Source organism: Rhinoraja longicauda, chromosome 27 (genome assembly GCF_053455715.1).
Source record: "Rhinoraja longicauda isolate Sanriku21f chromosome 27, sRhiLon1.1, whole genome shotgun sequence".
NCBI classification, from domain to species: Eukaryota; Metazoa; Chordata; class Chondrichthyes; order Rajiformes; family Arhynchobatidae; genus Rhinoraja; species Rhinoraja longicauda.
In genome coordinates this window covers 10960471-11104649 of record NC_135979.1, presented here as the reverse complement: position 1 = coordinate 11104649, position 144179 = coordinate 10960471, and the positions used below count along the sequence as shown (strand labels likewise).

Genomic DNA, 144179 nt, shown 5'->3' with positions numbered 1-144179 from the left:
TTGTTTAAACCAATGTTGAGTCTTGAGGGCTGCATAATGTCCAGACAGAAGAGGAGGTAGACCACAAAATGCTGGAGTAACTCAGCGGGACGGGCAGCATCTCTGGAGAGAAGGAATGGTTGACGTTTCGGGTCGAGACCCTTCTTCAGACCTGACCCGAAACGTCATCCATTCCTTCTCTCCAGATATGCTGTCTGTCCCGCTGAGTTACTAAAGCATTTTGTGATCTACCTTCGATTTAAATCAGCATCTGCAATTCTTTCCTGCACAGAAGAGAAGGTGTTGTTCCTTGAACTTGCATCATCTTTGCAGGAACAATGTCGGTGTTCGAAACCAGACGGTCAGAGTGGGAGTGTGGCAGTGAATTAAAATGAAGATTACTGGAAACTCAGGGCTACCCCTATGGAGTGAACAGAGGTATTCTGCACAACAATCACACAATTTGCACTGGTTTTTCCAATGTAGAAGGCTCTTTATTTTGAATATTGGAAGCAATAAACTGAATTTAAAGATGTGCATCTGAATTGCAGCTTCACCTGCAAGGACATTGGGAAGGGATGAGGTTCATCTCCTGCAAGTGCTGGGGAAAGTTCCATGAGACCGTTTTTTGTTGGAAATCTGAAGTAAAAAGGAATGCTGAACATACTCTGCAAATCAGAACATCTCTGGAGAGTGATAATATTACAGGCGGATGATGTTTTAGTGCAGATTAAAACTTAAACCAGGCAATCGTGGATCGCTTCAGAACGCTGAGAGTGGAGGGGAATATATTTCCGGTAATGGCAGAAAGTGTGAGGGGCCATCTGCTGAATGCAGAGGTCTGTAGGGTACCAAGTGAGTGTTGGGGAATCTCAATCCTTGCTCTGGCAAGGAGAGGGGCTGAGAGTGAAGGTAAGGGTATTTTGTGTCAGAAGGCCATCAAGGGAGACCCTGGACCCTCTACAACATGGTTGCTGCTCAGACCACACTGCTTTGTGAATAGGCTGCAGTGGTGCAATTGACGGAATATTGGGAACCCGTGCATGCAGCTACAAAGGTAAGTGTGCAATGCACATCTGCTAAAAGGCAAAGGTCAGGGCCCTTCACGATTCAGCCCTTTGTCTCCTATTTACATCTCCTCCAGGCAGAGTTGGGAATAACAGTCCTTCAGAAAGATATTTGTTGCATTCATTCTCTCTTGGTCTCCACCTCTCTTCGGCAACTGAAACATCTTTGAGATCTCCCTTCTCAAACTATTGATGAATGGTCATCAACCTGACACATTAACTCTTTTTATTTCTCCCTCCATCAGTGCATCCTGGCCTACTGAGTGTTTCAAGCATTTTCTATATTTATTTTAGATTTCCAGTATCAGCAGTCTTTTGTGTAGAAAGTAACTTCAGATGCTGGTTTATTCCGAAGACAGACACAAAATGCTGGAGTAACTCAGTGGGTCTGCCAGCATCTTTGGAGGAAAAGGTCGGGACCCTTCTTTCAGATTCTCATTGAAATAGTAGAAGGATCTCACCCCAAAACAACACCCATTCCTCCTCTCCAGAGATGGTGCCTGCCCCACAGAGTTATTCTAGCACTTTGTGTCTATCTCATTGAAATAGAGTGGGCTTGCTAGTATTGGTCCATTAACCAACTACCTTTCATCTTGTGCTACTTACCAACTCTATCCATTCACTTTTTCCCTCCCTACCATCCAAAGTTCGGTCCTGATGCATGGTTTCAACCTGAAATGGCATCAATTCCTCCCTCCCCCCCCCCCCCCACCCCCATCAATGCTAATCGACCCAACGAGTTCCTCAAGCAGATTGTTAGTTGTTCCGGATTCCACCATCTGAGGTCTCGTGTCCATAGAATTGTGACTCTGTTCTCCCACAAAGCAAGTTCCTTATTTCAATCATCCAAATTAAGAAAGTTGACTCCATTGTCAAAACAACTATTTCTGCTGCATGAAGACACAGCATTTAGAAATTGTTTAGTTTAGTTTCGTTGAGAAACAGTGCAGAAGCAGGCCCTTCTGCCCACCGAGTCCACGCCGACCAACAATCCCCGCACACTAACACTATCCTACACACACTAGGGATAATTTACATTTATACCAAGCCAACTAGCCTAGAAACTTGTACGTCTTTGGAGTGTGGGAGGAAACCGGAACTTCCTGGAGAAACTCCCCACAGGTCACGGGGAGAACGTACAAACTCGTACAGACAGCATCCGTAGTCAGGATGGAACCCGGGTCTCTGGTGCTGTGAGGCAGCAGTCCACCTCTGCAGCACTGTCCTCATAACGTTTTCTTTTGATGCACACGTTGAATGAATTCCAGCTTTGGCAACAGAGGTCAGTTAAAACAAGGGAAACTGAAAATATTTAAGAACATTTTTATTCTGGTTATGCATGCCATCTTTGTAACAAAATTAGCATGTTACACGTTATTTACTCAAAAGTATTCATTTCCTAAATATTCCTGATTTAATTTTCGTATCCAACTGATTTACCGCAGCGTACGATCACACATTCACAGTTCAGTAATTGTTAAGAGCTTTAAGTTGTCTATCACCTGGTGCTGCATGGATTGTGTGCAATTCTTTACAGCTCACCACCTACCGCAAGAGATTCTGAGCAATTGACAGCAGGGGCACGATTAGTTGCAGTGGTGCTTTTGACATGATTACGTATGGTAGTGAAGGGTTATCGAACACATCATTAATTGAGTTTTCTGAATGCCATATCAGTGGCACCTGACATTTTCCTGAACGTTCCCTTTCTACTGATCACAGTGCTTCCTGGAACGGGTCCATTTCAATCTGATGTCAGAAGCCATCTTTCTTTGTGGCAATGGCATGATGAATCTGATGGAATGATGAGTAATAATCAGATATCAGAAAAGCAAATTGGCTCTACCACTCTTGCTGTGCCTTTCCAATCCATTCTGCAGTCCACAGCCACTAACAGGTAACTCAAGTTAGGGTCTCCTTAGGTTCCACCCTAATAAGGAATTACACTGGGATCCCTAATGAGCGATCACATTGACTGTTGTCCTGGAAGCAACATCTTCAAAATGACATTGAGCTGCTCCTCGGCACTGAAGGAACAAATCTTCCAGAGGCTTCACTGTATCTGCGTAGCAGATGGTGCTTTGAGATTGATCCTAAGTAATTAGTTATCAGGCACATGTCTCGTCACCCTCGTGGTAGATATATCCTGCATTCTTTGATATACGCTGGATTCCTTAGCGCTCTGGTTTATTTTGAATGGCTGATTCCAAGGAAAGAAATAAAGATGACGTTAATCAGAGATACATTTACAATTGAGAATATACTAACCCAATCCCACTGTTCCCACATATATTAGGTGTAGTCTTGGCACAATGTTATATTTTGGTTACTTGGTTAGATTATCCTGAGTTCAAATTACTGCAGTCTTAAACTTAAATTGAGTTAATCTCATGTTACATATTCAGGATAGAAGACATAATGAAAGATTTTAAGAAGAATGGAAAATATTTGTTCAGATAAGAGACCTTGATATTAGGCTCAAGTTCCAGGATTCGCAAGGTACCAATGAAGTTCATCAAAGTAAAAGAAGGTAGAGTTTACTGTCCAAAGAGTTGTATAACTGGTTTTCAGTAAAGATCACTGAAGAGGGTCTCGACCCGAACACCATCCATTCCTTCTATCCAGAGATGCTGCCAGCATCGTGTCTACCGTCACAAAAAAACAGAAACTTGCTCCATCCATTTACTGCTGAAAACTTCAACTGTTTTCTGCAGATTCAGCTACTCTATTGCTCTCCTTTTGCAAAGTTGAGCTCATCCCAAACTTTGCTGCCCACAACCCATTTCGCATCATGTTTTGTACATCTGCCACTAATGTTCACCTATCTATATTTGTACCCGATCTGGATTCCCGTCATTCTGTTGACCTTCCTCCAAGGCATAGCCCCTCCATCGTTTAACCCTTATAGCTCTATGTCGTAGAGTTATACAACAAGGAAACAGACCACTTGGCCACACTAGTCCATGCTGACCAAGATGACCCACCTGCCAGTGTTTGGCCTCTATCCCTCTAAAACTTTCCTATCTATGTACCTGTCCAAATGTCTTAAATTATGTTATAGTGTCTGCCTCAACTAACTCCTCTGGCAGCTCATTCCATATACCCAACACCCTTTGTGTGGAAAAGGGTACCATTCAATAATTTCCCTCTCATCTTAAACCTATGTCCTCTGGTTCTTGATTCCCCTACTCTGTGTAAAATGCTCTGTGCATTCACCCTATCATGATAATGTATTCCTTTATTCGTCCCACACCGGGGAAATTTACAATTTCACGTCATTTCATTTCATTTCATTTCATGTCATGCACTTTATACGCCTCTATAAGATCACCCCTTAACCTCCTGCAGTCCACAGAATAAAGTCCTAGCCTGCTCAACTATGTAGAATAGAATGCCTTTATTGTCATTGTACGAGTAGTACAACGAAATTAACGAAAATGTAATTCAGGCCCTCAAGTCCTGGCAATATCCTTGTGAATCTTCTCTGCACTCTTACCAACATCCTTCCAAACTGAACTCAATACTCCAAATGCAGCCTGACTAACGTTGTTTACGACTGAACATAAGATACCAACTTCTATATTCGGTACTGACTGATGAAGACCAATGCGGCACTGCCTGGAACGGGGCAACTTCAACAGCCTGACCGCGGGAGAAGACGGCAGGGGAAGTGAAAAGGCATTCTGGCCTTCCATCACAGTGAGGAGGTGACTGGAGGAGACTCACTGTGATGGATGTTTCTTTTTTTTTTTGTTTTGTGTTGGTTGTGATTGTGTATGAAATTGTTTATTTTTATTGCTCTATTGCTGGACTGTGGGTGACCTTTCATTTTACTGCACATCTTGTATGTGTATGTGACAAATAAACTTGACTTTACGAATTGAAAGCCTTCTTGACCACCCTAGTTACCTGTGACACCACTTTCAGGGAACTATGTACCTGCACTCCTTGATCTCTCTGTTCTAAAACACTCTCCAAGGCCTTGCCATTCACTGTGAAGGTCCTGAACTGGGTTGACTTCCCAAAATGCAACACCACTTATCTGTATTAGATCTGTAAGATCCTGTTGTGATTTTTAATAACCATCTTCACTTTCTACAAAACCACCCATGTTTGTGCCATCTGCAAAATTATTAAGCATGCCTTGTAATCCTCATCCACATCATTGATATAAACCACAAACAGCAATGGGCGCACCACTGATCCACAAGGCACACCACTAGTCACAGGCTTCCAGGCCAAGAAACAACCTTCCACCATCACCCTCTGCTTCCTTCCACAAAACCAATACTTTATCCAGTCGGTTAGCTCTCCCTGGATCCCATGTGATCTAACCTTCCAGAACAGCCTATCATGGGGAATCTTATCAAATGCTTTGCTGAAGTCTGATAGAGATGTCTACAACTCTGCCCTCATCAAAACTTTTTGGTTCCTTCTCCAGATCTCCTATGGAGAAAACCATGCTGACTAACCCTAATCAGCCCCGTCTATCAATAATGCATATACATCTTACCCCTCAGAATCCTCTCCAGTAATTTGCCCACCACAGATGTTACGTTCACAGATCTATAGTTCTTAGACTTTTCCTTGAAGTCCTTCTTAAATAGAGCCATAACATTAGTCACCCCCAATGCCTCTTCCTTTGCAACACCACTGGCAGCCAACCCTACAAATGGCTAAGATTAAAGTCTGGATTTACTTAGTTAAAACCTCTGACTAACTCTCTCTCTAAAATCTGTTTCAGCGACAAATTCTGTCTGACCATGATTCTATGAAACAGAACGATAGAACTTCATTGTGTTAATGGAGCCTTTTAATACAACAAAAGCATTACGTTGGAGATGCTGGAACAGTAACTGAATTGAAATAATTGGTGTCTCTTTCCATTGACTGACTGAATATTTCTAAAATTTTCTCTTTAAATGCAACTAAATATTTTTTCCGAAGCTATTAACCAGATAAAAGAGGACATAGATAAAATTGCAATTGGCCAAAAAAACAACCTTTTTTTAAGGACATTTAGGTTCAAAACTAAAAGCAAAGTGAGTGGACCAGTATCTGTGCCTATTTTGCAGGTAAGTCATATTTACATCATGTAATTTATCAATGCAAGCGAGTTGGTGGACACCAGGTTTAAATCTCATAAGTATTTCTCTTGGTATAACAAGAATGTTTCACTCAAACTAATTTTTTGAGAATGTTTCACTCAAACATTTTTGCATGTCATTGATTGAGTGAAAAATAAAGGCCAGTATACTAGGAAACTCATGGCACTTTCATGATCCTATCAGCTATTTAATGATGTCAGGCCAACATTTAATCTAGATTTCACCAGTCTATCTGGTAGAAATATAAAGCGTGCTCTTTAAAGTAAAATTACTTTTTTATCTCAGAAGAAAGATACTAAGATACACCAGTTAGACTTTTTGTGGAATATTGGCCCGTTATATGGCTAAGTTGAAGCCACAGAATTGCAGGTACTATTTTCCTGCAATTCTGTGGCTTCGACTTAGCCATATAACGGGTCAATATTCCACAAAAAGTCTAACTGATGTATCTTAGTATCTTTCTTCTGAGATAAGAAAGTAATTTTACTTTTCAATTTAATTCCAACACTAGCAAAACTGGCAATTATTTCCTATTCCTAGTACCATCAGAAGGTGGTAACCTGACCTTCTGAGCTGAGCTATCTGCATGGAAAATGAGCCACTTGAGTCAAGTCAAGTCAAGTCAATTTTATTTGTATAGCACATTTAAAAACAACCCACGTTGACCAAAGTGCTGCACATCTGATTAGGAAAAAAATAAAATGAAACATACAGTGGCAGGCAGCCAAACACAACGGCGCGGCCATCTTGAACAAAATGTTTAACTAAAGCAGAATGTGTTGTAAGGTGGAGAATTGTAGGATTTGGTCCCACTATAATGAAACAATGGTGATACGTATCCAGATCAGAAGTGATAAGCTTGGCGGTGAAGTTGAAGGGAGGGAGGGAGGTGCTGCCATATAAGTATTTTTGAATCGCTGCACTGAATTGTTTTAGATACTACACATTATAAATTTTGAATTCCAGTGAGGTTTAGGCTAATCAAGCAGATTGCTCTGTTTTACAAAGTATTGAGGCTTGTTGCATCTATACCTTCTAGGCAAGTGGGGAAGTATTTTGTTATATTCCTGACTTGAGCTTGAAGGTGACATCTACGTTTCGCAATGTCTTGGGTGAGTTATTAAACATAGTCACCAACATTTAAGGGCCTGCTCCAGCTTAGTTTCATTACTTAATTTGTTGTCTGGAGTTATTGAAACTGATTAAATATGCTAAGTAGTGCAGGGATGGCTCTCTGTAAGGTGAACCCAGTGTACATTTGAAAGCTCTTGGCCAAACCATAAACTTCCAATGGGAGTTGTATAATGACTAAGATTTTTACCTTTTCTGTTGTCAAAATGGTGCTGGGCATTTCTTTCTTTCTGTATGTTGGGATTTCATTGCCGAGCATCACCTGGCTCATCTCCATTATCTTCTTCTCATTGTGTATGATATGCTTCTGCTGCTCACGATTAAAATATAACTCTCGCATATCTTTGATGATGCTGAGTAGGTAAATCGAAATGATCCATTAAATGCAGCAAAAGTAACACAGCCTTTGAGTGATTTAGTACGTCAATCACCATCACGAGGGCGAGAGGCAACTCACAGTGAAGGTGGGGGAAAACAATAGTTGCTCTCATTACATACAGGAGAGCAAAATAGTTCACGCGAACATTGTAATCATCATTAAACTATCATTTCCCTTTAATGTGAAAACAGCTTCATTTAAATCATTCCTTCATTTAAATTCTATGGAAAATAAACCTACTTGATGTTTAGGAAAGAACTGCAGATGCTGGTTTAAATTGAAGGTAGACACAAAATGCTGGGGTAACTCAGCGGGACAGGCAGAATCTTTGGAGAGAAGGAATAGGTGGCGTTTCGGGTCGGGTCTGAAGAAGGGTCTCGACCCGAAAAGTCACCCATTCCTTCTCTCCAGAGATGCCTGTCAATAGACAATAGACAATAGGTGCAGGAGTAGGCCATTCAGCCCTTCGAGCCAGCACCGCCATTCAATGCGATCATGGCTGATCACTCTCAATCAGTACCCCGTTCCTGCCTTCTCCCCATACCCCCTCACTCCGCTATCCTTAAGAGCTCTATCCAGCTCTCTCTTGAAAGCATCCAACGAACTGGCCTCCACTGCCTTCTGAGGCAGAGAATTCCACACCTTCACCACCCTCTGACTGAAAAAGTTCTTCCTCATCTCCGTTCTAAATGGCCTACCCCTTATTCTTAAACTGTGGCCCCTTGTTCTGGACTCCCCCAACATTGGGAACATGTTATCTGCCTCTAATGTGTCCAATCCCCTAATTATCTTATATGTTTCAATAAGATCCCCCCTCATCCTTCTAAATTCCAGTGTATACAAGCCCAATCGCTCCAGCCTTTCAACATACGACAGTCCCGCCATTCCGGGAATTAACCTAGTGAACCTACGCTGCACGCCCTCCATAGCAAGAATATCCTTCCTCAAATTTGGAGACCAAAACTGCACACAGTACTCCAGGTGCGGTCTCACCAGGGCCCGGTACAACTGTAGAAGGACCTCTTTGCTCCTATACTCAACTCCTCTTGTTACGAAGGCCAACATTCCATTGGCTTTCTTCACTGCCTGCTGTACCTGCATGCTTCCTTTCATTGACTGATGCACTAGGACACCCAGATCTCGTTGAACTCCCCCTCCTCCTAACTTGACACCATTCAGATAATAATCTGCCTTTCCATTCTTACTTCCAAAGTGAATAACCTCACACTTATCTACATTAAACTGCATCTGCTATGTATCCGCCCACTCACACAACCTGTCCAAGTCACCCTGCAGCCTTATTGCATCTTCCTCACAATTCACACTACCCCCCAACTTAGTATCATCTGCAAATTTGCTAATGGTACTTTTAATCCCTTCGTCTAAGTCATTAATGTATATCGTAAATAGCTGGGGTCCCAGCACCGAACCTTGCGGTACCCCACTGGTCACTGCCTGCCATTCCGAAAGGGACCCATTTATCCCCACTCTTTGCTTTCTGTCTGTCAACCAATTTTCTATCCATGTCAGTACCCTACCCCCAATACCATGTGCCCTAATTTTGCCCACTAATCTCCTATGTGGGACCTTGTCGAAGGCTTTCTGAAAGTCGAGGTACACCACATCCACTGACTCTCCCTTGTCAATTTTCCTAGTTACATCCTCAAAAAATTCCAGTAGATTTGTCAAGCATGATTTCCCCTTCGTAAATCCATGCTGACTCGGAATGATCCCGTTACTACTATCCAAATGCTCAGCAATTTCGTCTTTTATAATTGACTCCAGCATCTTCCCCACCACTGATGTCAGACTAACTGGTCTATAATTACCCTTTTTCTCTCTCCCTCCTTTCTTAAAAAGTGGGATAACATTTGCTATCCTCCAATCCACAGGAACTGATCCTGAATCTATAGAACATTGAAAAATGATCTCAAATGCTTCCACTATTTCTAGAGCCACCTCCTTAAGTACTCTGGGATGCAGACCATCAGGCCCTGGGGATTTATCAGCCTTCAGTCCCATCAGTCTACCCAAAACCATTTCCTGCCTAATGTGGATTTCCTTCAGTTCCTCCATCACCCTAGGTTCTCCGGCCCCTAGAACATTTGGGAGATTGTGTGTATCTTCCTCAGTGAAGACAGATCCAAAGTAACGGTTTAACTCGTCTGCCATTTCTTTGTTCCCCATAATAAATTCCCCTGCTTCTGTCTTCAAGGGACCCACATTTGCCTTGACAATTTTTTTCCTCTTCACGTACCTAAAAAAACCTTTGCTATCCTCCTTTATATTATTGGCTAGTTTACCCTCGTACCTCATCTTTTCTCCCCGTATTGCCTTTTTAGTTAACTTTTGTTGCTCTTTAAAAGAGTCCCAATCCTCTGTCTTCCCACTCTTCTTTGCTATGTTATACTTCCTCTCCTTAATTTTTATGCTGTCCCTGACTTCCCTTGTCAGCCACAGGTGTCTCTTACTCCCCTTAGAGTCTTTCCACCTCTTTGGAATAAATTGATCCTGCAACCTCTGCATTATTCCCAGGAATACCTGCCATTGCTGTTCTACCGTCTTCCCTGCTAGGGCCTCCTTCCAATCAATTTTGGCCAGCTCCTGCCTCATGCCTCTGTAATCCCCTTTGCTATACTGTCCCGCTGAATTACTCCGGCATTTTGTGTCTACCTACTTTATGTTTAATTGTCCTATGGTTTAACTCTTACAAATCTAGGCAAATGCACATGGCACCCTCTGTAAGACTATCCTGCAAGAATGAGATGTATTCTAACCCGTCTTTCATTTAAAGACCAATATTCCAGAACTTTGATTTCTCATAATTTTTTTTAAAAATTGCCTTTCTATTTTTTCTTCCAAAGTGGATGTTCATATTCTTCCACATTATATTCACTGTGCTAACTTCTCACTCGCTTAGCCTGTGCACGCCCTTTGAAGCTTTTCTACATCCTCATAACACCAACACCCAATGTTTCAATCAGTAATGAAGTAATAGTTTACTCATCCACATCATGTATAAAGATTGTGAATGTCTGGAGTGCCAGCCCTGATTCTTACGGCAACTTACGGAGTCTCTGATCCCTGGATTCGGATTCGTCTCATCTTTGTTCTTACATGACCCTGTCATTTAAAACAGTCCAACACCTGACACGGACTCTAGTTGTGTAGGAAGGAACTGCAGATGTTGGTTTAAACCAAAGATAGACACAACAAGCTGAAGTAACTCAGCGGTTCGGTCAGACAACATCTCTGAAGAAAAGGAATAGGACACATGTCGGGTCGAGACCCATCTTCAGACTCTAGTTGTGGTATCAACAACTCACAGCATGTCTGAAATATAATTTATTTACTTATTTATTAAAAATAAATTATATTTTAGACAGTTGTTGATACCACAACTCTGAAGACTGGTCTCGACCCGTCTTAGTGTGGGTGGGTGTAACAATAACAAGCTATGGAAGATCAAAATGACAATATCCAAATCAGCAATAGTCCCCACCTATTGATCTCCGCACGAATTATCTTATAGTGCATTATGTTTGTCTGGATGGCTTCCAGCACCAGGCAGAACTCCTCATACGTGGAGATGTTGAGATTCTCCAGGGAGCTATACTTCAACGGCTGCTGTTTGTGAGCCATGATTATTTGCTTTATACAATCTTTCACATGCACCAGGTCCATCTCTGAGTTACTGTCGTGTTCATCTTTTAACTGACAAAAAGGAAGAGGAAGGTTAACATAAGGAATAGATCAAGGGAACATTAAACACTAAACTCAATCTAAGAAGCAAAAATATTTACATTAAACATTGATTACTGAATTGCTCACCAATGTGCCTGTACATAGTTGATTACAAAGGTCAACGTCAATATACAATTATAGAATTTTATACCATCAATGCACATGCAACGAAAGGGGCGGTATTGGTGAGGATACAAAACTGAATCGGCACAAAAAGCAGCAGATTGGGGTGTACGTTCTTCCTCAAGGGAGGTTTGCAGTGGTATTGGCAGGACGTATAGCAGAACGAAAATTCAGTAATCAGACGAGATTTAAGGTAATTATTATTGGCACAAATACAATGCAGAGTTATTTTCTAATTGCATCAAAACTGGCCAGTCCCGTGGCGCGACATGAAGAGATCAGATCATGTTACAGTGGGCTTGAGTGAAGATCAGCCTGGATTTATAAAAGGACCGAATGGGGAAAATCTACTCTAATATTTGGGTTGGGAAAGGTAAAAGGTGAGATTAGGGAATCTACCATATTCTAGGAGAATGGCCAGGAGCAGCACCAGAGTACAAATGCAGAAACGGAGTGGATGAAACATACTGGAGTGGCAGATGTGGGTGGGGGGTGGTTTTCGGGAGACAGTTTGGTGGTTTAGAATGTCCTGGCAAACATATGTGTTTGGTCGCAAGCCATTTCAGTGCTCGTGATGGCAACTTTCTTGTGGTCTGCATCAATGACTTTTTCCCCTAAATTACCCTTTGTTTCCTTCTAAACTGCAGTGGGCTCTTATAGTTGCTAGCTCGTATCATGAAGAACTGCCCAGGGGCGGAACTGAAAATTGCTCACTGGAAATTTCACCAATCAAATCTTTAATTCTTGAGGAGCAAAGATTTCAGACCACATGAATAAAGATTATTAAAGCGAAAAATTAAGCTGTAGAAAAACTGGTTCATTACATTTACAGCATAAAACTCAAGACCTTGTTACAAAACAATAAAAGTAATGGAGACACAAAATGCTGGAGTTACTCAGCGGGACAAGCAGCATCACTGGAGAGAAGGAATGGGTGCCGTTTCGGGTCGAGATCCTTCTTCAGACTGATGTCAGGGGAGTTGGTGATACAGAGATAAAATGTAGTCGGGGACAGTAAGACTGGTGGGCGAACTGGGAATGGGGAAGGGATGGAGAGAGAGGGAAAGCAAGGGCTATTTGAAGTTAGAGAAGTCAATGTTCATACCACTAGAGTGAAAGTTAGCCCTGTTTGATGTACCCTACAAAGAGACAGGCATAGCTAGGGCCCCTGTGAGTGCCCATAGCTATGCCTTGGATTTGGATGAAGTGGGAGGAGTTGAAGGAGAAGTTGTTAAGGGTAAGGACCAGCTCTGCTAGGCGGAGGAGTAATGGAGACACAAGGAACTGCCGATTCCTTAACTTACTATACATGTTTACGAACATGTATAGTTAGCTTATGCTAGCAGTTAGCACCCAAGAACACTAGTAAACTGAAATCAGGTGGGAATTCTTTACCAGCTAAAGGATGTACCAATTTTTTCCCCTCAGTCTATGTATATAATTGGCAATCAAGCAAATGATATAAAGATATTTGATAGCTGCAATATCTGCTGACAGAAAACTTAAACCCATTGGTTGCAAACCCATCTTTGTTGCTTCTATAAACAGTTTACCAAACAAAAGCAGCATGTTCCAGAGTGTGTCGTCTCCAATTTTGTTTGCTAATATCTTGGTTAACATCTGTATTTTCAGAGCAAGTAATTATATCATTGAAACTAGTTAATCAGCTCTGAGCATAAGCTAATGATCACAGCTTCTCTTTCAACACAGAAAAAACACACCTGTTGTAATTGCTTTATAGTGATTTTTGAAAGCTGTAACAAAAAAAACCTCCTGTCATCTTCATAAGGACATGTCTGAGAAGACCACATAAATGTACTGCTAGAAAGACTCTGTAGCATGAGGGACGCGTGAGCGCTGAAGCATGTTAAACTAACCAGCTAATTTTATGGAGCTATGATCATTTAAAAAATATGCCTACTTCAAATTTAGTTGAAATGTATTTGTTTAGGAAGTCTTCAAATGGCAAGACATTAGCTGTAGGCTTTAGGTTGGATATTAGGCTTTGACATTGCAATTAATTCAATTCTCAAACTGTAAATATGCTGATTCCTCAAAAACCTCTTCCCTCCTAATATCCAGGTCAAGGGAGGATTCATAAGTAACAGTTTTCTGTAGATGTGCAGAATCAGGCGTTCTCTATCAATACAATGCATCAACAAACCGGCCCATTGCACGGAGGAATGTAAAATGCTCAAATGTCTGCAATAAACTCTGAAAAAAACAGCAAACCAAATCACATTTATTGCATCCCCACCTTGCAAAGACATTTCCACACTTCCTACACTTGCTAACCTGATGCTTATTTGAGCAAATTTACCAATCTACTGCCAAGCTTTTCTGCCCATTTCAAAATGGGTTAGACTGTTCATACTAATTTTTCACAGAAATTTTGCACAAGATTTCTATTCTTGTCGCATACCCCAAGTACATACTCTAAAAGGATGTTGTTTCAAAGTTATTTAAGTTTTTATTTGACATCTTGGCTCACATACCTCAGATATCAAACCTGACCCACCAGTCAGCGTGTGCTTCTTCTCCTCCTGTTTCTGCATGATTGCTTGCTCCAGATTTGAAGTTACTGCAGCAACCATTATGTTTGCAAAGATAAAAGATGCTCCTATGATGAAGACAAAGAGGTACAATCCACCCCAATACATCATCACTCCACCATCTTCCCTGAAAAATAAACGACGTTGAAAATGTCAGCAATTTAGTATTTAACTAAATCCCCAGTCAAACCTCAAAGATTCATCGACACATCAAGGCGCCGCTGCAAAATTGTGCCCTTCCACACCGGCATTTCGACCACATCCACGTCACCATCATTGGACCGCTGCCTCCATCCAGAGGCGTCGCCCACCTTTTCATCGGAAGTCGTCCTACTCTTGGATACCTCCACTGCGACGTGTGCACTTGCCCTCACTGCCCACTTGATCGCCCGCTTTGGTGTGCCAGTGGACATCTCAGACAGAGATGCGCAGTTCACCTCCGAGTTGCGGTCAGCAATGGCCCGGCTGCTTGGCACTAAAGCTGAACCGCATTACGGACACCACCTGCAAGCAAACGGCTTTGTGGGGCGTTTTTACCAGCACCCAAAGGCATCCCTAAAGGCACGGCTCGCGGGCCCAGACTGGATGGACGAGTTGCCCTGCGTCCTACTGGGCATCTGCACTGCCCCAACAGAGGACCTGGCAAGTTTTTCGGCCGAGATGTAAGGCGTACGGTGTACGGCGCTCCACTTACGGTCCCGGGGGACTTCATCCAGAAGTGCATCTTCTGGAATTCTTTGAGGATGTAACTAGGAAAATTGACAGGGGAGAGGTGGTGGATGTGGTGTACCTTGACTTTCAGAAAGCCTTTGACAAGGTTCCACATAGGAGATTAGTGGGCAAAATTAGAGCACATGGTATTGGAGGTAGGGTACTGACATGGATAGAAAAATGGTTGACAGACAGAAAGCAAAGAGTGGGGATAAATGGGTCCCTTTCAGAATGGCAGGCAGTGACTAGTGGGGTACCGCAAGGCTCGGTGCTGGGACCGTAGCTATTTACAATATACATTAATGACTTGAATGAAGGGATTAAAAGTACCATTAGCAAATTTGCAGATGATACAAAGCTCGGTGGTAGTGTGAACTGTGAGGAAGATGCTATGAGGTTGCAGGGTGACTTGGACAGGTTGTGGGAGTGGGCAGATGCATGGCAGATGCAGTTTAATGTGGATAAGTGTGAGGTTATCCACTTTGGTGGTAAGAATAGGAAGGCAGTGTATTATCTGAATGATGTCAAGTTAGGAAAAGGGGACGTACAACGAGATCTGGGTGTCCTAGTGCATCAGTCACTGAAAGGAAGCATGCAGGTACAGCAGGCAGTGAAGAAAGCCAATGGAATGTTGGCCTTCATAACAAGAGGAGTTGAGTATAGGAGCAAAGAGGTCCTTTTGCAGTTGTACAGGGCCCTAGTGAGACCGTACCTGGAGTACTGTGTGCAGTTTTGGTTTCCACATTTGAGGAAGGATATTCTTGCTTTTGAGGGCGTGCAGCATAGGTTTACTAGGTTAATTCCCGGAATGGCGGGACTGTCATATGTTGAAAGACTGGAGTGACTAGGCTTGTATACACTGGAATTTAGAAGGATGAGAGGATATCTTATCGAAACGTATAAGATTATTAAAGGGTAGGACACGTTAGAGACAGGAAACATGTTCCCAATGTTGGGGGCGTCCAGAACAAGGGGCCACAGTTTAAGAATAAGGGGTAGGCCATTTAGAACTGAGATGAGGAAAAACTTTTTCAGTCAGAGTTGTGAATCTGTGGAATTCTCTGCCTCAGAAGGCAGTGGAGGCCAATTCTCCGAATGCATTCAAGGGAGAGCTAGATAGAGCTCTTAAGGATAGCGGAGTCAGGGGGTATGGGGAGAAGGCAGGAACGGGGTACTGATTGAGAATGATCAGCCATGATCACATTGAATGGCGGTGCTGGCTTGAGGGCCGAATGGCCTCCTCCTGCACCTATTGTCTATTATTGATTATCCCAGCGGCGCGTGGACATCAGGAACCGCCCACGACCATGCTGACGCATCTCCGTGAGAAGGTGGGCATGCTCTCTCGAGTCCCAATGTCCCGCCACGGACTCACCACCACGTACGTCCCACCCGCTCTCCAGGACTACCAGTACGTTTTCCTTCGCCGCGATTCCCACCGTACACCACTCGCCTTACAGGGACCATCATCACGACTGCACCCGCCCTGAACTCTGCCAGCTGCGACCCCAGACACAGGAAACAGGAAACACATACACGAGATCAGGCCGCCTCACTCATCAGCCTAACCGCCTCCATTACTCCGGTTCTAGGGGGGGGTTCATGTGGCGGGCTGAGCCATTTTGGTTTCAAACCATCGTTTGTCGGGCTAGGACTCTCGTGTGGACTGGGCATGATCTGGGCTGCCCAATCACGGTGTCCAGGGGGGGCGGGCCGGGCCGTTGTGTGTGGGCGGAGAACAAAGCAATTGCAGTTAGATTTTGAACTCGGGCTTGCGCGCGTGAGCGACGGAGCTGTATCGGTTATTTATTAAACGGAGTGTTTACACAACGTGTGGACCTCTACAAATCTGCCTAAAAAATATCCATTGACGGCCTTGTCCTCTTTCTTACAGTTTGGCTTTCTGCCCAACCAATTGTTCAAGCGCTTTTGATTGCAACATGCGCCTTCATTTAGTTCAACAAAGAAACTGACAAGTTACTAAAGAAAGAGGACAGCCTTCTCTAGCAATGAATTCCACATAATTTGCTCCTTCTTTCTGTCTGGATCTGGACAGGCATCCATTCACCGAGTCAGAAAGTGAGAATATAAGGTAAACTAGTTAGCAAAGGTAGGTGGTACAAAGGAGTAGGAAAAAAACTGCAGATGCTGGTTTAAATCGAATGTAGACACAAAATGCTGGAGTAACTCAGCGGGTCAGTCAGCATCTCGGGAGAGAAGGAATGGGTGACGTTTCGGGTCGAGACCCTTCTTCAGTCTGAAGAAGGGTCCCCACCTGAAACATCACCCATTCTTTCTCTTCCGAGATGCTGCCTGACCCGCTGAGTTACTCCAGCTTTTTGGGTCTACATTTGGTACAAAGGAGCTCGAATAATCTAGCCATTTGTTTCTGGCATTGCTTTGTTTTTTTCTTTCCTTTGTATATTCTGGCCTACAGGCTATGTCACAGGAAGCCAGACAATACAATATAACCCTGATTTGATAACATTAGGAACACATTACACAGATAGATAAACGTTACTGCCCTTTATGGGATTCCTTGTTATGGTTATTTCCTTTCTTCCTGCTGCAAGGTCCGTGATCCATCCTGAGTGGCCAGACTTGGCCAAAAAGATGCCTTTAATAAAAGTGCTGCTGGTAGTGAGGCACCCATAGAACGTGTTCAGTCAGGTGTTTGGAGTGTGCTGCAATAATGAGGAAATTAGTGGCGGCATGGTGATGCAGCGGTAGAGTTGCTGCCTTACAGGGCTGGCAGCGCCGGAGACTCGGGTTCAATCCCGACTACGGGTGCTGTCTGTACGGATTTTGTACGTTCTCCCCGTGACCTGCATGGGTTTTCTCCGAGATCTTCGGTTTCCTCCCACACTCCAAAGACGTACAGGTTTGTCGGTTAACTAACCTGGTTACTGTAAAAATTGTTCCTAGTGTGTTAATATAGATAGTGTTAATGTGTGAGGATCACTGATCGGTGCGGACCCGATGGGCTGAAGGGCCTGTTTCCCGTGCTGTCTCTCTAAACTAAAACTAAATCAACAAACAAGTACAATTTCCTCCTATTTTTTTTGCAGTTTGGAGCTTTGAGTTGCATCTGTATTAGCAAAGGTGGAAACAAGCAGTTTGGAAATAATAAAATCAGTAGGAGCAAACTAACATGGATCTCAAAGAGATTTGACCAGTCCAATTTTAGTTTTAGAGATACAGCATGGAAACAGGCCCTTTGACTCACCGAGTCCACACTGATCATTGATTACCTGGCCAAACCAGCTGTACTTTCTCATCGCTCCCAACATATTAGGGGTAATTTGCAGCAGCCAAATAACCTACATCTTTGGGGTGTGGGAGGAAACCAGAACATCAGGAGGAAACCCACATGGTCACAGGGAAAATGTGTAAACTCTACAGAGACAGCATCGAGATTGGGATAGAACTTGGGTCTCTGGCACTATGAGGCAGCAGCTCTACCAGCTGTACCACTGCCATCGCCCTTTGTCACAAGAGACTGCATGCCTGATCTGCAGTATGTATGTCGCTGTGGAGATTGGGTTAGTGGCATACATAGAAAAGGTGAGATACTCTGAAGACCCAAATTCACCCAAAGCTGATACCAAGACCTTGTTCCTTAGTCTGTTAGTCTGTTTTCTTTTGCATTAAAATGTAGATCAATGCTTTAAACTGTAACATAGAGTCATGAAATGAGCAATGAAAACCTGAGCCTTGAAGAAGTATTCAAACAAATGAGTCTAGCTCCAATCAGATTTAGAGCAAGGAAGGATGGTACCAAGACAAAACAGAGTATTTTTTATCTGAAAGCATGCACTGTTTGTAATTAGGTAAGTGAACTGATAGCACAAAACGAAATAAATTTGATCTAAATGCCATTTGATTCAATTTAATTCAATCTGAAACCTTGGTCTTACAGGTAAACAAACTTGGTTTTTTGATGGCTTTGGTAGATTGGGAAAGTGCATTAAAAAGGTTTGATAGTAGACAAGCGGTAAATAACACTTATATGGTAACTAAACAAATTACAAAAAAGTAAGGCATATAAACTCAACACGTAAAGTGTGTAAAAAACAAAACTGTGTAATCAGTGAGAAATGAAAATTACTGTAAAAGCTTCCATGTCTATGCAAAAAAGAAAAACAGCAAAAATTAAATGAGGAATCCTAGATGGGGAGGAGAACTTATACTGCGAAATAAGAAATTGAAGAGAAATTAAACAAATATTTTGTGTTTGTCTTCAAAGGGGAAGATATAATAGAAAAAAAGCACCTTTAAATTGTGGAGAAGAGGTCTGATGAGGACTAGGAACTGTAAGATATTAGGTACAACAAAGTGCTGGAGAACCTCTGGAGTCCATGGATAGGTGACGTTTCTGGTCTGGACTCTTCTTCAGCTGAAGATGCTGCCTGACACACTGTTATTCCAGCACTTTGTATTTAATTCAAGATTTCAGCATCTGCAGTCCCTTGTGTCTGAAAGATTTTAAGATTAGTTAAAAAAAAATGTATTGAAGAAATTAATGGGACTGTAAGTCAGTCTAATTACTTGCGCCCTAAGTTTTTGAAAAAAGTGGCAATGAAGATGGTGAATGTATTGGTTGTCATCTTTCATAAAAATTCCATAGCAGTTAGAAGATAGCAAATGTAATTCCACAATTTAAAAGGCAGTGAGAAAAAAACAAAATCACAGATCAATTAGTCTGAGATTGGTAGTAGGAAAAATGTTAGAATCTACTATCAAGAAAATCTATTGGAAAATCATGTTAAAAAACCGGTTTGAATTTTTTGAGATTGTAACTTTTAGGAGAGATTAGGGGACACCAATGGATTTGTACTTTAGTGCCACAAAAAGGTTATTAATCAAAATTAGAAAATGTGGAATTGAAGGTAATTCGCAGGAATTAATTTAAGTTTAACTAACAGTCGGTAAACAAGATAACTTAAATAACGAATTTTCCGGTTAACAGGCTAAGTTAAATGACGAAGACATTGGAATATATCCCCTTTTACTGTTGGAATATATCCTCATTTACTCCCCTTTCAGAATTTTGAAGGGATTGTTCCCTTGACAACTCCCTGGTCCATTTTCCCATCCTGATCTACCACTCCACTTCTAATGGCATGTTTCCTTGAAACTGATGAAGTTGCAAAACCTGTTCCTTCATTTCCTCCCTGCCAAATCTAGGGACCCGAAATGTCTCCCTGGTTTTGTGCATGAAGTTTGTGTCTCATGAATTTGATTGTGTTTTTTAAAGAAGTATCAAAAGGTTGATGAGAACATGGACCTGTAGACTACATGGACCAGCAAGGCTTTTGATAAGGTTCTGCATGCTGCTCTGCAAGTTAGATCGCATGGGATCCAAGGAGAGTCAGCTAACAGGATACAGAATTGGCTTCATGGTTGGAAGTAGAGGGTGATGGTGGAAGGTTGCTCTTCAGACTGGAGGCCTGTATCTAGTGGTGTGCCTCAAGAATTGGTGCTTGGCCCACTGCTGTTCTCAACAATTTGGATGAGAATGTACAAGGCATGATTAGTGAGTTTGCAGATGACACTAAAATAGGTGGTATTGTAACAGCGAAAATGGTGAGCAAAAATTACAATGTTATCTTTCGCATCTGGGCAAGTGGGCTGTGAAATGGCTAATTGAGTTTAATTCAGTATGATGTGTTACATTTTTGGAAATCAAACGAGGGCAGGATCTTCACATAGAATGGCAGGGCCCTGGGCAGTGTATAGAGCAGAGGGATCAAGGGGTCCAAGTACATAGTCCCCCAAAAGTGACGTTACAGATAGAAAGGGGAGTGGCCTACATCAGTCAGGGAATTTAGTATAGAAGTTGGAACGTTATGTTACATTTCTACAATATTGAAAAGGATAGGACTTTATTCCTTGGAGTACAGGAAGCTGAGGGCTAATCTTGTAGAGATGTATAAAATCATCAGCAGAAAAGATAGAAAGACAGCACATTCTTTTTTCCAGGGTAGGGAATAAAAAACTAGAGGACAGAGGTTTAAGCTCAGAGCGGATAGATTTAATAGGAACTGGACCAAGTGGACCCGTTGGGCCCATTCCTCGTTGGGTTCCCATTGTGACGTATGAAAATCTCATTTTTTCTTTAAAATAAATGGCTTTTTAAAAAATAAATAAAAATCTCAATGGAAATCGCGATTTTTCTTTAAAATGGCATTATTTTTCTGCATTGGTCTAGCACACTCCTCTCCCCCACTCCACCCCCCCCTCAACATCTATTTTTATATCAGAAAAATGTAAATGAAATTTTTTGTTTTAATGAAATAAACCTTATCTGTAAAATAAAACGTTCTTGCTTTAAATTAAACCTTGTTTTTTAAAAAACGAAATGAAATAAATTCTTATCTTTAACGGCTCAGCAGCAGTGGCAGCTCGAAGGAGACAGCCGTTGATTTGACCGGGAAGAGGGGGGGCGGCGCTCCCCCAAGTGGGACCCCGACCAATCGGGCGTCGAGCGGGATGGAAGGATGTTTTTTTTTTAAATAATGAAATTAATCTTTCTTTAAAATAAAGTGTTGTCTGTTTAAATTAAACGGCTTTTTAAAAAATGAAATAAATCTAAATGAAAGTGATGATTTAAAAAAAAAGAAATAAATCTTTAAAATAAAGCCTTTATTCTTTAACTTTCTTCTTCTTTAAATTAAACTCCCCCCACGTGGAACTCAGACCAATTGAGTAAGCATTAAATGAACGGGACCAAACTGCGCAGGCGGGGAGCCGTTGGTTCCCATTGTGATGTCAAACGCGCGCCAGTCCTCGCGCATGTATTAAAGTCAGCGGCAGCTCGTCGGCCCAGAAGCCCCCCCCCCATCATTGGCCGCCACTCTGGCAGGTCCCGCCACCGGCGGCCCATCGTGCCCCCCCCCCTCATTGGCCGCCACTCCCGACACTCGGGCGGGTGGCATTGTGACATCAACACTGAACACGGGCAAGGTAAGTGGGAAAGTGAATTTTTAAATTTTATTTTAAACTTTAAAATGTCAATAACTTCAAAAATATAAGACCAATTTGAATGAAACTTGGGTTAAACACACCCCAGGACAATGGTGAGTAAGGTGGGCCTAAAATTGTCACACTATCGTGTACCATTTTCTTCCCGGATGAAAACCGCAAATATGGGACAAACATTTTTCACACAGACAGTGGTGGGTAAATGGAATGAGGCAGGTACAATAACAATATTTAAAAGACATTGGACAGGTACATGGATAGGAAAGGTTTAGGACAGGCAAATAGGACTGGCTTAGATGGGGCATCTTCATTGGTGTGAACAAATTGGGTTAAAGGGCCACTTTCATGCTGTATGACTATCTATTCCTTGCAAGTGTAGCAGTGATTCTCTTGCATTTCTTCCAATTTAATGCTCTGTATTCAGTGTTCACAATGTGGTATTCTCCACAATAGAGAAACCATGCACAGACTGACTGATTGGTTCACATAGCACCTTCATTCAAATCACAAGGATAACCCTGACCTTCCTGTTGTCTACACTTTAATTATCCATCCCACCCCCACTCTGACCTGAATATTTCTCTTGTAGTGTTACTGCAATGCCCAGTGCACGAGGAACAACATCTCATTAATTGTCTGAGTACATTCTAACTTTTCCAAGATCAATATTGAATTCTACAACTTCGGAATTTCAACTATAAATCATCCTTTGGTGTTACTGACAGTTTGTCTCTTTCCTTTGGCACATGTCTAATAATCCTGCATTTCACATCACTCCCTCCCCTTTGTCTGAATTATCCCTTTCAACTGTTGCAAGTAACCCATTGATCACTATTTATTACCATGCAATCCTGACCATTCGTGGCCACACCTTATCACCAGATATTTCTTTGTCCTTCTAAACTGTTTTTTCTCTCTTTCCCAGTGTTTGATCCAAGAGGTTAACTCTGTTTCTCTTTTCACAGATACTAGTGACCTGCTGAATGCTTCCAGCATTTTTTGTTTTTATTTCATTCTATTTCAGATTTCTAGCATCTACAATTTTTGTGATTTCCACTTGGATATCCCTTGATTGCATTATTCCATTAATTAGTTGAATGCCAATAAATTCTTAACATATGCCATTTGCACACACTTAAAAAATAAGTGTATGGATATATGCCAGATATATAATGGGACTTACTGGAATTGTTCATAGATTTGAACCCATCCATCTTGTGTGATGCAGACAAACAGCGAATACATAGCTTTCTCCAAACTTCCGAAAGAGTCTGGAGCGTGACTGCTAAAGAGGATCACCCCAAACACCGCAAAAACCTGCAAAAAGAAAAATCTCATTTTCTGCAGCTTGAATGAGATGACTTTGAAGGATCAATGTCCACTGTGCAGGTCAATATCTAGATTGAAAAAAGCCAAGTGAAAAGAAGTGATTGAAAAGGTTACACTGCAATACAAACACTTTAGATGCAATTTGATGCTGTGTAAAGCAGTTCTGGTTGGATTAGCTGCTCGCTGAAGCTTTCTTTCTTAAAATATTATTTTACCTTTACAGTGCCAAGTTTCTTGAATGTTGATGTAAATGTGCTCATCCGAGCAAGTAATCATCTTCCTGACTTTTGTCTTGTGGAAAGATTAGGTTATTAGGAAGTGGCATACCAGGCCTATGATATACCCATTCAACCAGAATAGGGAGCTAGTCCAGCTGAGTTTTTGGTCACTTTATAGTCGTGGGATCTCAGCAATAGTACAGACAGCTTGCTAAGGCTCTGGATTTTCAATAGCTGCCACTTGTATGGCACAAAATATAACTTAACAGTTACTAGCTAGCTCAATAACAAAAATAGAAGATGCTGGAAATACTCTGCTGGTCAGGCAGTGTCTGTGGAGACAATAAAACAAATATAATCATAAATAAATGGAACAGAAATAGGCCATTCAGACCCTTAAACTTGCTTTGCCATTCAGTAGGATCATGGCTGATCCCACATTTCCCAAGTACTCTTTCATGCCCTTGATGATTTAGTGATCCGAAGTCCATCTGTCCAGTTCTCCTAATCAGATGTGCAGCACTTTGGTCAACGTGGGTTGTTTTTAAATGTGCTATACAAATAAAATTGACTTGACTTGACTTGACTTATATATACATATACAAGAACTATTTTCACAGTGCTCTGTGGCAAGGAGTCCAAAGGCTAACAACCTTCAGAAGAGAAGTTTCCCTCATCTCCGTGCCACACGGGCACTTCCTTATTCTCTAGTTCTGAACTCTTCCGTGAGTGGAAACATCTTCTCGTCTTTTATAAGTCCCGTAGAAGCTTATACATTTCAAGTTGATAACCTCTCATCAGATTCGGAAGAATTCAGTAATGAAACGCGTTTTAAGTAGGAGAGAGAATAAAAGGAGTGTGAAAGTGTGAAGACCAGAAAAGATTGAATGTGTAGGAAAAAAACTGCAGATGCTGGATTAAATCGAAGGTAGACATAAAATGCTGGAGTAACTCAGCGGGTCAGGCAGCATCTTGGGAGAGAAGGAATAGGTGTCGTTTTGGGTCGAGACCCTTCTTCGACACAAAATGCTGGAGTAACTCAGCGGGTCAGGCAGCATCTCGGGAGAGAAGGAATGGGTGACGTTTCGGGTCAAGAAGGGTCTCGACCCGAAACGTCACCCATTCCTTCTCTCCCAAGATGCTGCCTGACCCGCTGAGTTACTCCAGCATTTTGTGTCTACCTTAGAAAAGATTGAATAATACATGGTTCATCTGAGTTGGTGCAATGAGGAGACAGCAAATGTCATCCAAAATGCCAGAAGCCAAAGAGAGAGAAAAAATACCGGAAATACATGATACAAGACTAAACGACTAACTAGTTGACATTACTAAATTCAATTCTGAGTCCAAAAGGCTGCAAAGTAGCAAGTTGGAATATTTATTGTTCCTTGAGCTTACATCAACCTTGGTCCTCTCCACCTCACCATCCATTTTCTCCATAACTTAAAATTTGCTTCATTTCTAACTTTTTTCCAATTGTGATGAAATGTCATTAACATGAACTTCTGAATCTGAACTGAAATGGAACTTTTCAATGGTGTTGGCTCATCTGAGGCCTACGACAAACCAATAACTGAATAAAGCTGATGCATTTTAAGAAACTCACCACAGAAATTAGCACATACATGGCCTCCTATGTCAAAATGATCGTTTAACTGTTAAGTACCTGCATGCCTGTGGGTTAAATTCCAAAAAAGAGAAATGCACACAATATACCACTTCTTGCTCTAAAGGTCACCCGAAGGAAGCTTCTTGAACACACAGATTTAGTTCAGCAGTATGTCATCCAGGCCCAATGAAACTGCTCCATCATTTGGTAAAATCATTGCTGATCAAACTACAACCTCCACCTCTCATTCCAGTCTACTTCAGGTTACCTTTAGAGAAAATTAAGTAATTGTCATATTGTTCATTCAGTCAGAAAAGGTACATAAAATGCTTGTGTGAAGTGGGTCTCTAGCCTTGCACAAAAGGTCATGGTGAGCCAACAGATCAATTCATCCAGTCTGGAGGCAATATGCTTATCTGTGTTCGCCACTGTTGACGCTTTTACATTGCTGTGGTTGATGGATCAGGTTCATCTTTTTTAGGGCAAACGAAAAGATCAAAGTCTTTAACTCTCTGTGGAAACAATCCAAATTCTGCTTACAGTTAATCACAAACACTACTATCAAGAGAGATGCTGCCCAAAGACCAGATGTCCATGCAATGGTGTGTCACTATCAGGGGATCTTTTCCCCTTTCATATCTGACTTACAGGCTATATCCTCGCTTGAATCCCAAAGTCAAATAGACTGCAACCACTCAGGATGGCATGGAGCAGTCAGAAGTCAGTCCTTCCAGGCCAAGAGCTAACTGTAGGCATCTGGTATCCCCACCAGAAAAAGGAGTAGCTTTCCATCAGCCTGGCAACAGCTACAAACAGGATGGAAAAGAAAGTAGAGTGGGGTATCTTTGGATCGTAAAGCTAGTGTAGGAGTCATGCACGATGGAGAATCACCAGGGTGTACACAAAACCAACTGCTTTTTGTAATAGATTTCTGTGGACCAAAATTTTCATCTGTGTGTGCTGAAATACATGATGTGTATGTGGTAGGAATCTAATAATAGTTCCTAACTTAATAATTTTGTAGGATCATAAGAGATGAACCAATATACTGCACACTGCTTTTCCTCATTTAACCTCATAAACTCATGCAATAATAATTGAGAAATAGGTAAGAGAAACTTTATTCATGATAATGGTATATTCCAACTTTTTAAGGGAGCATTATGCGCTTTCTATATTGAGTCTTCTAGACCCCCTTGCAATTTCGATGGGAGGACGTCATCTCTCTTTCAGCCCTGGATTATATTGAGAATAAAAAAACCTATGTCAGAATGATATTCATTGACTACTGCTCAGCTTTGAACACCATAATACCAAATAACCTCATCACTAAACTTCGGGACATTGGCCTTGGGGCTTCTATGTGTAACTGGCTTCTGGGCTTTATGACAGGCAGAGCTCAGCTGGTTGGAATTATTCATAACATTTCCTTCATCCTCCTCCCTCTGTTTGAGTGCTCAGACCCTGGCTCTACTCCCTGTATTCTCACGGCTGCTTAGCCAAGTACAATGCCAACTTGATCTGTTCATTTGCGAATAATACTACTGTTGTCGGCCGGATCTACAACAATGATGAGATGAAGAACAAGAAAGAGATCGAGAACTTAGTGTCATAATGTCAGGACAATAAGCTAGCCGTTAACATCAGTAGGATAAAAGGTAGACACAAAAAGCTGGAGTAACTCAGCGGGACAGGCAGCATCTCTGGAGAGAAGGAATGGGTCATGTTTTGGGTGCCTGTCCCGCTGAGTTACTCCAGCATTTTGTGTCTACCTTTGGTTTAAACCAGCATCTGCAGTTCCTTCCTACACAGTTGGATGAAAGAATTGATTAAGGAAACGAGGGGGTGAACACAACCTTGTCCTCAACAATGGCGCTGTTGTAGAGAACGTTAACAGCTTTAAGTTCCTAGTATCCACATTGCCAGCAACCTAACCCAATCCCCCAATACTAAGGTAGCAATTAAGAAAGTACATCAGCATACTTCCTTTCTTAGGCATCTGAGAAGATTCGACATGTCAACAAGGATTCTCACAATATTCTCGGTGCTTTGAAAGTATTCTGACTGGATGCATCTCAGCCATGTATGCCAAATGCACTCCTCTTGACCACTTGAAGCTTCCGAGACCGGCGAACACAGCCCAGTCCATTATAACAAATCCCTAGAACCTCACGATATAATAACCTTTAATTCCTTAAGTCAGATGTTTTGAAGGATATTGACATTTAATTCAGTTGACACTTGACTGATAAGTGAAATTACTGAAGTTAGAGCAGTCTTTGACTTCAAGGCTGCAGTGTGTGGCACAGTATTATTTTCACATCTCTATCTGCAGAAATCATTGCACTGCAGAAGATATTTAGTGGAGAGGGAATGATGCCAACATTGAATAGTTGACTGATGATCTTTCCTTGTATCTTTATCCAGTTTTTTAATCCTTGGATGGCTGAAATCTGCCATTTTAAATCATCCATGTATTTCAGGTCTGCCTGCTACTGATACAGTTTGTATGTAATTGCTGCCACTGCAAGAATAAGGTAATGGGTTTTTTCCTCCCGCATTATTCAGTTTCATAGCTCTGTGTCAGCACCTTATTTGCAGCCATCCAGAAAGTAGCACTCAAATGGAAGGGATATTTTTGATTACCTTGGTTTTGTGTGAATTAACCCAAATTGAATTAATCAATATAGACGTTGTTCAATTAAAAGGCTGATCGTTTACCTGATAATGGTTAGTACTGGCAACAAATCTGAGAAAATGTTCTCAAAAAATTCATGGTGCATCCTATTTTTCATTAGTTGCCTGAGGATACAGATTGATGAAGCAGATTTTTTTTTTTGAGACTGCTGCCTCCAATACTTCCATAATTTATTCGAGTATAAGTTAAAAGTGAGGAGCCAAAGGCATTCATACCACAATATTCATCTATTGGTATAGCGGTAACCTGAAATATGAAGACAAGATGAACTGACGAGGAACAAAGGAGTCACTTAAGTTCTCAAAAGAGCTGGCATGGGCCGCGAGGACGTTCTTCCTCATGTTTAACTGCCATTTGAACACTGGTGCTGTTGTGATTCTTTCCTATCCACGCCTGCCACCCATTTCTGGTTGCATCTTAAAATGTCTTCCTATCTTTAATCGTTCCAGTTTTGATGGAAGGCCACTGACCTGCAATATTATCTCTGTAGATGCTGACTGTCCTGATGAGCATTTCCAACATTTTCTATGCACTAAGAAGGACCCTAGGGCATTTTACGATACGAGTAGCATCAGTACAGAAACAATCATTACTTACTTGTACTCACCAATATGATCAGGATGAGCAGGAAGATAACGTTGGCCATATCATACACTGATTGGACAATCACTTGCACCATAATGGCCAGGCCCTGGATGGCAGCCAAACTCCTCACCATTCTCAGAGCCCTGAGCACTCTAGGAAAGGCAATATAAAACTGTGTTCAATCGCAATAAAAAAATAACTTGCTAGTAAACTACCTTCCCAGACACTTAACTACTAGGTTTTCTAAGTAAATGTAAACAAATGTTCCAGTGATTCATTTTCTTTTCAGTACAATTTATCCATAGATGTGCTTAAAATAATTGATGTTGTTCTCACCAATCTACATACAGAAAATGCACAATAGAAAGAGCTGCATTTAGTAAGCAGTGCAAGATTTTTTTCAAAGCTTATTCCATCAAAGAAAATAGCAATTTAATTCTGTGTGGTGCATACTAATTTTGTTAATGGAAGACTTTCATTAAAATAGTTAACCATGATTCATTTGATAATCTTTCCTTCATACATTTTAACTAGCAATTAAACCAGTACACAAGATAAATTTGTTAAATTAGCTAAACATTCAAGTGAGCAAAACTTTCAAGTAAAATGGCACAAATAAATTTAAATGTATGCACCAGACAGATCCTTGTTTGTTTTATAACAAAGAAATGGGCTAATCTATTCCAGCTCCTAAATTACAGTAAGGAACATAAAAATGTTTCACAGAGCTTCCAACGCAAAGTCTGCACCATTGAAGTTTGGAAAAAACTGTTTTGCTCATAAAAATTCAATAGGAGATCAGCCTATTAGCATGGACATTGCATTTGTGTAATATAAATTAAGTCATCTGTTTAGATCATTATGAAAAACGTACTCATTCAGAGGAAAAGTTAAATTAGCAAATCACGAGTTAAGAGCACAAAAATGCAATCTATGTCCCCAAGAGGTTGCCTACTGCATGCATGATGTAGAAAATATTTCATGAATATTTATTATGTGTCTGAATATATGTTGCATCAAGATGCCCAAATTTACTGATGATGCATGTCTGTATAGAGAATGTGATGTGAATGACCAAATGAACAAGACTATTTATTTTAAATGGGGCACGACTGGAAGAATGAAGGTGGAAAGGAAGAATACTACAAATTTAAAAAATGAAAACAAAACATTACTGGAAATACATATCCAGACAGTCAGTACGAGGAACCCTTCCATGGAGTTCAAACTTATCTTCATCCTACTTTTAAGATAGTGGGAACTCACTTGTGAATCCAATAATTTAGTTTTATTTTAACTGTAAATGATCCTCTGCTATTAATTTCTGGAGAGAATTATCAACTATATGAAAAGCAGTACCATCCTACCTACCTTAATATATAGAAAATCTGACTAGTGCTTGCCAATGAAGAGCCCACAAATAAGGAGGATGTGACAATGAAATCAGCAATATTCCAGCCATCCTAGAACAAAGAAATATAACAAGCATCTTTCACAACCTCAAAATATCCTAAAATACTTCAGTCACTTATGTTTCTTCAAAGTGCAGTCAGCATGTATGTTAGGTAATGCATTAGCCAATGGGAGTACACCAAAATCCCACAAAATGTAATAAGGTAATTGACAATTTAAACTGTTATAATTGGAGTGATATATATTAGCCAAGACACTGGGTAGAACTCCTTCTTTAAGAAGTGCCCTGGGATATTTTGTAACCCTCATTTGTGCAGACAGTCCTATTAGAATCACAGAAAGAATTCAGGCTGTGAAACACTGGTCACAAGCAGATGGTGGAGCACCCAGAGAAACCCCATGCGATCACAGGGTGAATGTGAGAACTCCACATATAAAGCATTGAGAGTATAAACTGAACCCAAGTCAATGGAGCTGTGTGCCTGCAGCTCTGGACAATAGCCTAGTGGCACAGAAGGAATGTATCAATTAGCCATAAAAACCCTTTCCTTCAATAAATATATCTCATCAGGAGATCTCAGCCACCTACTTTGTTGAAATATTTCTGCAAAATAGCACCAGACATTGAAAGAAAATTAAGGGGAGTTCTAAATGCGGTCTGCCAGTGTCTTATGACGTCTCAGCATTACATCCTGTTTTTATATTCTAGTCCTCTTGAAATAAATGCTAATGTTGCATTTGCCTTCCTAGAAAATAGTCCATGACTTTATTTCTACTACCAAAATGCACGACTCCACACACTGCTATGCTGTATTCCATCTGCCACTTCTTTGCCTACTCTCCCAACCTGTCCAAGTCCTCTGCAGAGTCCCTGCTTTCTCTACACTATCTATCCAACCACGTACCTTTTTGTCACCGGCAAACCTAACCACAAAGCTTTCAATTCCCTCATCCAAACCATTGATAAAGTAGAGTAGCGGGCCAGCGCTGACCCCTGCAGAACACCGCTACTCACTGGCAGCCAACCAGAAAAAACCCTCTTTATTCCCAGTCTTTGCCTTATGCCATTCAGCTAACCTTCTATCAATGGTATCACAAAATGCTGGAATAACTCAGCAGGTCAGGCAGCATCTAGGAGAGAGGGAATGGGTGACGTTTCGGGTCAAGACCCTTCTTCAGATCCAGACTGGCTACCACAGCTTCCATCAATGATATCTTCCCTCTAATATCATGGACTCTCATCTTCTTTAGCAGCCTCACATGTGGCACCTTATCGAAATCCAGGTAAATAATATCCACTGACTCTCCTTTGTCTATCCTGATATTTAATACCTCAAAGAATTCTAACAGATTCATCAGGCACGATCTCCCCTTCACAAAACCATACTGACTATGGCCTATTTCATCATGTTCTTCTAAGTACTCAGAAACTTCATCTTTTATAATGGACTCCAAAATCTTACCAACCACTGAAGTCAGACTAACCGACCTATAGTTTCTCCTCTTTTGCTTTGCTCCTGCGTGAACAGCAGAGTAACATTCGTCATTTTCCAATCCCCTGGAACCACTCTTGACTCTAGTGATTCTTGAAAGATCACCACTCATGCCTCCACAATCTCTAAAATCACCTCTTTCAGAATCCTGGGGTGTAGTCCATCTGGTCCAGATGACTTTACCACCTTCAGACTTTTCAGTTTCCCAAGCACCTTCTCCTTACTCCACTAACTTCTGCCCTCTCTCTTGAATTTCAGGCATGTCGCTGGTGTCTTCCGCTGTGAAGACTGGCGCAAAAAGGTTATTCAATTCATCTGCCATTTCTTTATTCCCCCATTATCACTTCTCCAGCATCATTTTCCAGCAGTCCAATGTCCATTCTATCTCTCTCTTACTCTTTATTTATCTGAAGAAACTTTTGCTATCCTTTTTTAATATTACTGGCTAGCTTGCCTTCATCTTTAATATTTTCTGTCCCTATGGGGAATGGGAGATTCAGGAGGGAGATTCTGAAAATCTCCATTCTCCAAATCTAGTATCTACTTTTTTCAAACTGAGGGTCACCCTTTATTTACAAGTATTTATTTAAATCGCATACAATATTTGCACTCTTGGCATTTTCAATATCCCATACGTGAAGAGCAATTTATCGGATACAGTGAAATGAATGGATTTGATGTGATTTCCAATGAGAGCTACATGCAGACTAACCAATGATTACTTGCAGGTCCAATTTGTTTGCTATTTTTTGCAATACCAGTGCCTGGCTTTATGTCAGTAAGGCAATATTTACCTTCCAAAATATCCAGAAGCCGTAGTACCATTTCAGCAGCATCTCCCAAAAAAAAATCGTCACCACCACCTGCTCAAAGGTCACAAAGATTATGGCGTACCGCTGTGTGGGGGGAGCAAAAACACAGAATAAGGCCTATAGAAGCACTCGCATATAAAGCAGACCAAACAACAATGATCCTTGATGATTTATAAATGTGATTCGACTCAAGTACACTTTAACTATTAGCACCGAAAATGTAATCACAAATAAGTTGAGAAAACATGGATTGTTAGAATTAAACACCTTACAGTGTCCAAACCAGCAAAAGTGGTATAAATGTGCAATCAGTTGTACAAAACCTGCCAAACTGTAAATGAACCATCTTTACATGGATAACAGGATTGTGCACTGGTGCGCTGAGATGCAACTCTGCAAGTAAGTGTAATGACAAACACAAGATCTTAAATGCTATTACCCGAAGAGGATAGCAGATTCACAGCCCATACGATGACTCCCACTCAGCTGAGGTAGTATGTAGGAAGAAACTGCAGATGCTGGTTTAAACCGAAGATAGAAACAAAAAGCTGAAGTAATACAGCTTGTCTGACAGCATCAGTAAAGAAAAGGAATAGGTGACATAGAAACATAGAAAGTAGGTGCAGGAGTAGGCCATTTGGCCCTTCTATTCACTGCCATTCAATATCATCACGGCTGATCATCCAGAATCAGTACCCTGTTCCTGCTTTTTACCCATATCTCTTGATTCTGTTAGCCCTAAGAGCAAAATCTAACTCTCTCTTGAATACATGACGTTTCGGGTCGAGACCCTTCTTCTGATTGAGAGTCTGGGGAAAGGGAAACGAGAGATATAGAGATGACTTTGAAGCTGACCTTCCCACACTGTCCTAAAATTGAGATTTTCTGTCCTAGGCCTCCTCCATTGTCAGAGTGAGGCCAAATGCAAATTGGAGGTACATCTCATATTTCACTTGGGCACCTTACAACCCAGTGGTATGAATATTGATTTCTCCAACTTCAAGTAACGCCTGCAATCCCTCGCTCACCATCCCTCCCCCACCCAAGTCACACCAGCTTCAAAGTTGACTTGTTGAGTCATAGAAACATAGAAAATAGGTGCAGGAGTAGGTCATTCGGCCCTTCGACCCATTCAATATGATCATGGCAGATCATCCAAAATCAGTACCCCGTTCCTGCTTTTTCCCCATATTCCTTGATTCCGTTAGCCCTAAGAGCTAAATCTAACTCTCTCTTGAAAACATTCAGTGAATTGGCCTCCACTGCCTTTTGTGGCAGAGAATTCCAAAGATTCACAACTCTCTTGGTGAAAAATCTTTTCCTCATCTCAGTCCTAAATGGCCTACCCCTTATTCTTAAATTGTGACCCCTGGTTCTGGACTCCCCCAACATGGGAACATTTTTCCTGCATATAGCCTGTCCAATTAAGAATTTTATATGTTTCTATAAGATCCCTTCTTATCCTACTAAATTCCAGTGAATATAGGCCCAGTCAACCCATTCTTTCATCATGTCAGTCCCGCCATCCCAGGAATTAACCTGGTGAACCTATGTTGCACTCCCTCAATAGCAAGAATGTCCTTCCTCAAATTAGGAGTCCAAAACTGCGCACAATACTCCAGGTATTGTACTACTGCAGTAGGACCTCCCTGCTCCTATACTCAAATCCTCTCGCAATGAAGGCCAACATGCCATTAGTTTTCTTCACTGCCTGTTGTACCTGCAAGTTTACTTTCAGAGATCGATATACAAGGACACTCAGGGCTCGTTGCACCTCCCCTTTTCCTAATCTGACACCATTCAGATAATAATCTGCCTTCTTGTTCTTGCCACCAAAATGGATAACCTCACATTTATCCACATTATACTGCATCTGCCGTGCATCTGCCCACTCACCCAACCTATCCAAGGCACCCTGCTGCCTCATAGCATCTTCCTCGCAGCTCACACTGCCACCCAGCTTTGTGTCATCCACAAACTTGGAGATGTAACATTTAATTCCCTTGTCTAAATCGTTATTATATTGTCTACTCGTTCTCACCTAATAAACTGCTAACAATGGCCTGTTTCATTTATCATTGTTACTTTTTAGCATATCTTTCATTCATTTGTCCTATATCTCTCTACATCACCATCTATATCTCACGTTTTCCTTTCCCTTAACTCTCAGTCTGAAGAAGGGTCTAGACCTGAAACGTCACCTATTCCTTTTTTCTCCGGAGATGCAGTCTGACCTGCTGAGTTACTCCAGCTTTTTGTGTCTATCTGCAGCTGAGGTAGTACTTCAGCATTCCAAACATCTAAGGTTACAACTTCAATAGAACAATTTTAAATTCTCTGAAAGGCCATGAAAGGTGCCACAAAATACAAGACTTTCCTTGTTTTCAATCTGTTGGATGATGATTGCTGGGTCTGCAGAGTGTGCAACTAGTAGAGCTACGGTCTCAAGTCTATCAGTCAAGATTCAACCCTGACCTCTGGTTCTGGCTGTGTGGTCTTTGCACTTTGTCCCTGTAATCGTGTGGGTTTCTTCCAGGTCCCCTGGTTTTCTCTCCCATCCCCAAGATGTGTGGATTGGCAAGTTAATTGGTTGCTCTAAAAGTGCCTCTAATATGAAGGCAAATGGTAGTATCTAGTGGAAGTTACTAAGAATATGAGGAGAGTAAAAAGAAAAAAACAAGATTAATATAAATGGGTACATGAGGATCAGCATGGATTTGGTGATCCATGAAAGGCCTATTTCCATTTTTCAAAGCTCCATTACTCTCCAATTCCCTTGAAATATTGATATCTAAAGACGCAATGCGAGCTGTTTGCGACTGCATGATGTTTGAGCTTTTATTAGAGTACACAGAGATTTGGGGGAAGTTGCCATTGTCGCAATGAAGCCAATTACCCTTACAAGATGTATCACAGTTGAGCCTCCAATTGTTTTGATGAAATTGGCCACTTGTTCCTGCTGGAAGGATTGGACACTAATCACTGCACAAAGACCTGTAGTAAATTGATGCCAGATTACTTTATTCTTTAAGATTAAAAGGAGGTCTCATAATGGACCAAGCATTTTGGTATGCAACTCCTCACCCCACTTTTGTAGGTCCTGGCCACACTGCACCTGTCTCATCATCTTTAGATCTTGCTCTTTTCGCATCCAATCCAGCTGATCACATTCCACTCCACTCCTTTATTAATGTTTTGTTTATCAAGCTTCAGATGTTGCAAAACATACAACTCTTCCTTTCCTGTTCCCCATCAGAACCACCTTGTTCTTTTCACTTTTTAGTTCAGCGTTCCAAGCAAGGCAGTGCAGGTAAATCACGAACTGAGCTGATGACTGTGAGGGTGAAAGCAATTGAAAATGTGATCTCAAGGTTTTCCCTCACAGGTCTTGTTTGGAACTTTGAATTAAAATGTGAAATGGGCACGGTTGCTCTGAAGGGCAAATGGAAAGGAAGATTTATGTGCCTGCACCATCTGCAGCTTATAAAACAGAAATTGTGAAGAGGGAAGTAACAGCATGGAATACAAGAATACCATCACTGTCTATTTTTTCAGTTTGCTTCAGCCTATCCAATCACCATTGGTCAATAATAATGCATGGCCTCCCTTGCCTGGGTATGTAATGTGATCTTGCCTGAACTCTGTTCAGTAGATGTTGATCTCTCTGCTTGTGGCACTTTGTCCTGATAGTGAGATGGCCAACAACTGGTATTATGCAATCTGTTTGGATGATGTGGCCTGCATTGCAGAAAATCTGGAAACGGTTGCAAACTGGGTAAAAATCATGACTTATGGGTCTGAGGCTTGGAAGTGTTAAATCTTGAAGATTTAATGCAGCTTAAATATAAGACATGAGTCTTGACTGAAAGTTTTTTTGGCAGACTGAAATGATGGCGCTATGAATTGAGCAATTATTGGTGGAAGAGCTGGTAGAATATGACATTGAGGATACATTCCCAGACTTCGAACAATCACGAGAATTCATTAAATATCTTACAGTTCTACATTTAGATTATCTGAATTAATTTTCTAAAATTGAATTCTATGTCTATTTGATCTCACTGCCTTCTCACTGTGTGTTTAGAGGGCTGGCAGCAGGTCAAGCAGTATTGGTGGAGACGAAAGAAAGCTGCCCATGTTTGGGGTTGAGGTCCCACATCAGGACTGGGGTAGGGAACAGATTAAAAGAGGATGAAATACAATGTTCTTTCCTTACCTCTAAAATGACAGGATTGGTCTGACAACTAATTGAAACACAGCTCCCAATAAGCAATGCTATAATAAATGACCTCAGCAAGATATGGTCCAACAAATTGCGTAAAATATGTTGAGAAACTTTGTCTTCCACACTCCACTGATCCTAAAAAAAAGATAAAATTAATTATAGTATTGCCCACCCAAAAATTGTAATGTTCTGGTAGCAGAACAAATTTTGTTCAAGGGGTATTTCTACCAGGGACGTTTGGACTGAAGCACCATAGAGCCCTCTGATCCAGAACCACAACACAAAAATAGATGGCACAGAGGACTGTCACAGAATAAATGAAGCATAATTGTGCCAATGTTGGTAAAGCCATTCACAAACTACATGCAGTCCTTCTATAAGTCTGCTTTGTCCTGTGGTCCTTTTAATCAATGGTTCCTTTGACAGACTGGAATCTTTGAGAATTTAGGGCTGTGACAGCTAAGTTATATTTAGAAAGCTAGATTAATAGATTTTTGGGTACGAAGGGGGCCAGAGGATGTGAGCATTCAAGCCAGACAGAGGGTGAGGCTCAGGGTAGGCATGATGTCATTTTGTATTCAAGGGACAATATAGTAAATCATCTTTCAATTTCTTATGAAAATCCAAACCTTTGTGCGATCCTTAGTTCTCTTCCCAAGATGACGGGCACAAAGTTGTCTTGATTTGAGTAAAGAATCACAATAATCTCCCTTATATACTAGGAAGGAACTGCAGATGCTGGTTTATACTGAAGATAGACAAAAAATGCTGGGGTAACTCAGCGGGTCAGGCAGCATCTCTGGAGAAAAGGAATAGATGACGTTTTGGGTCGAAACAGGTCTGAAGGTTTCTGACCTGAAACATCAGATTCCTTTTCTCCAGAGCTGCTGCCTGACACGCTGAGTTACTCCAGCATTTTGTGTCAATCTCTCCTATTTGATACTGCAAAGTTTGAATTGCCATTGATGTCCCCATTACTAGATTGGAAAGACCTAAAGGTGAAGAAATTGAATGCCATTGTCACCTTGACTGTCACTACCAAAAGTGGCCTACCTTTTCTCTACAGCTGCAGCCCATGGTGGACTGGCTTAGACATCTGCTTGGTGGAGTGCCATTCCTTAATACATTTGCTCAGGAGAAATGCTCCTTACAACATACCACTCTGAACAGGCTTTTTGACACCTGTTCAATTATCTCCTACTTTGGTGCGCTACTAGTTTTTGTCTGATTATGCTTTTGCAAACAATTTGGGGTGTTCAAGTGAAAACAGTCATTATTTTAATGTATAATTCCCTGAAAAGAAGGTGCAGATACATTAAATTGTTGACAAGTTTAATAGAATTTGTGCTTCTCATTTATGATCATAGAACAAAAATAAATGTTTTCAAATCACTGGCTGCGATAAAAGTTAAAGTTAACCATATCACACATTTGACAATTAATGTAATTTTGTGTAATCTGATTATAGAAGTGACACCAAGCCAATAGTTATTCATCGGGTGATGCTTAGTTTGTTGGACTCTTAAGTTCCCAAGACCATTTTCAGTTGAGGATTAGTGGGCTGAGGTAATTTAACTGAATATGCTTTATATTACAATGTCTTGAGCAGCTGAACATGAAAAGACTACTACTTCTTACTGAACAGTCTACGATGGTTAAAATCATTACTAATAATCTGAGGAAGAGGTTAGGAGAGATTTGTTTATGTAGACTGTTATTGGATAAAAGGAAGTCATGAGGACGGCATATTTGAAAGAAACTGGATAAACAAAAGGGACACACACAGCTACAAATTTCTAGCAGGAAATAAAATTAGCTTTAAATCACTTCTAGAAGTGAAGTAGAACAGATCAACTAGACTCAGTGGCTTCCTTCTGTATTTATGGTTTTCTAAAAATAATGTTTCTTGGAATTACACAGTGCAAGATCAACATTTAAAATCTGGAAGAGAGTAATGTCTCAACTTAACTGCAAATTATTTACAGATAGTTCTGCTATAACACAATTGTTCCTAAGAAACCTCATATAATAAAAACAATTGTGGAGATGGGGAGAGGGAAAAATAAAGGTCTTTTTAATAGCTATAAGTTTACTGAAAATTGGAAATGCTCGACTAAATGTTACATTGTTTAATATACTATCATTGTACAAGTGTCAAAAGCAGTGATTGTCAGTTTCAATGGGCATGCACAGTGAAGCTAGCAGCAATATTCTCAAGATATAACAGTGTCTATGGAAACAATATATTTTCACCTTGACTGTTTTTAAAACAAAAACAAGTCTGGCAAGTGATAGGTGGGTATAGGTGTGGGGGTGGTTTGGATTGGCAGATGGTTGGACAAAGGCCAGAGATGAAAAGACAAAAAGTGTGAGAACAGATTGGAAGAGAAGAGGCATGAAATGTAAAGTCAGAGGAAGGAATGTAGTTGGAAGGGGATGGGGAAATGGATGCACATCCAGTGTGGGGCTAAAGGAAAAGAGAGGGTTAAAAGATTGGGGACGGGACGGGACGGGGACGGACGGACGGACGGGGGGGGGGGGGGGGGGGGAAGAGGGGGGGTTTGTAGGTTAGTTACCTAAATATGGAGAATTCAATGTTCATACTGTTGTGTTGTAAGTTACCCAACTGGAATATGAGGTGCTATTCTTCCAGTTTGCATGTGATCTCACTCTGGCAATGGAATAGGTCCCGGATAGAAAGATCATAATAACAATGGGAAGATTTAAAATGGTGAGCAACTAGGAGATCCAACTGGCCTTAGTTAATCAAGCGCAGTGTTAGGCGAAATGGGTGTCTCGTCCATACTTGGTCTCACTTATGTAAAGAGGCCACATCGGGAACACCGAATGTCGTAGATGAGGTTAAAGGAGGTGCATTGAAATCTGCCTCAACTGGAAGGTCTGCTGAGGTCCCTGGGTGGATGCGAGGGGGGAGGTGTTGGGACAAGTGTGACATCTCCCACCTGGGGAGGAGGTGGTTTGAGTGTGAAGGGATAAATTGACCAAGGAGGTGCGGAGGAACGGAATGGATGGGAAGTTCCGACTGGTGGTGGGATGAGAAGATGGTGGAAGTGTCAGAGGATGATGTGTTGGATACAGAGGCTGGTGGGGTGAAAGGACCTGGGAAACCGTATCCTTGTTCCATCTGGGGGGAAGGGGAGTGAGAGCTGACCATGTTATAACAACTTCAGCCCAGGCAATACAATTAATGTTCTCTAATTCATCAGTCGCGTCATATCCAATGAGCATAATAGAAATTCACAGTGTCGCAGAACAGCCAGTACTTTCAAGAATCTATTATTGATTATCACAAAACTGAATTGTCTCTGTACTTTATACTGCAACACAGTACATTTCAAACAATACTTAAATAATTTTAGCAGACATTAGATTGCTAACATACCTTTCCCTCTATGATATCATTGAAGTCTAACTTCAACTCTTTCACAGCAACTTTCGGTCCCTGGAACAGAAAAACAAAGAAATTTGGCGAACTATTTTGTGCTAAAAGAAACATTTAAGTCTTTTACATTTGTTACATCAGCTAATAATGTATTAAAAAATCTCAGCATTAATAAAATTCCACCCACCTGATTTTTAGTCTTTTGACTAGAATGACATTAGCCCCATTACTGTATTTTTAATATGTAGTGAAATATTCTACAAAGTGTGATCCCCTGCATACCTAGTGTAAAAGATATTTTAAAGAAATCCTTAGTCCATGGTTGAGGCAGTAAAATGGCAGCATGCAGGGGGACCCAGGGCAGTTTACTCCAGTGCACAGTTTGCACACTTGCGACTCACTTGTGTGCTTTGAGAGATGGTAACTATTATGTTTCCTTCCTTTGGCAACTGTAACTAATTTCAGGAGATCCACTGACCTGCTGAAATTGATTTCCAACAACTCACATCAGGCTTAATCCAATGACTATTGAAAGTCATTGTGTAACTAAGGGAGAACTGATCAACCTTGAAATCTTAGTGAACAGCAGGGCAACCTGGGGTAGAGGAGGGAATATTGCATGCTAAGCTGTTCTAGAAGCCACCAAAGGCAAAAGTGAAGTGCTAATGGGAGGAGTGATTTTGGCAGAACTGTCCCACCTTCACAGGATGTTCAATTGAGTTGAACATGGTACAAGAGGAACAATTTTCATCTGCCAACACATATAGTACTCTACTTACAACTGACTAATAAGTTCTAGGAGCAGAATTAGGCTATTTGGCCCATCTAGTCAACTCCGCCATTCAATCAAGGCTGATCTATCTTTCCCTCCTGCCTTCTCCCCATAACCCCTGACACCCTTACTAATCTGCTAATTTAGCACTGGGGGAACTGAGCCAGTATGGTCTTCTCATTGCTCCAATGTAACACCTTAAGTATGAGACAAATCATAAACACAAATGATAAAACACTCATTATATGTCTCTCTTCCATGCATATGGATTTGCACAAAGTATGAAACTCATTTTCCATCGTGGAAGTAGTGACTAACTCAATATAACTCCTGTAAATCCAATGAGCCACTGCAAGACAGGTGGAAAATAGCCAACGTTTGAGTATTGCCCGAGGAACACTTTATTAAAAATCATGCGTGAAAGCTCAGACTGTATCGAGGCAGGTATATCATTGAAATTGCCCGACCTCCTTCGGATTGTTGGAGTTGCTAATGCCTTGTCCCTGAATATTTTCACTTTGTGCGTAATGTACCAATCTGGTGTCTTCGTGATGATACCATTTGTGGTTTTAGTGCTGCAAATACTAGAATTTTGAGACACAAAAGACTGTGGATACTGGAATCTGAAGCAATAAACACAATGCTGAAGAAACTGTGGAGGCAGAAGGATGGTTGATGTTTCATGTCGAGAGATGATTGCTGATTCAGGCGGAGGCCCACCTTGCATCAGAGGTCTGTCCCTGCGCCCCCACAGATGCTCCTAAGCCGCTAAATTCCTCCAGCAGTTTATTTACATTGTCATGCTGTCATTGTTCTCATTGCTACCTGTCAGCACACTAGTTCTGACTGATATTGCAGTCCAAAAGTTGATTCATCTAGGTGACCTTGCCTAACCTACTGCAGGATTTGAGAAGACATTTTTGTACTATTGAAAGCAGCTCCAAAGAAAAAAATACAGTTCTACATAATGAATTAAGCAACCTAGCGTCAACTTTGATACCAAAGCCATTGCCTTTCTAGTTACAACAGATCAATTCCTCCTCTTGTGATGTGAAGTTCTTGCAAACTACCGCCGTACAATTGGGAATGGCACCCGCCGCAGGCAATAAGCCAGGATAGTTCAAAGGATTGTCAATGTAGCATGCTCATTTATGTTCAGTATCTTTAGTGATCAAGCAAAGGCCAATGTTCAGTGTCCTCAGGACAATTGAAAACATTGCTCAGTATCCTCAGGACAATTAGAAGCAGTGAGCTTCTAACTGGCAATTGTGACAATATATTAGCTATGGCTGTCTGACATGATTTAGAGGATAACAAGTTGAAGGTAACAGTGATCTTTTTCTCTACAAACAGAGCAGTCAGGGCACAGGTTCACAACTAGGTCCTGTTGCAGAAGATGACAGACCTCTGAAAGCAACGACTTAGAAAACACTAGCGTCAAGATTCAATGCTCCTCAGACAGTCGTATACACGAACTAGGTCCCTGGGTGCATAGGTTCAGCTACGTTGTGCAATACCCATATCAGGTAGACCTGATCACATTTCACGATCAAGTTTATCCTTCAATTCAAGTGCAACGCACAAAATAAAAATGCTTCACACAATGGAATCTCTGGACCACTGAGATATGATCTTGACAGGGTGTGAATAAGTTCAATTGTCACCAATTCCAAGAAAGCGCTTAATTCTATAGCCAATGGAGGAAGAGATGGATGCGTTTAGTCAAATGCATTCTGGTCAATAGACAATAGGTGCAGGAGTAGGCCATTCAGCCCTTCGAGCCAGCACCGCCATTCAATGCGATCATGGCTGATCACTCTCAATCAGTACCCCGTTCCTGCCTTCTCCCCATACCCCCTCACTCCGTTATCCTTAAGAGCTCTATCCAGCTCTCTCTTGAAAGCATCCAACGAACTGGCCTCCACTGCCTTCTGAGGCAGAGAATTCCACACCTTCACCACTCTCTGACTGAAAAAGTTCTTCCTCATCTCCGTTCTAAATGGCCTACCCCTTATTCTTAAACTGTGGCCCCTTGTTCTGGACTCCCCCAACATTGGGAACATGTTTCCTGCCTCTAATGTGTCCAATCCCCTAATTATCTTATATGTTTCAATAAGATCCCCCCTCATCCTTCTAAATTCCAGTGTATACAAGCCCAATCGCTCCAGCCTTTCAACATACGACAGTCCCGCCATTCCGGGAATTAACCTAGTGAACCTACGCTGCACGCCCTCCATAGCAAGAATATCCTTCCTCAAATTTGGAGACCAAAACTGCACACAGTACTCCAGGTACTGGACTCCAGTCATGTAAGAATATTGGCTAACCTACAGAATTGTAGTAAATCAACTGAAAAGGCAGTTAATGTAGACAAGCTATCACACCTGCCAAATGAGATTTGCCTTATTGCTTAAAAATGAATGCAAGGCGAACATCTATTCATTATTTAGCAAAACTGAACCTCATTTTTAAATGGTTTCAGCATGTTTAGTTTTTGGCAGCTTGCAGGAAATATTAGGCAGTACAATCAATACCCAAATCATTCTTTTAAATTTGTTCTTGGTTATCTTTAGCTGGCATGAGAAGGCGGAGACAGGATTTATTCCTGATGTGATTAGAAACATAGAAACATAAAAAATTGATGCAAGAGTAGGCCATTCGGCCCTTCGAGCCAGCACCGCCATTCAATATGATCATGGCCGATCATCCAAAATCAGTACTCCGTTCCTGCTTTTTCCCCATATCTCTTGATTCCGTTAGCCCTAAGAGATAAATCTAACTCCCTCCACTGCCTTCTGCGGCAGAGAATTCCACAGATTCACAACTCTCTGATCGAAAAAGTTTTTCCTCATCTCAGTCCTAAATGGCCTACCCTTATTCTTAAACTGTGACCAGTGGTTATGGACTCCCCCAAAATGGGAACATTTTTCCTGGAACTAGCCTGTCTAATCCCTTAAGAATTTTATGTTCCTATAAGATCCCCTCTCATCCTTCTAAATTCCAGTGAATACAAGCCCAGTCATCCCATTCTTTCCGCATATGTCAGTCCCGCCATTCCGAGAATTAACCTGGTAACCCTACGCTGCACTCCCTCAATAGCAAGAATGTCCTTCCTCAAATTAGGAGACCAAAACTGCACACAATACTCCGGTGTGGTCTCACTAAGGCCCTGTACAACTGCAGTAGGACCTCCTTGCTCCTTGCCACATTTGACACTCTGGTGTCCTGCCGTAATCCAGAGGTCAAAACAAAAGATCTAATCGTAAATTAATGAACATGAACTTTTTGGAAGGGACATTTGGCTGCAGTGCAAAGCATTCAAAGAGGGAGTTGCACCCTTACGGATTGCTTATTGGCAACTACTTTCCACAAAGTGCCCACTTCCCATATCAACTGTTTTTCACAATTTTGCAAATGTTGCTTTGCCCCTTAAAGGACTACATCCCCTCTCAACACTGTTTCGTGCATTCATTCTTTTGTCAGCATTATTCAGAGCTGAAAGGGTATTGATTGTCTCATGGCATGATCCATCAAGGACTACTTCCAGATGTCAGAGCTGAAAGGAAAGGAGGAAAGGGTTGGATATTCAATTCCTGAAGTGCATCCTTCCCCAAGCTCTACCATTACAGAAGGGAGCTCATTAACAGAGTTTTGGAACTGGATGCTGACATATTTTGCTTTTAGTCTTAAAGAGCCTTTTGAACCACAGTTGGATAGATTGTGAACATTGTTTTAATGCAAGAAAGGCTCCCTTTGATGTAAAGGGTACAAGACAGCAAACGTTGGAGGAAGCAGTGATAATCTTCACAGGGTAGATCAAAGGAACATCATAGAACTGTGAACTAGCATAACAGGCTCCAGAGGCTAAATTGTATTTTTATATTCATATCACAAAATAAAACACAGAAAATATGGCACAGTGAAGCTGGAGACATATCAAACCCAGTAACATTTCACCCTTTGTTTATCAAGGTTTGTCTTAAAAATTCAGATATTTATTCTGGATTGGAAGCTTCACCTTGAATTTACAGGCACACAAAAGCAGAGACCCAGCAAAGCCCCACCCATAGGATCTAAGCTATAAATACTGGTTGGAGCGTGCACTGCATGCTCATCAGATTACTGATAGTGATGATGAATGGGTTTGTTCATGCGATAAAAGCCATCTATGGCCCAAACTTCCAGGGCCAAGGGATAGAGAGGCAGTCAACATTCACTGAAAGGAAGACTTTGAAGACCTCAAGCACAACTATATCTTTGGCATGAACTAATTAACTTCACCCCACAGCTACTTATCCCTGCTGCCACTCCTGAACTAACACAAAATCAATGAAGCTACATTCTAAGGGGAAAGGAAACAAGGCCTCAGGAGCAGATATATCATCATCCTCAACGAAATAAAAAAATTCAGCCACAAGAGCGTCGGTCACAAGTCCACAGCCTCATCGCTCACATCTGGGATGAAGATGATATTCCAGAGGTCCACCACCACTGTAATTCTGACCATGTTCCAACAGTAGCAATTGCAGAGAGGTTTTCACTTTCCACAAATGGGAGAGTCATTACTTGATCCCCTTCAAATGCCTCCTCTCAATGCCTATAGACCTTCCTGAATCACAGTGTAGATTCTGTGCAGAGACATGTAGACATGATCTTTACTGTACTACAACTCCAAGACAAACAGGAATAAAGGCATAGATTATTTCCTAAATGGGGAAAGAATCCCGAAATCGGAGGTGCAAAGGGACTTGGGAGTGCTGGTGCAGGATTCCCAAAAAGTTAATCTGCAAGTCGAATCGGTAGTAAATAAAGCAAACGCAATGCTCGCATTTATTTCGAGAGGGTTTGTACACAAAAACAGGGATATAATGTTGAGGCTCTTTAAGGCGCTGGTCTGGCCGTATTTGGAATATTGTGAGCAATTTTGGGCACCATATCTGAGGAAGGATGTGCTGGCCCTGGAGGGGGTCCAGAGGACGTTTATAAGAATGATCCCAGAATGAGTAGGTTAATACATGATGAGCTTTTGACGGCACTGGGCCTGTTCTTGCTGGAGTTTAGAAGAATGAGGGGGGACCTCATTGAAACGTACACAATAGTGAAAAGCTTAGATAGAGTGGATGTGGAGAGGATGTTTCCACTAGTGGGAGAATCTAGGACTAGAGGTCATAGCTTCAGAATTAAAGGATGTTCTTTTAGAAAGGAGATGAGGAGGAATTTCTTTAGTCAGAGGGTGGTGAATCTGTGGAATTATTTGCCAGAGAAGGCTGTGGAGGGCAATTCAGTGGATATATTTAAGACAGAGATAGATAGATTCTTGATTAGTACGAGTGTCAGAGGTTATGGGGAGAAGGCAGGAGAATGGGATTAGGAGGGAGATAGATCAGCCTTGATTGAATGGCGGAGTAGATTTGATGGGCCGAATGGTCTAATTCTGCTCCTATCACTTATGATCTTTTGATCTTATGACCTTTGGCTGAATCTGCCTCTATGCACTTTCCACCTCACTAAACCATTTCACTCCATTGACTGTGATGGGCTGTGGAACACTCTCCTCAAATTGAGTTGCCACAATCGTCTCTATTTTACTTTTGATCCACGACAGCACTCTAGATGTAATATGAGCCAATCAGTCTACAACAAAACCACTCGCGATGAATACTGGTACCAGACATGGCCGCACCATCGCCTCAATGCTTTACTCAATTTATTTTGCTGCAATGTTGCTTCTCATGTCCACATTGGCCATAGGAGTGGAGCCAGTCTTCAGAAATAAAGGGAAACTGTTCAATTTATGGAAATTATGCTCCAGATTAGTAAACTTCAATAGTCCAGCTGCATTATGCAGATGACACTTATTTCACCAAAACACACCCACATCCAAATATTTCAAATGGAAATTATCTACACTGAAAATTTCACTGCACTGCAGCACATCCAATTTCAAAAGATAAATGCAAAAACTTCATATGGATTGAAATATTTGTTCTTTAATGTGCTTCAGCACAGCAAAATAATTTACATTTATAAAGCATTTTAACATAGTTATACATCTCATGGGCCTTCCGAAGAGTTTTATCAAACAGCTGACAAGAAACCAACACAAATTCATAAGTTGAATCAGCGCACAAGACTATTCATGTCTGTGTTAGTATTTTATTATAGTTATTCAATTATAATTTGATCCATGGTCCTCTACTTCTGTTTTCCCATTTCTCCGAATTATTCGCTGTACTGTTAACATCATCGAGTCAATTTCCACCATCCTTTTACAGTGAATTTCAACTGTGTATAAAATGGTTTATTCATGCCATTTGGGTTTTAATTGCCAATTGCCTTAAATTTGATTCCTTTGGCTATCCAAATCTCTTGGCCTGGAAATAATCCATCAAAATAGATGATTTTGAGATCTAGTAAATCCCTCCTTAACCCATCCCAAAGCCTTGGTATTCTTCCTTAGACTACAGTTTAAATGAAATACCAGATTATTTGAAATAAAGATAGAAATACCTAGTGGGTCCAGAAGTATCTGTGTTCATGCTTCAGGTTGATGATCATTCATCAGAATAAAGATATGTTAGAACTCAGGTTAAATTATAGAGAATTCGGAGGCGATGAGAGAAAGGCTGGAAGAAAAAATTATACTCTCCCCTCCCGGCCAACCTCAAGCCAAATATTGCACATTCTAATTAAACTGTATTTTCAAGTTGAGTACTTAAGTCACCCTCAAAGATTTCTGTACATACATCCTCAGGTTTCTGCTTGTGAAACCCATGGTAAACCTGTCACATTTATTTAATGGAAACTCAAGAGACTGCACATACTGGAATCTGGTGCATAAAACAAACTGCTGGAGGAATTCAACAAGTCAAATAGCCATCTTATGGGGGAAGTAATTGTCAATGTTTCAGGTTGAGACCCTGCATTAGGACTGTGAGTGGCGAGACAAGATAGCCAGTATAAAGAGAGAGGGAGAGGTGAGACACACATAATAAAAATATTATTGCCTCTTGCCATTCTTTCTTCCTAAATATATCCTTTCATACACCAGTGTTAAATTTAATCAACCATGTTCATTTCACTAATTTATGTCCATGTTACTCTTTAACTATAACTTCATCCCCTTTTACGCAGAAATTATCCCCTGTATATGCAGGGTTTAGAAAAACATTTAGACATTGTTTCTAATATTAAGCGCTAAGGATCACCACAACATATCATTCTCCAGTCTGAAAGAAAACATTACTAATATTCTCACATTCTGTCCCTCAATCCAGTTTACATCCATACTCCTAATGTTCCTTTGATTCCATGGAGATTTACTTTTACTAATATCTATTCCGCCATCAGGATCAAACCCAGGTCTCTGGCGCCGTGAGTCAGCAGCTCTACTGCTGTGTAAGTGTGCCACCCCTAATCTACGCTCCATTCTTTCAATACCAAGCTACATTAAAGAAAAGGCAATTGTAAAATTAAAAGCTAAAACATTTGCCAAAGAGATTTAGAGGTAAAATGTTAGCTTTTGAACATTATAAATAATTCCAGACCTTATGGCTCCATAGGAGGGGTGAAGGAATTGAAAAATGTATGAGCAAGAGCTGAACTCGTTAAGGAGTAGGAATAGTAGACCATATGATGAATAAGATTATGGATACATATCTAAATCAACCACTTTCCTTCCCTGTACTTGTATCCATTGAATTCCTTGGTGCCCAAACATCCATTTTGTCTGCCTTTAATAAACACATGCACTGAGCATGTAGAATAGATTTTTAACCCACTGAGTGAAAATGCTTCCTCTCATCTAAGGATGACTAACTACCTATTCTGAAGCTTTTACTTCTAATATCTCCGAGTTCTTTTGTGGACCAAACCTTGCAGCCAGCAGCAAACGGTGTGTGCTTGCTGCCAAAGTCTCCCTGATCCAAAGTAATGACTGAGCCTTCCTTCCTTCCTCCTTCCTTCCTTCCTTGCATGCCACAATGCAGCTCATGGCGAGATCAGACCTTGCTGGCAAAACAGCTGAAAAACAATTGTCACCTAACTGAACCCAACACAGCATGGGCTGTTTTAAAACCATTATGGAAATTAAGTTTGTGAATTCTCTCAATATTCAGAAACATTTCTTAAAAAATCAATGAAAAAGTCAACTCTTAAAATTATATGAAATTATAGAAACACATAACTTTGTAAATTACACACATCTTCCTCTTGCACTTGACGCCCCAAAAAGCAAAGCCTCACGCTTGTCCAGATTAAAGTCTGACTGATTTATGTCCGGCTGTATCCTTTGACAACTTTCCTTGCTGCCCTCAACTCTACCAATTTCAACATCAGGGTCGCGGTAGCACAATGGATAAGGCAATGGATCAATAGCCAAAGTTTTGGGCCATTGATCCACTGTCATGAATTCAAATCTCATCATGGCAGCTGGGGAATGAAATTTGACTATGTTTTGTGGAATAGACGCAATGGTCTGAATGGCCTTATTCTGCTCCTATGTCGTATCTCCAAACCTACTAATAGGACCTTGACACATCTCTGGAGAGAAGGAATGGGTGACATTTCAGGTCAAGACCCTTCTTCAGACTGATATCAGGGGAGTGGGCGGGACAGAAATAGAAAGACTCTATCCCCTACTACCAATTCCTCCGTCTACACAGCATCTGCGCCCAGGATGAGGTTTCCAATCCAAGGGCATCGGAGATGTCCTCATTATTTAGGAAATGAGGGTTCCCCTCTTCCATTAGAGATGGGGCTCTCAATATGGTCGATCTGATATCCTGCAGCTCCGCTCTTGCTCCCCCTCCCCCCCATTCGTAACAAGGACAGAGTCCCCCCGTCTTCACCTTCCACCCCATCAGCCGTCACATACAGCATATAATCCTCCAACATTTTCACCACCTCCAACGGGATCCCACTATTGGCCACATCTTCCCATCTCCATCCTTTTCTGCTTTCTGCAGAGACCATTCCCTCCTCAACTCCCCGGTTAACTCATCCCACCCAAACCACACCCTCCCCAGGTACTTCCTCTTGCAACCACAGGAGATGCAACCCCTGTCCCTTTACCTTCCCCCCTCGACTCCATTCAAGGACCCCGACAGTCTTTTCAGGTGAGGCAGAGATTCACTTGCACCTCCTCCAACCTCATCTACTGTATCCGCTGTTCCAGGTGTCAACTCGCGAGACCAAACGCAGGCTTAGCGATCGTTTCGCTGAACACCTCCCTCATCGCCTTAACCTACCTGATCTCCCGGTTGCTCAGCACTTTAACTCCCCCTCCCACTCCCAATCTGATCTTTCTGTCCTGGGCCTCCTCCATTATCAGAGTGAGGCCCAGCGCAAATTGGAGGAACAGCACCTCATATTTCGCTTGGGCAGCTTACACCCCAGCGGTATGAACATTGACTTCTCTAACTTCAAATAGCCCTTGCTTTCCCTCTCTCTCCATGCCCTCCCCCTTCCCAGTTCTCCCACCAGTCTTACTGTCTCCAGCTACATTCTATCTGTCCCACCCACTCCCCTGACATCAGTCTGAACAAGGGTCTCGACCCGAAAACGTCACCCATTCCTTCTCTCCAGAGATGTTGCCTGTCCCGCTGAGTTACTCCAGCATTTTGTGTCTACCTTCGATTTAAACCAGCATCTGCAGTTCTTTCCTACAGACCTTGATACATATTACAAACTGAGTCCCTAGCACTGATCCTTGCGGAACACCACTGATCACAGACCCCCAACCAGAAAATCATCCCCCTACCATCACCCTCTGCTTCTGTGACAAAGTCAAATTTGTATCCCATGTGACTTAATCCTCTGGACCGGCCTATCACGAGTCCATGCAGACAATTTGTGTACAGGGTGCCCTAAATCCTGCTGGATAGTGACATTTACTAATTTTATGCCTTTTATTCAGTTGGTCCAGTCTTCCTATCATTTCCCATCTCTCCAGATTATATTCTGCCTGCTGTATCCATGCAGAATGTTATCCATATTATCTTCCTTCATAGTTGTTTCTATCCTTCGCAGTGTTATATTTTCCCACCAAATGTCTTACTGTTCATAATCCTGAATACATAACATTCTGAACTCCAAGACACAACATAGACTGATGTTGTGGTACTGTTGCTTTGCAGCCAGCCAATTTAAAAATGTCCCATTCGTTTCAGTAATATCTTAGTTTCAGTCATTTAACCAATCTCCAATTTAAATGCAAAATGCTGAAGGAAATCAGCTGGTCAGGCAGCATCTGTGTGAAAGAATGGAAAGACGACTTCTGGGTCATCTTTCTATTCCCTCCACAGATGCTGCCTAATCTGCTGAGTTCTTTCAGCACTTTTGTGTTTGACTCTTGATTCCACATCTGCAGTTTCTTGTGCCCCCAATTTAAGTATTATGAAAACGCTGAATCCCATGAGTCTTAATTTTGCACAGGAATTTTGCGTGGAACCTTATCAAAAGCTTACAGAAATGTAAATTCACTACTCATTAATTCCATATTATATTGCTAGTTGCACCTCAAAAGACTTTCCAATTTATCAAACACAATTTCCTTTGCACTGTCATGTTAACTCTCCATAACCATACTGAAAACTTCAAAGTGCTGTTTTACAACATCTCATTAGTGAATTTTAACTATTTTAATTATTACTGATGTCAAGCCAACAGTCCTGCAGTTAATTGTTTATCCTTCCTCCTTTCTGGAATACTGTGGGTCAAGTGTTCCCTACATATTTTCGAAAATCAAACCCAAGGTAGCCATTAAATTTGAAATGTCAGGTTCTGAAATTAGTAATTATTTAGCCCATTGTTTACTCCAGAATATTTTTTATTAATAATTTTCAGTTCATTAATCACACATTGGATTTTAAAATACCCTTTGTGCCTTCCTCTTTTCGACAGGTACAATTTCAATTTCACCATATAATTTGCAATTTCACCATATAATTATTTTTGTCTCTATCTCTAAAGCCACATGCTTGTATTCATTAATCTCTTCCTTCTTACACCTTATAAATGCTTTCAGAATGTTTCTCTAAAAACAACCATTTTATGCTCCCATCCTATATCTGTCATTCTTTGCCAACTAAAAAAAAACTCATAATCCTCAGTCTAGCTAATTTTCTGACGATATCTTTCACTTCATTCATTAGTTGGCGATGCACAACTTTTCCATTGTAGTTTTTCACTTATCACGGAATGTATATATGTTGAGAATTTTGAATTGCCTTAGGTACAGTTTACCTACAGTTATTGTTTTTGATATCAATTTAGAGTATATCTGAGTTAATTAATTCAGTCGTATCTCTGTTTTCACCTGAAATGCTAGTCATCTTAGGCTCCCTCGGTCATGGCTGACCATGGGTGATGCATCCTAGTTGGCTGCTTGCTCCACACCTCAGCTAGAGGTGTGCTAACTCTGCTTATTTTTGTATAAATGCTGCCTGACCTGTTCAGTGTCTCCAACATATTCTGCTGGAGTAATTATTCTGCATATTTTAATCTAATTTCACAGTCTATTTCAGCTATCTCATTCATTCATTCTCTATGCCTGGCTTTGTTTAAATCCAAGACTGATTTTCACTCAACTAAATAATTCTCATATTTAACATAACATTCTGCAGACCCCTTTTCTTCTGAAAATTCTCTAATATGATTGGTAATTAATCCTATTTCGATAGTGTAATTCTAAAACAATTGATTGATTTATCAGTCTAGTGTTATAGAAAAATGTTTTGAATGCATTCAAGTAGACATTTTGCTCCACGTTACATTTTCCAAATCAGTTAGTTCTGTCAACATGAAGTCTTCCTTGATGATTACATTAACTTTTTTAACTTGCCCTTCTATCGTAATTATTTAAACTGACAAAAAGTATAAGGAACTGTAAATTATTCTTATCAATATTTTCTTATTTCATAGCTCCATCCATGCATGTTGATTTTGTATCTTAAATTTCCGAGCTGAGATCTTTTCCGCTAGTTAACCTGTATTTATCTTTTAATATCAAAGGTATATTTTTCCATGTAACCACAGGTACTCAGAGTATTAACTAACACATTCTCTCATTTTCCCAGGTTTGGTGACAGGCGTTTTAACTGAAAGGTTAACCCTGTTTATCTCTCTATAGATACTACTTGACCTGCTGAGTACCTCCAGCATATTCTACATTTATTTACTATATCAATTGGGAACTTCTAAAAACATGTCAGAATACATGACAACTGTAATATTCAGGCATGTCATGCAATTAAGTCACATAAACCTGTGGGTATATTTGACCAGATATATTTAATCTACTATAAAATATAATTCAATTGAATCAGTTATACATATTTAAAAATAAAGCCATGTTGTTGAATTTTTACATTTCATTTGAAGTGTTTGATTACTAAGTTGATCGATTCATCTATTGTAGACATTTTTTTCAGGGAAGAGACACCTACAATTTCAAGTATTTCAGCCTTTAAGCCAATGAACACATTCTAAAGGCACTTATAAAACAGCCAAAACAACAAATGAGTCAATATAATGTTAGGATCTTTAATCAGGAAATAATCCAAATAACGTGGCTAATATATGCACAGTTCATAAAGGGACTGGATGGTGATTTAGGCCCAGCCCCTCCAGAGTGGGGCTGGTCTCTTGCTGTGGGACTGGGCCTGGGCCTGGGCCTGCACACCCACCCTGTAACATGGGAGGGGCCCAGGACACCCCTTCAAACCCCAAAACAACCCCGCCTCGGCTTGGGAGCGCAGTGTGTAATTTGAGACTAAAAGCACAGAAACAGACGGCTGCCACACTCACAACAACGGAGTATTTCTTCAGGTCCTGCAGCCCGGCTAGGTACATCGTCACGACGGCTGGTTTCCCGCGGCACAGGCCCGGTCCTGGCTGGCGCGCCGCTCACTCCACGGCTGAGCGAGCATTCTACCGGCCCTTGTGGCGCCACAATGCCCACCTGTGACGCCCAAAGTCGCATGTACCGACGCTGCGCACACCTCGATGGCGGCCACTTAGAAACAACATGTGATGGAGCGAGGGCGTTGGGCCACCAGTGGTATTTTACCAATGTTGTCAGGCACCAAACGGTGGTGCTTTAACAATGTACCGGCACCAATACTGGTCAGGTACCAACGAGCCTGGCACCAATGCTGGTCAGGTACCAATGAGCCTGGCACCAATACTGGTCTGGTACCAATGAGCCTGTCACTGATGGTGGTCTGGGACCAACAAGCCTGGCACCAATACTGGTCAGGTACCAATGAGCCTGGCACCAATACTGGTCTGGTACCAATGAGCTTGACACCGATGGTGGTCTGGGACCAACGAGCCTGGCACCAATACTGGTCAGGTACCAACGAGCCTGGCACCAATACTGGTCAGGTACCAACGAGCCTGGCACCAATGCTGGTCAGGTACCAACGAGCCTGGCACCAATACTGGTCTGGTACCAATGAGCTTGTCACCGATGGTGGTCTGGGACCAACGAGCCTGGAACCAATGCTGCTCAGGTACCAACGAGCCTGGCACCAATGCTGGTCAGGTACCAACGAGCCAGGCACCAATGCTGGTCAGGTACCAACGAGCCTGGCACCAATACTGGTCTGGTACCAATGAGCTTGTCACCGATGGTGGTCTGGGACCAACGAGCCTGGAACCAATGCTGCTCAGGTACCAACGAGCCTGGCACCAATGCTGGTCAGGTACCAACGAGCCAGGCACCAATGCTGGTCAGGTACCAACGAGCCTGGCACCAATACTGGTCTGGTACCAATGAGCTTGACACCGATGGTGGTCTGGGACCAACGAGCCTGGCACCAATACTGGTCAGGTACCAACGAGCCAGGCACCAATACTGGTCAGGTACCAACGAGCCTGGCACCAATACTGGTCTGGTACCAATGAGCTTGACACCGATGGTGGTCTGGGACCAACGAGCCTGGCACCAATACTGGTCAGGTACCAACGAGCCAGGCACCAATACTGGTCAGGTACCAACGAGCCTGGCACCAATACTGGTCAGGTACCAACGAGCCAGGCACCAATGCTGGTCAGGTACCAACGAGCCTGGCACCAATACTGGTCTGGTACCAATGAGCTTGTCACCGATGGCGGGTCTGAGACCAATGAGCCTGGCATCAATGGTGGTCAGGTCTGGTTATCAATGAACCTGGCACTAATGGTAGTTTGGTACAATAGATAGCAGTAATGGTAGTTTGACATCAATGGTTGTTTTGTACCACTTCGCCTGACACTGATGGTGGTTTGGTCCTAATTCACCTGGCACTAGGGTAGTTTGGTACTAATGGGCATAGCACCAATGGTAGTTTTGTTCCCCTTGGTAGTTTGATATTAATGCGCAACCTGAACAGTAAATTTGGAGCTATTGATCACTGTTGTGGTTCTTTCTCTTTTTTGGGTCCTCTTCCCATCTAAAGTTTTGCGAAGGGTTTCAGTTCCTCTCTTCTGAAGCTTTGTTATTGGTATTGGTTTATTATTGTTACATGTACTGAGACATGGTGACAAACTGCATTTTGCATGCTACCCTTAGGTAGCGTAAATGAGAAAAAGGACATAATTTAGAGTAAAGTGTAACTTTTTTTCAGCTACTGAAAAAGAAGTCCAGTTAACAAAATATGCAAGGGTGCAATGAGGTAGATTGGAAGATTGGAAATACAGCTTTGGTATATGTGAGTCAAGAGTCTGATTACAATCAGGAAGAAGCTATTCCTGAATCTGGTGGTATGTACCCTCATGCTTTTCTACCTTCTGCCCAAGGAGAGAATGATCAGGGAGTGAGTGATCTTTGATTATATTGGTGTGAAGTATGTGGAGTTTGCACATTCTTATACCACATGCGTTTCCCTTGGGTGTCCCAGTTTCCTTCTATATCCTATTCAATTACATGGTGTAAATTACCGCTAGTGTAAGTGTCTGACAGAAAACTTAGTGGGGGCTTAATGGGTACGTGAGAGAATAGGTGAACAGATTACAGAGAAATAAAAGGAGAGAAGGGACTATTGGGATTATTCCAAGAGCCATTTTACACTCAATGTGCCAAATAGCTGCTTATGACACAATAAATATTTGAAATAAATTTGCTTTATCTCTGCTACAAGTCATGAATTAGATTCTGACAACACTACTTCTCTCTCCACAGGCATTTCTATTTTTGTTTGCACTCTACCCATCAGTACACCTCAGTGCTGAAACACTTTTCTGATTTCAATTCTAATCCCCTAGCCCCTCCGGATACCAAGATTATTACTATGTGATTCATTTCCTGTGTCTCTGCACTTTGGATCGGTATCTTTAATTATAAAATAACTTTGATCAGGATTCACAGTTGTGTTAGCTGTGACGGCAAACATGAACCGATTTAACTTCAAGCCAAGTGTTTCAGCACTGAGGACTACTGATGGGTAGAGTGCAAAGAATAGAAATGTTGGAAATGTTATGGAGGGAGAAATAGTATTATTGGAATTTGGTTTATGATTTCATGAGTCTATTTCCAGGATTGAATTTTACACTTGGGGTTCAGTACATTTCTCTGCAACTCCAGGCAGTTAATTTTTGGCATTATTTCTTTTTAGTACCCCCAATCAAATCAGCAGCATACCTGGGTCATGAATTCCAATGAAATTATTTTTCTATTTAGGCCAAATACCATAATTCTTTTGCTTGTTCATCTTCACTGCATTTCCCCAGCCTCTGCATTGAACAATGTTCCATTCTTTCATGATTTAACTATTTAAATTCAACGTGATTGCTGTTCTTTTGAGTTCACTGACCTGCACTTTCTCCATCTGCTTACCACAGAGAATTTTTCCAACTAGCAAGAACCATGCTGCCAAAGACAGAAAGAGGGAGTCAGCAAAGTTGATCATGTCAAATGGATCTTGTGGGAGAGACCAGAGGAGTCACAAAGTCATTACATGGGCCAGCCATTGCCAGTACCAGTACTCGTACTTCGATGATGAATAGCCACCCCTCTCGTCCCTGTTCATCCAGCACCAGTTTTCACTGTTAGACACAAAAAGCTGGAGTAACTCAGCGGGACAGGCAGCATCTCTGGAGAGAAGGAATGGGTGATATTTTGGGTCGAGACCCTTCTTCAGACTGGGGGGTCTCAATCTGAAACGTCACTCATTCTTTCTCTCCAGAGATGCTGCCTGTCCCACTGAGTTACTCCAGATTTTTGTGTCTATCTTCGGTTTAAACCAGCACCTGCAGTTCCTTCTTACACACCAGTCTTCATTGGTTCATTTTGCACATTGCTGTATTGAAGTCACCATTGTATGGCTGCAGGGGCAATAGGTTCCCAGCTTGGCAGCTCACAGCCCAAACGCACACACATATTTGCAAGTATTTAGACATCTGGACCAAGACTACACTGGTGAATTAGCACTCTGCGGAATGATGTTAAGCAAGGCATCAATTCTGTAAACAAAACAATGGTGGTAAATGTCAATTTTGACATCCAGTAAACTTTCAGTACCACTTAAATCAGGGATGGTATCTATATACTAAAACTCTCATTTGTTTGTTCCTGAATTACAGCCAAAACGGTACACGATAGCGCAACAATTTTAGGCCCACCTTACTCACCGTTGTCTCTTTGGTGCTAATAGAGGAAGTTTCATTGAAATCTGTGTTATATTTTTAAAGTTATTTGCATTTTAAAGTTTAAATCTATCTCCTAGGGAGGGAGGGGGGAGGATAAGGGGGGTTGAGGGGGATGGAGTGGTGGGGAGGGAAAGAGGAAATGGGGGTGGAGGGAGGGGGAGAAGGGGAGGAGAGGAGGGAGGGAGGGGACGGAGGGGGAGGGAAGGGGGGGTGGTAGTGGGGAGGGGGAGGAGAGGGTGCTGCACCAATGCAGGAGAGGTTTGGGCCCAACGGGTCCACTTGGTCTAGTTTTTATATAAATGCCTGTTACAATAAGCTGAAGGAAATGTTTAACGACAGCAGAGACCATTATGCCCCGCTCTCAACTGCTCAGCAGACCAAGTGCTTGGATAATCTCCAATTTTTTTTCTCCAAATACAGAAAATCAATGATAAATTTTACATTCTTCAATTCCATCAGTTTCCTGGTTACCTCCTTTGGTGACCTAGAATGTAATTGGCTTGATGGATGCAAAGCTGAGCTTTTACACTACTTCCAATACATTGCCAAGTCATGTTCGTACTCCTATGTTCTCTTCATTTTACCCCCACATCACTTAAAGCCACATTACAACTTCAAGAATTAACTCGTGCTTTCTCCACCAAGGCTCAATTAATATTTCCAAATACATATACCATGCTCCATCCAGTTCCAGATCTTTAGCCATTAGAAGTAAAGGATGCTAGACACTAAAATAAACATTTTATTTTAAAATTCATTGAGAATCCACTATCCACGTGTTTAAAATCTGGAATTCAAGTACAGATGTTACAGAAAAGCAAGAATAGTTAAGAGGTGATCTACCTCACAGTCGTAAGATCAAGAACAATCTAGGTTGAATCTTTGAATTGTACTGATAGTCAGTCTGGACTACCATAGTGTCCTGATTTGTCTTGGCTCTGCTGGATTATGGGTAGAAAATAGTTTTGCAATTCAGAGGATGTACTGGAAGTTCCTGTAAATGATGGAGGAGGCTAGGTTATAATTTTATCTTATCAGATAGTCTATGGACACTCAAAAGACGTGCACATTGGTCACTTTAGTGTCATATTAGAAAGAAATAGTTTTGTGCACTTTGAAAGACATGCACCTTGGTCTTAGTAGTGCCATTAGATGTTGATAGTAATGATTTGGGGCCAAGCAGAAGAAACCAGAGTTTGAATGGATGACTATTGTGGGAAAAGGATAAATAAAAAACAGTTCCTCCTAAACCATTTCAAACAGAGATACAAATCACATCAGACACCAATTCCAAAATACAAAGTAATTTTTCCCGAATTCATATCAATTGAGGGTTTTGCAACAGAATTTTAATATCTAATTTAATCGGAATTGCTTCTGTATGATCTGAAGCTGATAGCAACATTAAATTAATAAAGGGGAGGGGGGGGGGGGGGGAAGGGAGGGCGGAAAGCATTTATTTTGGGAAGAGTGGCAAACAAATAGTCCACAGTTTCAGGCCACTGCCTGTGTTGTTTGGTAGACTCTTCAGCAGCAAAGATGTACATATAAGGTGAATGACATTTGACTGAATATTTTAGTATGTGTTCAAATCTATAAACACAGTCGCTTGACTTGGAACACTACCCGGGTGTGCTACATAAGCAAATATTAACTGTCACAACACATAAAAGGATTGCCCAAACTCAGGAAATATCAATCAAGTTATTTTAAAACTGAGGTATACAATAAAGCTCAGTGCACGACCCCATTGTGCATGAACACAATAGGAGAGACGAGATGAGGAAAATACCAACAAGCTTTTCTTTTATAAACATTATCAGACAAAGAGAACATTGATGGGAATGAGACATTTAACAACAGATGCACAGAGAAAGATCAAATTTGCAAAAGGAAACGGCAGACATTTTTTGATTCAGTGCAGACAATCTCTAGATTGGAGTAAAAGATGGAATGAAAAATTCAGGGGAGACAGATGCAGTTGAACAGTTGCCTTTGTTGTTCTAGGTGTAGCTGTGTCCGCACAAGGCCAACATATTTCTAGTCTGTTTCTGACCCCATCGTTCACCATATATGTAATGTAGGAAAGAGATGTCAATTTTTTTTTTAGAGGGATGGATTTGTGCGCATTTTGGGTTACATACAAATATTAAAGAAATTATTAAAAACATGTCTAATGTCTATTATTGTTAGTGCATAAAATGTTTGGGTTCTTTAAAATAATCACACGACAGAATCACTCAGAGATATAGCTTCTTCCCTTTTAAGCAATTTGATTAATTTTGTTGCAAAAATTAAATTTTAAAACCAGGTTACATTTCTTGTCAATGTGCATGGTAAAAAAAACTTGAGAGTTTGGCACATTTGCTCTTCGGTAAAACGTCTTCTGAATTACCAGTGCCTAATTCCAAGCTCTGCTCTCATTTTGGGATTCATTCAGTGGCTTGGATGTGAAATTACAGAAGGATTAAGGACATCTTTGAATCCTGTCAATGTCCAAGTCCTGTTGGGTATGCATTCCCTCCTCAGTCATATTCTCCAGTTCCTAATTGCGAAGATGTGCTACCTGAACAGGTAACTTTATTGTTCTCCAGTTCATGTAACACAGACACTGATGTTTCTGTTGACATTTGACCTGTATTAAACCAAGTGAAAGATTTCTTCATGGCTTCCAGTTGCAGGTCTGGTTCCGGAATTGACTGATGTTCAGCTTTCGCTTTTCGTCCTTTCTTTGCAAGCTGCCGAGCTTTCTGGATGTCTGCAAGCAGTTCCTGATTTCCCTCTTTCCAAACTCTATATTTTGCTGCTGTCAAGTGAGGATCCTCCAGGATCTTGTTCATTGATTGCAAATCCACAATTTTAGCCTAAAAATATTCAGATAATCAGTTAGTGACCACAACAACAAAACAGAAAGAAAATGCAGATAAATCATTCAATGGGACTGATTTAAACACTTGCCTTTAATGTGCTCTTAAGAGCTCGGAGATTGTGTACTTTCTCGTTGATAATTGGGTTCTTATTTCGCCTGATGAACGACTGATGATAATCTTTTCGAAAGGGTTGTTCTTTACCGATTAATGACAGTCCACCTTGCTCTAAGGTTTTCATTAGCATCTCCAGTTCATCATTGGAACTTGGGCTGGGTTCTAAGTAAGCAGACATGTATCAGAGTTTTGTGCAGTAAACAGTATTGAAAATACCCTATCCCCAGCAGTTGTGCACAAGGAAAAGGAATGTTCCTTAAAGCCAAATACAACCTGATAAAAAAGTTTGACGAGCAAAGGTTTGGTCTTAATTTGTGTTGGGTTTTATTTTGATGATATCAGTAATCAGTTTATTTTACTTAATTAATTACTTCAGACTAGCACTCTAATAATGAGTATGAGCAGAATCTATGAGCAGAAAGACTGCATGAGAGCTGCAGGTAGTAATGGGTTAAAGTAGTAAGGTCAGCAAGAGCAGAGAATGGAGAGTTGTGGATTAAGTGGTCGGAAAACAAAAGGAAACAAGACCAGTAAGTGGAGACTTGTGGATAAAGCAGGGGAAAAACAAACAATGTGCAGTTTAAAATGAAAGAGCAAGGAAGTGGGTGGCAGTGAGATTAGGGCAGAGAACAGCAGGGCTTAAAACAGGCGAGAGAGCACAAATTATGGAGGCAGTGGCAGTGTGGCGAGAATGGAGACAGCAAAATCCAAGAATTGACCAAGAGATTAAAATGGAGCAGCAAATTAAAGTGGCATTGATTTGAGCGGTGGTCAGTGCAGAAGATAGTGAGAACTAAGTAGGAGGCAGTGAGAGCCGTTACTAGTGGACAGGAGAGCAGGAGGCAGCACACACTGTGAATGGAGTGATGGCTTAAAATGGCACAGAGAAAACAGCAAGCAGATCTGTGCGTATATCTGCAAGCAGGCAGGAAATGGCGAAAGCCAAGAACAACTTAGGAATGAGAAGCTTACTTTAAAGTCATAAAACATTGTGAATCTGTGTTAGTCTTTACTTCAGATGGCTGTGGATGCTCCGCCTTGAATATACTCAATAACTGAGATCAGGGGAGGCTTAGTAGATGAGGTGGAAGTTTAGCCTTGTTCTCATTGAATAGCAGAGCAGGCTTGAGGAACCCTCTGGCTTACTTCATGCTTCTATCTCTAAACTTCTAATGTTCTTATTTAAATTAGCTTGCAAGCTTCCCCAAATACCATATTTTTATTGAATAATAACAAGGTGTATTTCAGCGAATGACAATTGCAATGAGTCCATTTTCAGCCTAGTCAATGAATCTCAGAAAACTGATCGAAAATGGGGGAAGAGGCAATATCAGCTGTAGCAGTCCCTTCTTGATACAAGGGAAAGCATCGGCATAGGAAGAGGTGGCAGCTAATGACAGTTCTTTTGGAAGATGCCAAATGCTCTCAGAAAGGTTAGAAGAAACCATGACTGAGATACTCTGGCTACAAATGGATAGGTAAAAGTGGAACCAAATATGAGCAATCTTACTGATCTTTACTATATATTTTTTCGTTACATTCTGCCAGGGATGCTGGTATTTCTGGCAACATCACCATTTAATGCCCATTCTGTAATGTTATGAGCCAATGTCATGATCCACTACCATGAACGCACCTCACAGTCCTTCCAAGATTTAGATTCAGTGAAGATGAAGGAACAGCAAAACATTTTCAAGCCAGTATGGTGTTCGAGTGTGAATGATCTCAACGTCAAGCCAGCATTTGATCTAGAGTGGTATTATGGAGTCCTAGTAAATTTGAAATCAAGGGCAGTCAGAAACCTTTCTGCTATCTGGAGTCAAAAGTGGTGCAGTGGATAGGTTAATTATCTCCACCATAAATTTCAGAACAAAGCATTGAAATAGCATCTTTCTGTGACTTCATCAATAACCTTCCATCCATCACATTATCTGTTTAAAATTAGGATTTTTGTTTATGATTGCAGTGTTTCATTCCTTTTACAGTTTCTCAGATAATCAAACCATTTATGTTTGGCTAAGGCATGGCAAGTAACAGCTGCAGCAAACAGGTTCAAAGTCCATTTTTAACAAGAGACAGAGGCTAGCCATCTATCTTTCAATTGCAATGGCCTTGCATCATTGAACCTCTTCCACCAATCCTTTGGGATCACCACCAACCAAAAACTGTAATAGTCTTGTAAATAGTTGTTATAACGAGTCAGAGGCCAGGTGATTTACAGCAGTGGATCAGGAGTGACTCACCTGACTTCAATGGAATGCAGGAAGAAACTGACTGATGAGAATTGTCTGCAACAATCAGCTATAGCTTCTCCAGTAAGTTGGAATGGACAGCAGCGAGACTCACCCAGTAAAAGGGAAAGGAGTGGCTGTGACTTGGGTGCCGGCATATGTGTTAACACATTTTCCCGCTAATTATCTTGAAATATTTTCCTACATTAACTTCAGTATCTGTTTTAGGACTTTTTGACAGCTCCTACCCGAAATCAGTTCTTTCTCCTTAATGGGGCTGGATTGCCCACTGCTGGGAGCACCACCATGTCCACTTTTTATTGATTGCCTGAGCTGTTCTGTGAGAGAAATGTCACTGGTCCTCTGCGCCGGCTGCAAACAAACAGGAACATGGTTACACTGGACATTCACAACCTGATTATAGACAATAGACAATAGGTGCAGGAGTAGGCCATTCAGCCCTTCGAGCCAGCACCGCCATTCAATGCGATCATGGCTGATCACTCTCAATCAGTACCCCGTTCCTGCCTTCTCCCCATACCCCCTCACTCCGCTATCCTTAAGAGCTCTATCCAGCTCTCTCTTGAAAGCATCCAACGAACTGGCCTCCACTGCCTTCTGAGGCAGAGAATTCCACACCTTCACCACTCTCTGACTGAAAAAGTTATTCCTCATCTCCGTTCTAAATGGCCTACCCCTTATTCTTAAACTGTGGCCCCTTGTTCTGGACTCCCCCAACATTGGGAACATGTTTCCTGCCTCTAATGTGTCCAATCCCCTAATTATCTTATATGTTTCAATAAGATCCCCGCTCATCCTTCTAAATTCCAGTGTATACAAGCCCAATCGCTCCAGCCTTTCAACATACGACAGTCCCGCCATTCCGGGAATTAACCTAGTGAACCTACGCTGCACGCCCTCTATAGCAAGAATATCCTTCCTCAAATTTGGAGACCAAAACTGCACACAGTACTCCAGGTGCGGTCTCACCAGGGCCCGGTACAACTGTAGGACCTCTTTGCTCCTATACTCAACTCCTCTTGTTACGAAGGCCAACATTCCATTGGCTTTCTTCACTGCCTGCTGTACCTGCATGCTTCCTTTCATTGACTGATGCACTAGGACACCCAGATCTCGTTGAACTCCCCCTCCTCCTAACTTGACACCATTCAGATAATAATCTGCCTTTCTATTCTTACTTCCAAAGTGAATAACCTCACACTTATCTACATTAAACTGCATCTGCCATGTATCTACGTCTGTGGCAAAACATTCCTGCATGGACATTACTGCTTATGGTTTAAGCATTTCGTTTAGATGTCAACTAAATCCTTCCTTTTACCCACCTTAAGGGCCTGTCCCACTTAGGCGATTTTTTATGCAACAGCCGGCGACTGTCAAAGTCGTAGCAGATCACCAAAATTTTCTTTTACCCTACGACAATGACCACTACAATGCCGAGTCAGGTCGAGATTACACCGTCTTCGGAAACATCGCAAAATTCCCAGGCTGTCAATGCTTCTCCGGCGTCCTAATTTTCGCTGAAATCACTGACAAGTCGGTAAGTACTTGAGAGTTTTGAAATATAACATCTTGCCCGGGTTACTTGAAAACCAAGCTTCACAGTAACAAGGCATAAACTGGATTGACTTCCAGTTTACTAATAGCAGTATTAAGAAATTTAATTTTGAAAGTGGTTAAATGAATTTTTGTGTAGAGTGAGGGCATTCTTTGAAAATGTACGGGAGATGCATATCTGGTTTCTAGGTTGCATATCTGGATTGGGAGCCTACTTTAAATGTAATCGCTGATGGCCATAAACATCGCGAAAATTCCCACGCTTACCTGACCGTCAAACTGTCCCCTCCAATTTACCTGTCACCGCGACACCCCAGCGAACTGTCGGCGACAGCCTAGTCGCCGGTAGTCGCCTTAAAATCGCCTAAGTGGGACAGGTCCTTTACCTCCCTTCCTCCTGGATTCCCTCTCCCCATATCCTCCCACCACAACTTCCTTAGCTCTGCCCCAAAAGCATTTTAAAAATGGAATGGCTAGGTGAGCAGTTCAAAATGACAATCATGCTTTAAGGAGGTCCCAATACATTCAACAACTCTTTGGTTAGATTACCAGGGAGCCCAGGCTGAGATTTGCTGGTGCAGTAGAATTTCAGTGCTGAGCCAACAAAGGTCAATTATGGGCTTTCCCCATCCTTGATTGTGAAATCCTCACTTAAAATTGGAGCACTATTTGTCTTGTTAACCCAAGCATTCTGATCTACTGACATGATGAAGTGCAACCTGCATACACCGAGTACTGAAGAAGTTTACTTGTGAACCATGTGAGTATAAAAATCAAGAAGCCATGATAAGGCTTTACTGGACTTTGGTTCGGCTGCATTTGGAGTATTGCATGTAGTTCTGGTCACCCCAATAAAAGAAGGATGTAGAGGCTTTGGAAAGAGTGCATTGGAGGTTTACCAGAATGATGCCTGGATTAGGGGGTTACAGGGACAGGTTGGGCAGACTTGGATTGTTTTCTCTGGAACATCGGAGGTTGAGAAGAGACTTGATAGAATATATAACATTATGAGAAGCATAGATGGGGTAGATAGTCAGAACAATTTTCCTAAGATGGAATTATCAAATCCATTAAAATTGCTACGATTCAGGGGATGTTGTGTTAAGTCAGTACCAGTTTGACGTTGTTCAAATTATTGGATTCCACATTTAGCGTAGATGTTCTCTATATACTCTAACCTGCAACTTTAACTTGCTCCCCCAGCACCTCTTACATTCATCCCAGCACCATTCGCACGCACGGCTATATTACCACAAATGCTCATACAATGTCTGGCCCTCTTCAATCCTATTTTGTTAGTACTCACAGGGTAGGACTTAGCCCTGGAAGCAGAAGGAACATCTGGAGAATCATCGCCTTCTTCTGTCTCTGTCTCACTCCAGCAATCTGTTGTAGAACAGCAGCATTTAGTTTAACAGAAAACTGAGCAGCATGACATTTTTGAAATTAAAATTGGGGCGCAAAGTATGGATGCATTTCGAAACAATGGTATTACATCCCTCTCCAGTGGCAGCTACATGTATTACAGCAACAAGCGAAAAATCATCCCAGCTGCAGAAACATAGGTCGTAATTAAAAGGTAATTAAAATGTTGAGTAGGAAATAAATCAATGCATCTGGATCGCATAGATATAATATTGCATAAGGACATCAATACAAGATTGCATAAGGACATCAATACAAGGGTGGGGGGGGGGCACTGAGAACAGAGAGGGACCCGGCATGGTGGGTGGGCACTGAGAACAAAGAGGGACCCAGCATGGGGAGGGAGGGGCACTGAGAACAAAGAGGGACCTGGCATGGTGGGGGGGGGGTGTGTGCTGCGAGAACAAAGAGGGACCCAGCAGGGGGGGGGGGGTCCGCTGTGAGAACAAAGAGGGACCCAGCATGGGGGGGGGGGGATAAGTGCCGTGAACATAGAGGGACTCGACATGTGGGGGAGAGGGCGCTGCTGAGAGAACAAAGAGGGACTGTCGGGACTATAAATGACTACTTTTGTAACTTTGTCGGAGTCCTATACTGTTTGTATACTTTGGGTATTGTATGCGAAGCAAAGAATTTCACTGTACCTATGTACAGGCAGAGTTGGAGTAGGAACTCTCTCACCTTTGTTTTCATAATGTTTCTCGGTTTTGTACATGTACATGAATCATTAAATAAGATCATCTTGATCCCATAATCTCTTGGACCTAAAGTCATATTACCCTTAAATTTAAATTTAAAAATTACACAGTGTCATTTGTGATGGTTAACACATCTCTACTTCCATTCACATGGAGAACTACATAAATACATTCTTGAAAAAGTTGGCTCTAATTTTTTTGGATTATGCTTTTACCTGACCAGTCAGTATCTCTTGCTATAAGAAAATAACTGCAGATGCTGGTACAAATCGATTTATTCACAAAATGCTGGAGTAACTCAGCAGGTCAGGCAGCATCTCGGGAGAGAAGGAATGGGTGTCTCTTGCTATACATTTCTCTTAATAGTTTGAAATCTTCAACCAAGTCAACCAACAATCCTGCTGAACTCCAAGGAAGTCAATAGTAATGCAATGAGTCTTTGAATGTTCATGGTTTGTAGCCTTCCACAGTTTAAAAGTGTTCTGGACAGTTTTTTGATTCAGAGGGGATGACTTGACCTTTGTCCACATTGTGTTTCATTTGCACAACTTTGTCCAATTGTCAAATCTTTTAACATACTAGTAATATATTTTTTCCATTTCCACCTATACTGTTTACAATGTTGTTCATCTTTATGCCATCAGGAGTATTTGTGTACATTTGTTAACTGCCCTTCTGTTGTAATCCACTAGTAGCAAAAGTAGTTTACTTTGACCAGCAGAGTGATGGTTCCCCCAGCATTCTTCTCTACCGTCACAGCTAATCTCGGATCACTTCCACTCCCATGACAACCTGACATCCATACATGGGTTTTTTCTGCAGGGATCACCAAACTCAGGCAGAAATGCTGGCTTTTACCCCACTCTCTATCTAACTTGTCTCACCCCAATCCCAATACAAAACTGAAACACAGAAGACACTATCCACCTTATTTCACATCTCAGTGCAGTCAGAAGGAGAGGTCAGGGCACCTTGTGCTCCATGTTTCAATACCAAACAGTGTTGAATGGTTATCCATAAAAGCAAGCAGCAAGCTCATCTTGCATTTTGGGGAAATTGGTAACACTACTGCTTACCAGAGAGAGTCTGCTAGAACACAATGTTCATGGTCAAATTATTTTTCGCTAGGTTTACAGCATATCCATGGCATGATCTCCAGCACATTTTACTGGTACTTGCTTCTCAAGTGGCACAGTAATGGTTGTGGCAGTGATGGGTGTGTAAGAAGGGGGTACTCCTGCTCCCCTGCCCACTTTTGAGTCTACGCAGAGTTGGAGCGGGAATTTTCTCACCTTCTTCTTTGTTTTCATAATGTTTCTCGGTTTTGTATTTTTGTACGACACTGATGATGCTGTTAATCCACCTACAGAAATAAATGAAACTTCAGAACCAAAGATACAACAGACTGCAATGAGCAACAAAGGGCCATCACTGATGCATCATCCACAAATTACAGTGTATTAGCAATAACAGACATTATGTTCCTGAACACAGATTTGAGGCGAGCTAACATCACAGGACAACATTTCCAGGCAGACTGCTTCAGAGAACAAAAGTTACTTGCCGCTCCAATTACTTGGCCAGAGAACTGGAGAACAATTATTTCTCAGTGAGTTAATATGCACATTTACAAAATGTATTAAAGAACCTGCAATAATATCACTAGCTTATTCAGGATCGCAATCCAAGTAATTACTTACTTCCTCATCTCATCCACATTGCTTGCTGAAAACACAAAAGACTTGAACTTGCGATGACAAAGCTGGAAGACGCTAGAGAGGGTCAGAAGAGAATAATTAGAGGGAAGAGCATTCTTTTACCATCTCGGATACAGGATATTCTTATGCATCTTCTCAAAAAGTGAGGCGTCTTTCAAAGTTTAGTTATCACAGAGTCAGAATCGTTATCAGCATGCCCTATCCCCACACAATCAACTTACGAGTGGGTGTATATGTGTATATATTAAAACATTCTGCAGTCTACATATAGATTTTTCTTCTCAGAGCAGATAAGGTGAAGGAATGAGACATGATTGCAGGATGATAGGATTTAATGAGTTCCAAATGAGTGTTTGAGTAAAGAGAGAAAAATACCCCTCATGATCCAATGACAGATTTGGGACAATTGGGCAAAATTGTGGTGGGGGAAATGAGATTTCCTTTATTCAGTGAATCATAAAACTGAAAGGGAAATTGGTCATGTTCTTTACAAGGATAAATACGTAGACCAATGAAGTGTAGAATAGGGAATGACAGGTGAGCAAACATACACAATTGTAAACCCCTTCCCTGCCCTGAGAGCTGAGATAAGCCAAGTCAACACAGCCCAGATGTTGAGTTGTGAACTTTGCTACTCTTTACAGTTCAGTGTTAACTTTGGAATATATGTATCGGTTTAAGAAATGTTTTTTTTAAATTAGTCTCCAGGGCAGAGCATTTGAGAAATCAGTCAGGAAGTAAATACCGTCCAAATTCTACAATCCACATAGATGCAAGCAAATTCACGTTTTCTCAATTCAGCATTAATGTGGTAGTGTTATATAGGTTTAGTGAAATCCTCTCTCTCGCATACTGAAATCATTCTGTTGCCCTTCTTCTGAGTCATCTAAAAGCTGTGGTCAAGAAAACTCAATCCCCTGCCAGAGCCGATCCAAAATTGCAACAGTGCTGGAGTGGTATTCTCCACTCAATCATTTTTTCCCGTCCTTCGGACACAACTTCCCATGGCTCATGTTCATAGACATTGTCAAAGTGTAATGTTGGGGAAGTCTGCTGGTTCTCAGATACTTACAATTTCCTCTTGTGCTCTCCAGCTGCCTCCACAGTGTACGACGACAACTTGATTAATCCTTCGGCTTTCTCATCCTACCAGAAGCCATAAAACAGCAAATGATTCATCAAGACATTCACACAGACACTAATTTAGAGACTCGTTTATCATCTTCATTTTTAGTCCTAAATTTCAGACAGCAGTCCGTGTGAGTTATATCAGCACAAAATTTTCATTCCCCACGTTCCCAGAATGAAAAGCATTCCGCAATCCACACAAAACACTCTTTCCACCTCAGTACAAGAAAGACCCTGCCAATTTGATCACTTACCCCTGCACATCAACTGCATCGAGTGTATCCCGTTAGCAAATAAAGGGGAAAATTAAAACAATAACATAAGCTCAGGTGGTGGTGGAAGAGTACATGGCACAAGAGACTAAGCCACAAACAGCGACAGGGTATGGGGCGGTTCCAGCCTTGGGTGTGGCCAGAATCTGCAATGACTTCATCACTCCGATAATGCTGTGAGCAAGATGCAGAGCAGAGGCTGAAAGACAGGGAAAAGATCAGGTATTCTGGGTCATGTCACCCCTCCACGCCCTGCCCGCCCATTCTCCTGGCTGTGGGAACAATAATCACCAGCAGGTTCGTAAGGGAGCTATATTTGTCAAATTATTCAGTAACAGAGTTGAACATTGGTGTCTGTTGACTCTGTTTCTTATTTTTTTGCACAAGCTTTGCCTTTACGAAACCAATGCACAAGAGATAATCTTTAGGATGATAGTCTGCTACATAGATAAAGCCTTCAGACACAGTCCAATTCATATTCTCCTATTTGAAAATACAGACACAGAGGTTATCCGGACTTACGAACAAACCAAATTAGGTGGAGATAAACAATGAATGAAGGCAGACCAGTTTAAACGTTAACAAAATAATACATCATTTAAAGGTCAGTAGTAATGTACGAAGTAGGAGGTTAGAGGTCCAACTTCGGGATAAACAAATTCCTGAATGAGTCACACGCCTCAGTGGAATTGACAGCAGGTAGCTGAAAATTAATTTCTACTGTTCGCTGACTGTAAGATTTAAATTTTTTTAAATATTGGCAAATGCTTCAAAGCTTTACAATGAGATTATTTTGTTTAAATTGCCATCTTCTGGATTAAACATTAACCAGAGCACCTACAAGCTGTCTCAGGTCAGTGTAAAACATCAAGAAGAAAAGCAGAAGAATTGTCCTCGGGTGATCTGGCCAGTATCAATCTCAATTCATCATGACAAAAACAGGTTCTTTCAACATTGACACATCACTCTGCAAAGATATTATTGTATACAAACAGGTTGTCTCATTGCCTGCAACTGTGATAACATTTTTGAATAGACTGTTAAGCACTTTGGGACCCCCTGAAGTAACGAAAAGTCGTATCTACATGAAGACGTCTTTGTTCTTCATTTAAAAGAGTTTAGAATCTGTGAAAACAGATTTCTGCCTGTTAGAATCGGACTGGATTAATTCTGGTTTGAGGCACACAGTTTTGCTACCTGTATATTAGCATTGGAATCTCTCCACCAGTCCCAGCACAGGCGATGCCTGCAGGAAGGCCTCCAAAATGTGACACCTTCCTGTACACTCACGTTCTCACTGCTGTACCAGTATAGGGTGTGACCCTTCAGGATAAACCAGCAACGCTTCCATTTTTGGCTCATGAATCTACTGTACTCCTTCTTTATCCAAAGCCAGCCAAAACATTCTCCCAAACCGAGGTCCCTGCACGAAATCCGTCTGCGACTCAGTTTAGTTGTAATCCCTGAGAAAGAGAAGGAAAAAAAATCAGGAACATTCCTGGTAGAAGAATAACTCCACATTCTGACTACACAAGCCGCATATGATGGTCACTACAACTGACACTACTGAAGGTATCACAAAATGCTGGAGTAACTCAGCAGGTCAGGCAGCATCTCTGGAGAGAAGGAATGGGTGACGTTTCGAGTCGAGACCCTTCTTCAGACTGAGTCCGAGTCTTGAGTCTGAAGAAGGGTCTCGAATCGAAACGTCACCCATTCCTTCTCTCCAGAGATGCTGCCTGACCTGCTGAGTTACTCCAGCATTTTGTGATACCTTCGATTTGTACTAGCATCTGCAGTTATCTTCCTACACAACTGACACTACATTGGACAGGTGCATCTGTGAAAGGTAGATTGGCGAGGACAAGGGTTTTTTTCTTTGTTCTCTGACCACCTTTTATAAACCTGGTCCAATGCCAACACCTCAAAATTCCACCAGTTCATTGGTAGTGGTGCTATGGAGTTTCTCATAAGTGAAAACTGTGGAAGCTACCCACCCAGTTCATTCCTTACTCTGACTACCATTAAAGCAGTGTTCAGCATGGAATATACACAGGTGCATGCTTTTGGATAGGGACATTAGTAGAAAAGGTTTAGAGGGATGTGGCCCAAACGCGTGCAGACAGGACTAATGTAGATGGGGCATCTTGGTCGGCATAGGCAAGTCGAGACAAAGGGTCTTTTATCATGCTCTAGTACTATGATAGCAATTCATTAGCTGAATATTTCCCGCATGGAAATATCAAAGACTAAAGGGCATAGCTTTAAGATAAGAGGGAAAAGTTAAAAGGAGATATGTGCAACAAGTTTTTTTTTGTCTTTACACAGAGTGGTGTGTGCCTGGAGCACTATGGCAAGGGTGGTGGTGGTGGAAGATATGGGAGGGGTGTTTTGGAAAATTTCAAATAGACACGTGGAGTGGAATGTGGGAATGGAGGGGTAGGATCATGTGCGGGCAGAAGAGATTCGTTTAACTTGGCATCATGTTCAGCATGTACATTGTGGGTTGAACAGCCTGTCCCTGTGCTGTATTATTCTATAGATAGACACAAAAAGCTGGAGTAACTTAGCGTGACAGGAGGCATCTCTGGAGAGCAGGAAAGGGTGACGTTTCGGGTCGAGACCCTTCTTCAGATTGGTTAGGGATAAGGGAAACAAGAGATATAGACGGTGATGTGGAGAGATAAAGAACAATGAATGAAAGATATGCAAAAAAGTAACGATGATAAAGGAAACAGGTTGGGTGAAAATGAGAAGCTAGTGTGACTTGGGTGGGGAAGGGATAGAGAGATATTATATAGAGACACTATTCTATGTTCTTTGTAAGGAGAGCAGTTAGGTAATAACTATCAAGAAGTTTCCTTGGCTACATGCAACCTGATGTCATGAGGTTCATGTGCTTCCAGAGTTAGTGTTGAGTATTTGCAATGCTTCTCCCTCCACCCATGCTCTCTATCCAATCTTCTTTCTGTCAGCAGTCTAAGTTTCATAACAAGAAGAATCAGTCATTACAACTCAGTACCATGGTGATCAGTGTGCAATCCAGTACCACAGTGAAGACCTGTCAAATTAAACAACTCAGTAGCATTATTAGGCAGTATCATACAGTGCAGCCAATACCATAAAAGGGTGTGCACTCTTCCACGATTTAGGTTTATTGTCATGTGCTCTGAGCTACAGTGAAAAGCTTTGTTCTGCATGCTATGCAATCAAATCAGATAATACTATACCGAAGTACAATGAAGCCAGTTTAGTTCAGTTTAGCTTATTGCCACGTGTACCAAGATACAGTGAACAGCTTTTTGTTGCTTGCCAAATAGTTAGCAGAAAGACAATGCATGATTACAATCATTCCATTTACAGTTTATAGATACATAATAATAGGGACAGTTCTGAGAGGAGTTTAAGAAGATCATAGTTAAAGTAGGAAATGTTGCAGTAGGAATACAGATTTAAGAGTGTGGAGCAATTGTAATATGAGTTTGTAGATCTGCTTCTGTGGCTAGCATGCAAATAGTTGCCTGTGTTGGGCGCCATCTTGGAAACTGCCAACCCCAAGAATAATAAACAGAGTGAAGGGAAAGATACAGAGTGCAGAATATCATTCCCAGCATTGAAGGGGATCAGTTCTAGAGTCAAAGACAAATGTCCGCAATCAGTTAGAGATGAATCAGACGGTACCCAAACTTTTGGCTTTTCCCCACAGGCGAGGACAGTATTGTCAATGACAGCAGGGCTCATGGGTTGGTTTCCTCCAGTTGGGGCAAGGTCTAGGAGTAGAAAGCTTTAGATAAAAGGACTTGCACTCACCTTTTTTCTTCCGTCTGTTGCGCAATTGGACCTGAAATTAAATAAAGTTGTGAAAACGGTTGTAACAACCGCATCAACGAAAACAAGACCTTCAGTCCACTGAATCTGCGCCGACCAGCGATCACCCCATACACTAACACTACACATTAGGGACATTTTTTTTACAACTTACCAAGGCCAATTAACCTTTAGAATGTGGCAGGAAACCGAAGTAACTGGAGAATACACGATGAATCACAGGGAGAGCGTACAAACTCTGTACACACAGCACCCCTAGTCAGGATCGATCCCGGGTCTCTGGCACTGTAAGGCAGCAACTCTACCACTGTGCCACCCCTACTCATTGAGCTTTCTCCACCTTCAGTTTCAGGTTTACAACTTAGAAGCTGGGAATGTCCCAGAGGCAATAGCAGGGAGGTGTTGCTGGGGTGGGGGGCTCATTCAGTCAGGGCATTAATACCAAGAGATGCTGCTTAACCAATAACGTGGAAGTTATTAATAAAAAGAAAGGCATGGTGTAAAGCAATAAAAAACTAACAAGCAGGAGTATTCACTGACCATCTAAAATGTATATGTGTATAAATATGATACTGGGACATAGAAGCGTGACATCGACACCCAAAAATTAATTGTTGTAAAAACCAATTCAAACACATTTATTTACAAGTTTGACAACCGTCTGACTCTATCAAAAAGAAAGAAAGATAGTTCCACAACCGCAAGTAGTTTTTTCAGGTAATTTAAAATTTACCATAAAAGTGTTAACGTACCATCAAGTAAACAGAATATACTTTTGCAGACAAATGAAAATAACATAAAAAAATCTCTCCAGTATCATATTTTTATACATATTGAGAAATCTGACAAAAACCCCAATCCAATTTCTACCTATACTCAGCATCAGGGTCATGGGGCATGTAAATGGGCTCTTCATGAACCATTCCACACTAAGACCATTTTATTCTCACATTCTCAAGCATCCCAAACATCCTACAGAAAATGGCTTAAAAATGAACATATCTCATGGAAAATAATGCCTCAAAACAACACCTAGTACTCACTGCTCTCGCGTCATCTGTTGATGGTGATCTTGGCATTGCTTCATATTTCATTCCATCTTCAACTTTGTGAGGCTCAGTTACTCTTGGAGATTGCAAAATTGGTGAACCATCAGTAACAAGCTCCCCTCTTTCACCTGCAGTTCCCTCTTCAAAGATCTTACTGGCTTCCTGTATATCCTCACCTGAAATATCAAAAGATACCATGATGTGAACAGTGTTTAAATAACATTGAAAAACATTCTTACACCAGATGCATTGTACTTTCAAATAATATATTTGATTATACAAATTTTAAATTATTTGCTTAGTTCTTATGCTTGCTTGCCTTCGTCGGTTGGGGTGTTAAATATAAAAGATAGGAAATCACATTGCAACTGTATAAATCAGATTGTCCCATTTGGAGAATAAGTAGTTCCGCTACAATGCAATAGTTGTTTTCCTAAGAAACTTTGTTTAATAGAAAACCACATTACCAAACCAATAGTATCACGGGGAAAAAGAGGTTAGAGACAAGAGTCTTTCAAATTTGCAATAACAAAGTTATATTCCTCCTCACAAGGTTTTCAAAAATAAAGATCTTTTGAATAACTTAGTTTATTTTTGGTACCGCTGTATATTACATTGTTTGAAAAGAGTAATATTGCACAAGTATCAATGTGTTCTAAATATACAATGGTGTCCGATTACTGCAGGAAGGTTTCAAAGGTCTTTTATTGTCACATGTACCAATTAAGATACAGTGATATGCGAATTACCGTGAAGCCATACGAAAAAAAAGCAACAACACACTCAACCACATAAAAGTTAACATAAACATCCACCACAGCTTTATTCTCCCGGGGTCAGGGCAGTCGAACCATTCGTCGGGGTGATCAAAGCCCCCGCGTCAGGGCGATCGAAACACCTGTAGTTCCTGAAGTCGGTCTCTGGCCAGAGACCGCGGGCTCTGTGATGCTAAGTCCGCAAGCACCCACGGTTGGAGCTCCGAGATCGACCCCTGGCAAAGGGATCGCGAGCTCCGCGATGGTAAGTCCGCAGGCGACCGCGGACGAGCTCTCTAAATTGATGTCCAGCAAAGGCCGCCAACTCCTGCGATGTTAGGCCGCAGTGCGGACGGAGATACCATAAGGAAAAAAAAAATGTTTTGATTTAAAAATCGCAACTCCGTCGAGGTAAGAGATCAGAAAAAGTTCCCCCCCCCCCCACGTAAAACAAGCTAAAGAACACTACAAACATACATTTAACACTTACAATTAAAACACAAAGAAGGAAAGGACAGACAGACTGTTAGCGAGGCAACAAGTTTTTTTTACTGCTTGTCAATTTACAAAGTAGGTTTTAAGTGGTTCTCTAGTGTGCCTTTTGATGGCTTTGCTTCTGATCACTCGTGTTATAACCAATTTGTGTAATAAGCACAATACAAACAGCGCTGAAGATAGACAAAAAATGTTGCAGTAACCCAGCGGGTCAGGCAGCATCTCTAGAGAAAAGGAACAGGCGATGTTTCGGGTTGAGACTCTTCAGACTGAGAGTCAGGGGAGAGGGAAACTTCCTTCCTTCCTACGCAATACAAATAGCATTCCGCAATTCATCAATTGCGTTTTATCCAATTTATGCTATGATAACATGTATTATGATAGAACGACAGTGTGTGTAGTGGTTGCCATGTCATAAGAAGGAGATGGTGACTTTGGAGAGACTGCAGAAGTAGTTCACCAAGATGTTGCCTGGATTAAAGATTCAAGATATTAGTTCTAAAGGAGAGGTTGAACAAACTTAGATTATTTTTTCTGGCACATTGGGGGCTGATGGGAAACCTGATAAATGTATGCACAATTATGAGGAGCACAGACAGGGTCAAGAGTCAGATTCTTTTTCCACCAGACATTTAGACTGAAGTAGCATGGAATTTAGGGAAATAGACCACATACAGGCAGACCAAAATCGTGACTTTGTGGGTTGAAGGAGCCCTGTTCCTGTGCTGTACAGTTCTATGCAGAAAGTTTGTAATAACAATTCTCCTGGAAGGGTGGTTCAAATGTTTAAGAATCTGGCCTCAAGTCTTCGACTCCTGAACCAAATGGAAATCATTTCACCCCATGGACTCAAATATTTTTGAAACTTTGATCAAATCATCTCTTGGACAGAATTCCAGAAAAGTACAATGCTAACTAGTGTAATAAAAATGGAAAAATAACCACAGGTCAGATTTAAGATAATTTGTAACAAAGCAAAGCAACAAAAAGGAGAATATATTTTGCATAATGAGGATTCCTGACCTTGTGTGCACTCCCTGAAAGAGAGATAGATGCAGATTCATCATAATTCTTCAGAAGGTAATTTGTTATCTAAACGGAAAGATGAAGTGTGCAGGGCTGAGGGAAAGAGCAGGGGAGTGGGAGTAATTGCAAAGAGCCATCAAAGGCATGATAGGCTAAATTGCCTCCTGTACAGAACTCTTTCATGATTCATCGATTCTATAACAGAATCTTTGGTCCAGCTGCCTTCATGTGCCTTTTGATAGCTTTGCTTTTGATCACGAGATCAGGATTGGTGCTGGCTGCACATGATTCAACATTTCCATCAACATTTGCCTTGAAGAACAGCTCTTGCTGGCCTGCAGCAAAAACCAAATAATATCCTGCTCAGTCTAACAGGCAGCAGATGGCAGTTCCAGCACTCAGATACCAGCCACTTTGGTAAAAGAGACCATTTGGTGTGGACCTGGTAGGCCGAAGGGTCCGTGTCCGCATGCTGTATCTCTAAACTGAACTGAGCTACACTAGTGTAGGAAGGAAATGCAGATGCTGGTTTAAACAGACGAGAGACACAAAAAGCCAGATTAACTCAACGAGTCAAACAGCATCTCTGGAGAAAAGGAATAGATGACGATTTGGGCCGAGACGCTTCTTCAGTCTGATCAAAAGCAGAGTTACTCCAGGTTTTTTTGTGTCTATCTTGAACTAAACTAGTCCTGCATTATTCCTTTTGTTTCCTTCAATCAACCAATTTCCAATCCATGCAAGTCTGCATCCTCAATCCCACTTTTATTTTGTAAACTGACCTCGCATGTTAGAATGATCATCTGAAAATTCTAATTCACCACATCCCCAGAATCTCCTTTAACTGTTGTGCAAGTACATACTCAAATGTCCCCAAAAACATTTATTAAATTACTCGAGCAGGTTTGGGGTAAGAATCTAATCCAATGGGATGGGCTCCACGCAAACTGAATTAGGACAAGTGTACCAACGGTTTGGACGTCAACTATTATAGACAAGGCTTTAAGCTAACAATGGGGTTGTGGACTTGGGGAGGGGGGCAGTAGGAGGGGGAATGGGGAACAAAACAGTTGCTCATAAACTGGGAATGAATTTCCAGGAATGTCATAGCGTCATAAAGTCATACAGCGCTGAAATGGGCCCACCACATACCCATTGACTTTTTTGCCCATTTACACTGATCCCATTTGCCCTCATTGGGGTTTTAGACTTGGATGACCTTAGCCTATCACATATTTGTCTAAATGACTCTGAAAACATATTAATTGTATTTGATTCCACCATCTCCTCTGTTAGCGAGTTCCAAATATCAACTACTAAGTGTATAATACTTTCCTCCTTACCTCCTCAGATCTCATTTGTATCCGAATAAATGTATCTACAATTTCAAATTGCCATCCTTTTTAATGTGCCACCAGTTGCACGTTAAGATTTACTTTGCTTTTAGACTTCTAATCCCTCTCTTACACAGAGTACTATAATTATATACAGTAAAGCCTCGTTATAACAGATGGTAGAGGGGATTGGTATCTGTTATTGCCAATTGTCTGCTATAACAGAACAAGGGTTTATCTCCCATTGACATCATTGCCCAGGCTCTGCGTCAGAATCGTGGAACCCCGTCACTGAGAGCCCAATGGGACCTTCCTCACCACACGGAGCACAGCGGCCTCGGGAGACCGTCCCGCGCCACCTTAACCAGCGTATCTGGGGAGCGGCAATAACCCGCTGCCCCTGGTGTTGATTCCTGCATTCAGAGCTCCACAGAAATGTCAGTGATTCTGAAACCACATTGGGATGGCCGTGTTTGGAAACCCTGTCCAAGCGAGATTCCCATGACTAACTGCCCGCTCGGAGTTCAGGGTGAAAGGACATCGACCTTAAACGTTAACCTCATTTCTCCTTCCAAAGACACTAACCTGCTGAGAGTTAAAGATCTTTTTAAACACCTAAAAATGTATTTTTGTTACTGCAAGCTAAAAGTTTGTTACATTGACGAATAGAGTTAAGTGTCGCTCGAAGCAATGGCTTGTCAATTTCAATTACTTATCGATTTCAATGCCCTCCGGTGTAACTAGTAGCCTGTGTTCTTAAAGTGACAGTCTGCTATAACTGAAATCCATTCTATAGTCTGTAATAATAAGGATTTACTGTAGTGCATTACACTACTGCTTAGATATAGACTTGATACAAGATTTGAAATACGAGACTCCAGCTACCAAATAACATAAAAATAATATTGAAGGCATAATGTACAAAATGTGCTCAAGTTCTCATAAATTGTACCGACTAGATTACATTTCAAGTTTCCCATTAAATTAATTGGCATAAAGTAATTATAATTGTAAAAGCTTTCATAAAGCAATGTTATCAGGCAATATGATGGACTGTAATTGCCTGGATTAATAACGAGAAGAGGGTTTCAATCCCAACACAGGAAACACAACCAGAATCCAAGACAGGTAATTAATTCATTAAATCAGGGAGAAGAAAAATATATAAAAGTTCATTGCTGGCATTCATGAACCACCAGGTTATCGTAAAAACGAATCCAATTTACCAATGTCTTTTGGAAAAGAAAATTGCAGATAGTGATTTAGTTTGTATAGGACACCAGACTCGCAAAGTGGGAGACTTTAACACTCCCGAGAAGGTCAAGCAAGCTCTTAGTTATAAAAATAATCTTATGATAAAGTACTGCAGTGAGAGACAACGCAACAGCAACTTCAAGAATAATTGTGGATGGGCTGTTTATTTCCTTACTTTCCATTAATCACCTGTCTCTGAAAAAGTAACCAGATGCAGTTTTATGCATTTAATTGAATATATCAATAGAAAGTAGTTTGTAAAAAAAAAATCTCGAACCGCCAGACACTCACCCTTTCAAAGAGATCCAAACCGTGTTTGTTTTTGTGAGCTAAATCACAGTTGCTCATGCTGTGTAGAAACTTGCCTCTGCCAACCAAATCGCAATGTTGTGAAGGCATGCCCAGTCACTTTTGCACTCACTGCCAGCGACTGTAGCCAGCTGTCTGTTGGCATCACAGGCTCTGCAGTTCTGTATCTAATTATACACTATACTGCTGAGCATACAACCAGCTAGTCACCGTACAGTTATACATCTTCTTCACTCGTTGTGGATGCTGAGTTTAGATAGAAGAATTCCTCTTACCCACTGTGTGCGATGGTTCTGGCGGCACACAATCTCCATCCCCCGCTTCACTCACTGACTTGGATTTGGGCTCAGAGTCAGACTGCACTGACTGAGATTCGTCCTCACAGACAGCATTGATCTCAGAGGTGTTGAAGTCCCCTTGTGGGACCTGCTGGAGTCCTACCTTATCCCTCTGAGAATCTCTGAAATTAAAAAAAAAGAGGATTTTTTTTTTTTCTACTTCAAGATTCAACCCTGGATAATTATCTGCAGCCACAATTATTTTGAGAAACAACAAACGTGCTGGGGTTTTTTGATTTCATTGTGAGATGGCATTTAGCTGGAAAGTCGAGGAACTGAAGATGAGATCATGCAACCGAATAGTAAGAAAGACTTCCCTACAGAATCGTAGGTGCTTGGTGGGGCTCGAACCACTATTTAAAAATGAACTGGATTGAGAGTACTCATTTGGACATTAGTGCAGTTAGATGCAAGGACTGGATGGACAGGCAGGAAATAATGGTCAACACAGATTGCTCAGTTACAGGGCGGCATAGACAATAGGTGCAGGAGGAGGCCATTTGGCCCTTTGAGCCAGCACCGCCATTCAATGTGATCATGGCTGATCATTCTCAATCAGTACTCCGTTCCTGCCTTCTCCCCATACCTCCTGACTCCGCTATCTAACTCTGCATTCAGAGAATTGGCCTCCACTGCCTTCTGAGGCAGGGAATTCCACAGATTCACAACTCTCTGACTGAAAACGTTTTTCCTCATCTCTGTTCTAAATGGCCTACCCCTTATTCTTAAACTGTGGCCCCTGGTTCTGGACTCCCCCAACATTTGGAACATGTTTCCTGCCTCTAACGTGTCCAACCCCTTAATAATCTTATACGTTTCGATAAGATCCCCTCTCATCCTTCTAAATTCATGGTAGCACATGGTAGCATAGCGGTAGAGTTGCTGCCTTATAGAGCCAGAGACCCGGGTTTGATCCTGACTATGGGTGCTTGTCAGTACAGAGTTTGTATGTTCTTCCCGTCACCTGTATGGGTTATCCTCCTGGATCTCTGGCTTCCTCCCGCACTCCAAAGACGTACAGGGTTATCGGTTAATCGGCTTGGTATAATTGTAAATTGTCCCTAGTGTTGTGTAGGATAGTGTTAATGTGCGGGAATCACTGGTCAGCATGGACTCGGTGGACCCAGGGCCTGTTTCCGTGCTGTGTCTCAAAACTAAACTAAATTAAATTTAATTCAGGAATGCTCAGTGGTGTCTCGCTTGTGGCTCACTCAGAAATGCTGCACTGTAAGCAAGATGTGCATCTGGTTGTACAATTCTTTACATTGGTAATTTAAAACCCATCTTCAAAACATTGTAAATGAAGGACCAGTTGCAGCCTCTGTTCCCCACATAGCTGTCCTTGTTAGGAAAACTCAATTTTGCCCATTACAGATGAGAAGATATAATCAGCTGAAGATCTGCCCCAGAGTAGAGACAAAATCTAACTTAACACCCTTGGAGATGATCAACCAAGCAAAACACAGGGTCGAACGATGCCACAGTGGCCCCATGAATCTGTCCCAGACATCCTTGTGATTGAATTATATCTAATTCTACAAGATCTGGCCAGTCATAAATTTTCCAGTCTCCTTGGTACTGAACCCAAAAGCAGCAGTCAGTTTGAATTATTTTAAACGATCTGAAAATTAGAAACTTGAACTGCAGGAAATAAGGATAGCAAATCTTTCCCACCACACTCCAAACTGAAGAGAAAGAAAATTAATACTCACGGCACGTATCCATCACAGAGTACACTGGGGTCTGGATATAATGTTGCATCTTCTAATGGACTTCCTGGTAACTAGAAGAGCAAGCAGATGTCAGCTCACGAATGAGTTCCACTTGGTTCCCTCCACAAATCAATTCAACATACACACAATTTAAAGTTGCAAGATATTTAAAATATCAGAGGTCTTACAGTATTGACATAGTCATAGAATTGTAAAGTAAAGAAATAGTCCCTTTGTAAAACAAAGAAACATCATGCCCATCCATACTAATCCCACTTGCCTGTTAGGTCCTTTTAAACTGCCTTCCTCTCAATCTAAACCGGCACCCGCTAGTTTTACTCACCCCTGCCACAGGAAACAGACATTGGCTAGCAATGTTCCTCCATTGCTGCAAGGAACACAGTCCCAGCAAATCCAAAGATAGACGCAAAAAGTTGGAGTAACTCAGCGGGACATGCAGCATCCCTGGAGAGGAGGGGTGGGCGACGTTTCGGGTCGCATATCATATCCAAACACTTCTTAGAACTCAAACTCTCCAATCCAGGCAGCATTCTTGTGAAACCTATCAGCACTCTCTCTAGCTTAAACACATAGTGTGGCACTCAAAACTGCACACAATACTCCATGTGTGGCCTAACCAAAGTTTTGTAAAACTGTTACATGACATCCTGACTTTTATGTGCAGGAAGGAACTGCAGATGCTGGTTAAAACCGAAAATAGACGCAACATTGGATTGTCCACTGCAGACACAATAGACAATAGACAATAGGTGCAGGAGTAGGCCATTCAGCCCTTCGAGCCAGCACCGCCATTCAATGCGATCATGGCTGATCACTCTCAATCAGTACCCCGTTCCTGCCTTCTCCCCATACCCCTCACTCCGCTATCCTTAAGAGCTCTATCCAGCTCTCTCTTCAAAGCATCCAACGAACTGGCCTCCACTGCCTTCTGAGGCAGAGAATTCCACACCTTCACCACTCTCTGACTGAAAAAGTTCTTCCTCATCTCCGTTCTAAATGGCCTACCCCTTATTCTTAAACTGTGGCCCCTTGTTCTGGACTCCCCCAACATTGGGAACATGTTTCCTGCCTCTAATGTGTCCAATCCCCTAATTATCTTATATGTTTCAATAAGATCCCCCCTCATCCTTCTAAATTCCAGTGTATACAAGCCCAATCGCTCCAGCCTTTCAACATACGACAGTCCCGCCATTCTGGGAATTAACCTAGTGAACCTACGCTGCACGCCCTCCATAGCAAGAATATCCTTCCTCAAATTTGGAGACCAAAACTGCACACAGTACTCCAGGTGCGGTCTCACCAGGGCCCAATACAACTGTAGAAGGACCTCTTTGCTCCTATACTCAACTCCTCTTGTTATGAAGGCCAACATTCCATTGGCTTTCTTCACTGCCTGCTGTACCTGCATGCTTCCTTTCATTGACTGATGCACTAGGACACCCAGATCTCGTTGAACTCCCCCTCCTCCTAACTTGACACCATTCAGATAATAATCTGCCTTTCTATTCTTACTTCCAAAGTGAATAACCTCACACTTATCTACATTAAACTGCATCTGCCATGTATCCGCCCACTCACACAACCTGTCCAAGTCACCCTGCAGCCTTATTGCATCTTCCTCACAATTCACACTACCCCCCAGCTTAGTATCATCTGCAAATTTTCTAATGGTACTAATGGACAAGAAAACAACATCATCAACACTGGACGCTACGCTTGCAGAGGAACTTAGCGGCCTCAGAATACTCTGCCTGACCTCGACCTCGGCCTCGAGTGCTGCCCCCCGGCTGGAAAGGAGACGCCGCAGGCGGTGTGAGAGGAAGCAGAAGAGGGGTAAGCGCGGAGGCATCCGGGCTAGGCTAGCGGCTAGCCCACACAGACCGGCTATTCCGAGCATGCTAATGGCTAATGTACGCTCACTGGACAATAAAATGGACACTATAAGACTTCTCCGGTCGACCCAGCGTGAGGTGAGGGAATGCTGTGCTTACGTTTTTACGGAAACATGGCTTAATGACAACATCCCGGACTCCGCTGTTCAGCTCGACCGGCTAACATGCTACCGATCGGACAGAGCTACGGTTAGCGGGGGGAAGACTCGCGGCGGCGGTGTGATTGTTTACATCAGTGATGCTTGGTGTCGGGACGCTGTGTTGGTCTACAAACACTGTTCACCGCTGGCGGAGTTTATGGTTGTGAAGTGCCGACCTTTCTACCTCCCGAGGGAGCTAACAGCTATCCTGTTAGTCGCTGTTTACATCCCTCCCAGTTCCAACAACAAGGACAGAGAGGAGGCACTCTGCGAACTGTACCGGGCCATCTCTGAGCAGCAGACAGCACACCCAGATGGCTTTCTCATCGTAGCTGGGGACTTCAACCATGCTAACCTAAAAACTGTCATGCCCAAAGTATACCAGCATGTTGATTTCCCAACACGAGAAAACAACACCTTGGACCTTGTCTACACGACCATCAAAGGAGCATACAAGGCTTCCCCCCTCCCCCACATCGGCCTCTCTGATCACCTCACCGTTCTGCTGAAACCGGCATACAGACCCCGGGTGAAAGTCACCAAACCGGTTTCAAAAGAGGTACGTGTGTGGTCAGAGGACAGCACAGCTGCACTCCAAAACTGCTTTGAGACTACAGACTGGGACATGTTCAAGCAGGCAGCAACATACAACAACACAACCAACATTCAGGAATACACAGAGACAGTTACAGGCTACATCACCAAATGCATTGACGATGTGACCCACACCAGAGCCATCACCATCCGGGCTAACCAGAAGCCATGGCTGACAGGGGAGGTCCATGGGCTGCTGAGGGTCCGCAACGCTGCCTTCAGAGAGGGCAATCCAGCCGGTCTCAGAGCAGCCAGGGCCAACCTTTCCAGTGGCATCAGGAAAGCCAAACAACACTACACCCGGCGCATCACAGCCCACTTCAGTGACAGCAGAGACACACGGAGCCTGTGGAAGGGTATTAGGACTATCACGGACTACAAACCCTTACCACAGACCTGTGACAGTGACACCTCTCTCTTGAACGACCTCAACGGCTTCTTCGCACGCTTTGAAGCACAGAGCAACACACCTGCGCAGAAAACAACTCCCCCCCCCCAACGACCAGGCTATTTGTCTGTCTCCAGGCAGTGTGAGGAGCACACTGCTAAGGATTAACACCCGGAAAGCTTCTGGACCTGACAACATTCCTGGTCGTGTGCTAAAAGACTGCGCAGCTGAGCTCACAGATGTCCTCACAGACATCTTCAACATCTCCCTGAGCCAGGCTGTTGTTCCCTTGTGCTTCAAAGAAACCACCATCATACCTGTGCCCAAGAAGTCTTCTCCATCCTGCTTCAACGACTACCGCCCTGTAGCGCTGACTTCAACCATCATGAAGTGCTTCGAGAGGCTGGTCATGAAGCAGATCAGATCCAACCTCCCCCCCCTCCCTAGACCCGTTTCAGTTTGCATATCGAGCTAAGCGGTCCACTGAGGATGCCATCTCCTCTGCTCTACACCCAGCCCTCACCCACTTGGACACTAAAAACTCATATGTTAGGATGCTGTTCATAGACTTTAGCTCAGCATTTAACACCATCATCCCCCAGCAGCTGGTTTGTAAACTAACAAATCTGGGCTTCAGCCCCCTTCTCTGCAACTGGCTGCTGGACTTCCTCACTGCCAGACCCCAGTCCGTACGGGTCGGCAGCAACACATCGGACACCATCACGCTGAGTACGGGTGCCCCACAAGGATGTGTGCTAAGCCCCCTGCTCTTCACCTTGCTGACCCACGACTGCACACCCACCTACAGCTCCAACCACTTCGTCAAGTTTGCGGATGACACAACAGTGGTGGGTCTCATCAGCAACAACGACGAGACCCACTACAGGAAGGAGGTGGACCAGCTGGCCGCGTGGTGCACAGACAACAATCTCTTCCTGAATGTGGAGAAAACAAAGGAGATTGTTGTCGACTTCAGGAGAACGCACACCCAACACCCCCACCCACTGACCATCAATGGTGCTGCTGTGGAGCAGGTGAGCAGCACCAAATTCCTGGGGGTGAACATCACCGAGGATCTCTCCTGGAGCAACAACATCACGTCCATCGCCAAGAAAGCCCAGCAGCGCCTCTACTTCCTCCGCAAACTGAAGAGAGCGGGAGCCCCCACACCCATCATGTACACTTTTTACCGAGACGCCATCGAGAGCATCCTCAGCAGCTGCATCACTGTGTGGTTCGGAAGCTGCACAGCCTCCAGCCGCAAGACCCTGCAGCGCATAGTGAACACTGCTGAGAGGATCACTGGCGCCTCACTCCCAACACTCCTGGTCCTTTACACCACCCGCCTCACCCGCAAAGCATTGAGCATTGTGGGTGACCCCTTCCACCCCTCCAACAGCCTCTTCACCCTCCTGCCTTCAGGGAGAAGGTTTCGCAGCCTGAGGTCAAGCACCACCCGACTAAAGAACAGTTTTTTCCACCAGGCTGTCAGGATGCTAAACTCTCTCCCCTCCCTTCCTCCTCTCTCCCCTGCCCCTATTGGACCTGGACTTTAGCACCCCACACACACGCACATCCAGCACCAGACACTTTTAAATTTTTTTTTTAACGCATTTGAAGTGACTATATTTTATATTTTATATTTTATGTTGATTGTTGTTTGCTGTGCCTTTTTAATTTTAACTTAGTTTTATGCACTTTGTTCCTCGGGATTGTGGGAAACGGTATTTCGATTTTCTGTCTGTGTAAACTGGCTGAGGATTGACAATAAAATTGACTTTGACTTTGACTTAATCCCTTCGTCTAAGTCATTAATGTATATCGTAAATAGCTGGGGTCCCAGCACCGAACCTTGCGGTACCCCACTGGTCACTGCCTGCCATTCTGAAAGGGACCCATTTATCCCCACTCTTTGCTTTCTGTCTGTCAACCAATTTTCTATCCATGTCAGTACCCTACCCCCAATACCATGTGCCCTAATTTTGCCCACTAATCTCCTATGTGGGACCTTGTCGAAGGCTTTCTGAAAGTCGAGGTACACCACATCCACTGACTCTCCCCTGTCAATTTTCCTAGTTACATCCTCAAAAAATTCCAGTAGATTTGTCAAGCATGATTTCCCCTTCGTAAATCCATGCTGACTCGGAATGATCCTGTTACTGCTATCCAAATGCTCAGCAATTTTGTCTTTTATAATTGACTCCAGCATCTTCCCCACCACTGATGTCAGACTAACTGGTCTATAATTACCTGTTTTCTCTCTCCCTCCTTTCTTAAAAAGTGGGATAACATTTGCTATCCTCCAATCCACAGGAACTGATCCTGAATCTATAGAACATTGAAAAATTATCTCAAATGCTTCCACTATTTCGAGAGCTACCTCCTTAAGTACCCTGGGATGCAGACCATCCGGCCCTGGGGATTTATCAGCCTTCAGTCCCATCAGTCTACCCAAAACCATTTCCTGCCTAATGTGGATTTCCTTCAGTTCCTCCATCACCCTAGGTTCTCCGGCCCCTAGAACATTTGGGAGATTGTGTGTATCTTCCTCAGTGAAGACAGATCCAAAGTAACGGTTTAACTCGTCTGCCATTTCTTTGTTCCCCATAATAAATTCCCCTGCTTCTGTCTTCAAGGGACCCACATTTGCCTTGACAATTTTTTTCCTCTTCACGTACCTAAAAAAACTTTTGCTATCCTCCTTTATATTATTGGCTAGTTTACCCTCGTACCTCATCTTTTCTCCCCGTATTGCCTTTTTAGTTAACTTTTGTTGCTCTTTAAAAGAGTCCCAATCCTCTGTCTTCCCACTCTTCTTTGCTATGTTATACTTCCTCTCCTTAATTTTTATGCTGTCCCTGACTTCCCTTGTCAGCCACAGGTGTCTCTTACTCCCCTTAGAGTCTTTCCACCTCTTTGGAATAAATTGATCCTGCAACCTCTGCATTATTCCCAGGAATACCTGCCATTGCTGTTCTACCGTCTTCCCTGCTAGGGTCTCCTTCCAGTCAATTTTGGCCAGCTCCTGCCTCATGCCTCTGTAATCCCCTTTGCTATACTGTAATACTGACACTTCCGATTTTCCCTTCTGCCTTTCCTTTTGCAGAGTAAAACTTATCATGTTGTGATCACTGCCTCCTAATGGCTCTTTTACCTCTAGTCCCCTTATCAGATCAGGATCATTACACAACACTAAATCCAGAATTGCCTTATCCCTGGTAGGCTCCAGTACAAGCTGTTCTAAGAATCCATCTCGAAGGCACTCGACAAACTCTCTTTCCTGGGGTCCATTTCCAACCTGATTTTCCCAGTCTACCTGCATGTTGAAATCTCCCATAACCACCATAGCATTACATTTTTGACACGCCAATTTTATCTCCTGATTCAACTTGCACTGATTCCCTTCCTGTACTGACTTGCAATAATTATCTTCCAAACTTCTTAAAACTAGATTTTCCCAATGCATTCCACCCCAGGCCATCATGAGACATTCACTCCCAACAGGATAAATGGGATCATCTGGCAAGAGGTGCTATCTCCATTACCATCGTTACTCTGTTTCTTGGCCAATTCCGGGAACTAATTTAGCTGAGGAAAAAAAGAGTCCTAACTTAGAAATCCAACCACATAACACTTTTTTTGTTTTGAGCATTACACAATTAAAAGGCATCTGTTTCTGTAAGGAAACTGAAGGATAGTTTACAGATCGTTTGTCATCACTCCAAAAAGAAATGACTGTCCACTTCATGCCTTTGCATTTGATGAGGCATGTGTAATCTGAATGACATCAATCCCCATCTAAAGCAGGGACATTTTAAGTTGCTGTCGTAATGATCATCATTGGTCATTCCCAGGACAACTTGGTCTTCCCCGCACCATGCTGTCAGCTAAATCCCTCGCCTATCTTTGGGTGGAACATCTTAACTGCAATGACCTCACTGTCTTCCACATTCATCCCTAACCTTAATCCAATCTTCCCAACCCTCCCAAACCCAAACTCACTCAGTTATCACTGTGCCCCAATTCTGTCATGGGTCACATACACAGCACAACCTTGGCTTTGCTACCCAACTCACAATGCCCAGCATAGACCCTGCTCATCCTGCCCAGACATCTGTTCAGGTATGAAAATTAAAACGCATCCCAAGCCACAGGTAATCCTTTAATTAAGGCCTTTAATTTATTTTTCATATCTGCCATTTGCGCACTCAACCATTGTTAAGAGATACAACATGGAAACAGGCCTTCGGCCACCGAGACCATGTTGATCATCGATCACCCGTTCACACTGGGATCGATGTTATCCCGCTATTTCATTCACTCCCTATTCACTTGGGGCAATGTGCAGAGGTCAATTAACCTACAAAGCCACACGTCTTTGGGATGCAAGAGGAAACCGAAGCACCCAGAGAAAACCCACGTGGTCACAGGGAGAATGAGCACTGAGAGCACACAAGGTCAGGATCAAGCCTAGGTTTCTGACAGTGTGGGGCAGCAACTCCACCAAGTGTATCACTGTGCTGCCCTTAATATAAACATTGTCAACATGCTTTTTGCAGAATCTATACTGGGTACAAATTACCTGCCCACTTGACCCAGCATTGCAGAAATCCCATGTACATCCAAACTTTTAAAACTTAGTCCCTCATGCAAAACGCATAATTGTGCATTGTTTCTTTTTCCCTCTTCTCTGCCAGTCAAACTCACCACTCTCCTCAGATCTCACCGTCTCTTTCAGCAGCATAGTTTTTCAGTGCCTGGTTTGATACATCAGGTCTGAAAGTGATCTTTAGGCCAGATATGAACAGCCTCAGTACTTGCCAATTGGGCATCCGATTATGAAGTAATTTTAGTTTAGTTTAGAGATACAACATGGAAACAGGCCCCGGCCCACTGAGACCGCACCGACCAGCGAACTCCGCACATTAACACAAGCCGACACACACTAGGGACAATTTACACTTACACCAAGTAAACAAACCCAAGCCAATTAACCTACACACCTGTACGTCTTTGGAGTGTGGGAGGAAACCGAAGATCTGGGAGAAAACCCATGCAGGTCATGGGGAGAACATACAAACTCTGTACAGACAGCACCCGTAGTCGGGATTGAACCCGGGTCTCTGGCACTGCAAGTGCTGTAAGGCAGCAACTCTACCACTGTGCCACCTTGCTGCCCTCCCCACACTGCCCAGTGAGCCATCCCCACACTGCCCAGTCTGATCTCAACATGTTTCAGGGGCCCATCAAGCTTAAATCTTGTAGCCTGGCTGTGTTTAGGTCTACTAGTATTTCTAGATCCTTTGCAATAATTACCAGACTGAACAGTCAATATCGGAATGTGTCGGAAGGAACTGCAGATGCTGCTTTACACAGAAGATAACACAAAATGCTGGAGTAACTCAGCTGGACATCTCTGGAGAGAAGGAATGGGTGACGTTTCAGATCTTCAGACAACAGGTAACTCTAAAGTTTATTCACAAAATGCTGGAGTAACTCAGCAGGTCAGGCAGCATCTCGGGAGAGAAGGAATGGGTGACGTTTCGGGTCGATACCCTTCTTCAGACTGATGTCGAGGTAACTCTAAAGTGTTCCTTTGATCAATAAGTGTATGCCAGGTGATATGATCTTTGGTCATTTTTACAAGCTCAAGATATTGAATAATCTAGTCTTAAAAACGCAACGCTCAACTTGGTCAATGAAGGCTGTTCTCACCTGTGGTGGTTGAGGTTTAGCTGGACATATATTCTCAGGGGTACACAAAGACGGTATTATATCAAGGGGCAGCTTTTTCATCACAAGCACCACTTGGTTCTGATTCTCTCGCAGCTTGGCAACCAGGTTATTCAATGTCCATCCAACCTGGTAAGAGAAAAGATAATGATTTTCTAAATAAAAAAATTATTATTATTATTATAAAGAGTAGTGAAAGAGAATGAAGGCTTGATTGGTGTCAGTGTAAATATTGTGAGAGGCTTTAAGAAATTAGCTCTGACTAAGAAGCAGTTCAGCAGCCCAGTGGAGGTGACTTGATGGGCTGAATGGACTAATTCTGCTCCTATGTCTTACGATCTCTCTGCAGGATCCAAGCAATAAGCTGGTACAATTTAGATCTACATTTAGGCTCCTCCACCTCTGACAGTGGGGTGGGGGTGGGGGGAAAGAGGTAAAAAGATGACCCACAAGATCATGCTTCCTTCCCGAGACATCTGATAGCACCAGGAACGCATCAGGTCAGAAACAGCTTGGCTCATGGTTGGTGCTCTCCAAACCGCCCAAATTATTTCTGGACCCATAATTAATGAGGATTGGCAATCACTAAAAGTGAAAAATTAAGTGTAGGATAAATAACCTTGTAGGGAAGTAGATCTACACCATTAAAAAAAAGCTCAAGTTAATACCAAATCACTCTTAATTCTTAATTTTTCTGTATCTATTCTGCTCTTTACGAGAGAAAGAGAGAGCACGAGAGAAAGAGAGAGTCATAGAGAGTGATACTGTGTGGAAACAGGCCCTTTGGCCCAACATGCCCACACCAGCCAACATGTCCCAGCTACACGAGTCCCACCTGCCTGCGCTTGGTCCATATCCCTCCAAACCTGTCCTATCCATGTACCTGTCTAACTGTTTCTTAAACGTTGGGACAGTCCCAGCCTCAACTACCTCATCTGGCAGCTTGTTCATACACCCACCACTCTGTGTGTGAAAAAGTTGTCCCTCAGATTCCTATTAAATCTTTTCCCCTTCACCTTGAACCTATGTCCTCTGGTCCTCGATTCCCCTACTCTGGGCAAGTGACTCTGTGCATCTACAAGCATGATTGAATGCTTGGAGAAAATAATGAATAGTTCTACAAGAATGTGGTTGGAAGGATTTCCAGTTGAAAAATATGGTTGATGGGAAGCAAATACTGCATGACTTCCTCAATGTTTAGAGAGAACAAGAACATTACGTGGGAGATCCTATGATTGGTGTTCCTCCATAGCAATGTACTAAGCTTTTCAAAATTACTCTTATGGTTTTAAACGGTACACAATTCAAGAGTCACCTCCAGAACAAAAGTTAGCAATAGCAGAGGTGAAATATCTCAAATGTATACAAAATTGCCCCAGCATTTTGGATGATTTCCCATCTATGTCACGTCCCTTCCACTACAAGATCCCCATTGCGTGCACTACTCTGGCATTCAATTCACATCCCGTACATAACTCTTCTACCCACCCCAAAAAATACCCCCCCCCACCCTGCCGTCATGACTAAATCATCCATGACAGTTCCAGATGCATATCACTTACCACAACCATATCATTCACTTGGACAACCTCATCCCCTGGTCGAATCTTCTGAGATCGTTGAGCTGGAGACTGAAGAACAGTCAGTGAGACTAAGCTCACACAACATTCAATCAAAGACAATTCACTCCGGGAACATGCACCACAGGCCTTTGAGAAGCTGAACAGTTTCCCAGAATTACGAATCGGAACAGTTGTGATTATAATTGGGCAACATCAATTCTCATTGACAGGTCCAGTCCAGCTTTTAGATCAGAGTCCAATCCAGTCAGATCAGAGCTTTTAGATCAGAGTCCAGATCAGGTCCAGTCAAGCTTTTAGATCAGAGGCTCTCTCAAATTTTTTAGATGAAAAGTCTGGAGTTTTAGAAAGGAATTCGGAGAGCAGCCTTCACTTTCCTGGAACATTTCCCATACTTCACGTCTTTCATTGGGCAGATGAAGTCTGCAATCACTGGTGCCAGAGATGGTAACATTTTGATTTTTTTTTTAATAGGAATTGCAATTCATTAAAAGAAAAAAAGTTAAAATGTCCTCAAGTGGATCACATACTAGCTACAAATGGAACTAAAACGGCTGTGGTAGGCAGTTGGGGTAGGCGTGTACCTGCAATCAATGGATAAGCATTTTGACCAATATGATAATCAGACACACCACTGTATACAATCACATGAAGAGCAGGACTAGACCACATGTTGCTGGAGTCTGCCATTGACTGATTATCTACCTCTGTGACATTATCTTTATAGTCGCTCATTTGCCTTGATATACAGAAATCTATTGACCTCTGTTCATGAAGAATTCAATTGCAGAGCTACCATAGATCTCAAAAAGTGTTCTTCCTCAGTCCTATCGGGGGTATGGGGAGAAGGCAGGAACGGGATACTGATTGAGAATGATCAGCCATGATCACATTGAATGGCGGTGCTGGCTCGAAGGGCCGAATGGCCTCCTCCTACACCTATTGTCTATTATTCTTTATCAAGAGACCCTGACCCTTGGTTCTAGTCTCTTCAGCGCAAGGAAACATCCTCCCTCCATCCTCAACCACTGAATTTTGTGAATTTCATTGATATCTCCTCCCATTCTTCTAAACGCAAGAGAATACAGGGCTGGTTTACTTAATCTCTCCATCAGCAGCAAACGCCGCGTCCCTGGAACCAGTCCACTGAATCTTTACCGAACTTCGTTGATGATAAATATTTTACACTATTGTACAAAACCTGTACACAATACTCCAGGCGTGGTTTCATTGAGGCCCGATATAATTGCAGTGAAGCATCTTTACTACCAAACTCAAATTTACTCAGAATAAAGGTCAGCGTACCATTACCCTTTCTAATGGATAGGACAGGTTTGGAGGGATATATGGGCCAAACGCAGGCAGATGGGACTAGTGTAGCTGGGGCATGTTGGTCGGTGTGGGCAAGTTGGGCTGAAGAGCCTGTTTCCACGCTGTATGACTCCATGACTAATCACTTGCTGCACCCAAACATTGGCTTTCAATGACATCTCGGTCCTTTTGGACATCGGATTTACCAAATCACCATTGAAAAAAATCATATTGTTTTTTTAGATAACGTCCAGAGAACCCAAATATATGAGAGAGATCGCAAATGAAAGAGAGAGAGAAAAAGATAAAGAGAATGAGAGGAAGAAAGATAAAGAGAGATAGATATAAATAAGAGGACAGAAATAAGGAAAAGGGATAGAAGGGAGGGAGGGAGGGAGAGAGAGGAAGGATGGGAGGGAGAGTGAAAGAAGATAGATTGAGCAAGAGTCACAGAGGCAGAGGGGGGACTTACATGTTTACTCAGAGAGAAAGTCTGACAGAGATGAATAAATTACACCTACATTTAGTGCAGTCTCTGTGATAAAATGCAGCCCATTATTCGACTTGATTTCAATTCCCTGAATAACATAAAGAAATAGATTTTAATCCATAATACAGCCATGGTAAATACCAGTGTGGTCATTTGCAACATGGGGGTCGGCAGATTGGAAGTCATAAATTAAGGGCGGATCATGTAATTTATTAAAATGCTTCTGAAGTGTAACATCTTAACTTTCTGTCTTATTATCAGTAATGTATGCCCATGCCAACAATGGTCATAGCTGTCAGCCCTGGTCACAGCTGTCTGTCACAAAGCTGAATTAATCAACTGGGAAAAAGACATCACTTTCTTTCTAAAAAAGGTTTGACATTAGGTTTTAGTTTATAACTGAACTACCAAGTAGGTTATTTTGTTTTAAATGCAGATGAGGAGTGCAGATAACTAAAGAAATCTTCAAATCCAGGCAACATCCTGGTGAATCTCCTTTGCACACTCTAACACCACCACATTTTTCTTAAGGATCTTGTCAAATGGCTCATTGTAAACCATACAGACAACAGACTGAAGTCTGAAGAATGGTCCCAACCCGAAATATCACCTATCCATGTTTTCCAGCTATTGCTATTCTTGCTTATTGAGGGCGTGCAGTGTAATTCTTGCTATTGAGGGCGTGCAGCGTAGGTTTACTAGGTTAATTCCCGGAATGGCTGGGACTGTCATATGTTGAAAGACTGGAGCGACTAGGCTTGTATACACTGGAATTTAGAAGGATGAGAGGAGATCTTACTGAAACGTATAAGATTATTAATGGGTTGGACACGTTAGAGGCAGGAAACATATTCCCAATGTTGGGGGAGTCCAGAACAAGGGGCCACAGTTTAAGAATAAGGGGTAGGCCATTTAGAACTGAGATGAGGAAAAACTTTTTCAGTCAGAGAGTTGTGAATCTGTGGAATTCTCTGCCTCAGAAGGCAGTGGAGGCCAATTATCTGAATGCATTCAAGAGAGAGCTAGATAGAGCTCTTAAGGATAGCGGAGTCAGGGGTTATGGGGAGAAGGCAGGAACGGGGTACTGATTGAGAATGATCAGCCATGATCACATTGAATGGCGGTGCTGGCTCGAAGGGCCGAATGGCCTCCTCCTGCACCTATTGTCTATTGTCTATAAGCTGCCTGACCCACTGAGTTGATCCAGCACCTTGTGTCCTCTTTTGTAAACTAGCACCTGCCGTTCCTCATTTCTAGTAATTATTGGATCCCCTGTTCTTAGACTAGTGTGTGTCTAGATTATATTAAAAAGTCCCCTTTGAGCAGCCACCTTTGACTGCAGGAGCCTCGGGGGCTGCTGAACCCTCAGAGCTACCCTGTAGTGGCACAGACGCTCATTTGTTAACTTGGCTTGCAGCATATTACATTACAGGAAGAGTTGACATCTCACTCCACTAAGTGAATGGGCTTGCTGGACCAAAGGAATTACCTTATTTATGGAGCAAAAAAATGGACTCAATTCAGATTCTAATTAATTATTTCAACCAATGCGGAAAGCCAGATCACGAGTTTAATGTCCCAATTGAAAGATGGCACCTTTAATGATGACATGCACCCCACACTGCTCCATTTAACGTCAGCATAAAACACAGGTTCAATTCTCAATAGAGCTGTATTCCTTTGGTAATGCAATCAGGGTGATATTTGGCAACTCTGCCAAGCTGGGAGATGAACATCCGCTTCGTGTCACTGTGCAGTAAGATAGTGTGGTGTATATGAAACGCTGCCAGACACTCAAAAGATGCCACAAACATGGTTAGATCCATAAGATATAAATTACATGTTATATTTTACTTTTTTTTTTAAACAGCACAAAATTGGGTAAAAAAAATGGTTTCGAGTTTTAATGGCCAGACTTTCAAGCATTTGTTTAAATATAACATCCACAAGCAGTATCCCCTCCACAATCCTTCATCTACTCATGCGAGCTTGTAATACTCACCAGACTCTGCCCTGGTGAAGTGGTAAGTAAATGTATCGTCTCCAGGCAGGCACGCTGGTTCACCAGCTCCTCCGGGCTGGCCTTCACCATGTTTTCACAGAAACCCGAGAGCTCTCTGCACTAAATAAGAAAGGAGTTTGTATGTGATGAGACCAAACAGAACTAACCATATGGAAACATTAGCTTGCCTGCATCAGACAACAAGGGGAAACAATACAACTGCCTAGAACCCACTCCCAGTCAGCAGTAGCGGGGGTGGGGGGGGGGGGGGTACTCTGACTCTCAAACTCAAGCTTCACTGAAGTCTTTGGACTGCATATCTAATCCTTCCAGCTAATAACGAATCTCTATGTAAACAACTCCTGAAAATGTAATGCCATAGTTCTGCAATTCTGCAAATAAACTGTGTGGCTGACATTCAACACGGAGTGTTGAATAATCTTCCTACATCCTAATTTGGTGGGCCGATGACAAGCAAAAGAGAAAATATATTCTCCATTGGCAAATCTCCTCTAGGCAAACAATCCTAGAGTGGGGCTCAATAATCAGTCCAATGCCCCTGGAACACTGTAGTTTAATGTTAATACCTAGTGTTCTTGGCATGGAAACTGCCTCTTTTGCTTTCCATTGATTTGAAGTGGTTTCTAGAATGGAAACCAGACCTGTAATGTCAAGTGCTGTGCATCCATGCACTTGTTCAAATAATGTTCTCGATACAAATGAGGCATGGGTTTACCATTTCATCAGAAATAAGCACCAGCAACAATGCTGTACTATCAACCCAAACCATCTTACTCACTCACAGGCATCCATACGTTACACACTTTCATCATGATGTAATAAAAAAGACATACTTTGTTCATACTTACAATGCTAACTATACAGTTTTCCTTCTCTATCTGGCTGTATTCCTAAAAACAAAACAGAACAGATATCAAATTTAAGGGTTTTAATGATAGATATAATTCAGCTAATCAGGACTCAGTAATAAGGTTATCGCTAAGGGACTAATTTGGCAAAGTATCAATCTTTTAAGAGAAAAATGCATCTGGGACTAAAATACATCACATTTCTACTAATATTGTACCAGTGTGTGATGGGGGATTTGGTCTAAATATGATTTTAGAAATTAGAAATATTACTTCATTTTTCTCCTGCCCCACTTTATCCCCTCCACCTCCAATCTTCCTTCCGATTCTACATCTCATTCCCCAACTTCCTTCCTTATCACATATCACGATCTACACTCTTACCCATTTATCACCTCCAGTTTTGCTTACTATCTGCCGAGGTGTCGTGGGACTAACTCAACGAAACACCAGTGAAGGGAGGTGCCCATGTGATATACTTGCATCTACACAATCAGTTTTTATGTGCTTGTTAACATGTAGGAAGCTTATTATTTCATATGGAGTTAGTTATTGTCCTTAAGTGTGCATAAGCAGTTTAGATACTAGCTTGGCATTGGGCTTGGTTTTCCTGGTTGTGCGCTTATTAGTAATTGATATGGCACAAGTACTTTGTGTTTTAATTGTAATTCTATCCATCTTCATCTGCATATCAACCCCTCCTCACCCGAATCAGTTTAAGAATAAGGGGTAGGCCATTTAGAACGGAGATGAGGAAAAACTTTTTCAGTCAGAGAGTTGTAAATCTGTGGAATTCACTGCCTCAGAAGGCAGTGGAGGCCAAGTCTCTGAATGCATTCAAGAGAGAACTAGATAGAGCTCTTAAGGATAGCGGAGTCAGGGGGTATGGGGAGAAGGCAGGAACGGGGTACTGATTGAGAATGATCAGCCATGATCACATTGAATGGTGGTGCTGGCTCGAAGGGCCGAATGGCCTACTCCTGCACCTATTATCTATTGAATCCACATATCACTTGGTAGATCTTGCCCCACCCCTTTTCTTCACTTCTCTACCAGCCTTCTCCCCTGTATTCTATCAGTCTGAAGAAGAGTCCCAACCCGAAACATCATCTGTTTATTTGCCCCCACAGATGACGCTTGATCCACCGAGTTCCTTCAGCAGTTTATGTTCTACCCTGAGAAATTACCCTTGCCCCTAGGATTGGGAAGGGAGATTGCTACTGATCATCATGGACTTTGGGCAGCTTCAAATGTGGATCCTTCTAGAATGCAACACTCACTCATGAATGAAGAATCACCACCTAGGCAAGCACTGGAAAACATCCATAACTTTAGAATCAACTGGACCAAGTGGACCCGTTGGGCCCAAACTTCTCCTGCAATGGTGCAACACCCTCTCTTCCCCCACTCTCTTTCCTCCCCTATCCCCCTCCCTCCCTCCGAGATAGATTTAAATTTTAAAATGTGAATAACTTTAAAAATATAACACCGATTTCAATGAAACTTCTTCCATTAGCACCAAAGGGACGATGGTGAATAAGGTGGGCCTAAAATTATCACACTATCATGCACCGTTTTGGCTGTAGTTCAGGAACAAACAGACAAACGAGAGTTTTAGTACATAGATGGCTGAGAAATAGTTTGTGGAGGGGATTAAAAACAATGGAAATACAAGATTAGCCTACAAGGCAGATGCTCTGTAGGCACATTGGAGGGTTTATTACTATAGTGGGGTTGTGGCTTTAAAATCTGCAGGGAATGCCAGCTTAATGTTCGAAGTTGCAGGTTTTTCAGATGAGAATAAATAATCACCTCACTAATAAAATGTGACAAGCTAGAATGATCGTCATGTGAGGATTAACTGAAGACAAACTAAAATAAAAATCAATCACACTGTAGGGATTGCAAAACAGATTCAGGCAGATAGAACAGCTAATTTACAGACAAATCTCTGACAAGTGCACCCACATTAGGACCTTAATAGTGCAGGATTTTACTTGTCCAAATATTAACTGGAATACAATCAATATCAGAGGTATGGAGGTCATAAATTACTAAGCTTGTATTTACCAGATCCCAGGTTGTTACATGAAGCAAGGATAGAAATGCAAAGGTTTGGACACTTTGTTCATACTTCCCTGGCTTAAGGAACGGTGCCAGGAGAGTGGAGGATTACAAATGTTCCTTTGTTTAAAAAGGGAGAAAGGGATAAGTCAATAATTTACAGGCCAGTTGTTTTAAGCTCAGTTGTGGACAAGTTATTGGGGTCAATTTCGACAAACAGCATAAACCTTCATCATTCGTTTCATCAAAAGGTAGTCAGCATAGATTTTTTTCAGGGACAAGCAATAGCAATTTTTGAGAAGGTAACAAAGAGGTTTGATCAGGGCAATGGATTTGATGTCGTTTGTGTGGATTTCAGCAAGGCTTTTGATGACACCACACGGCCAAGCAGAAACAGTTCCTTCTCTCCAGAGATGCAGCCTGTCCCGCTGAGTTACTCCAATATTTTAGATTAAAACTAAAGCCACGCATGTCCTAAGGAAAAGGATCTTTTGAGTTGAGTATAGGAGCAAAGAAGTCCTTCTGCAGTTGTACAGGGCCCTAGTGAGACCGCACCTGGAGTACTGTGTGCAGTTTTGGTCTCCAAATTTGAGGAAGGATATTCTTGCTATTGAGGGCGTGCAGCGTAGGTTTACTAAGTTAATTCCCGGAATGGCGGGACTATCATATGTTGAAAGACTGGAGCGACTAGGCTTGTATACACTGGAATTTAGAAGGATGAGAGGAGATCTTATCGAAACGTACAAGATTATTAAGGGGCTGGACACGTTAGAGGCAGGAAACATGTTCCCAATGTTGGGGGAGTCCAGAACAAGGGGCCACAGTTTAAGAATAAGGGGTAGGCCATTTAGAACTGAGATGAGGAAAAACTTTTTCAGTCAGAGAGTTGTGAATCTGTGGAATTCTCTGCCTCAGAAGGCAGTGGAGGCCAATTCTCTGAATGCATTCAAGAGAGGGCTGGATAGAGCTCTTAAGGATAGCGGAGTCAGGGGGTATGGGAGAAGGCAGGAACAGGGTACTGATTGAGAATGATCAGCCATGATCACATTGAATGGCGGTGCTGGCTCGAAGGGCCGAATGGCCTCCTCCTGCACCTATTGTCTATTGATCAAATTGGATATAAAACTGGTTCAGTGGCAGGAAGCATAGTGTGATGACTAATGGGCATTTTTGAGACTGTAAAGCTGTTACCCAACAGGGTTCTGCAGATCTCAGTACTCTGTCCCATCTGTTTTGATGCATTTATTGATTATTTAATAACAGGAGACAAGAGGAAAGAAATTTGCAAACGATACAAAAAGTTACATGTGTGGTTGATGAAAGAGGAGGAAAGCTGTCAATTTCAAGAGGATGTATTTGGTCTGGTCAGTTTGATAGGAACGTGGCCCATAGAGTTTAATCCATAGAAGTTCAAGTAAGTACATCTGTGGGAATACTACAAGACAAGGGGATACCTAATTAATGGGACAAATTGGGAAGTATGGAGGTCTTTGGAATGTTCATGCACACATCCTCAGAAGTGCCAGGACAGATTAGATGGTTAAAAAGGCAGTGAACTTGCGGAATTTTCTACCGCAAGTAGTTGAAGAATCTAAGTCGATAAATGTATTTATGAAGATAGATCCATTTCTAGGAGTCAAGAGGGATAGAGACTCAGACACAGAATCATACTGAGATGCAAAAATCTGGCACAATTAACTTGAATGGTAGGACAGACAAAGGGTTGAATGGCCTCCTTATGTCTTATTTTCCCAAGTTTCCAATGCACAATAAGGCAAGCGTGATGCTTTCCTTTATTAGCTTTATTGGTTCTTGGTCCTCCAAAATATTCCAAATGGAATTTAAACTGGAGGAGATTTAAACTGGAACTGTATGGAGTACAACACTAAAGAAGATATGCCAGAACTATATGCAAAAGTTATTAAACCACAATATGAGCTTTGCATACAGTTTTGGCCACCACTTACAGGAAAGTTGTGGTTGCATTGCAGCCAGTATTGAGATTTGAGGACGTTACAAGGTATTTGGACTGTTTCTGGGTTGCAAATTACATACAGTTCAATGACCTACAGAAGAGATTGTAAATTGGACACACCTTATGGATAGTCTCTGCCAACTCCACACATAACCTGATGATCTCCCTCTTCATATCGGTATAATTTATTATACATATAAATGGGTACCTGGTTTGGTAGAAGAGATATACAGTTAGAATTTCCAGGTGTTCAGATAATCCATAACAGGTGAACAATCACTACCAGTGCCCATTGACTTTATTCCATACCTTCACATGCAAACATCAAGGTGTTCGATACATGTACCCAACCAGTTCAATGCCACATGCACATCATGCTTTCTTTGTTGCAGAGACAGGCACAACCACCTGACCCACCATTGTAAGCTTAATTTTTTTAAAATCTTGACCACAACTCATTCCATGGCCATGCCCGAAATTAGTTCTCAAATCTTGAATTAGTTCTCAAATCTTCCTCCACAGATAGTGCCTGGCCCGTTCAGTTCCTCCGGTGTTTGCTTTCTACAAGATTCCAGTATCTGCAATCTCTCACACCTCCACAGTTTAACATTCGCTTCTCGGCATCCTTATTTTTCTATGCAAATCTTTCACTTCATTCAAGCACTGATGATGAAACCTTGATCCAGTAATTGCTTTATACTTCCTCAGAGAATCGTCTCATTAAAACAATATAAGTGCATTTTGTGTTGAATCATTGTTCTGTATCTTGTAAACTACTCTGTCGCTCCCCGGCTGAACGTGGTGGAAAACACCAGGTGGCGCCACCAGCAGTGGCTGCCTCGCTAACAGTCTGTCTGTCCTTCTTTCTTTTTTGTTAGTTTTAGTATGTGTTAAAAGTATGTTTTAGTGTTCCTTGGTTTGTTTTATGTGGGAGGTGGGGGAAACTTTTTCTCAATCTCTTTTACCGCGATGGAAATGCGATTTTTTTTCCGTATCGTAACTCCGTCCTCTCTGTGGCCTAACATCGTGGAGTTGGTGGCCTTTCCTGGAGACCGACGGGTGCTCCAAGCCGCGGTAGTCTGCGGGACTTTAACATTGCGGAACTTGCGATCCCTTTGCCGGGGATCAAAGCTTCATCTTGGACAGGTTGTGTGAGTGGGCGGATACATGGCAGATGCAGTTTAATGTAGATAAGTGTGAGGTTATTCACTTTGGAAGTAAGAATAGAAAGGCAGATTATTATCTGAATGGTGTCAAGTTAGGAGGAGGGGGAGTTCAACGAGATCTGGGTGTCCTAGTGCATCAGTCAATGAAAGGAAGCATGCAGGTACAGCAGGCAGTGAAGAAAGCCAATGGAATGTTGGCCTTCTACAGTTGTACCGGGCCCTGGTGAGACCGCACCTGGAGTACTGTGTGCCGTTTTGGTCTCCAAATTTGAGGAAGGATATTCTTGCTATGGAGGGCGTGCAGCGTAGGTTCACTAGGTTAATTCCCGGAATGGCGGGACTGTCGTATGTTGAAAGGCTGGAGCGATTGGGCTTGTATACACTGGAATTTAGAAGGATGAGGGGGGATCTTATTGAAACATATAAGATAATTAGGGGATTGGACACATTAGAGGCAGGAAACATGTTCCCAATGTTGGGGGAGTCCAGAACAAGGGGCCACAGTTTAAGAATAAGGGGTAGGCCATTTAGAACGGAGATGAGGAAGAACTTTTTCAGTCAGAGAGTGGTGAAGGTGTGGAATTCTCTGCCTCAGAAGGCAGTGGAGGCCAGTTCGTTGGATGCTTTCAAGAGAGAGCTGGATAGAGCTCTTAAGGATAGCGGAGTGGGGGGGTATGGGGAGAAGGCAGGAACGGGGTACTGATTGAGAGTGATCAGCAATGATCGCATTGAATGGCGGTGCTGGCTCGAAGGGCTGAATGGCCTACTCCTGCACCTATTGTCTATTGTCTATTGTCATCTACGGGGCCTGTGGACTTTAACATCGTGAAGCCCGCAATCTCTGGTAAGAAGAGGCTGCCTTGGGAGCTCCAAGCCATGGAGAGAGTTTCAACCGCCCCGACGCGGGAGTTTCGATCACCTCGACGGGGGCTTTGATCATCGGTCGCGGGGGCTTTGATCGCCCCGACTGTGGCTGCTTTGACTGCCCTGACCGGGGGAGAACAAGAGGAAGAAGATTGAACTTTATTACCTTCCATCACAGTGAGGAATGTGCAATCCACTGTGATGGATGTTTATGTTAACTTTTATGTGGTTGTGTGTCTTGTTGCTTTTCACTTAGTATGGCAGTATGGTAACTCAAATTTCACTGTACCTTAACTGGTACATGTGACAATAAACTGACCTTGAAACCTTGACCTTGATGTGCCATTGTAAAAAAGTGAGGAAATCCAAAATAAAAACAATTGCATTCAAATCTCATCATGTTATTACAAGAGTTGTGTAGTCTTCATTGGCGAGCTTGCGTGTGATTAGCAAGACCGGCCCTGGTGGCACACTCTCAGGGACAGTGAGGGCATGGGAACACAGTATCGAGTGTAGATGCTGAAGCCTTCCTGTGATCACTGAGTCTGGTTACTCAGCCCCATCAGCTGCCTTCAGAGTTGATACAGGCCCTTTTGGTCAAACCACTCCAGCCTGTTCAGTCCTGGGCTTGCTGTGTTCGAGGCCGTATTTGATACAATCCTTGTGACACTTTCTTGTTCATCCCTGGTTTCCAGTGGAAAGACGTCCAGTCAGAGGATTATGGATCCCAATAGAACCAGGGATGTCCAAGAACTCTGTACAGGAGTTCATGTATCTGAGGAAGGGCCTCAACCTGAAACATCACCTATCCATGTTCCCCAGAGATGCTGCCTGACCTGCTGAGATACTCCAGCACTTTGTGTCCTTTTCTGTACAGGAGCTGACAGAGTATACGGGAACTGTCCACACCGATTATGTGGCCTGTCCAGTACAACTGTCCCTCGGGATCCTGGTCATGATGCTGACCAGGCTGGCATTGGCTGAAACGTCCAAGTTTGTCACCTGTTCCTGCCATTTGATGCCCATGAATGACTGCAGAGATCTCATATGGAAACACTTGAATGGTTTCATGCGTTTCCTGTAAAGTTTCCAAGACTCAGAACACTAAACAAAGCTTGAGTACATACAAATTACATATTAGCAACAGATTATATAAACAAAACCTTACCTTAACTGCCTCTGTACTTTGCTCTCAGAGAAATACCCTATGTTCCACCTACTTCCCGCCCCACCCCCCCCAACTCCGCCCCTCTGCACCCTGCACCTTCTCTGCTACCTGGATCAACTTAAAAAATGAAAATGCTGGAAATACCTAGTAGGTTAAACAGCATCTGTAGGAAGAAGAAACAGAGTTAATGTTTAAAGTTGATCCCTTTTCCCAAAACATTAACGCCATTTTTGCTCCTCTTCTCATAGACGCGGCCTACCCTGCTGAGTACTTCCAGCATTTTCTATTTTTATTTTAGATTTCTAGCACTTGCATTTTTTTTCCTTTACTGCAGAAATCAAACCTGATGGAAGGACCCATTTCCTATTTAATACCAATAAAACATTTGGTGCATTGACATTTAACACCCAATAAAAGGAAGGATTGGGAAGAAAGATATTGATCCGTGAGACAACTGTAAGCAGCAGGAGGGTCATTGGTGGAACTCAGGGAGTCAGGCAGCGTCTGTGGAGGGAAATGGACAGTGACATTGGGGGTCAGGATCCCTCCACTGTAAATGTAGAGGGGAAATAGCAAGTATAAAGAGGTGGGAAGAGGGCCAGGGCAGGAGCTTTAGTTTAGATACAGAGATACAGTGTTGAAACAGGCCCTTTGGCCCACCAGGCCTGTGGCGATCAGCAATCACTGGTACATTAGTTCTATCCTGCACACTAGGGGCAATTTAGAGAAGCCAATTGACTGATAAACCTGCACGTCTTTGGAGTGTGGAGGGGAAACCGGAGCATCCGGAGAAAACCCACACAGTCACAGGGAGAATGTACAAATTCCGCACAGACAGCACCTGAAGTCAGGATGGAACCCAGGTGTCTGGCGCTGCAAGGCAGTAACTCTACTGTTGCGCCATTGTGCTATCCTTTTAAAGGGAGAATTTAGCTAATAAGCAAAAGGTGGATATAAGCGAGGTAGGATTTATTGGCAGCAAACAGGTGGGGAGGGAAAGGTGGGCTGTGAGGAGACAAGTGGAGAACAAAAGGCGGCAGATTCTGGAATCAATAGAAAAGCAAGGTGAAGAATAGTGGCCCTACACTACCCAGTCATCGTACGAGGTGCTGTTCCTCCATTTGATTTTGACCTAACCCTAGCAGTAGAGGAGACCAAGGACAGACTATGGGAATTAAAGCAACTGAGAACTGGGAGATCAAGATTGCCACAGTGGACAGAGCTCGGGGACTCGGTAAAGTGGTCATCTCATCTACACTTGGGCTTATCAATGCAGAGGAAGCTACTTTGGAGGGCACTAAATGCAATAGACATAGTTGGAGGAGCAGGCAAGTCACTGCCTCATGCTGAGGGGATGTTTAGGTCTTTGGATGAATGTGTCAGAGGAGATGTAGTTAAGTGTTACATCTCCAATGGTTGCAGGTGGTGGAATGAGTGGACCATGGAGTTAAAGACAGAGTTGTGGGGAGGGGAAGATGTGACCAGTTGGGATCGTATTTTTTTTGCTACGGATTCCAGCATCTACAATCTCTTGTGCCTCGGTAATAATCCAGAGTATTAATTTACATGGGTACCTGTTTAGCCAGGAAAAAATAGCTTTGGTGATTTGAAGAAGGTCAATAACAGAGTAGAGAAGGTCTCCAGACGTTCTCTGGGCAGTGGGGGTGGCCTTCCTCCGACTGATAATGAAGGACTGCAGGGTTCCAGAGACTGCTCTCAGCTTCTCCATCAGAATCTTCAGATTCTCTGTCTCTAGGTCATAGGTCTGAAAGTGAAGACAAGATCATTGAGAAAGAACCCAACTGGGAAGACAGCCATGTTCAAACAAAGGATCAAATCAGACATTTTGAACACCCATATAATAAGCACACAATTTGTTCTCTTACAATTGTTAGACAATTCATTGGAGTTGTAGGAGCCATTTTGCAGTTATTAGTTATTTTTGCTTATTAATATCATTACCTTGTATTCTGCTGTAGTTTGGGCACTATAGAGTTAATGCAATGCTTACGTAGGGTTTGGGCGGAGCCAGAGTACGGGCAGTTGGGTACGTGCTGGCAGAGTGTGAGAGCTGGGAGGTGCTGACAGAGGGTCAGCTAGAAGCTCTGCCAAAAGATTTATCAGCCATGATGTAATCGCCTGTAAGCTTTATTAACAAGAAGATTAATACAAACTGTGTCGAAGTTATATCTGGCAATTTGTAACGATTGCATAGACTGTGGTAAAATATGGAATTTTACCTAGCAATTAATAACCAGTCGATGACAAGAGATATGCCAATATGTTTATTGCACCTTCAAATAAAGAAGACTAACTATTAAACGTCAAGGAGGATCTCTGTTATTATTGTTTGAGTCATTACGCTTATCGCTGACCCGGTCTATGCAAGTGGCAGCTTGGGAGCTAATTGATTTAGACGAGAAGTTGGCCGCTACAGGAGTGATGATCAAAATGTCAACATAACAACTCCAAATCATAAAAGCTACAAAATGCTGGAGTAACTGAGCGGATCAGGCAACATCCCTGGAGAACAAGGATAGGTGATGTTCAGGGTCAGGACCCTTCATCAGACTGATCTCAAGGTATGTCCACTTTGAAGACTCAAGGTGTGCCTACTTTGAAGATCCAGCTTTTTGTGTCTTTCCTTGGTAAACCAACATCTGCAATTCCAGGTTTCTACATTTTGACTGCTCCACTGCAAAATACCCTCAAGATATTTTTGAGGATGTAACATCTTCTAGAATTTTTTGAGGATGTAACAAGTAAAAGTGGATAAGGGAGAGCCAGCGGATGTAGGGTACCTGGACTTTCAGAAAGCCTTTGATAAGGTCCCACACAGGAGATTAGTGGGCAAAATTAGAGCACATGGTATTTGGGGTAGGGTATTGACATGGATAGAAAATTTGTTGGCCGACAGGAAACAAAGAGTAGGAATTAACAGTTCCCTTTCAGAATGGCAGGTAGTGAATAGTGGGGTGCCGCAAGGCTCAGTGCTGGGACTACAGCTATTCACAATATATATTAATGATTTAGATGAAGGGATTAAAAGTAACATTAGCAAATTTGCAGATGACACAAAGCTGGGTGGCAGAGTGAACTGTGAAGAGGATGCTATGAGGATGTAGGGTGACTTGGATAGGTTGGGTGAGTGGGCAGATGCAGTATAATGTCGATAAATGTGAAGTTATCCACTTTGGTGGCAAGAATAAGGCAGAATATTAGCTAAATGGTGTCAGATTAGGAAAAGGGAAAGTGCAACGAGACCTGGGTGCCCTTGTACATCAGTCACTGAAAGTAAGCATGCAGGTATAGCAGGCAGTGAAGAAAGCTAATGGCATGTTGGCCTTCATAATGAGAGGATTTGAGTATAGGAGCAAAGAGGTCCTTCTGAGGTTGTACAAGGCCCTGGTGAGACCACACCTGGAGTATTGTGTGCAGGTTTGGTCTCCTAATTTGAGGAAGGACATTCTTGCTTTTGAGGGAGTGCAGCGTAGGTTCATGGGGTTAATTCCCGGGATGCCAGGACTGTCATATGGTGAAAGAATGGAACGATTGGGCGTATACTCTAGAATTTAGAAGGATGAGAAAGGGTCTCATAGAAGCATATAAAATTATTAAGGGATTGGACAGGCTAGATGCAGGAAACATGTTCCCGATATTGGGGGAGTCCAGAACCAGGGGCCACAGTTTAAGAATAAGGAGTAGGCCATTTAGAACTGAGATGAGGAAAACATTTTCACCCAGAGAGTTGTGAATTTGTGGAATTCTCCGCCTCAGAAGGCAGTGCAGGCCGACTCACTGAATGCATTCAAAAGAGAGTTAGATAGAACTCTTAGGGCTAGTGGGATCAAGGGATATGGGGAGAAGGCAGGAACGGGGTGCTGCTTGTGGACGATCAACCATGATCACATTGAATGGCGGTGCTGGCGCGAAGGTCCGAATGGCCTACTCCTGCACCTATTTTCTATGTATCTATGTATGTATGTATGTATGTATGCCTACTTTAAAGAGGCAAACCATCTGAAGAAGAGTCCCGACCTGAAATGTTACCTATCCATGTTCTTCAGGGATATTGCCTGATCCAAAACCAAACTGGTTAACATGTAAACTCAGTAAAAGATCTAAAATAGATAAACTCAAAGTTTAACTGGAGCTAAAGTTTAAATAATATATATTCTTATCGCAGCTGCTGACAGCATGTCAGGAGTAACATCAATCTAAATGAAATGAACAAATCGAAGCTCTTCCTCCCACGTTGAATGAATTTTGGTTTCCTAAATCATTGACAAGCATGTCAGTGTTGATGCTTAATTCTGACACTTCATCAAAAGGGTGGAATTAAACCATCAATTCTGAACACTAACAGTTTTCTTATTCTTTGGGTGAATGACTGATTGATGGATTGATTGAAAGATATAGCATGGAAACAGGCCCTTCAGCCACCGAGTCCATGCTAACCACCATTCATACTAGTTCTATATTATTCTACTTCGTCATCCACTCCCTACACACTAGGGGTGATATATGTAGAGGCCAATGAACCAACCAACCCTCACGTCTTTGAGATATGGGAGGAAACCGGAGCAGCCAGGGAAACCCATGCGATCACAGGGAGAATGTGCAAATTCCACACAGACACAGGGTGGCAGCGATTTTGGGGAGAAGGCAGGAGAATGGGGTTGAAAGGGATCGATAGATCAGCCATGATTGAATGGCGGGATAACTCGATGACCAAATGGCCTCATTCTGCTCCTATCACATAAACAGACAGCACTAGAGGTCAGCATCAAGCCTGGGTCCTGGTGCTGTGCAGCAACAACACCATAGTGCTGCCCTCGTGCATGTGCTCAAGGTGAAATTTTATTCACTTTCCTCGTATAGGCAAGGACATTAGTGTAGGAAGAAACTGCAGATGCTGGTTTAAACCAAAGATAAGACACAAAATGCTGGCGTCGCTCAGCGACATCTCTGGATAGAAGGAATGGGTGACTTTTCGGGTCGAGACCCTTCTTCAAACTCAACTGGCGTTCAGACAGGCATTTCTTTAGTACATGCCTGTTGATGGAAACTGGAACATCAGCTCTTCAAGATGACTGATTTGAGGAGAGGAGAGACTGCAGATGTAAGACCTTTGAGAAACAATGCTGGAGGAACAATGCTGGATCAGGAGATATCTGTGGAGGGAATGTGTGTGTTATTAATTTGAGAGTGGCTTTGTACATTGAAACCATGTACCCCATGTCACCCATTTGAATAATTGATCTTTCTAGGTTGTATTTGAGTTTGGATCCAGTAGGCACAAAGTCGTGTTTGAACCTAAAACACAAACCAGGGCTCTCACCTCTAGTGCTAGCTGCACAGTTTGTTTCAGTCCCTTATGGTGGTTACAGGTTTGAGGAAGGAATTATCATGTCCTCAGCAAATCAGCAAAAACCAGGGGTTTCCCCTCACAGAATATAATCAATATTTTGAGAACTAACATAAAAAAAACGCTGGATATATTTGTACATCGAAAGTCTGTAAGAGTGAAGCATCAGGAAAAAAAGAGTTTAGGATCAGCAAAGATTACAATGGGTTTATTACATATTGAAAATTAGTTTGAACTGCTTGAGCACATCATAATTTAGTTGACAAAGTAACTCAGATGATTTACAATCTCGATCTAAACAAGGCCATACACGATTGTAGACCGGAGATTACCGTGATGCAGCTCAAGAGCATTTAATTGAGCTTAATAATTAACTGGCTGTGTCAGGGAATACAGCCATAAATTATATTGGAAAACAATAAGACGTGACCTGCAAATCAGCAGAGTTGTGACATATGGTTATCTACTGTCCAGTGTCTGCATCACAGATTTAAGGCAAGGATAAGGTGGCAGCTACAAGGCTAGGGCAACCAGAAATTAGGACATGGTTTTGAGAAGGGATGGAAGAAATTACTCTCCACATATACAATCAAATATTTTGAAATGTATAACAGAATGTCAAGATATTCTGGAAAGGGAAGTGAATAGCCAAGAAGATAAATCAATGGGTTCAGAACTCTTTTACTTGCTATTATAGCATGATGGAAAAATGTGATTGTTATTATGAGTGATTGATTCTGGGTGTTATGTATGATGTACATTAATAATGATTGGCTAATCTGGCACTCTGGTGTCGGGACAATAGCCTCCTCTTGAATGTCAGAAAAACTAAGGAGCTGATTGTGGACTTTAGAAGGGCTCAACATCCAAGGGCGTACACGCCACTGGAAATAAATGGGTCTACTGTGGATAGGGTGGGCAGCTTTAAATACCTGGGAGTCCACATCAAAGAGGATCTGACATGGACAACACACATTGCGGCACTGGCGGGTAAGGCAAGGCAGCGCCTTTACCACCTCAGACAGCTGAGGAAATTCAGAGTGTCTCTGAGGATCCTTCAATGCTTCTACTCTGGGGCTGTAGAGAGCATCCTGTCTGGCAACATCACAGTCTGGTTTGGGAACAGCTCTGCCCAGGACAGGAAGGCCCTGCAGAGAGTAGTGCGTTCGGCAGAATGTACCATGGGAACTACACTCGCCCCCCTGCAGAACCTATACATCAGGAGGTGCAGATCAAGAGCAAGTAAGATTATGAGGGACCCCTACCACCCCAGCAACGGATTGTTCCAGCTGCTACGGTCAGGCTGTGAAAACAGAGAGGATGAGACGGAGTTTCTTCCCACAGGCCATCAGGACTGTTAACTATTATAACTCCAGGGACTACATTTTCTTTTCTGTATGAATTTTAATTTATATGCTGTAATTGTAATTTTTTTTGCACAATCCGCAGGCATTGCCACTTTCATTTCACTGCACATCGTGTATGTGTATGTGACAAATAAACTTGACTTGACTTGAATATGAAACTGGGATGGAAAATAATTATGTTTGGCAGGTTGGAGGAATCAAATCAAGTCTAGTGCTAAGAAAGTCAAGGAAAAGGAAACACATGGTGGATTCTAAAGTAGAATGCAAACTAAATCCCAAAACAAATGTATTCTTTACACCAACAGATACTGTAAGTAGTTCCTCTATACCATAATGTGCACAGCCCAATCCACTTGGAAGATTAGAGATCAGCTTAATCACGATTGTCCATCAACCACTGGCAATTTGTGGATTTAGTGACCGACAGATATGAACATGTAACATTCTTAATTCAAGTCAGAATTCCCAGTAACAACATGCATAGAGTAGGTTGAGAACTTCCATTAGTGTGATTACAAGTGTGACACACAGGGCAATGTACTTTCCTTACCAGTGCACATAGCAGTTCCACTGCCTCCAGAATCAGCTCCTGGTGCCCAATTTGTTTCACGCCCAACTCCTCCAGGTTCTGCTGTGACAATCGCAAAAGTTGCTCCCCATTCACTTGCCATTGGTCAAATGGATACTTCTGCACATTTCTGTCCAGCCCTACGGAACACAATGAGAACAGAATCTAAATCAGACAGCCTAACAAGCCTGATTTCACATAACATAAACAAGTAATCAGCTCTCCCAACTACTCAGGAGGCAAGGATAGAACTTAGACAGTAGACACAAGGAACTGTAGATGCTGGAATCATGAGCAAAAAACACAAAGTGGTGGAGTAACTCAGTGGGTCCGGCAGCATCTGTGGAGGACGTGGATTGCGACGTTACAGATCGGGACCCTTCAAGGATAAAACCAGGCAGGTAATTGAATGACAGGGAGTTGCACAACATGTTTAGTCTCAAGTCTGTTGTCAGTTAGCTTAATACACATGCAACGTAAAACTGACAAGAGATTGATAACAGAAGACCCTTCAGCTGTTCCTCTTTCTACTGTTGGTACCTGGCCTGCTTAATGTTTTCAGCACTCTTTTTATTTCAGACTTTCAGCATCTGCATCTTAGAGTTTCGCACGTGCTCTGCCCACTTTGTGGTCCATGACAGCTGATCCTCAGTGCATGATAACCCTGCCTCTTCTAAATCCCCCTACCCCAAGTGCACAGGCCCACCTTCATCCAGTGTACAAACCCCACATTCAATGCACTCCAGGTCACTCTTGCCCATCCTCACTATGTAGGACAGCCCACCCTGTTCCTTTATGCTGTTGTGCCTCTCCCCAATTATTTACTCTGGAAATAAGCATCAGTACATGTGACAATCAATTGGATGCTCCAGCACCGAGATAGTTCCTTCGGTCCACTGACCATCAATCTCGCATTTGTTCTACATTATCCCACTTTTGCATTCACTCCCTGCACATCAGGGGCAATTTTACAAAGGCCAATTAGCCTACAAACAAGTCTTTGGGATGTGGGAGGAAACTGGAGCACCCAAAGGACACCCACGCATTCACAGGGAGAACGTGCAAACACCATATGGACAGTACCCGAGGCCAGGATCAAACCTGGGTGCTGTGAGGCAGCAGTTCTACCAGCTGCACTACAGTGCCGATCATGAACAGGCAAGGGCATTGCAGATTTAATTAGTCAGCAGGGTGTGACTTACCAGCACATCACAAGCTGCTCAACATGTCCATCCATCCTGCTGATGGCTTTACAGTTGAATAAGCAAGAAAGGCCGCTGGAAACCAGTGGATGTAGTGATATAAATTTAAATGCAATAAAATATCCCACAGAATTTGTCAAACAGTGAGGTACCAAGCACAGTTTAACTGCACAGAATCAACCATGGAATCATATGGCCATACTGCACAGAAGGCAGCCCTTTGGCCCATCAGGTCCATCCAGCCATCAAGTTCCCATCTAGACTAATCCCATGTAGCAGCACTTGGTCCCTACCCTTCAATGCTGTGACTCTGCAAGCGCGTGTCCGGATACTTCCTAATTGATAGGACAGCAGTAAAATCTCAGATAGTGGAACCACCACACCAACGTGACCGCGCCCTAGTTATGAAGCTATCTGGCTAATAATTAATGACAAAGGCCTGAGAGAAAAATAAAATAAAAGAGGGATAATATTAAAAAGTTTTGAAGTGCAGGTCAGAGCTGTTGCAGAGACTTAAACCCCACCAAAAAAAAGCAGATACTGGACATGCTCAAGAGACCAAGTTGTGTGGAAAGAGAAAAGAAATGTGTTACTGTCACAGGTGGTTATCCTTACAGAGAATGAGTGGAACTCTTTTCTTCCTGTCAGGGTATGAAAACAAAAGTGCATGAAACACATGAGACACAGTTGTGGCTCTGTCAACTATGGTAGAGAGGAAGCCCTGGATAGATCTACTGGGTCGTTCCAGCATTCTCCTTTTGGTATCAGGTTCAAGAAACTACATTAACATGCATTTCACATCTTTTTCCGTAGAAGGTAGCATATTCGAGAATCCCCACCATCTGGGCCATGGCCTCATTGCTACCATTGGGCAGGAGGTACAGAAGCTTTGGGTCCCACATCACCATATTCAGGAACAGCTATTTTCCTAAAACCATCAGGTCTTTAAACCACCTGCACAATCCTAATCCTATCTCAGCAATGGAACACATTACCTTTTGCACTAATGTGAATTTGTTTTTCTAGTTGTGTTTTCCACTTGTGTCTTGGGTTTTTTTCGCGGTCTTTTTATTTTCACTGTCTTATAAAATATGTAATTACGTATAATTTATTTTTGTGAGGTGTCCGAGCCCATGATGCTACTGTAAGCAAGATTTTCATCGTACCAATACTCTACTGTACTTGTGCATATGACAATCAACTTGACCTTTACATGTTCCTTCGTTTGTGTTCTCCCTTTTCTTAACAGCACATTAATCCATCAGCAAGTTGGTTCCATAAACAGTGGAATCACCTTGGTAACCCTGGCCTCACCCCACCAAAAATATTCTCTTTCGTGTTATGCAAATGTACACAATCATTGTCTCATTGGTTTCACATTTTCCTGGCTGCAATAAAGGGTTGACCCGAAACTACAATTTAATTTCTCTTTCCTCAAGATCAAGATGCTGACTTAACCACTGAGTGTTTCTAACATTTTCTCTTGTTATTGTGGAAAGATAACTTCATATGTGTGAAGTATATATATAAATAAATGTAGCTACTCAGACATGGTCAGTAATTTAATACTCAAATCAAGCTGTGGAATACGAGCAAGACAATCTGGTTCACCTGTGCTCGTGACTCCTTGTATTCAGCTCCAGGTGCTCTGGCTGGGTACTGATTAATACGAATCACTATTTTTGATAGAGAAAACTGTAACATTGGCTGATGGAACCACATTAGACCAGGCAACATTCCGTGTTCTAATACAATAGTCAGGAGGGAATAACAAGAAACATCCAGCCAGAATGAGTGCCAGGTAATGACCACCTTCAAAAAAGGGCCAATCTACCAACTTGCACTTGATGTCCAATGCCATGACCATCTACAAGAACCTCCACCATCAGCATGCTGAATGTCAGTATTGATCACAAGCTCAACTAGACAGTTGCTTGAATACCAGAAAACAGAGGCTAGATAATCTTGAGTAGATAACACCTGTAAAATATATACTTCAAATACTCGCTATCAATTTGACAGCAACCTCCCAAACCCTCAACCTTTACTACCAATGAGGAAAAGGAATTCAGGCGCAGGGGACAAAACCACTTGAATATTCCCATCTGAATCCTATATCAACTTGCCTTGAAAATATTTGACCAATCCTCATCACTACTGGTGGGTCGTTAGCCCTCCCATTTCCGTGCACTGCATTACCACTAAATTATTTGCTCACATCTGGCTCATTTGAAAGAATACCAACAGAGCCAAGCTGACATATAAATATTTATGATACAAGACTCCAGAGCAAACAATTTTCCAAGTCAGACAAAATGACTCTTTGCTAAGACATTCTCATAATCGAACTGATTCCCAGTGTTTCCAATGGGGTTAATTTTTAATTTAACAGCAGTCGTACATGCAATGAATTAGGACAATGTCAGGTGATTTACATCATGAACAACCAATATTGTTGGCACTGAAAAAAGGTTAACATTTTTCAGTTAAGCTGGGAAATACTATTTGCAAGTACTAGTCTGAAAACATGTAAGCAAGAATAAATCTTTCAGAGCAGTTAGTCAGTACATTAGATCAGGAATGGCATTTGCTCTCAGCTTCATGTAAGTTGTGCTCAATTTTTCGCATTACTGCTTTGTGTTGAATTATTTATCCCTCTAGAGTCCAATAAACAGTGGTACTAAATTCGCCTTTGTTTCAAGTAATCACGCTGCAACCTTTCCACAGCTCATTCTAAATCCAAACCCAGAGATCATGCATTTTCTCTTCTACTGGAGCCAGCCTACGGTTTCAGAATATTGATGCTGCTCAGCATTTCCCCCTATGTACTCCAAAAGTGTTACACATCATAGACAAAATGGAGCTCGTCTGGCTCTGTGTAGTCGATATTGTATATATGCCTTCAAAAGTGGTAACCCAGCTGTAAATTGCATTCCAAATGCCAAACATATGTTTAAAGATTATGCAGTCAATTTTCCAAAAGAATGCAGAGCGAAATTCCGTCACTATTGAAGAATGGAGGGGAATGCACATGTGGAAGACACACCTTTATGTATCCGAATCACATCCACAATGCAGACAGAAAGGTTAATGTCCTTTAATTATTGTTAACTGGGAGAGTAACCAGGATTACAAAGAGAACACATTTATTTATCAAAATAACACTTCATCCGCTTGCTATAGAGGAAGTGTTGGGAGTATATTTTTGGGGGGGAGGCACCTCCCGCAGCCGACCTCAAGGGTGTGGAAAGTAAACCCCCCCCCCCCCTCAGTTCCTCTCACTGGGCCATTTGTCCACCGTCTGCCGCCATCTCCGTCCACCCACACTCCGATTCCGGATCCACGGGCCGAGCAGGGGCCGGGGTTGGCAGCCTACCCTCCTTGAGTGAGCTGGGCCTGCAGTTGGCTTTTCCTCCAGTGTCCACCGTCGACCCCACGCCCAGTTTCCCACCGCCGGTCTGCTTACGGCTCGCGGTCCGTTTCCCTCCTTTCCAGTGCGAGCAGAGGCTGTGCTCAGCGGCAACTTCCCCGTGCCTGCTCTCGTTACCGCGGCTCACCGGGAGGCAACCCTTCAATACTTCAACCATTGTATGCTGTCAATGTTGTAAATTAATGTTTAGTGCATCGCACACAATGCTAATTAAGAGATATCCCTTGTCCTAGATGTTATTACTCTTGCTCAATGCATCCAGATAAGTAGGAAGTATACTACCATGCTCATATCTTGTCCGCAGTAAATGGTGGAAAGGTTCTGGAGAGTCAAGAGGCATGTTATGCTTTGAGTCAAGAGGCATGTTATGCTTTGCAGAAAACCTAGGTTCTGATATGGTCTTGCCACAACAGCATTTATGTGGTTAATCCAGTCATATTTTTGATCAGGTACATAATGGTGTGCAATACAGTAAAAGTAACAACATTGAATTTTGAATGTTAATACAAGGTTAGATCTTTTTTTCTGGAGATGAGCTCTACTTGATGTTTTTAGCTGCGAGCATTGAAGCACGTGACCTTAATGCAAAGCAAACACAAATCTTTGGTCCCATTACTTTAGCAATTTCCAATGCAAATTCTAGCACCGCACACTGTGAATCAAATTATCACAGAATGGCTTTTGTGGATCATGAAGTCCTCAAAAAGATTCTGAGAAGAATCACATACTTTCATTTTCTGGCTCAATGTGTGTATCTGCAGCTTTGTTCTTGTGTAACTGTTCTATATTCGAATTGAAAGAAATTGATAGATTTAACAGCACAAACTCCAGGTCACAATTTAGGATGACTTCCAGAGAATGGCTAAAATTCTGAAGGCCGACTGAAGGGTAACAATGCAATCCCTGTTCAACGCCAAGGACCAAGTCATTTGAAGGTACTCTGGGATTCCAGCAATTAACATGAATAATTAAAAGTTTATCTTAACAGTATATTAGTTTGGTGACTGTTGGTTTTATGACTAATTTCAAGTTGTGAATAGCACAAGAATTTTGGTCTAACTTGTACAAACCTGCCCATGCAGTGAATATTTTCCGCATCCCTCCTCTGTTCTCCAGCATTTTAACAGCAAGACTTACTTCAGTTGACTGCTGTTGTAATTTATCAAATAATTCTCGTAGTCTTTGCTATTAGCGCAGCAGAGAAGACTACACAAAGGAAAATCCCAACTCATAACACAATGTACTATTTGATAACTATATTAGGCCATGTTTGAATGTTTATTTTGCCACTAGTAAGAGCTTTTAAATACAATTAATAAGTAAACAATCACTTCATGCCAGAATCCTTACACAATGACTTTGATGGATACATGAAACATTTACACCTTAATGCTTATGTTTGCATAGGCCAAACTCCTAAATTCTGCTGGATTTGGCAGCTCCTCTGTTGCCATTCACAAAAATATCCCAGCAATTAGCTTAACCTCTTTGCTTCAAATGGTAAAGTTTTCTGAAGAATTGAAGCGAGTGGTGAGAAGGAAGCACTCTGCAGACAGCATGTGTGAAATTCCTTTTAATTAAGCATGAGCTGAATGTAAATAGCCATGGTGAAGTGCTGAAGGGTGGCTAATGTTGTGCCTCCATTTAAGAAAGGCTGCAAGGGAACTACAGCCTTATCATGGAGGTGGGCAAGTTGTCAGAAGGGACTCTGAGAGAAAGGATATACATCCATTTGGAAAAGCAAGGACTGATTAGGCATTGTAAGCATGGGAAATTATGTGTCATGAATTTGATTGTATTTTTTGAGAGGTGACCAAGTGATTGATGAGGGTAAAGTGGTGGATATTTTCTACATGAACATTGACAAGGCACCACATGGTAGACTGGTCTGGAACATTAGATCAGATGGCATCCAGGCAGAGCCGGCCAATTAAATACAACATTGGCTTGAAAGTAGGATACAGAAAGTGGTGGTATAAGATTAGTTTCCCAGACTGGAGGTCTGTAACAAGTACCCTGCCACAGGGATCAATGCTTGATCCACTATTGTTCGTTATTTACATTAACAATTTGGTTGTCCAAAGTGGAGATGTTTCTTAACTTCCTATCTGCAGCAATTCAAGATAACTGACTGCCACCTCGAGGAGCACTTGGGGATAGGCAATAAATGTTGGCCTTGTCATGGCACTCGGATCCTGAAAGTTAATAAACAAATAATAGTTGTGTTCAGTTTCACTTCTCCAAATAGTGGAGCAGTGCGTTTCATAAATAAAATCATTAGACATAGGAGTGGAATTAGGCCATTTGGTCCATCGAGTCTGCTCTGCCATTCGATGATGCCTATCTATTGCTCCCTCTCAACCCCATTCCCCTGCCTTCTCCCTGTAACCCTTACTGATCAACAGACAATCAGTCTCCGCTTTAAAAATACCCAATGACTTGGCTTCCACCACCAACTGTGGCAGTGCGTTCCGCAGGATCACCACTCTCTGGGTCTGGTTTCTGTGTGTAGCAAAGCTTCTGCCATTCATCTGACAAAATAGTAGCGAGTACTGTAATGTTTTTTGGTGTGCAGGTGCAAGGCAGTGATGCTTAACAATATATAGACCCTAAGGTCTCCATTGGCATTTTGAGCATCGCCGTTGACCATGAGCCCAAGGTATCCACTAGTTGAAACAATTAAGTGCAAGTATGTGCCATATTCTGTTTTTTTCTGTAACCAGTGGCTTGACATGATTTCCATCAACTACAAGGAACAAACAGATCAGTAAGATGATGGAATATTCCCACCCACTTGGATGAATACATATCTAATCTCGCCCTAAACATTAGGATGCTACAGGGACTTTCCTGGCCTTGACCCCCCATTAATTTTTAAAAAAATTTTTTCCATTCTCTCCCCAGATGCTGCCTGACCTGCTGAGTTCCTCCAACACTTTGCTTTGCTCAAGATTCCAGTGTCTGCAATTTCTTGTGTCTCCCACTCAAAATTCTCCAGCACAGATCAGCCTGCTTGAAGGCCACCTGCTCAATCTATCTAACCAGACTATGCACTAAGGCAACAGACTTTACCATCTCTATGGTACATTGTGGCAATTTACCAAAACTGCTTTAACAGTACGTCACGCACCTCTGCCACCTGGAAGCCATACCCTCAGGAATGATATGTCTTTTTTTATAGAGTTCCTTCTGTGGTTTAGAGAAGAAATGTTTCATTGTAATGGAGGGTGTGTTGAAGTAACTGTCAACCATTGAGGAGATAGATCAGAGGTTAAGTCAGTCATCATCATGAAAGTAAATCAATGTGACTAGTTACACAGTATGTTCATTATGGACTGTGGTTGTGACAGGAAAGGACAGCATTTTATTGCCCATTCCTAAATGTCTTTGAATAGGTAATCTTTACCTTCTTGAAGCAATATAAGTCTTATGATGAATGTTCTTCAACAGGACCGATAGGTTGGGTGGTCTAGTGTTTTGACGCAACGACAATAAACGAATGTTGATTATGTTTGTGAATGTGTTGTGTAACGCCAAGAGAGTCAAGAATGTTTAATTGTTGTATGTACAAACTACAAAACTGAAATTCTTGCTTGCGGCAGCATAACAGGCCTGTAAACATAACAGGCTCATGGTAACATATAATAAACAAAAATATCAATAAATTAATAATACCCCCAAATATACGTGTAAAAATGCCCAAAGTTCTTAGCGCAACCAAAGTCCATGATTCATACTTTAGTTAGTGTTTTGTGGTGTTCAAGAGCCTGATGGTTGTTGGGAAGAAGCTATTCTTGAATATGGTGGTCACAGACTCCTGGACTTTCTTCCCAATGGTAGGAATGAAATGAAGTCAGGGTGGTGTGAATCTTTGAAACCACTCCTTCTCTAGATCCCTTTGGTGGTGGGGAGGGGGGCGGTCAGTACTCATGACAGATCAGCTGACATCCACCTCTTTTTTTGGAATCTCCTCATTCCTGGGCATTTCAGTTGCAGAACCAAGCCGTGATGTAACCAGTCAATATGTACTCTACCGTACACTTGTGGAAGTTCAGGACAATATTCTTGGAGGGGATCTTGCAGGTAATGCCAATCCCCAAAACATATTTCTAGGGGTCGCATAGGCTTGAGGTTGGAGGTTTCTGTCAAAGATAACTGTGAGTGATGAGATTCACTCAATCACTGTGCAGTTCTGAGGAATAGACAATAGGTGCAGGAGGAGGCCATTCGGCCCTTCGAGCCAGCACCGCCATTCAATGTGATCATGGCTGATCATTCTCAATCAGTACCCCGTTCCTGCCTTCTCCCCATATCCCCTGACTCCGCTATCCTTAAGAGCTCTATCTAGCTCTCTCTTGAATGCATTCAGAGAATTGGCCTCCACTGCCTTCTGAGGCAGAGAATTCCACAGATTCACAACTCTCTGACTGAAAGGGTTGCCAGCCTGAAACAATAGCTGGTTTCTCTTTCTACAGATAATTATATTGGTGGGTGGGGTTGCTTTGTCCTGGGCTTTCTCTGGGAAGTTGTGGCTGAAAATGATGGATGGTACTGGGGAGTCAGGAGGCAGGCACGTGCTGCAGAATACTTGCCTTTGAACCTGTGCTCAGCATAATGCAGTTGGGCTAGCTGATTGATATGGACTGGTAGGAAGTAGGAGGACCATAGGTGATGGAGAAGGACTGCAGAAATAGTAATGTACCAGGGGAAAGAATGGAGGTACATTTCAATAGGTTTTATGTGGAAAATGGGTATTTTTACAATGATCACTTTATTCTCAAAATAAGATAGGAAATAGATGGTTAAGCCTGGCAAATTATTCATGGTGACCATGGGTTTGAATGCAGGGAATGTGGGTTTTAACAATTTCTGTGGAGAATCAGGTTTGAAGAATACAATTCCTCCTGCTCTAAAATTGTTTCTATTCTCTGTCTTCACAAGGATGCTGATTTCCCAAGGATTCTATAAAGTTCACTGTGTCTGTAAGAGTAGAGTTTTATTGGTATTTGAAAATGAAATATTTCTTCCTTTTACTCCTTAACCCCCTTTACTGCAAGAATTCTTCATGGCCTATCCAACTGTGTCCATTCAATTGCTTGGAGATGCAAAATTGTGTGCACATTTGAAGATAATTGGTCTATATTCTGCACCATGCTATCATCCCCAAGGTTCAGAGAGTTTGCTATACTGTAGAATATATAATCTGCCAAGCCTTTCAGGCAGAATGTGTGCAAACATCAGAATATAGATAGAGGGAGATCTATCCATCAGTCTGAAGAAAGGTCTCGACACGAAACGTCACCCATTCTTTCTCTCCAGAGATGCTGCCTGACCCGCTGAGTTACTCCAGCATTTTGTGATACCTTCGATAGTGGATTGAGAAGGTGGTTAATTACATGTACAATGGGATCTCGTTGAACTGTGCCGAGGAATGGTAGATGGAGTTTAATTCAGATAAATGCAAGGTGTTGTATTTTGCAAGGAAAAGAACTTGCACAGAAAACGGAATGGTCCTGCAGAGTGTTGTAGGAGAGGCCTAGGGTGCCAGTACATATTTCCTTGAAGGTAATGACATAGGTGGACATGGTGGTGAAACACTTGCCTTCTACATGCAGGGTAGCGAGGTGGACATGGTGGTGACACACTTGCCTTCTACATGCAGGGTAGCGAGTACAGGAGTTGGGAGAAGTGGTTACAGCCATACAAGATGTTGGCAAGGCCACATTCAGAGTACTGTCTACAGTTCAGGTTGCCCTGCTCCTGGAGGGATGTCACTAACCTGGAAAAGGTGCACAAAAAGAGGGAATGTTGCTGGATCTGTGGATTAAGTTAGAAGAGGAGTCTGGATCATTTTACCCCTGGAGTGTAGGCCGGGGGTGTGGCCTTACAGTTGTGTATAAATTCACGAGAGGCAGAGAGAGTCTTTTCTCCAGGGTCGAGGAGTTTAAGGCATCTGCAGTTATTTTCCTTCTCAATCCACGAGACCACTCGTGCCATCTTAAAAATTTACTAATCATGCCAGCGATATTCTCCCAGTGGATGAAAGCCTGTTTTTTGAAGCTGTTGAAAGCTGGCTAAGCTGGTGATTGGCCTCCAACTTCGGCCCTTTTATTCTATGCAAGATACAATAAGCAAGTTTGTTATCTCGACTGAGCATGTATTTTTGTGAATTTTTGGTGAATTTGTACAAGACTACGATGATTTTGTAGGTTTTATTGCTTTTTTGCTTCGTTGATACAGGAAGGGTCTCGACCTGAAACATCAGCCATTCCTTCTCTCCAGAGATGCTGCCTGTCCTGGTAAGTTACTCCAGCATTTTGTGTCTACCAGGTGATAATATAGGGAGGGTTTGATCAGACAAACCGCTCCGCTGGATGCTGACCTCTGCAACTGTCTAATCGCTGCACGAACAGCAGCTATGATACAAAGCTGGGTGGTAGTGTGAACTGTGAGGAAGATGCTATGAGGTTGCAGGGTGACTTGGACAGGTTGTGTGAGTGGGTGGATGCATGGCAGATGCAGTTTAATGTGGATAAGTGTGAGGTTATTCACTTTGGTGGTAAGAATAGGAAGGCAGATTATTATCTGAATGGTGTCAAGTTAGGAAAAGGGGACTTACAACAAGATCTGGGTGTCCTAGTGCATCAGTCACTGAAAGGAAGCATGCAGGTACAGCAGGCAGTGAAGAAAGCCAATGGAATGTTGGCCTTCATAACAAGAGGAGGTGAGTATAGGAGCAAACAGGTCCTTCTGCAGTTGTACAGGGCCCTAGTGAGACCGCACCTGGAGTACTGTGTGCAGTTTTGGGCTCCAAATTTGAGGAAGGATATTCTTGCTGTTGAGGGCGCGCAGCGTAGGTTTACTAGGTTAATTCCTGGAATGGCGGGACTGTCGTATGTTGAAAGACTGGAGCAACTAGGCTTGTATACACTGGAATTTAGAAGGATGAGAGGGGATCTTATCGAAACATATAAGATTATTAAGGGGTTGGACACTTTAGAGGCAGGAAACATGTTCCCAATGTTGGGGGAATCCAGAACCAGGGGCCACAGTTTAAGAATAAGGGGTAGGCCATTTAGAATGGAGATGAGGAAAAACTTTTTCAGTCAGAGAGTTGTAAATCTGTGGAATTCTCTGCCTCAGAAGGCAGTGGAGGCCAATTATCTGAATGCATTCAAGAGAGCTCTTAAGGATAGCGGAGTGAGGGGGTATGGGGAGAAGGCAGGAACAGGGTACTGATTGAGAATGATCAGCCATGATCACATTGAATGGTGGTGCTGGCTCGAAGGGCCAAATGGCCTACTCCTGCACCTATTGTCTATTGTTCAAGTTTACCGTGGTCATCCATTGACATTCCGGACTGTAGCCACCGCCCGCACAAAGCAGCATTTCATTCACTCAAATGTTGGTTTTTCTTTTGCATCGCCGACAATCCGGAAAACCAAGAATAACTCATGGTTTGGGAAGTGCAACGTATTCCCGCTTGAGGAGCAGCTGCGGTACAAGGTACAATGCAAACGAAAACCGTAACGATATCGCTCACTCACCGAAGCATAACGCAATAAAACCTACAAAATCATCGTAGTCTTGTACAAATTAACCATAAATACATCTAATTAATATTTTTTAAAGTAGTATTTTCTTACCTCTACAAAGCAAAGCTGGAAAATACGGATGAAACGCAGATCTGTATACAAGCAGCAGATCAGCCAGCGAGAATGTTTTGCCCCTGCGACCTATGACCATGCTCAGTCGAGATACCGAACTCGCTTATTTCAGTCAATGGAAAGACACCTTTGTTTCCTGTGACTTCAGTTTTACTCAGGCTCCTTGACATCATAAGGACAAACACTGTCTAAACATCAAGATGAATCACTTTCCTTTCACTTGTAGAATTCAGCTCCTTTGTGCTTATTTGGATCAAGCCATTAAATGAATTATTGAGCCAAACGATCTTGGCAAAGTGCAAAATGAGCAAATTATTACTAAACATTACATAGACCAATGCAGTACAGGAACAGCCCCTTCGGCCCTCAATGTCCACACCAAACATGTGGCTACAATCTCTCTGCTGATGATTGACTAGCAGGTTGTGATTGGGTTCATCCTTCCTTATGGCCACATTAACGTTTAGCCTTTCAACACTACCTGTTGATCAGAATTAGTTTATCAACTAAACTTTCTTCCAACCATACATCTATTGGTGACAAACGCATCGGATTCTGAGCACCAAAAACACAAAACAGATTGACCCACAGATTTTGTTGGTTCAAAGCCAATACTAATCATGAACCTTCAGTGAAAAAAGCCACAGAATGCTGGAGTAACTCCACGGATCAGGCAGCATCTCTGGAGAACATGGATAGGTCATAAGTGAAAGGAGCAGAATTAGGCCATTCAATAGACAATAGGTGCAGGAGTAGGCCATTCGGCCCTTCGAGCCATTCAATGTGATCATGGCTGATCATTCCCAATCAGTACCCCATTCCTGCCCTCTCCCCATACCTCCTGACTCCGCTATCATTAAGAGCTCTATCATTCGGCCCATCAAGTCTACTCCACCATTCAATCATGGCTGATCCATCTCTCCCTCCTAACCACATTCTCCTACCATCTCCCCACAACCCCGGACACCCATACGAATCAAGACTCTATCTTTCTCTGTCTTTAAAATATCCATTGACTTGGCCTCGACAGCCTCCTGTGGCAAAGAAATCCACAGATTCACCACCCTCTGACTAAGGTTTCAGGTTAGGATCCTTCTTCAGACTGAACGTTAAGTGGCTGCTTTGTTACACAAAGGACTGTAAATAGATGCCACAACTGTGACTGGAATCTTGATGGAAGTTAATTCCAGAGACAGTAGGTTTGGGATATCCACATCGTACACTGAACATTGAGTTCTTGTTCCACGTTTAATTTTTCTCCAACCCAGAGGGTGAAAGTGACTTCAAAGACAACATCCGATCTGGTCTGGGGCCAGATGAAGTACTATGCTTTTCTGTACTAGATGGGTGGCACTACCACCACCAGTTCCTTGCTCAATGTGGGGCCTATTTGTCAAGTGAAACCCAAAGGCAGCCGGAGGAAGAGGAATTAGTACATGGACATTCAATGCTGGTCAAGGTGAACCATTTCCTTTGGACAGAATGTGGCGGGTTTTGCTTTATTATTATAAACATGTGCAAGTGTAGCAATACACAACACGAACATTCCAAACTTGGAGGTTTGCTAAATAAGAAAGGCTCAGGTTACAGACCAGCGGGGAGAGTCTGTGGAATTCTCTGCCACAGAAGGTAGTTGAGGCCAGTTCATTGGCGATATTTAAGAGGGAGTTAGATGTGGCCCTTGTGACTAAAGGGATCAGGGGGGTATGGAGAGAAGGCAGGTACAGGTTACTGAGCTGGATGATCATCCCTGATCATATTGAATGGCGGTGCAGGCTCGAAGGGCCGAATGGCCTACTCCTGCACCTATTTTCTATGTTTTCTATGTTTCTATGAGACAAGGACACGATCTACCCAACATTGCATTTGCAAATCGCTTTACCGTCCTTTCCGAGGGAGCGCCCACCGGGATGAACAAAATACAACAGATCGCATTCCTTAAAAGAGAAGTATTTGGTGAAAGAACTCGCCCACTTCCCCCTCATTCGTCCCTCCCTCTCTGCAGGTCCCGGTCTCCCTCACCTTGCAACCACAGGGACACCCTTCGCGGGCTCCAGCTGTTGATCGGTTCCATCTCGCTGTAGTCCTGTAGAGTCGGTGGGGAGAGCCCGGTGCCGTGGGCGACAGGTTGCCGACTTGCCCGAACTCCTGGTGACTCTACCCCCCAAAAACTTCAGCCTCTTCCGCCGCTCGTCACGAACAGGTAGGCGGCCGCGGTTCCCACATTGGTCGCTGCCAGTGCCAATCTTGGTCAGCCAAGGTGTGCCCTGTCGATCCCGAGGGAGAAGGAAGTGTCCGTGACAGCCAGACTGAGACTCACTGAAGCCAACGCCAAGGCTCTACATTGCAGGGTCTTTCAGCTGCTGGACATTGAGGGGCAGAGACCGCCCCCGTGGACACCCCTGAAACATATAAGAAGGGTCTCGACCCGAAACGTCACCCATTCCTTCTCTCCCGAGATGCTGCCTGACCTGCTGAGTTACTCCAGCATTTTGTGAATAAATACCTTCGATTTGTACCAGCATCTGCAGTTATCTTCTTATACTAAAGATTATTAAGGGATTGGGCACGTTAGAGGCAGGAAACATGTTCCCAATGTTGGGGGAGTCCAGAACCAGGGGCCACAGTTTAAGAATAAGGGGTAGGCCATTTAGAACTGAGATGAGGAAAAACGCTTTCAGTCAGAGAGTTGTGAATCTGTGGAATTAATTTTCTGCCTCAGAAGGCAGTGGAGGCCAATTCTCTGAAGGCATTCAAGAGAGAGCTAGATAGAGCTCTTAAGGATAGCGGAGTCAGGGGGTATGGGGAGAAGGCAGGAACGGGGTACTGATTGAGAATGATCAGCCATGATCACATTGAATGGTGGTGCTGGCTCGAAGGGCTGAATGGCCTCCTCCTGCACCTATTGTCTATTGAAAGGAGGGGAGGGATAACACCTGAGGGTGCCACATAAGTGGGTCTGAAGAAGGGTTTCGACCCGAAACGTCACCCATTTCTTCTCTTCAGAGAAGCTGCCTTACACAGCATTTTTCTGTCTACCTTCACATGAGTGACAAGGTTGTTTTATCCAAAGGTGTGTTGAATATGTAGAGACACTGAGAATATATGTGGAATTTTTGTACGTTTTGTTTTATATGTATTTATTATTCTGAATAAAGTTTTATTTTTGAAAATTAAAAATCAGATGCACAGGGAAAAGCACATCAAGAGAAAATGAGAAACAAAGGGAGGAAGAAACAGGAGTGACGGTCAGAGAGGGCAATAGAGAAAGATCAAAGAGTGATGACCTTCAATGATTGAGCAGTAGTGCCAAAAGAAGGCATGCCTGTTATCCAGAGATATTTGTCCTATTTCGGATGATTGGATGAAAATTAATTTGGTGTTCCACAGAAAGTGGGAAGAATCCACTCTCAGTGCATCCCATAGTCTTGGAGAAAATTCAACATGAAACCGAATGTAGGACAATAACTGCAGGTGCTGGTACAAATCGAAGGTATCACAAAATGCTGGAGTAACTCAGCAGGTCAGGCAGCATGTAGGAGAGAAGGAATGGGTGATGTTTCGGGTCGAGACCCTTCTTCAGACTGAGGAAGGATCTCGACCCGAAACGTCACCCATTCCAACTCTCCGAGTTCCTGTCTGACCTGCTGAGTTACTCCAGCATTTTGTGATACCTTCGATGAAACCGAGTGCAATACTATGAAGATCAAAGGTTGGTTCACGGAAATTATTAGAAGAATTTGCCTTCAATTACTAGTTAGAGGGCAGAGCTATCTCTTTCCACGGATGCTCTCTGACCTGCTGTGTTTTCTGCAATTTCACTTTTTATCTCAGCTTTTCAGCGTCTGCAATTTTCTTTTAATTTTCATTTAGCATCAAATGAAAACCACCCAGAAGCCCATCCTCACAGTCATGTGTTCTTAGACGGTAAAAAAGAGAACCATTGTCGGGTTACCAAAGAAGAAGAGGAAATGTCAGAATTATAGGTCAAAGCTTTAAGCAGAGTGCCACAGAGTTAAGCGATGTACCCGTTATTTATATGAATATGCAGGAAATGAAGGGATATGGATCGTGTTTAGTTTAATTTAGCATCATGTTTGGCACAGAAGGACCTGTTCCTGTGCTGCACTGGAAACATAGAAGCAGGCCATTCAATGTGATCATAACTGACCATCCACAATCAGTACCCCGTTCCTGCCTTCTCCCCATATTCCTTGATTCCACTGGCCCTAAGAGCTCCATCTAATTTTCGTTTTGAATGCATCCAGTGAATTGGCCTCCACTGCCTTCTAGGGCAGAGAATTCCACAAATTCACAACTCTCTGGGTGAAAATGTTTTTCCTCATCTCAGTTCTAAATGGCCTACCCCTTATTCTTAAACTGTGGTCCCTGGTTCTAGATTCCCCCAACATGATCACTTCCTCTGATTAGATGTTGATACACTGCCATAATTGGGAGTTGCTTTACCCCTTCCCATTGCAAATATTGTCGTGGTCTGCCTCGGGCACATTATCCGATCCTCAATGGAACCTCTGTGCGTGGGTGACTCATTGATGGGCCCTGAGCTGCAGTTGGTTACATGCAGGGATTTCAGTCCTGGGAGACAGTTAGTGTGCAAGCAACATTTTAGGTTTCAGGAGAAAGGTTAAAAACAAAGAAACAATTTAGAGATCTGGTTATTGACATACAGAATGTGATAGGTTGGGATGGATTGTGTTTGTTCCAACCTGCATCTTGTGCCTCCACCCTACATCATCCCCACAGCCACATGAACCGTTGACGGCCCCGCAGGTTTAATAATGGAAAGTGAAACCTCACTGCCATTCAGCACAGCAGCGTAGTCCCTGACTGGTGAATGAAATCTCAGGCAGCAGGAAATCAGAGGCCCTACCCCACACTAAACTGAAAACCTTTTGACACCTTCTACTGTCAAACACCTTTTCTATTGTTCTAAATGTCTCAGATAATTAATGATATCCAAAAACATTTATTATTGTTAACAATAAAAACAATTATTATTGTTATTTAACTTATTTGTCAGTTTGTTTCTTTTATATAAATACTGAACTTTTTTTGTTGTTTATTATTGATTTTACTGAGTACAATACTTACATACCCGTCGTGCTGTTTTCAAAATAGAATTTCATTGTTCTATTTTGGGATATATGACAATAAAGCACTCTTGACTAAATACATATTAAAAATTAAAATATTCCAGGTATGTAAAAAAAACAGATTTGCTAATATAAAGTATAAATGTTATTATTAATTACGAATGCTTAGCTTCACTTTTCAAACTAAGTCGACAAGCCCTTAATACATTTACCCATGTTCCCAATGTTGGGGGAGTCCAGAACAAGGGGCCAAAGTTTAAGAATAAGGGGTAGGCCATTTAGAACTGAGATGAGGAAAAACTTTTTCAGTCAGAGAGTTGTGAATCTGTGGAATTCTCTGCCTCAGAAGGCAGTGGAGGCCAATTCTCTGAATGCATTCAAGAGAGAGCTAGATAGAGCTCTTAAGGATAGCGGAATCAGGGGGTATGGGGAGAAGGCAGGAACGGGGTACTGATTGAGAATGATCAGCCATGATCACATTGAATGGCAGTGCTGGCTCGAATGGCCGAATGGCCTCCTCCTGCACTTATTGTCTATTGACTATTGTAAGCCCATTCAGATGAATGGATCTACTCTGGATCCACCAGTTATGGCTGGTATAAAGTGGAGAGGCCATGTGTGAAGTGCCTTCAACTTTGCGTGCATCAGTTTAAACTCCTCTCCAAAAGTAATCTAATTTAAATTCATGCCCTCACCCTTGGGAGAGACAAGACTTATAATACACCATTTAAAGTCAATTCAAAGAAAATGGTGTAATGTCAAATAATGCATATTGTTTATATTGCAAATAATGCATAATGCATACCTACAGGGGGTACTTTTAATGACATCAATGAGCTATTAGCATTGCGGGAAACAAATGGAATTTCTCTAATAACCACATCAGCACATTTTTGTTTGAATAATCCCAATTCCACTTTTTGAATTAAAGTGAAAATAAGATTCAAAAAATAATTTGGGGAAAATAGATGAAAAGACTTCCCAATTGACAAAAAAAAGCGTAAATATTTAAGGTGGCAGTTAAATATGTGCCAGGGTGCTGAATGATTGGAAAGGATAGATGATATGGAAAAGGTATGTGTGGAGGGTGGGGTGATGCCAAGAAAGGATAAGAAGGGCGTGATTGGCCCTGAAGAACAGGATGTAGAATTAATCTGGGTGGTTACATCTGAAAAATTACATTAATGACAGTACTTTACAGGCACTTTAAAACCAGAAGCACAACACATCAGGGATGCCAGGTAGGTCTGAATCTTGTAATGTCCTGTCGGGGGGCTATATTTCTATGTACCTATTGACAGCTGTCTGTTATCCCAATAGAAAACACTGATGGTTTTCTATTATTTAATTTATATTATGTGTTTGTAATCCCTTTGAAACTAAATGGCAGGCCTTTAATTTAAGATTTATCTGTCTCAACACGATGTAATTTACCGGTTTTGTAACTTATATTATTAACAAGACACTTAATTTATAAATGACAACTTAATTTCTAACTATGTTGTAGTGAGCAGTCCTTTTGTAGCCTTTTACATAATTTGGGAGAAATTATTTTGAATCTGATTCTTTTATTTATTCAAGGCCAACATGATTGCCCATCTTGAAGTGCCCATGAGGAGGTGTTTGTGAGCTACCTTTTTGAACTACTGCAGTCTTTCTGGTCGTGGCACTCCCGTTATACTCTGTGCCTACCTGTAATCTACCACAATCTGAATTGAAAATACCAATGATGAGTTTGAAGAAACCAATGCAATTTTGAGTTAAAGCATCTCATTTCATTCACCGGGTGAACTTGCTTTCTTTTGATCAATTTCGTGCCCCATAAGGGAACTTTATAAATCAAGGGCATTGCCACTGTGGTACAGCCAGCCGATGACTAGGTTATAAACCTTCCTCAATTCTTTTTGAGTAAATTCAAACTCATTCTAGTCAGTCATTTGATTCTGATCTGGTCAATCTAGGGTCTCCTATGATCGATAAATAAATAGAGTAGACAGCCACAACCTTTTTCTCAGAATGGAAATATCAAAGACAAGAGGACACAGCTTGAAGGTAAGAGGAGCAAAGTTTAAAGGAGATGTACAGGGCTAGTGTTTTACACAAAGAGTGATGGGTGAGCTGCCAGATTAGTGATGAAGGCATTCAATAGGCTTTTAGATGGGCACATGGATATGCAGGGAATGGAGGGACATGGAACATGTGCAGGCAGAGGAGATTAGTTTAACTTGGTATCATATTCGGCACAGACATTGTGGGTCGAAAGGCCTGTTCCTGTGCCATACTGTTCAATGCTATATATATATATATGCTGGGATGATTCCAGATGCTCTTGTTTGTCGAAGGAAATAAAGCCTATTGGGTGAGTTTACCTTACTGTGTGTGCCAGTGTGTTCATTGCTGATCCGGCATCATGACAAATGTTACACTACCCTATCCATCCCTACGTTCTCTACCACCCATCACCACTCATCCATTATGGAATAAATTCTTAATCATGGGCAATGTTTTTTTGATCTTTTTGATGAAAGGACAGATTATAAACTGTTATTGAATCAGGGTGATACTCAACTTTTGGAAAGAAATGTTTCTTTATAGACAGTGAAGACTAGAACTGAGTGGTGGATGAAGAGGATTTTGGCCTGATTCATGAATAATGAGGAGATTAGTGTGATTGACAGATATTAAGATAAACTTGAGTATAATGGGGTAAATTGAATTGATCTTATTGACAGAATTAATCTGTTTAATGTGATGGCGATAATGGCTGAGGTTTTCAATTATCATGGAATTCTGCAGATTACGTCCCAATAAAGAAAATGAACTGTTATTTCGATGGTAGACAGCAAGGGGAGGATGGAATATTGTGCATGATGTATCATATTATTATTATTATTATTATTATTATTATTATTATTATTATTATTATTATTATTATTATTATTATTATTATTAGACTTTATTGTCATTCAAAACTACACACCAGACAAGTGCATATTTGAACGAAATTCCATTGCATCTGACTCACAATGTAACACAGAATAATAAAATAGATAAAATAAAATAAATAAGTAACTCGCACATAAAAAAAGAGAAATAACTGAATTATATGGCGGTGGATTATTGGGAATTCAAGAGTCTGATGGCTCGGGGGAAGAGGCTATTACCGAACCTGGCTGTTCTGCTCCTTATGCTGCAGTACCTTTTACCAGAGGGCAGCAGGGTGAACAGTCCGTGATGGAGATGGGTGGGGTCTTTGATAATGTTGTTGGCCTTGGTCGAGCAGCGTCTGTGTGCAATGTCCTGGATGGAAGGAAGTGAAGTCCTGATGGTTTTCTCAGCCATCCTCACCACTCTCTGCACGGACTTCCAGTCTGAGTTTGCAGTCCCCAAACCAGACAGTCAGTATGCTCTCTATGATGCCTCTGTAGAAAGTGGTGAGGATGGGATGGGGGAGATGCGCTCTCCTCATCCAGCCACAGAAAGTGCAAACGCTGCTGGGCTCTCTTAACGAGAGATGCAGTGTTTTAGGGACCAGGTCAAACTGTCTGTGATCTGCACTCCCAGGAACTTAGTGCTACTGAGTTAGTGCTATGATGTTTTGGTCTAAGGTAGAGACAAAACCAGTGGGCCCCAACAACTCCCTGTGTAACCTGAAGGTTTCTGCTCTAATGGAAGCAATACCATTAGCTAATAAGTTCCGCTGGAGCAATAACACTGATGAATAAACAGCAAAGTAGTAAATTGTCCAGTGGTGGCCTGTTCACAAATATCTAATCTGATTTATTACTGCCTTGTCATCCTGCACTTCGCTGTCAGTAAACTCATGGATGCTATCATCAACAGGACTATTACCTAGCACTTTACAGTAATGTGCTCACAGACCCGAAGCCTGAACAGCTCTTTTTTGCGCTTGTTGCAACTTTGAGTCAATGAATTGAGATTAACTGTCATTAGCCTCTGATAACGAGGCATCTCAGCATTTAACTGAATGTGGCATCTGAATACCTTGGTAAACACAAAGGAAAATCTCTCCCCTGAATGGTATCATGCATTGTACAAATGCAGATGATTGTGGTTTATGGGAATCAATCATCTCAGCCTCAGGATATTTCAGCAGGAGGTCCTAAAACCAGTATTCTAGGCCCAGCTATCTTCAGCTGCTTCACCATTGAGTTTCGCACATCATAAAGGTAGATGTGGATCTACACAACTTTTATTTCATTCTCCAAATAGATTTTGCTCTGTACAAAAGCCGGACATTGATCCTCTCCAGCAAGGGAATGTCTCCCACCTTCCATTGTTATTGTTGCATACCCCAGCATCAAGATCCTGAGAGTAAATGCTGGCTAGAAACTCAACTCAACCATTCACATGAATACTGTACTGCACAACCAGGTTGCAGATGTGTTATAGCATGCCTTGTCTCGTGACTCACTAATCTTATCTACAAAATACAAAATAAAAATCTACAGTTTGACAGAACATTCTCCATTTGCCTGGAATATTTGCAGCTCCAATAACACTCAAGTCGCTGAACACCATCCAGAGCAAAGCATTCAAGGGCATCAGGCACATGGGAATGCTGTGGATTGCAGGTACCCCTCTGAATCACACACCCATATCCCCAATATCAGCATTATTTTCACAGAGCTTCCAGTGGAACAGTGAGGTGATCCTGACCCTGCGTTACTCCTGACTAACTTTGAAACCAGCAAATATCAGGGTGGAAACTTGCTGGCAGCAAAAGCTCAATGGAACATTCAGTGATATTTATAAGCTCTTAAAATGGAGGCAATTCATTTAAGTAATAAATAAAAATTGCAATAATTAAAAAGTTCATTAGAATCATCGCTCTTAGAAACAAATAAAAAAATTAAACTAAAGAAAAGTACATTTAAAGGGAACCCCATCTTCTCCTTTGTCTCCTAATCCTTTGCCCTACATTCCCTGAAATCCTATGTGGTGTGATATGGCAATTTGGCTTTCCAAGCATGTTGTTATCTTTGATATGCCTCACTCACCCTCAAAATTCTGCAATATGGTTGGTGTCCCAATAGACAATGAAAAGTTGGGTCTGATTGTTGGAGATAACTGTTCCTCCTGATCATAGTTGTTATTCCTTCCCCCAACCTACCTTGATACCCATTAATGGTCACGTCACTTGGCAAAAGGTAGGTCCTGTGTTTTTCCATGCTATCTCCACTCTCAGTGACTGGTTGCACAACCGCCACATGAAACACAACCATATCAGAGTCAAAACTCCTTCACAATGAAAAGCTTCTTTAAAACCACCTGGAACTTTGAGGTTTGGATACAATTATGATTAGCATGATTTCATGGGTGTGGCTGTTGTTCATGTTATCATTGCTGCTCGCTTTCCCCGCTGCCTTGTCTAATTACATGCTTGAAGAATTCCTGGACATCTCACTGTTCCCATTGATAACTCCTGGCAGAGCTTGAACTTCCCAATAGCGTGATTCTTGCTCGAGTTCTCAGAATCTGAACTTTTAGTTTAGTTTAGGATACAGCACGGAAACAGGCCCTTTGGCCCACTGACCAGTGATCAGTGATAATAACACTATCCTACACACTCGGGAACATTTACAAACTTTACCAAAGCCAATTAACCTACAAACCCACACGTCTTTGGAATGTGGGGGGAAACCTGAGCACCCGGGGGAAACCCACGCGGTAGCAGTACAAACCCTATAGAGACGGCACCCGTAGTCGGGATCGTACCCTGGTCTCTGGTGCTGTTAGGCAGCAAATCAACCACCGTGCAACGTGCTGCCCAAACTGACCAGCTTGGGCACATCTGGACTGTACAACTGACCAGATGTGCATTTGACCTTAATGATGATTAACTCAAAGGTGAGGATGGAGATGTTAAGCTGCCATCACTGCAGTTGAAGAAAAGACACTGAGTTTAATTTTCACCAAAACAAACAACCAAAACAGTTTGCTGGAAACATTTCTTAGTGAATCTACTGAGTTAATGGGGATCCAAACCAAAATCAAACAGGATGTATATGTCTGAAGAAGGGTCTCGACCTGAAACGTCACCTATTCCTTTTCTCCAGATATGCTGCCTGACCCGTTGAGTTTTTCCAGCATTTTTTGTATATTTAAGATGTATATCATAAATGGGCAACTACACGAGGAACCTATACGCCGATAGCTGATAAAAAGAGAGAATTAAAGATTGAGTTAACCATTACTTTAAAACTGTTGCCCATAGCATGTTGTGACTAATCCTGTTATAAGAGAACTAGTTTGACAAGCTGTTTGTGAAGGTAATTTGTTACTGTGTTTTTATGATTGGTATCTCATTGTATCCTCTGAATTCACTGGGGAGCTGAATAAATTTCGTGCACTGAACAATTTTCTGTGATTGCTAATTAGTGTCAGGATTATTGTGTGGCTGTTTTAATCACTGCCATGGAATTCATTACACAGGATAATTGAGCACCTTTTATTGTACCTGTGCACAATAGATTTCTGGATATAGAATTAAGCGAATTATGGGATATAAGATTAAGTACAGGATAGTATCATTAAAGTAAATGAACAATCATTGTATTATTCAATAGCCTACTTATGCTTCACTGTCTTAGGTATAAAATATATTGTAAGTATCAAGAAGTATCAATAATTGCTACAGATATTTCAAATAACAGTCTGTGCCAGCTCCATGCAAGAGCAAAGCAACCGTTCCATTTTCCACCCTTCCCCCCACACTGAAAATTCTTTCCTTTCCTTATCCATCTTTCATTTGAAAGCTAGTGGCAGTAGATTCCAGTCCCGGTCCACTTGTTGTGTGAAAACAATTTTTTCCTTGTGTTGGCTTGTTTTTCTGCTCTCCTTCATTCTGTGTCCCTAGTTCTTGATTCGTTGCCAAGGGGAACAGTTTCTGTCTATTTACTCTGTTTCTACCTTTCATGCCTCTTGCAGATCTCTCTGTTCCTGGGCGAACAATCGCTGCTTGTTCAGTCTGTCCAAATAATTAAAGTCCTTCATTCCTGGAAATATTTTGGTAAATCACTTCTCCGACCTCCCATACCATCCACATCTTTCCAAAAGTGTTGCGGCTAGAAATGAAGACAGTACTTCAGCCATGGTACAACCAGAGGTTTCCATAAAGATTCATATTGACTGTTATACCTATCCCAGAATTCATAAAGCCAGGGACCTGTGTATATATTTAATTGCTTTCTCAAACTGCCGTGCTACTTTCAACAAATTATGCACACATACCTGCACATTACTCCGTTCTTGTTATCTTTTTAGAATTGTACCCTTTTGTTTATATCGCCTCTTCTTACCAAAATATAATACTTTGTAATAACATATAACATATAACAACTACAGCATGGAAACAGGCCTGTCCGGCCCTACCAGTCCACGCCGACCATTCTCCCTGACCTAGTCTCATCTACCTGCACTCAGACCATAACCCTCCAATCCCCTCCTATCCATATACCTATCCAATTTACTCTTAAATAATAAAATCGAGCCAGCCTCCACCACTTCCACCGGAAGCCCATTCCATACAGCCACAACCCTCTGAGTAAAGAAGTTCCCCCTCATGTTACCCCTAAACCTTTGTCCCTCAATTCTGAAGCTATGTCCCCTTGTTGGAATCTTCCCCACTCTCAAAGGGAAAAGCCTACCCACGTCAACTCTGTCCGTCCCTCTCAAAATTTTAAAAACCTCTATCAAGTCCCCCCTCAACCTTTTACGCTCCAAAGAATAAAGACCCAACCTGTTCAACCTCTCTCTGTAGCCTAAGTGCTGAAACCCAGGCAACATTCTAGTAAATCTCCTCTGTACCCTCTCCATTTTGTCGACATCCTTCCTATAATTTGGCGACCAGAACTGCACACCATACTCCAGATTCGGCCTCACCAATGCCCTGTACAATTTCAACATTACATCCCAACTTCTATACTCGATGCTCTGATTTATAAAGGCAAGCATACCAAACGCCTTCTTCACCACCCTATCCACATGAGATTCCACCTTCAGGGAACAATGCACAGTTATTCCCAGATCCCTCTGTTCCACTGCATTCCTCAATTCCCTACCATTTACCCTGTACGTCCTATTTTGATTTGTCCTACCAAAATGCAGCACCTCACACTTATCAGCATTAAACTCCATCTGCCATCTTTCAGCCCACCCTTCCAAAAGGCCCAAGTCTCTCTGTAGACTTTGAAAATCTACCTCACTATCAACTACTCCACCTATCTTAGTATCATCTGCATATTTACTAATCCAATTTGCCACACCATCATCCAGATCATTAATGTAAATGACAAACAACAGTGGACCCAACACAGATCCTTGGGGCACTCCACTAGACACTGGCCTCCAACCTGACATACAATTGTCAACCGTTACCCTCTGGTATCTCCCATTCAGCCATTGTTGAATCCATCTTGCAACCTCACTATTAATACCCAACGATTTAACCTTCTTAATCAACCTTCCATGTGGAACCTTGTCAAATGCCTTACTGAAGTCCATATAGACAACATCCACAGCCTTGCCCTTATCAATTTCCCTGGTAACCTCTTCAAAAAATTCAAGAAGATTAGTCAAACATGACCTTCCAGGCACAAATCCATGTTGACTGTTTCTAATCAGGCCTTGATTATCCAAATAATTATATATATTGTCCCTAAGTATCTTTTCCATTAATTTTCCCACCACAGACGTCAAACTAATAGGTCTATAATTGCTAGGTTTACTTTTAGAACCTTTTTTAAACAAAGGCACAACATGCGCAATGCGCCAATCTTCCGGCACCATCCCTGTTTCTAATGACGTTTGAAATATTTCCGTCATAGCCCCTGCTATTTCTGCACTAACTTCCCTCAATGTCCTAGGGAATATCCTATCAGGACCTGGAGACTTATCCACTTTTATATTCTTCAAAAGTGTCCGTACCTCCTCTTCTTTAATCCTCCTAATTTCCATCACTACTCTACTTGTTTCGCTTACCTCACATAATTCAATATCCTTCTCCTCGGTAAATACCGAAGAAAAGAAATTGTTTAATATCTCCCCCATTTCTTCCGGCTCAGCACATAGCTGTCCACTCTGACTCTCTAATGGACCAATTTTATCCCTCACTATCCTTTTGCTATTGACATATCTGTAGAACCCCTTGGGGTTTACTTTTACATTACTTGCCAAAGCAGCCTCATATCTTTTTTTCGCTTTTCTAATTTCCTTTTTAAGATTCCTTTTACATTCTTTATATTCCTCAAGAACCTCATTTACTCCCTGCCGCTTATATTTATTGTATATCTCCCTCTTTTTCCGAACCAAGTGTCCAATTTCCCTGGAAAACCACGGCTCTTTCAAATTATTATTCTTTCCTTTCCACCGAACAGGGACATAAAGACTCTGTACTCTCAAAATTTCACCTTTAAATATCCTCCATTTCTCTATTATATCCTTTTCATAAAACAACAATTTCCATTTCACTCCTTTTAAATCCTTTCTCATCTCCTCAAAATTAGCCTTTCTCCAATCCAAAATCTCAACCCTTGGTCCAGATTTGACCTTCTCCATAATGATATTGAAACTAATGGCATTATGATCACTAGACCCAAAGTGCTCCTCAACACATACCTCCGTCACCTGACCCATCTCATTTCCTAACAGGAGGTCCAACACTGCCCCTTCTCTGGTAGGCACCTCTACGTATTGCTGCAAAAAACTATCCTGCACACATTTTACAAACTCCAAACCATCCAGCCCTTTAACAGAATGTGATTCCCAGTCTATATACGGAAAATTGAAATCACCCACAATCACCACTCTGTGCTTACTACTAATATCTGCTATCTCCTTACATATTTGCTCTTCCAATTCTCGTTCCCTATTTGGCGGTCTATAATACACCCCTATAAGTGTTGCTAAACCTTTCTCATTTCTGAGTTCCACCCAAACAGCCTCCTTAATCGAGCCTTCTAGTCTGTCCTGCCAAAGCACTGCTGTGATATCCTCCCTGACAAGCAATGCAACACCCCCACCTCTTGCCCCTCCGATTCTATCACATCTGAAACAATGAAATCCTGGAATATTTAATTGCCAATCGCAACCCTCCTGCAACCATGTTTCACTGATCGCCACAACATCATACTTCCAGATGTCAATCCAGGCTCTAAGCTCATCCACCTTTCTTACAATGCTCCTAGCATTAAAATATACACATTTAAGGGACCCATCATTTCTTATTCTCAGTTTATTTCTTTTCCCTTCTTTCTCTCCTACATATTGGGTCTGAGTGTTTCCCTTTTCTGCCTCCTGCCTCACACACTGCCTATTAGCTATCTGTGTTTGAGTCCCTCCCCCCAACCGTACTAGTTTAAAGTCTCCGCAGTTATTTTAGCAAATCTCCCCGCCAGGATATTGGTTCCCCTCGGGTTCAGATGCAACCCGTCCTTTTTGTACAGGTCATACTTCCCCCAGAAGAGGTCCCAATGATCCAGAAACTTGAAACCCTGCTCCCTGCACCAGTTCCTCAGCCACGTATTTATCCTCCACCTCACTCCATTCCTATTCTCACTATCGCGTGGCACAGGCAGTAAGCCTGAGATTATTACTTTGGAAGTCCTTTTTTTTTAACTCTCTTCCTAGCCCCCTGAATTCTCCTTTCAGGACCTCTTCCCTTATCCTACCTATATTGTTGGTACCTATATGTACCACGACCTCTGGCTCCTCTCCCTCCCCTTTCAGGATATCCTGAACACGCTCAGACACATCCCGGACACCGGCACCAGGGAGGCAAACCACCATCCGGGTCTCCCGACTGCGTCCACAGAAACGCCTATCTGACCCCCTCACTATAGAGTCCCCTATTACTACTGCTCTCCTCTTCCTTTCCCTACCCTTCTGAGCAACAGGGCCGGACTCCTTGCCAGAGGCCCGGGCACCGTCGTTGCCCCCAGGTAGGCTGTCCCCCCCAACAGTACTTAAACAGGAGTACTTATTTCCAAGGGGTACAGCCACCGGGGTACTCCCTAGTCCCTGCCTCTGTTCCTTGCCCCCCCTAACAGTGACCCACTTGTCTACCTCCCGTGGTCTAGGAGTGACCACCTCCCTGTAACTCCTATCTATAACCTCCTCACTCTCCCTGATCAGACGGAGGTCATCAATCTGCCGCTCCAGGTTCCTAATACGGTCCCTTAGGAGCCCCATCTCGTCACACCTGGCGCAGATGTGGATGTCTGGAAGACTATCAGACTCCCAGATTCCCCACATCTGACACCCAGAACAAAAAACTGCCCTGGCAGTCATACTCTCCAAACAAAGCCCCGCGCTCGGTTACTAAACCTACCGCCCGGCCGCTACTCCAACCGCTCCAACCGCCCACCCAAAAGAACTGAGTGATCTCCTGGGAGAGGCGAACAACCGGATAAAAAACCCAGGCCAATTTGGGAAAAAATCCGGGAAATTCCTCTCCGACCCCAAGCTAGGCGATCGAAACTAGTCCGGGAGATCACACAGGTCTTACTCCTTACTATCCCCACACAATCCCCACACACTACTTCCCAAGCAACACAGCTTGGTGCTGCTTGCTACTGCTGCTGATTGCTGCTGATTGCTGCTGACTGCTGCTGCTGCTACTGCTGCTGCTGCTACTGCTGATTCTGCTGATTGCTGCTGATTGCTCATTGGGAACATTTTTCCTGCTTGGGATGGAATATTATTGACCATCTACCTGCCCATTCACTAGCTTCTCTGTGGCTCTTTGATTTATTACAGTTCACTCTGTTTGTTGGTTTCTTTTCATCTGCTTATTTGGAAATTGGACCTTGTAGACTAATTTAACAGTAGAACTTAATACACAACACTTCCTTTCAATTAGAAAACAAACTCCTGCTCTGTTTTCTATTATTTAGCTGTTTTTATCCATGTTTCTACAGACTCTTTTCTTTCATGGCTTTGGGTATTGATGGCAAATCTATTATGTGGGACTTTATTAAAAGTCTTTAGATGTCCATATGGACCGCATCAACTGCATTTCCCTCTTTAGTCCTGTTTATCACACATCATAGTGACATGATTTAGAAACATAGAAAAAGAGGAGCAGGTGTAGGCCATTCGGCCCTTCAAGTCATGGCTGATCATCTAAAATCAGTACCCCATTCCTGCTTTTTCCCCATATCCCTTGATTCCTTTAGCCCTAAGAGCTAAATCTAACTCTCTCTTGAAAACATCAAGTGAATTGGCCTCCACTGACCTCTGAGGCAGAGAATTCCACAGATTCACAACTCTCTGGGTAAAGAAGTTTTTCTTCATCTCAATCCTAAATGGCCTACCCCTTATTCTTAAACTGTGACCCCAACACCGGGAACAATTTTCCTGCATCTAGTCTATCCAATCCTTTAAAATGTTTATATGTTTCTATAAGATCCCCTCTCATCCTAAATTCCAGAGAATACAAGCCATGTCGACCATTCTTTGCCTTTAAACAATCCACATTGGCTCCCTCTAACTAACATTTATTTGTCCAAGTATCTGTTAATATTATTGCTGATTATTGTTTCTAGAATTTTATCCACTCAAAGTTTAAAGTATCTGGATTGTATTCACTGGATCCATCCCTAAACCTTTTTTGAACAAGGCTCTAACATTTGCAATTCTCCAGTCACCAGGCACCACCCCTGAATCTATAGATGATTAGAAGATTGCAGTGCAGATTCAGGGGTAGTGCAACCTTCTCCTCCTGTTTCTTATGTTTGTGGAGTATTTAAGTTTGTAGTTTAATAAAATGCTCACTCTTTCATAATGTACTCATGTTTAGGGAATACATTCTATCCTGATCTTGATTGCAAAATATTGTATCATAAGAACTACTTTAATGAACAAAGAATATTAGACAAGCTGATGCTGAGATCACTTCATAAAATGCATCCATAGCAACGTACCTTATTTAATTGAATGAAGATTGAGAGCACAATTATTCAGAAGGGTGGTTTATTAAACCACGATTTCAGCACTACATCAAGCAGTTTCATTTATCAAATCAATGGTTTACATGTGCCCTAACTTCAGATTTCATGAACCAGGTCCAAGAGTTCAACATCAGAAAGAGTTTTCGAGTCAGGTAATAGATGGCATCTGAGGCAAGCAGTGTGCCAGAAGAGAAGTCTGATGCAATGTGATCTACAGAATTTGCAAGGAAGCAGCAGCAAAGTGAAGATGGCATCTTCCCTTCTATCCCCCATGCTGAGGTGGGCAATGTAATGGAAAAAATAAGAGACCTTTGCTTGAGAGCAAAATAGTGAAAATATTCTACTCTCTTTATACTCATGACTGTATGGCTAAGCACAACCCAAATGCCATTCATAAAGTTTCTGATGACACCGCTGCAGTTAGCTGAGTCATGGGTGGTGATGAGCTAGTATACAGCAGAGAGATAGAACACTTAATCGAGTGTGCCACAACAACAACCTCTCACTTAACCTCAACAAGACCAAGGAACTAATTGTTGAATTCAAAAAGGTGAAGCCAGGAGACCACGTGCCGGTGTTAAATGGTGGGATAGTTTTAGCAGCTTAAAATTCCTGGCCAATAACTCATCCTGGGCCCAGCACATGGATGTAATCACGATGAAGGCAGGCCAGCACGGCTACTTTCTAAGACATTTAAAGGCCCTGCAAAAAATGTACTGCAGAAAATATGCTGACTTGTTGCACCATGGCCTGGTAAAGAAATTTGATTGCACAAGAACAGAAGAAGCTGCAGGAAGTGGTAAACGTAGCACAGTCGATCATGGGCACAGCCCACGCCCCATTATAAACATCTACATAACGCACTACCTTAAGAAGAGAGCATCTAATATCAAGGATCCCTACTCCCCTCTTCTCACTGCTACCATCAGGCAGGAGGTACAGAAGCCTGATGTCGCTCACCACCATTTTGTCAGGAACAGTTACTTTACAACAGCTGTGTAGGAAGGAACTGCAGATGCTGGTTTAAATCGAAAATAGACGTAAAATGCTGGAGTAACTCAGCAGGACAGGCAACATCTCTGGAGAGAAGGAATGGGTGACATTTCGGGTTGAGACCCTTTTTCAGACTTTACAACAGGTTCTTGAAACAACCTGCACAACCCTAATCCTACCTCGACAACAGAACACTATGGACTACCTCTTGCACTATGATGGCATGGTATTTTCTTAATTGCGTTTTGCAATGTCTTATCTTGTTTTATTCCACAATCTTCTTTCTTTTTATTGTCTTGCAGAATTTACGTGTAATTTATTTATGATTATGTTTTTGTGTGTTTGTCTGAGTATATATGCATGTGATGCCACTGCAAACAACATTTTTATTGCACCTGTGTATATAAAAATAAACTCAACTTTTCACTTGACTTGAAGGTAGACACAAAATGCTGGAGTAACTCAGTGGGTCAGGCAGCATCTCAGGAGAGAAGGAATAGGTGACATTTCGGGTTGAGACCCTTCTTCAGACTGATGTCGGGGAGGGGGCGGGACAAAGATAGGATGTAGTAGGAGACAGGAAGACAGTGGGAGAACTGGGAAGGAGGAATGGAAAGAGAGGGACAGAGGACTATCTGAAGCTGGTTCAATGTTCATACCGCTCGTATATAAACCGCCCAAGCGAAATATGAGATGCTGTTCCTCCAATTTGCGCTGGGCCTCACTATGACAACTGGCCTCACTATGACAATGGAGGAGGCACATGATAGAAATGTCAGATTGGGAGTGGGAGGGGGAGTTGAAGGGCTGAGCCACCGGGAGATCAGGTTGGTTAGGGTGGACTGAGCGAAGGTGTTGAGCGAAACGATCGCTGAGCCTGCACGTCACCCATTCCTTCTCTCCTGAGATGCTGCCTGACCCGCTGAGTTACTCCAGCATTTTGTGTCTACCTTCAATTTGAACCAGCATTCGCAGTTATTTTCCTACACTTCACTTGACTTGAAATAGATTTTCTTTCAGACATCATGGGAGGTAGAACAAAATCATACCTATATTTCCCCATTTGTTCAGTAAAAACTATGTAGATTTGTGACACCTCTCAGCCTGATCCAATATATAAACGTGTAAATGATTGTTTATATAATCATAAATATATTTCATCTGTTTGGATAAAGTTTCCCTGTCCTATAATTTTAAATGGAACCTTGAGCCATTTAAAGATGTAGCAGAGAGATGAATTTAATCGTCAAATCTCGCAGACATTTAGTCTCGACCCGAAACACCACCTATCCATGTTCTTCATAGATGCTGTCTGACGTGCTGAGTTACTCCATCAGTTTGTGTCCTTTTGATCTGCCAAATGTTTGGTAGGAACTTTTCCTCCAACATTCCTTGGCTTCAGAAATATGATTCTCCTGTCAGACAGAATGTTCCCTTCTAACTAAAGGAACAATGATTACCCTCTGACCAATATTACATACACAGCATAGATTTCTACATTCTTCAACAAAAGATTTCTTCTGCTCAGCACACAAAATTCGAGTATTCAAATAGTAGCAAGAAAATATGTGGATCTGTCGGGCCAGGGAGACCACATCAGACATGGATCTGTTTTGATAGTAGACAAAATGCAGTTGATCAAGGCTGCTTGGTAAGCTGGATTATATAATAATAATAATATAATAAGCATTTATTTTATATAGCGCTTTACCAGGTGCTCAAAGCGCTTTACAAAAACAGCCATAACATAAAAACAAACAGACAAACTATTCTGACGGAGAAGCGGCGAATAAACAGCGCCAGCGTCCTCTCACGTCAGGGTCCGGCAGTAGACAACAAAAAGCACAGGACACACAGATACAATTTTAACACAAACAGCCATCACAGTGATTGCTCCAGGCACACCCTCACTGTGATGGAAGGCAAAGAAAAGTCATTATCTCCTCCTCATTCTTCTCCCGTGGCGCCACGAGGCGATCGAGGCTCCCAACTTTTGATGCCCCCACCGGGCGATGGAAAGTCCCAGGGCCGAGCCGAGCAGGCCGATGAAGGTCCTGAGCCCCCACTGGGCGATGGAAAGTGCCGTGGCCAGGCCACGCAGGGCGATGAGGGGCCTGCGAGCGGGTCGATCGTACCTCGCGCTC

The 144179-nt window shown here is 42.3% G+C and overlaps 1 protein-coding gene and 1 long non-coding RNA gene across 3 annotated transcripts; both read right to left on the bottom strand.

The window, feature by feature from the left end:
• Window positions 1-36236: 36236 nt before the first annotated feature.
• On the bottom strand, window positions 36237-53209 carry LOC144606869 (uncharacterized). The gene is made up of 3 exons (XR_013548994.1): window positions 53143-53209; window positions 39564-39623; window positions 36237-36295 (listed from the first exon to the last, which is right to left on the bottom strand). It is a non-coding gene; the product is annotated as an uncharacterized LOC144606869 (long non-coding RNA).
• A 4490-nt stretch (window positions 53210-57699) lies between these two features.
• On the bottom strand, window positions 57700-135023 carry cnksr1 (connector enhancer of kinase suppressor of Ras 1). Of its 2 annotated transcripts, none has more exons than XM_078422989.1 (21): window positions 135005-135023; window positions 110641-110798; window positions 104930-105120; window positions 100278-100365; window positions 96119-96160; window positions 95250-95369; window positions 93279-93335; window positions 91429-91497; window positions 89849-89995; window positions 81099-81169; window positions 79324-79508; window positions 73870-74051; window positions 72809-72839; window positions 70289-70461; window positions 68671-68744; window positions 67581-67652; window positions 67173-67243; window positions 65064-65143; window positions 62428-62551; window positions 59923-60110; window positions 57700-59828 (listed from the first exon to the last, which is right to left on the bottom strand). In XM_078422989.1, exons 1-21 carry the CDS (start codon window positions 135009-135011, stop codon window positions 59490-59492), a joined length of 2469 nt encoding a protein of 822 aa, XP_078279115.1. In that variant the 5' UTR covers window positions 135012-135023; the 3' UTR covers window positions 57700-59489. The 2 variants fall into 2 exon arrangements, with proteins under 2 accessions (XP_078279115.1, XP_078279114.1); XM_078422988.1 differs by lacking the exon at window positions 135005-135023 and adding an exon at window positions 124980-125139.
• Window positions 135024-144179: the final 9156 nt, after the last annotated feature.

What these genes read in the sequence shown, in the direction of transcription:
- cnksr1 (XM_078422988.1), bottom strand. Translation starts at nt 125,031, where the DNA reads ATGGAACCGATCAACAGCTGGAGCCCGCGAAGGGTGTCCCTGTGGTTG. An exon ending in CTCTGTGATGGATACGTGCC is followed by an intron (nt 79,509 to 81,098) that starts GTGAGTATTAAT and finishes TTTTAATTTCAG; the next exon opens with AGATTCTCAGAGGGATAAGG. An exon ending in CCAGGGCTAAGTCCTACCCT is followed by an intron (nt 62,552 to 65,063) that starts GTGAGTACTAAC and finishes GTTTGTTTGCAG; the next exon opens with CCGGCGCAGAGGACCAGTGA.